Source organism: Trichomycterus rosablanca, chromosome 8 (genome assembly GCF_030014385.1).
Source record: "Trichomycterus rosablanca isolate fTriRos1 chromosome 8, fTriRos1.hap1, whole genome shotgun sequence".
NCBI lineage: Eukaryota > Metazoa > Chordata > Actinopteri > Siluriformes > Trichomycteridae > Trichomycterus > Trichomycterus rosablanca.
Window position 1 is genome coordinate 23,317,903 of NC_085995.1, and position 132,425 is coordinate 23,450,327.

The following is a 132,425-nucleotide window of genomic DNA, read 5'->3' on the forward strand; positions in this document are numbered from 1 at the left end:
GTTCAAGATACTGTTCACATGCCTCCACATTCAACAAGATAGATTATTTAACCCTAACGTCTTGTTCAAATAAAACACAGTGTGAGTTTACTATTTTTAGGGCTAATCAAAGCTAGTCAGCCAATGATTAACCACTGACTAATGACAGTATTTTGTATTCTGAATGCTTTTTCGTATTCCATATTTGCCCAACCCTATGCATAGACACCCTATTTCCACTTTTACACAGGAAACAGTGTGTCCACCATGTACATATGAGTATGAACCCCTGCATGTAAACAAATACGTACATAAATAAAAGTGATTTCCATATTGCATGATGTCATAATTAGCTCACAGTTCAAATGGGGAGATCCTGAACCAACCGAAAGAAAACCAGACAAAAAAAACATGTCTATATAAAACCCAGGAGTCCATTTAAGAAAAGCTACAAAAACTCAACGGAACCTCCCTCGTCGGCATACAGCAAAAGGCACCACAATATTATTCTATTTCTAAGTTGTGAAAAAATTGGCACGTGATTTTTCTTCTTAATGCTGTAAACCAAAGAACGAAAATTACATATAAATAGTTTTCCCACTATAAAAAAGTCTTTGCTGCTAGCTAGTAGACAATTTTTGCTGAAATGAAAATAAATATTTCCTTTGTTTAGAATATCTGTCTGTTATATAAAATAAAAAATATTTCTTATAGGTGCAGGTCTATAGCATATCACTGTTTTTCTCTCTCTCTCCTAGATATGTTAACTGTCCTTGTCACTGTTTTTAAAGGGGTGCATTGTCTGGTTTGGACCGCGAGTGCGACAGTTTGTTTGCATGTGTGTTTGAACGTGACGCGCCGCGCGCCGTGCTGCTGTACGTCCGCGTGTCGTTCGGCCGGTATATGGTGGCCGGCTCGGTGTTTATGCTCATGTTTTGCATGCTCAGGAAAGGCGTGCTTTCGCCGTGCCCCAGCTCCCCACACTCATCCTCTTCCTCCCACTCGCTGTCCGATAAGCAGCTTTGGGAGCTGTAGTCTCTAGGCTCCCCTCGGGAAAGGTGTCCGTTTACACGCGACCTCCTGTGCCAGCGCCGCCCACTTCCACCCTTTTTGGGCCGCTCCCGGGACGACATGTACTCCTGGGTGGTTTCGTAGTCCTCGTCATCCACGAGCCGGTACGGGCTGGATGGAAGCGAGCCTGTACCCTCGCCGTGGTACGGGTTTCGGGAACGCCGTGGCCGGCGCAAAAGCGGCTGCTCGTCGCCGGGTGAGTACGAGCCCACGGCCGGCGGGAGGGAGAGGGCATGACTGGTGTTGGGAGTCGTTATCTGAAAGGTAGGCACCTGTTGGGGCAGTGAGGTGGAGTGGAAGTCCACTGGAGACAGACGGGCCGGGGTGGTGAGTGCCGACACGTACCTAAGGAGAAGAAAGAAAGAATTTTATATACAAAACTAATTCGAAAAATTCTAAATTACTAATAGAAATTCAGTTTTACATTTGCAGCATTTAGCGGACGCTTTTATCCAAAGTGACTGAATCACTGAATACAGTTTGAGCAACTGAGGGTTAGGGGCCTTGCTCAGGAGCCCAACAGTGGCAATTTGGCGATGGTGAGGCTTGACCACTGAGCTACCACTATTTAGTTGCATTTTCAAAAATCATGCATATCGTATGCAATAGAACTTTTAGTATTAATCTAACATTATATAAATGTTATTATTAGTCCCACCTAATTTGATGTGGACTAAAAATGTTTGGTTTTTTTCAGATTTGTGCCACTTTTGTTTGGGTAGGCTGAATTAGAGTAATAAAACTAGAAAACGAATTATAGTCGTTTCCGAGTGATGAAAGTTTAAGCGCTGTCTATGCCACAAAACTGTCCACAGCCAGAAGCTTAAAGCGGGAAGCTGACCTTGCTTATTATGAGGTGTTTTATGAGGTGTATGTAGTGTGTGCATATGTCTAGTTTCAGCTTTTTTTAAATATTTTTTTAATGCATTTTCTCCCCTTTTTAGTTCGTCCAATTGCCCAATTACATCATGCTTCCTCTCCACTAATGCGCCCCGGCTCCGATTGAGGAGGACGAAGCTAACTCATGCCCCCTCCGACATGTAGGCAGCAGCCGTATGCATTTTGTCACCTACACCAGACGGGATCAGCTGCAGATCAGCTCTGTGTACCGAGGGACACACTCTAATCCGCATTCTCTCCCCGGCTCTGTTTCCTTATGCTTCTTAATTAGTGGACAGAACAAATAAGCAGTAATAATAAAGAGAGGTTTAGTGTTTTTATGTCATTCTTTTAATACATTAAGTAACATTATTTTTTTAATGATAAGCATTTTAGACTCTCTTGGAAAAGCTGATTCTCACAATTTCTCAGAACCCCCGAGCTGTAACACAAGTTTAAAAGTGAAACAGGAGGAAAGTCCAGCTGAACACAGATACATGTGGAGCTTTCAGAGTAAATTTGATGATTAGTCCACACAAATGCAGATTCGTCTCATGTTCGCATGACGTTTAACGCACCGGTCAAGCCGAGCGCTGAACAAAGCAGCAGTTGCACACATTGAGTTTAAGGGTACAAATTTCTCAACAAAGGGCGTTGAGATTCAAAGATTTTGAGTTTAGGGGACATTGAGGTACAAGGTAACACTGTATTTGTATTTATTATATTTTTTAATACATTAAAAAGTGGTTATTGTTGTTACGGGCAGCTGTTTCACTTGTGTACACTTTAATATGAAATCTGTCTTTTAAATAATCGGATTGTTCAAACTATGTACATTATTATAAAACGGATAGTTCCGGTCCTAAAATCTTATTGGCTGAGCCGCGTTCGAAGCCGTTGGTTGTATAATCCCTGATATACGCACACCTATGACCACCTCACATTATTCCATATTAATACGCCACTGAAAAGAATAAGTACAAACTTGGTTGAACACTATTTTAAGTCGTGTACTATACATATCCAGATTCAAAATTCTTCTATTCACTCACAAAGCTCTCCATAATCAGGCCCCATCCTACCTCACCGACCTGCTCCATCAGCACATTCCCTCCCGCAGCCTTCGCTCTTCTGAGGCTAACCTACTGTCCATACCCTCTAGGACCAAGCACCGGACCTGGGGTGACAGGGCCTTTTCCATAGCTGCTCCATCTTTATGGAATGCTCTCCCCAAACACCTACGAGATTGTCCTGACCTGTCCAAATTCAAGTCACTTCTCAAAACTCATCTATTCAAAATGGCATTTAACTTGTAACAACACGAAATAAATGCTTTTATTTTTGCTATTCTTTTTAATAGTTTTTATACTTAGATCACGACAGAAATGTGAAGTCCTAGATCCTAAAACTTGTAAAGTTTTCAGTTTCCTGATTGCATGTGAATCTGTCCTGTTTCTGTCTAATTTTAAGAAATTGTTCTATATTTGTTGTTCTCTCTCATAATTTAGCTAATTTTTAATGAACTGTCTTATGCTGCTCTCTTTGTTTTTATCTTAATTATTCTTGATGTTGATGTACTATTTTGATTTTGTACTATGATTTGTATGGTGTATGTACGTATTTGTTTTGATTATTTGTCTTATGTAAAGCGTCTTTGAGTATCTTGAAAAGCGCTATATAAATAAAATGTATTATTATTATTATTAAATAAGACATAATTATTGTAACATAGCTTTAGCTTTTTAGTGTTCTTAGACTGTTAGCTATTTCTATTAGTGGTAGTTCCTCAGACTTGTATGTTAATAAGATGAGAAAGTCACATAATTTTACATTATTTTACATTAATTGAAACTACTCAGTGTCTGTAAGAGCAGTGAGCATGAAAACTAACATTTAAAGCTTGAACAAGAGCATGAATGTGAGCATGTAGTACATATTCTCTGCTCTCTTCACCTGTCACTGTGAGGCGAGTCCCGCAGTGAGTCGTAGGAGTCTCCGTACTGCAGGGGGCGCCGTGAGGGCTCGGAATAGCCACAGTGTGCTGCATGCCGAGCCATACACGCTGGACTGCTGCATTTACTGGTACCTACTGAAGAGGAGAGCGCCCCTGAGTGGCAGTCCGAGTTCATACTGTCTGACCTCTCCATACTCCACGTCCTCTCCTCCTGCCTGCTGGATTCAAGATGTAGAAGCAACAGTTCTGTGTGTTGTTGAGTGAAGCTTTGTAAATGATAAGAATAAGGTGACAATTACACAGTATGATAATACAATAAAAGTACTGAAACAACCATTTAAAATTGTAAGGGCAGGTGATGAAATATAAGGGTATTAAAAAGAATATGTGATCCTTACAATGGAGCAGACCGTGCAGCACCTACACTTATTCATTCATTCACTGCCTGGGCAAAAAGGGGGAAACACAGTGGACAGGTCACCAGTCCATAACAGGGCAAACACACACACACACATTCACACCTAGGGCAATTTTGTAGCTTCAGGTAACCTGACTGCATGTCTTTGGACTGTGGGGAAAAAAAACGAAGAACCTGGACAGAACCCACGTGGACACAGGAAGAACATGCAAACTCCACACACAAAGGACCCGGACCGCTTCACCTGGAACCCAGGACGCTCTTGCTGTGAGGAAACAGTGCTACCCACTGAGCCATGATGTACACTTAACATCTTTATTTTTTTTTTACTGATTAGTGCTATACAAACTACTGATAGATGAAATAATAGACAGTCATAAAGTGTCAATTCTTGCTGGTTTTACTATATGTATAAATGGATAATGTCTTAAAAGTACAGATAAATGTCCTAAATATACATATAGATTACTACAGTCTAAGATTCAGTACCGGTGACTGGAAGCGTGGGTGGCGGTAGAGGAATGGTGGGACCTTGAGGACATTCGGCTTCCCGAAAAGTTTCCTGATGTCTCTGTTCCGTGTCCTATTACTCGCTCAGTGGCTGGGGCATTCTTAGCGATATACTGTAATACATGAAGATGCAACATTCAACATGTAGTTTACACAGACATAGATCGTGCTTTACATTACAAAACACAAAGTAAAACACATCATAAAAATGCATCATTTAATATATGGGTCATTAAGAAAAAAATATAAATAGATAAGCTAAAATTTTAAAACATACAAACATAATTTTCTTAGAGCAATGCACATATTGCCAAGATGTTTATCGTGACTTGCGTTTTATGTAGGAATTGTACATGTGACTGTAATTCACAGAAATGTGTCATAATTGTTGACTTAATAATTGCTCAAACTCTACTGTTGTAGACTGCATAGGGTTGGATTATGGCACTTACATCAGAATCAGAATCAGAGGCTGCGTCCGAAATCGCATACTTAAACAGTACGTACTAGACTCGAGGCTGTGTGCACTGCTCGGCCGGTAAAGCAGTAAGCTCTTTCAGTACACAAGTGTGCAGTATGCATGCAACCTCATTCGTGCTACGTCCACCAGTTACCAACGTCACTTGATGCATGACGTCTCATCGCCTCAGTTATAACAGTTTTAAAATCGGACAAAATTAATTAACAAAGCTACTGATAACGTTATTCAGGGTTGTACTAAATCATAACATGTTTAATGTTTGTCTTACTTGCTTTCCACCATCTTTCTTCTTCGCTACGAACGACTTCGCAGCTCCAGTTGCATTATGGGATAGATTATCGGACTGTAAGTGTGTATTGTTTGCATACTCAGGCAGTGGGTCATCCGGGTACTTTTCGCGTACTTTTTAATGTATACTACGTATTCGGACATACTAACCGGTCTCGCATACTGCTTTCGCATACTGTTAAGTTTGGAAGTATGCGATTTCAGACGCAGCTAGAATCTTTATTATTCGCCAAGTACCAGATGTACAAGTAATTTTCCTTTGTGCAGGTGTCAACATATTTACATCTAATTAAATAATAGAAAAAGGAAGACTATACATAAACATAGATTATACTGTACAATACAACAGTGACATAGACAATACAGCATCCGACAAAGTGTGCAATGAAGATGTACAGTACAGTAAACTGACAAACTTCAAGTAAAAAATTGTGTGATGGAGATTATTACAAGTAAATAAGGTGCATGTGTGCATTGACTGCATAAGGGAAAAATACATACATAATTATGTATATAATGCTGTAATGTTAAGTTTTTATATTTAATTTTAAATTGTTAGGGACACTGAAGTGCATGCGAACTATTATTACGGGATGAGCACCTGATGTTATTTAGTGTTACACACTTTGCAATAAATGAAACTATTTTTTATCAAATGAATATAAAAAGACTAAAACTCACGTCAACCATTGGAATTTCCTCTGAACCAGGACCAGGCCCTGGGTGGTTGGGTCCGTTGGCAAGCATACGATTGGGCTGCTCTACAAACATGTTCTGGTGAAGATGCCTTTGCATCCTCTGCCTCTGTTTCCTGCAGAGAGATTATTCCTGCTGTTTTACACGTACACCTCAGCTCCTCAGAAGCATTTTTCAAAACATATTACATGCAGGATTACAAAAAAAACCTTGTTTAGAGGTAAAGTCACATCTATAGACTTACTTGGTTTTGCAGTATGCCATAACACATACAATGCCAACCACCAGCAGAGCCACACAAATGCCTGTTATTGTCAGTACCCGCTTCTGGTACAGTTCTTCTGCCTCTGAACAAATGAAAAAAAACATAGAGACTATTTCAGTGGCATCTTAAAACAGAATTTTGTCCATTCATTTTAAACTGCTTGTGCTACGTTAATGCAATTCAGTAATAGTTTAGCTATTTCTATATGAAGAATTCTGGGCTAACAATGACAAGAAACTTCAAAACCATTGACTGGACATTGATCTATGGCCGATATCTCTTTATGAACACATTGGGACCTCAGGTCGACATCATAACAACAGCATTAGAAAATACAGCTTTAAATCTCTATAGCAGGTTCTCGAAGCCGGATTTTCAGATAATGTTGATTATGCTAAAACAGCTAAGATTTCTTGGCTTCTGGCATAATGGTACTAAATCTGCCAAACCCAGAAAACAATAACATTGCATATTTCTCTGGGAGCCTTTCATAAACTGAGGACTATGTCTTTCCTGCAGTCGCAATAATGTGTTGGCCTACAGACATCATTAGTGCAAGATAAATGGAAAATAAAGCAGTTTAAGCTTCTAAAATTTTCACAATACATGCCTGTAAAGTAGGGTAAAAACACACAAACAGCAATTCTTATGAGGCATTAGGAGAGGGTTGTTCATAAAACTAAGCAGAATTACACAAATTAGCTAGAATAATGCAGCTAAACATAAGTTGTGTTATTTTTCTATATGGCCAAAATGATGTTCTTTAAATGACCCCAAGCTGCATTTCAAAGCAACATTTCTAAGCAATATGGTGGCTTTATGAAGACCCTCCACAAAGATGCCGCAAAGACGTATTTTGGTCTGGCTTTTAACCCAATGCCCTACAGGGCACACAATGAGCACAATGACAAAAGGAGAACACACAGAACATGAAGAGGGGAACAAGAAAGAGTACGAAAGCTCTGAGAAGAAGGAAGTGACGGCCAGACAGCAGGAAAGTGAGGGGACAAGTGTGTAATAAGAAGAGTAAGACAATGTGTGGGAGAGGAACATGGTGCTCAGATCAATGCAGAGTCTTTATTTAATATTGCATTGCATGCTTGTTACAGGAAACAAGTAACACACAGAAAGAAAACTTAACTATATTCAGGAAGACTGCTAATATAATGAGTGGGTACGAATGCACTTTTGCCCACCGTCTACTCTTTCACTACAATATCCTACTATTGTGGACAGGTCAAGTCTTGTAACTGACAGTAAAGAGTGTCTAAAAGTGCTTTTACAAACATGTACCTAACAATGGATAAGCAGTAGATAACTTTTGGGAATATATAGCATTACATTTTTTATATATAACCTAAACAGCATTAGATAGCATTTACTAATATGTAAGTTACCAATAGATTAGCATTAGATAGCATTTACTTTACCAATATGCAAGTTAACAATAGATTAGCATTAGATACCATTTACTAATATTTAAGTAAACATTAGATTGGCATTAGATAACATTTAATAATATTTTAGTTAACAACAGATTAGCATAAAAAAAACATTCACTAATATTTTAGTCAACAATAAATTAGCATTAGATAACATTTAAAAAATACTTTAGTTAACAGTAGCTTAGCATTAGATAACATTTACTAATAATTTAGTTAAAATAGATTAGTATTGGATAACAATTGCTAATATGTAAGTTACCAATAGATTAGCATTAGATAACATTTACTAATATTTTAGTAAACATTAGATTAGCATTAGACAACTAATATGTAAGTTACCAACAGATTCCCGTTAAGTAACATTTACTAATATTTTAGTTAACAATAAATAAGCATTAGATAACATTTGCTAATATGTAGCATTACATTTATTAATAGGTAACATTTATTAATATGTAAATTAACAATAGATTAGCATTAGATACCATTTACTAATATTTAAGTACATTAGATTAGCATTGGTTAAAATTTATTAATATGTAAGTTAACAACAGATTAGCATTAAATACCACTTACTAATATTTTAGTCAACAATAAATTAGCATTAGATAACACATACTAATACTATAGTTAACAGTACGTTAGCATTAGATAACATTCACTAATTTAGTTAACAATAGATTTGCTAAATAACATTACCTAATATTTTGGTTAACAATAGTTTAGCATTAGATAACATTTACTAATATTTTAGTTAGCAGTAGCTTAGCATTAGATAACATTTACTAATATTTTAGTTAAAATAGATTAGTTTTAGATAACAATGACTAATATGTAAGTTACCAAAAGATTAGCATTAGATAACATTTACTAATATTTTAGTTAAAATAGATTAGTTTTAGATAACAATGACTAATATGTAAGTTACCAATAGATTAGCATTAGATACCATTAATTAATATGTAAATTAACAGTGTGTTAGCATTAAATAACATATACTATTATGTACGTTAGCAGTAGATTAGCATTAAATAACATTTATTAATATGTAGGTTAACAATAGATTAACATTAGATACCATTTACTAATATCTTAGTTAACAATACGTTAGCATTAGGTAACATTTACTTATATGTAAGTTAACAACAGATTAACATTAGATATTCCAGATCAGAGAGAAAACTAACCCTTAAGCTACATGACCAAAAGTAATGTAGACACCCATTACAACTAGTCAATTCTGCCACTGTAGCCACACTATCTTTTAAACAGGTGGTTAGAATTAAGCAAACAGCAATATGTTACCTTTCCATATATTCAGTTTCTTACATTTCTGACATAGGCAACTTTAAATGCTTGGGGTTTTTAAATATTATCTTTTGCAAAGCATAAACTATATAACTGTATATAACTACCTGTATAACTGATATTGTATCTTTGATATGCATTAATGATAAACACTAGGATTTGCTTTGGATCAATTTGTCTTAAAGTACTTCTGATTGTGAAGAATTATCTTTGAATCAGTCATTGTGATGACTTGGTTTGATAGATAAAGCTTTCTTGGTTTGTTAGATAAATCTCAAAACAATGTTTTGCTTGTTTTATTGATTAAATTCACCGTCATCTGTCCTAATGTGATCTCATTAGAGATCATGGCTGGTCCTGCAACACAACCCTGCTTATAATCTTATAATAATACCTAAAAATCAGGGCTATTAAGTCTTAATTGGTTTCAGACTTTACATATGTCATCATGCATTAATATAATACTCCAAAGTCTACTTAAATACTTTGTAATTTGTATTTTATTTACAACCCCAAATCAGATAAAGTTGGGACAGTATGGAAAATGCAAAAAAAAAAAAAATGCAGTGTTCCTTACATTTACTTTGACTTTTATTTGATTGCAGACAGTTTGAACCCAAGATATTTCATGTTTTATCTGCTCAACTTCATTTCACTTGTTAATATACCTCCATTCCTGCATTTCAGGCCTGCAACACATTCCAAAAAAGTTGGGACGGGGAAAATTTAGGGCTAGTAATGAGGTGAAAAAACTAAATAATAATGTGATTCCAAACAGGTGATGTCAACAGGTGATTGTAATCATGGTTTGGTACAAAAGCAGCATCCAGGGAAGGCTTAATGAGCAAAGATGGCCAGAGGATCTCCAGTTTGTCAACAAATGTGTGAAATGTTTACAAACATCAATTATTGAAATGTTTAAGAACATGTCACAATTACCTCAAAGAAAGATTGGAAGGGATTTGCATATTTCTCCCTCTACAGTGCATAATATCATTAAACGATTCAAAGAATCGAGAGGAATTTTAGTGCATAAAAGGCCAAGGGCGCAAACTTAAGCTGAACACCCGTGATCTTTGATCCCTTAGACGGAACTGCATCAAGAACCGCCACTCAACAATAGCTGATATAACACTAAATCACTTGGTATCCTCGGTGCCAAAACGTCTTCTAAGTGTGGTGAAAAGGAAAGTAAACATTACACAGTGGTAAATGCTTTACTGTCCCAACTTTTTTTGGAATGTGTTGCAGACCTGAAATGCAGGAATGGATGTTTATTAATAAATTAAATGAAGTTGAGCAGATAAAACATGAAATATCTCAGGTTCATTCTGTCTGCAATCAAATAAAAGTCAAAGTAAATGTAAGAAACTCTGTGTTTTTTATTATTTGCATTTTCCATGCTGTCCCAACTTTTTCTGATTTGGGGTTTTACAAAGTCGTAACATGTTTCTAATTCTAAATCCTGAAAGGTTACGGAATGTTAAAAATTGTAATGAATTTAATTTATTAAATACATATTTATTTATCAAAATATGTATTTACAAGTGTAATTTTAACCTCAAACTATATCTGTTGGAACAATTCCACCTTTTCATTTCATAAAAAATGAGATAATTCTAACAGATAAATCTAGTTATTTTCTAATGGCCCAGAGAAACGTGACTGTGATGTGTTTCTATATACCTTATAACTAAGAGTCAAACAAATAATAGTTCCATACCCATAATTTCAATTCCAAGATGCTCTGCCAATGCAGAAAGTTGACAATGTAAAGAAAGAAAAAAAGAAAAACAGGTTTTAGATAAAAAATGTCCACTTGTTTAGATTGATGGGTCAAAATGCTAGATTAGTATGTTTCTTTTTGCTTTGAGACACTGACGTGAAAGGGTGTAAGTTCCAGTAACAGACAGACAATGCAGACATACTGTGGCCAACTCCATTTTCCCCATCATTAAATAAATTAAATTATAACCATTTTAATATTATAAGCAAACATACATGCATGCAAACACATAGACAGGCATTGCTTCCAGGTATACTTACAATTTTCTTCACAATTAATGTTTAATAAATGACAAAAAAGTAAACAGATGAAATAAAAAGAAGCTCTAACAGAAAGACACACGTGAGTACAGATGAATGTAGACATGAAAATGAAGTTTGTAGGCAAACATACAGACTGATTGTGTTTAGATTAGCATTAGATAACATTTACTCGTATGTAAGTTACCAACAGATTAGCATTATATAGCATTTACTAAAATGTAAGTAACCAATAGATTAGCATTAGATAGCATATACTAATATGTAAGTAAACAATAGATCAGCGTTAGATAGCATATACTAATATGTAAGTTACCAACAGATTAACATTATATAGCATTTACTAAAATTTAAGTAACCAATAGATTAGCATTAGATAGCTTATACTAATATGTAAGTAAACAATAGATTAGCGTTAGATAGCAATTACTAAAAAGTAAGTAAACAATAGATTAGTGGTAGATAGCATATACTAATATGTAAGTTGCCACTAGATTAGAATTAGATTCATTTACTAATATTTTAGTTAACAATAGATTAGCATTAAATATTTTTTTACTAATATTTTAGTTAACAGATTAGCATTAGATACATTTACTAATATTTAAGTCAACAATACATTAGCATTAGATAATGACAGGGAAATCATGTAGCATTACTGCATGCATTATTCTTTCAGCATTTGATTAGATATAAAGGAAACTGGTCTGGTTATTGGTGAGTATTCGTAGATCAGATATGCTGTTGGTTAAAGGTTAGAGGTCATGCACCATGCCTTTGGGCTCATAATGCATACATAAGATACAAGATAACACCATTTCTTGCCACTCTTTCCAAAAGTGCAGTTCATAGGACAATATAACACATGCATATAAGCTCTTTGCTAACAAACACTTAATAGCAGATAAAAATAGCTTTTTGTCCATTTTAAATCAAACTGACAGAACACCTACAGTGTATCACAAAAGTGAGTACACCCCTCACATTTCTGCAGATATTTAAGTATATCTTTTCATGGGACAACACTGACAAAATAACACTTTGACACAATGAAAAGTAGTCTGTGTGCAGCTTATATAACAGTGTAAATTTATTCTTCCCTCAAAATAACTCAATATACAGCCATTAATGTCTAAACCACCGGCAACAAAAGTGAGTACACCCCTAAGAGACTACACCCCTAAATGTCCAAATTGAGCACTGCTTGTCATTTTCCCTCCAAAATTTCATGTGATTTGTTAGTGTTACTAGGTCTCAGGTGTTCATAGGGAGCAGGTGTGTTCAATTTAGGAGTACAGCTCTCACACTCTCTCATACTGGTCACTGAAAGTTCCAACATGGCACCTCATGGCAAAGAACTCTCTGAGGATCTTAAAAGACGAATTGTTGCGCTACATGAAGATGGCCAAGTCTACAAGAAGATTGCCAACACCCTGAAACTGAGCTGCAGCACAGTGGCCAAGATCATCCAGCGTTTTAAAAGAGCAGGGTCCACTCAGAACAGACCTCGCGTTGGTCGTCCAAAGAAGCTGAGTGCACGTGCTCAGCGTCACATCCAACTGCTGTCTTTGAAAGATAGGCGCAGGAGTGCTGTCAGCATTGCTGCAGAGATTGAAAAGGCGGGGGGTCAGCCTGTCAGTGCTCAGACCATACGCCGCACACTACATCAAATTGGTCTGCATGGCTGTCACCCCAGAAGGAAGCCTCTTCTGAAGTCTCTACACAAGAAAGCCCGCAAACAGTTTGCTGAAGACATGTCAACAAAGGACATGGATTACTGGAACCATGTCCTATGGTCTGATGAGACCAAGATTAATTTGTTTGGTTCAGATGGTCTCAAGCATGTGTGGCGGCAATCAGGTGAGGAGTACAAAGATAAGTGTGTCATGCCTACAGTCAAGCATGGTGGTGGGAATGCCATGGTCTGGGGCTGCATGAGTGCAGCAGGTGTTGGGGAGTTACATTTCATTGAGGGACACATGAACTCCAATATGTACTGTGAAATACTGAAGCAGAGCATGATCCCCTCCCTCCGGAAACTGGGTCGCAGGGCAGTGTTCCAGCATGATAATGACCCCAAACACACCTCTAAGACGACCACTGCTTTATTGAAGAGGCTGAGGGTAAAGGTGATGGACTGGCCAAGCATGTCTCCAGACCTAAACCCAATAGAACATCTTTGGGGCATCCTCAAGCGGAAGGTGGAGGAGCGCAAAGTCTCGAATATCCGCCAGCTCCGTGATGTCGTCATGGAGGAGTGGAAAAGCATTCCAGTGGCAACCTGTGAAGCTCTGGTAAACTCCATGCCCAGGAGAGTTAAGGCAGTTCTGGGAAATAATGGTGGCCACACAAAATATTGACACTTCAGGAACTTTCACTAAGGGGTGTACTCACTTTTGTTGCCGGTGGTTTAGACATTAATGGCTGTATATTGAGTTATTTTGAGGGAAGAATAAATTTACAATGTTATTTAAGCTGCACACAGACTACTTTTCATTGTGTCAAAGTGTCATTTTGTCAGTGTTGTCCCATGAAAAGATATACTTAAATATCTGCAGAAATGTGAGGGGTGTACTCACTTTTGTGATACACTGTATATAGATTAGCAAACTTTTGTTGTCCTAACGCTGCAGACCCTTAATGCTAATTTACATAAACTAGCCTGGAAGAATTACACCATAATGACATGATAATGATGTGCCAAGTTAAACAGAAACCTAAGGTGTCTCTTGAACTTGATGCTTAAAGGTAACAATGAAATGAACCTGTTCCATCATATGTTGGAAAGTTAGAATGGTTGTTTACTGATTTTACAAATCAAAACAATTATCATCATTCAACATTTTTCTAAAAGACCTTCTGAGCGTACCCCGAGTCAAATGGTTGAAGTATTTATTAGAAGAGTAAGGACAGTAGTAGTGCATCTCAAATAAGAGACTCAAGTCTGCTTTACATGATGCATTCAAAAATACATTTAAATTTTAAAGCCTACCAAACTGTGGTAAACATCGGAGGAGCTCAATGTTTATCACTACCAGCAGGACAGAGGTTCACCTAAACAACAGTTTAGAAATGATACAACCTAAAACCAAAGAGCTCCATTTCAAATACAGTTTGAGAGCCCATTAGAAACCTCATTTAGCATTCCAAAAATAGACTTTGTGACAACCAGAAATAGCAATAGCAAACAAAGAAGTTCCTTCATCCCAGACTTTACTTAACCACAAATTAAACAATTTGCTATTTCTACAGCATTACATCTAATTAATAGCTACACCAATCAGCCATAATAGAGCAGGTATTATTTAGGTGGTGGATGATTCTCAGCACTGCAGTGACAATGACATGGTGGTGGTGTGTTAGTGTGAGTTGTGCTGGTATGAGTGGATCAGATACAGCAGTGCTGATGGAGTTTTTAAATACCATGTCCACTCTCTGTCCACTCTATTAGACACTCTTACCTATTTGGTCCTCCTTGTACATATACAGTCAGAAATGATCGCTCATCTATTGCTGCTGTTTGAGTTGGTCATCTTTGAGAGCTTCATCAGTGGTCACAGGACGCTGCCCACGGGGCGCTGTTGGCTGGATATTTTTGGTTGGTGAACTATTCTCAGTCCAGCAGGGACAGTGAGGTGTTTAAAAACTCCATCAGCATTACTGTGTCTTATCCACTCATACCAGCACAACATACACTAACACACCACCACCATGTCAGTGTCACTGCAGTGCTGAGAATGATCCACCACCCAAATAATACCTACTCTGTAGTGGATAGTGGAGTGGAGAGTCCTGACCATTGAAGAACAGCATGAAAGGGGGCTTATAAAGCATGGCGAGAAACAGATGGACAACAGTCAGTAATTGTAGAACTACAAAGTGCTTCTATATGGTAAGTGGAGCTGATAAAATGGACAGTAAGTGTAGAAAAAAGGAGGTGGTTTTAATGTTATGGCTGATCAGTGTATACTCTATAAAACAGAATTTTAGTCTTGATACTGATCTGAGCTTATTTGCACAACTCAAACACTATGTTGGTTTGTATTTTGCAACTAGTGTAAGATGCAGATGAAAAGCTTTTTAAGAAAGCCATGTCACCAAAAGCTCCACCCAAAAAAACATCTGGCAACCTTGGAGGGGTCAAGTACACATAGATCATTTTTATAATCATAATTAAAATGTACTGCTCAGAAGACAGCTGCATATAAAAATTGATATAAAGCTAATTTACTGGTGTTATTGGTGTTACCTTTAAACTTATACTGAAATCTAAACCCCCAGGTTTTGATATAGTCTCATAGGTGCACTATGAAGCCAACTGTCATAGCCTGGAAATGTCATAATGTCAACATTTTTTGTTCCTTGATCCACTTTTTTGTCAGCTTGGCATAAAAAATGAGAAAACAAACCTTATAATAATTAATGATTAAACCTTATAGATCTGTTTGTATTTTTAGGAAGACCTTATGTAGGCATCATGTAGCTCAATGAACTGCACCCTTGAATAAAGTGTTACCTATTATTCTCCTTTCCAAAAATCTCAGTGAATAACTCAATTGTTAATATTTAAATGACTGATTTGAAGAAATTAATACATCAAACCAAGTTGATCATTTTAATACACTGCATATGAATCAGATGGGTCCTGTTCCGACTCTGTTGCACATTAATAATCACAATACGAGTGCATATAGAGGCTTCAGCGCTCGTCTGTGGGTTTAGTTTTAGATGTACCTGATGAGTCAAATCAACAAAACAACAGAATGAAGATACAATAAGGAGTGAAGTCACACATACAGCATGCATTGACCACATCAGCAACATGCAGACAATCAGATTAACGCACAAGCAAAAAGACAGACAGACCAACTGACAGATAGACAGACAGACCAACATACAGATAGACAGACAGACAGGAAGAAGAAATGGACATACTGTAGAAACTGGCCATAACGGAGGTTTGACAGCGATCACCAGTATAGTCATTTGTACACCTGATGGAGGGAAAACAAACCCACAAAAGGAGAAGGAGGGAACAAGAGGTGGGTGGGGAGGGGGGTAGAGAGGAAGCAGGGCAAGTGTCGGAAACATATGGGGCAGGGGTAGAGGACAGGAGAAAGGGAATAGAAAGATAGAGAGAGTAAGAAAGGGAGCAGAGAAACACCGAATTAGAACAAAAGAGCACAACCCCGCAGGCAAAGTAGTTCTGACTTATGATGTGATCACTGGGGTTTAAAACAGGACCTGTGGAGGGAGACCGGGAGCGGGAAGACTCATATTAGTACATATCTCTTAATACACTTTTAGAAGGGTTAGACATGTGTCAGAGTAGAGGCTCAAACTGGTTTCACTTGACCATCCAAAATGTAGTTTAACTTTTTCTTTAAGCAGACCATATGGGACTTTACAGAAAAAAACACTTATTCTTTATTCAAACACAGAACGATTCAAAAAGCCAAAAAACATCCAGTCAGCAGCAGTTCTGTGGGCAGTAAGAGAAGAATGGAATCTGGTTTGAGCTGACACAAAGGTCACTTATATAAGTCAAATAACCACATTTACAATGTTTCATTATTTTCTTCAGATGTTTTATTATGTATTTTCTCCCCTTTTCTTCTGACTTTTAGCATATCCAATTACCCATTTGATAAGATAAGACTTTATTGATTGTGCATTGTGCTTCATCTCTACTGATGCTGATCCCCGCCCTGATTGAGAGCGAGACTGACACATGCCTGCTCCGACACTTGTGCAGTAGCCGACTGCATCTTTTCACCCGGATGAGGCAAGTTCATATGCGGATCAGCTTTGTGTATGGAGAGCCACAATCTGATCCTTATAATCCCTCAACTCTATGCAGGTGCCATCAATCAGCCAGCAGAGGTCGTAATTGCATCAGTTATGAGGAGTCCCTATCCCGCTCCAGCCCTGTATGAACAACAGCCAATCGTTGTTCATGTAGGCGCCCAGCCCAGCCGGATGGCAAAGCTGAGTTTCGAACCGATGAGTTCGAAATGTCAGCTATGGTGTGCTAGCCTGTTTTACAGCTGCGCCACCTGAGCGCTAGACAATGTTCTAAAACACAACAAATCCAACCATGAGGCAGATAAACTACAACAGCAAAAGAACAAATCAGGTGTTATGCTGTCAAACAAATCGAATTCTGACACAACATCTACATTGTTTTACAATCTTCAACTGTCCAGTTTCAGTGAGCCTGTGCCCACTGTAGCCTCAAATTCCTTTTCTAGGCTGACAAATTTAAACTGATGTGGGTTTGATTTTTTTTGCTGTTGTAGTCCTATAGCCTTCAGGTTCAACAAGTTGTGTTGTTGTAACAAGTGGTTATTTAAGTTACTGACTTCCTGTCAGCTCAAACCAGTTTGGCTATTCTTCACATTTTATTGTCGTTCCCCAGTAAAGTCTTTACTACTTTAACTCACTATGTAGTAATCAGTTCAATCAAACACAGCCTTTAGAAATGTTAGTTAGCTACTGATATGCAACTGAAAGTCAAATGTTTTAGTAGATATCAAAACTTCGATTTTATGTAAACAGCATAGTCAAATATAAACGTAGCTATAGCAAGCCACTATCAAAATTTTAGCCCTAGCTAGAAACTGAATTTTTTTGCATCAGATATTAAAAGTACATTTGTTAGTAATTATTAACAGTACGCAAATGTTTTAAAATATAACATACATTTATTTTTTGCTAGATGCACACAGTATTATAGTGTTTTCAGTGTTACTTTGCTACTGTGCTAACAGCTTTGTCACTGTGCTAAATGATCTGACAAATATGTGTTGATTAGCCATAACATTAAAACCACTTTTTAACATTTTAAAAAAACGTTTTTTCTTATAATTTTGGGGCACTTTAAGTACTAAACTAATTTTCATGAGAGTGTGGATTATGTGTTTCTAAAAATATTTGGGTAAAAACAGACCATTATGTGTTAGCAACATTAGCCTTGTCTACAGCAACACTTAACAAAATAGAAATTTGAGCATTGAGCAAACTGAGCAAATTTGAGCATTGAGAAAATTGAGCAAATTACGTTTGTTGTTCCTTTAAATAATTATTTACACTCTGATAACTAATACATATTGTTACTTTAGACCAAGGTACAGGTTATAAAAAATGAAAAACACAGCACAATTAATTGTAAAGAATTTAGTTCAATACATTTTAGCAGTAAAGTGGTACCTTGAAACTCAATGTCAATTGGTTCTGGGAGTGGCGTTGAGTTTAAAAGGCGTTGAGTTTTAAGGTGTTTTTCCCATAAGGATGTATGAGAAGCCTGTTAATGCGTTCCATGGTCCTGTGGAACTATATATAGGCTTATGTAAAATAATGGGGTTGTTTTTGACTCGTATACACTGAAAATAACACACATTTAATATAAAAACACTGAAATACAATTGGAAAACAGTTAAATACAATAAAACCTACACTTTACTTCTTTTCTTATTCTTCTTAATCGTGGAGATGCTTGATCTTGGAACACCATATTCTGTTCAGTAAAGGCGCATTCACATGAGAAGCAGCACAATAGCTTTTGCTCTGCTTTTAACGATAAGCGCTTTAGAATCATTTGAAAAAAAGCTGATTCTTACAATTTCTCAGCACCCCGAGCTGTAACACAAGTTTAAAAGTGAAACAGGAGAAAAATCCAGACGTTTATTAGAATCTGACGTTTATTCCACACAAATGCAGATTTGTCTCATATGCGCACTTTGATGACATTTTACCGCACCGCTCAAGCCAAGCGCTGAACAAAGTGGCTGGTTATTGTTAATTTGAAATTAAATAAATAGTTTTTTTTATTTTAAAGAAACTGAACACGTTGAGTTTAAAGGAAACGTTGAGTTTAAGGGTACAAATTTCTCGACGAAGGACGTTGAGTTTCAAAGATTTTGAGTTTAGGGGACATTGAGTTACAAGGTACCACTGTACTAATATTCTGTAAACAAGTATCGACTAACATTTTTGACTAGTCAGATTAAAGGAAGCAGGTAGAGGGTCACGGTCTTTAATAAGTCCTGTTAAAACATGCTTCACTAATAAACCACACTCTTATAAACCTGCTTATAAACTGACTTATGCAGCATGCATTTCAGCCAAAATCCGATAAAATTTTAATATAATAAAGATGTCAGACTATGTTTTTAGCAGAAAATAAATTCCATAACAGCTGTACAATGGTGCCAAAAACATATTTAGATGCTTTTATAATTTATGTACCGAGAGTTCCTAAAAGCACAGAATCCCCCTCTTCTTTCATCCCTTTCGAATATACTGCAGAGGTCAGTGGGACTGCTGCATTTAATTTGGCTCACGGCTTGCTGACGCACAAACACACACAAAAGCGCGAGTGCTCTGTGTACCGGTACACAGTTTTTTACCGTAAAATCTAGGGTGACCCTTGCAGAATTACTATTGTGTTTTGCTAAATGGAGCCCATTTTTAGAATGCGTACCTGGAAGCTTTGCAAACTGTTCCTCAAGCTCATAGAGCGTATATATATCAAATCAGAATATTGCTTCTCCTAAATACATTCATTAAGCCAAAGAGCTTGGACCAGCCTAACTGCCTATTCAGTGAATAAGGAATATTGATTCTACAGTAGAGTTAATGCGGGGCTTTCCCACAGAGACCATGCACTTAATCACAAACCACAATAAGAGAGGATGCGTCGTAAATCTGAGTGGTCCGCTCCGACATGGCCACTAAAGGCAGAGCGCTGTATCACCTTCAGCCGCTTCTCGGCAGGGGTGACTGATAGGAATGGGAGGGAAGGGGGGTGTAGCAGAGAACTCTGCAGACCATTCGTCTGTTTTCTCTCTGCTTTCTCTTCTCAGATGAGTTAGCTGATTTCAACACGTCTTCTATTCTATCTCCCTCTGGAGGCCCGAAATTCAGCACCAGGCTCCATTCAAAACGCCGCTAAGTGTCTAAAGTGTCTTAAGCTTCTCTCTTAGAGCGCAGATATTGTCACTGATTCTAGCAGTAGCTGAATGCCATGAAACAAAGGCTCTTCAAAACTAAAAAGGTATCTATTTTAAGTCCCATGAAATTTAATGGTATATTTCATAAGCTCCCAGAGCATTCACAGATGAATAAGATGCTCGTAAACTAAATAAAACATCGTAAAAATAGTCACTTGATTTTCTTGAGGCAAGAAAAAGCACAGTGCAAAACACTTAGACATAAATATTTGGTTAAGTGAATGTAAAAAAAAAAATGAAAAGTATTAAAAGTGAATAAACAACAGTAAAGAAAAATGAATCAATATTTGGCATGAACAGCGTTTGCCTTTATGACTGAATCAATTCTCTTAGGTCACTGTTGTGTAGTTTTATAAGGAAATCCACTAGTAGGTTGTTCTAGTTTTTTGGGGAAAAACCTTGGCTTCAGTTCTTCTGTGTAACCTTTTTATTATGTAAGAATATTTTACTAATATTAAAAAACTAAACATTACTTGTTAGACTATAGTACGATTGAGTCATACTCAAAAAATGTATGTTATGGGATTTAAAAACACATTCACGTCCAACTTAGATTATTCATGTGGAGGTTTATAAAGCTCTTCATTGAATTTTATTACATGGTCTTCTAAATCAGCATTTATGACATTTTTTCATATACAGAGACTGTGATGTTTTTTCAATTTGACAGCATTCATTAAAAGTACATGCGACCTCCGTGTCTGGTCGAGGCTCTAGCGTGAGTGGTGGGGGATTCACAAGGAGCATGGTGTGGCTCTTCTTTCTTGATAACACTCTCTGTAATAACATGCAGCTGGCGACTGCACACTGAGCTAGCAGGGGTGGTGCAAGCAACAGAAGAATCGATTCAATAAAGGGAATTAAAAACGACTAAAGGGGAAAAAACCCAAGAAGCTGCTTGAACGTGGTCCAAAACTGGCAACTTAAAGCTTAACTAAAGTTTGTTACTATTACTATTATCGTTTTGCTCTAAGCCCATGGCTTACTTGACTGTGGACTGTGACACCTATGTTCCAACAGCTTTTTATTGGCTTTTAGATTATTATCCTTATTTTTGCTTTTGGCTGCTCCCATTTTAGGGGTCACCACAGTGGGATCATTCTGGTTTGCATACCCTTTGGTGCAGTTTTTATGCCTGATGCAACCCTTATTTTATGTGGGCTTGGGACCAGCACTGAGAGTGCACTGTCAAGTGCACCTCCCAATGGCTATGCTGTTTGGTCACACCCCCCTCAGACATAGCCAATCATGTATCGAAAGACACCCAAACAGGGTTTAAAGGTGTATTCAAATACCTGGCCAAAGAAGTCATTGAAATGCTAAAACTGTTATAACATACACCTCCCTGTTTCTACACTCACTGTCCATTTTATCAACTCCACTTACCATATAGAAGCACTTTGTAGTTCTACAATTACTGACTGTAGTCCATCTGTTTCTCTACATACATTTTAGCCTGCTTTTACCCTGTTCTTCAATGGTCAGGATCCCCACAGGAACACCACAAAGCAGGTATTATTTGGGTGGTGGATCATTCTCAGCCCTGCAGTGACAATGACATGGGGGTGGTGTGTTAGTGTGTGTTGTGCTGGTATGAGTGGATCAGACACAGCAATAAACACCTCACTATCACTGCTGGACTGCGAATAGTCCACCAACCAAAAATTTATCCAGCCAACAGCGCCCCGTGGGCAGCGTCCTATTACCACTGATGATGGTCTAGAAGATGACCAACTCAAACAGCAGCAATAGATGAGCGATCGCCTCTGACTTTACATCTACAAGGTGGACCAACTAGGTAGGAGTGTCTAATAGAGTGGATGGTGAGTGGACACGGTATTTAAAAACTCCAGCAGCGCTGCTGTGTCTGATCCACTCATACCAGCACAACACACACTAACACACCACCGTCATTGTCAGTGCAGGGCTGAGAATGATCCACCACCTAAATAATACCTGCTCTGTGGTGGTCCTGTGGGGGTCATGACCATTGAAGAACAGGGTGAAAGCAGGCTAAAAAAGTATTTTCAGTAATTGTAGAACTACAAAGTGCTTCTATATAGTAAGTGGAGCTGATAAAATGTCAGTAAGTGTAGAAACAAGGAGGTGGTCATAATGTTATGGCTGATCATAGCACATCCTTTATAAGTGTAGATCCAGGCATAGGCAACTAGTCCTAGTACTGGACCTAGACCTGTGTTAGATTTTGTCCCAACCATGTTTTGAAAGTATGGGGTGTGTTTAATACAACAGCTAATAGTAGATTTTTTAAAACCCCTGTCACTTCTATTACACCTCTATTAAGTGTTTGGCATCTGACTCTATGTGCTTCCTCTATGATGAGACCTTCGGATGACTGAATTAGTACTGGATGAGTGAGTCTTCTGATGTGTTTTGCATACTGATAATAGAGTATCATAAGTCTACGCTAAATTTTCTATACAAAATTACACTGATATTGTAACATTAAAAAAGACTATATTTAAATATTCAATTAATAACCTACATTTTTTTCACATACATTTTTGTCCTACGTGTTCTTTTAATTTTAGATAAGAGCTCTGAAATGAGAGCGTCCACTACATTGTGTTTATCTAGTCAGGTGCAGCATTAACAAAAGGAGCGACTTCTGATTCTGCATAACCAAACCCAAACCAATATAATGTTCATGCTAACCAGTATGGCAAAAAGTTTGATCACTGTTAAAAAAATAATAGCTAAAAATTTGCTTCTTTTAAGGATACACATATGCAGAAGAAAGCAACTGATGTATCAAGTTCTTTCAAATATATCAAAGATGGGAAACAGAATGAGTTATTTGCAGTATTTAACTCATAGAATGTAAATAAGTGAAACAGTTTGGTACACATCATGTGATGAAGCATAAACCTCTTGCTAAAGTACGTACACTGCCCATCATGATGCCAATGTTAGCTTGCTGCTGGTTTAAGATAGTGTCTGCTGCCAAATACTTATCTATTGCTCCTAGACAGTGCTTGTTTTTTGCTGGTTTAGGAGGTAAGTGAGCACCGGTTTATGAAGGCAATGAAGTATTCCCATTTACTGAAAACTTGACTTAAAAACAGCATCGAGGCGCCCAGCTTGCACAGCGGGATATTCCACTAGAACACCAGTGCCGAGATTCTGAACTCCTCGGTTCGAAACTCGGCATTGCCACCGGTCGGCATAATTGGCAGTGTCTGCAGGGACGGATGACCGTAATTTGTGGGTAGGGTCTTCAGACGCTGTCTAAGAACCCTGATTAGCAGATAGAGAGTGCATAGGTGAAAAAGGGTTCCGTTAAGGGCTGTGAGTGGGTTGGAGGAGGCGTGAGCAGCAATATACCCACCCAACTGCAAAAAATCGGGGACCCCCAGCAGTGGAAGTCAAATTGACTACACTAAATTGGGAGAAAATGGGAGAAAACGCATAAAATATATATTTAAAAAAGCAGACGCTTTTATCCAAAGCGACTTACAGTCTTGTGGCAGTATACTGTCTAAGCAAGGGCCCAAAACTGGCAACCTGGTGGTGGTAGGGCTTGAACCAGCAACCTGTTGATTACTAGTCCAGTACTTTAACCACTGGGATACAACCACCCAGATCTTGATCCAATATGTTTTGTGTTCTAAAGATGTTAATGATTTTTGCTAGTCACCAATCACAAAACAGCACTGGTCATCTTAAACTGCCAATAGATTAGTAACTGACAGAAGAAACCAGCTTATACCGGCAATCAGCTAATAATAATGTGCTCCTTCTCCCCTCCCCAAGCAGGGATATTACCCAAACTGACTAAAAATGATCACATAAAGTAAAAAATAGGATGCCTTCATTTGTCATTTATACATATACTGTACAACAAAATTCTTTCTTCATGTACCCCAGCTTGTTTTTGGAAGGTCGGGTCAGAGCGCAGGGTCAGCCAGTGTACTGCGCCCCTGGAGCACACAGGGTTAGTTAACTTGCTCAAGGGCCCAACAGTGGCTGCATGGCAGAGCTGTGTACATACAGTACATACATTATTTTTTATGTATTAAAAAATATAGTACCCAGGTTCTTAGTGATTCGAGCTTAAATTAAGAAGATGACATGAATTTCTTTTATGTTTGTGATTTTATGTGGGCAACTTAACATATGGAGGTGTCTCCCTTTTTGACAGGCATTGTGTGTACACACAGCTTACGTTACCATCAGACAATCAATAAAGACGTCATAGAAACATGCATAGCTAAGCTGCAGAGGCTGAGTGGGTTGGACTCTGCACTGTAGTGTGGGTGTGACTCACCTGCAGGACAGCTGGTTTATACCGTGTATGAAAAAACAGTCACCACCATTGACACAGTAGGCTTTCTCTGTCTCGTTACACTGCCTGGAAAGGCTGGAGCCTGGAGACAGTGTGGTAGTTACTGTAAAAAACACACACACACACACATAAATATAAAATTATCAACGTGTGCTCTAAGTCAGTGTTTCTTAACCTTTTTTGCTCTTTTTTCTTGAAAAAAAAATTATCAGAACCCCTTGACACAGGTTGTGATATTATTCTTACACATTCTTCAAAGATGACAAAAGATATAGTTTTAAAATATACAAGGGTTCTTCAAAAAGTTTCCGCACTTTTTAAAACTATTTATTAAGAATTTTAAAATCAAATTACATCACTTCTACATAGTCGCCTTCCGATGCATTTTTCCCAGCGTTGTACCACCTTTTTAATGCCATCAGCAAAAAATGTTTTGATTAAGCACCGCTGCTTTCAAATCGTCATCACATGAAAATCTTCTTCCCCTTAAAGCTTATTTGTACGGTGGCCCGCTGAGTCAAAACACGATAACATTTACAAAACAAACAAAAGCTGACAACACAACAACATTAGGGAAAAACGCGAATACAAAAAGAACAACACAACAACATTAAGGAAAAACACGAATACAAAAAGGACAACACAACGAAATTAAGGAAACACGAATACAAAATGACAACACAACGAAATTAAGGAAACACAAATACAAAATTACAACACAACGAAATTAAGGAAACACAAATACAAAATGACAACACAACGAAATTAAGGAAACACGAATACAAAATGACAACACAACGAAATTAAGGAAACACAAATTCAAATCCTACAACGGAAATGCTCCCGGTCACTAGAGGGCACCTCTATCATTTTTTATCTGTATGAACATTGCAGCAAAGAAAGCAAGAAGCAGAGCAGCGTAGTGCAGAGAATCTGGATTCGGTTTAACTTTAATGTTCAGTGATATAATTCTTAATAAAATTGAGCTTTTTAGTGTCGGTGGTTTGATTGTATAGCACCTTTTTGTTTTTTAAACATCAGGCAGCAATTAGCTTGCCAAATGTTTTAATATAATTGCAAAATCAACTAACTTGAGCTTTAACCAGACTGTGCCACGCTTTTACAGTTTAACATGTTTTAATGTCATAAACCTTTTAACAGTATATTTACAATGTATTAGTTAGTTATCATTAAGCATTTTAAGCGTATGTATTCATGCCCATTAGTTTAATATTCAACATTCTTTTGACATTCGGCATTCTGGTTTAAATAAGTGCTTGAAAAAACACATAAGACTTATTTTATGAATTCTTACACATGAAAATAGGTAACATACTTAAAAAGCTATTTCATTTTAATTTTAAGATTACATCTATTTACTTAAAAAAAAAACTAATGGAAAAACTGAGTCGTGTTCATAACATTTTGTGCATTTTTTTCAGGAAAAGGAATCCATTAAAGTGTCATATAATTTGATGTATTAATGTCAAACAAATTTTTATATACACATCGGTTTCTTTCACCTATTACAAACCTTGTACAAAGCATTACAAAAATTTATTTCTTTTATAAAAAAAAAAAAATAAATACATCTAAATCTTGTATTATTTAATTAGATCAATGTCAAACCATTTTTAGACACAAATGGACACACCTGTAAAATATAATTATCATACAATTATTGATCTTAACTAGAAATTAAAATAAATGATTTAATAATGTAAAGAAGTTTGTAGGTGAGGGGTATGTACTGTATGTGTATATATAAAATAGTTTACATTAATAATTGTAATCATGTCAAATAATTCTATAATTTACAATTATCCTATATGAAATAAGTAAGTAAGTAAGTAAGTAAGTAAATTTTATTTATAAAGCACTCTTAAAACAACTTACGTTGACCAAAGTGCTGTACATCGAATAAGCATACATAACACAACATTATGTTAAAAAAGTAAGAACCAAATAAAAATACAGAGTAAGAGACAAAATAAAACAGATATAAATAGACTAAACAATTAAAATTAACACAGCTCCTCACTGTTCAAATGCCAGCTTATAAAGGTATGTTTTTAGGAGTGATTTAAAAACAGCGGCCGAAGGTGCTTGTGGAATAGTAGGAGGTAGAGTGTTCCATAGCCTTGGAGCATAAACTGCAAATGCACGATCACCTTTTAGCTTCAAACGAGCCCTAGGAACAGTCAACAAATTCTGAGTGGCTGATCATACCACTGAGATAAGCCGGGGCTTGACCATTAAGCGCTTTAAAAACAAATAAAAGCACTTTAAACTGAATCCTGTGCTGAACAGGCACTTCTCTAGGTAATAAGGTAATATATCCGTTATTTGTCATGTATACATATACAGATGTACAGTACAATGAGCATACATTTTTTTTATCTTAACTATAAATTTAAAAGAAAATATAACTAAAAATGTAACTAAAAAAAGTTTGTAGTAAATGGGAAACATTGAGGTTTATACTAATAAATGAAATTACGAGACCTGCATAGATTAATTCATCTCCAAAATAAAATGATCAGATTTATTGATCTTTATTTAAAATTAATATAAAATAGTTTGTAGTAGGTGAGAAACATTAATGTGTTTGTATGAAAATGGTTTGAAATAAATTTATCAAAAGCTCATTTTTATTAAGAATTATATCACTGAACATTAAAGTTAAACCGAATCCAGATTCTCTGCACTACGCTGCTCTGCTTCTTGCTTTCTTTGCTGCAATGTTCATACAGATAAAAATGATAGAGGTGCCCTCTAGTGACCGGGAGCATTTCCGTTGTAGGATTTGAATTTGTGTTTCCTTAATTTCGTTGTGTTGTCATTTTGTATTCGTTTCCTTAATTTCGTTGTGTTGTCCTTTTGTATTCGTGTTTCCTTAATTTCGTTGTGTTGTCCTTTTGTATTTGTGTTTCCTTAATTTCGTTGTGTTGTCCTTTTGTATTCGTGTTTCCTTAATTTTGTTGTGTTGTCCTTTTTGTATTCGTGTTTCCTTAATTTCGTTGTGTTGTCCTTTTGTATTCGTGTTTCCTTAATTTCGTTGTGTTGTCCTTTTTGTATTCGTGTTTCCTTAATTTCGTTGTGTTGTCCTTTTGTATTCGTGTTTCCTTAATTTCGTTGTGTTGTCCTTTTTGTATTCGTGTTTCCTTAATTTCGTTGTGTTGTCCTTTTGTATTTGTGTTTCCTTAATTTCGTTGTGTTGTCCTTTTTGTATTCGTGTTTCCTTAATTTTGTTGTGTTGTCCTTTTTGTATTCGTGTTTCCTTAATTTCGTTGTGTTGTCCTTTTGTATTCGTGTTTCCTTAATTTTGTTGTGTTGTCCTTTTTGTATTCGTGTTTTTCCTTAATGTTGTTGTGTTTTGCTTTTTGTATTTGCGTTTTTCCTTAATGTTGTCGTGTTTTGACTCAGCGGGCCACCGTATATTTGAGTGTCCAAAAAGGTGGAAATCAGATGACGCTAAATCCAGACTATAAGCACCTCTCAGACATGACAAATTACTACTCCTCCCGCCCTCACTGTTTCCAACCAAAATATAAAATGCCATGCCCGAAGCCTATTGATTTTCCTTCCCCTTAATAAAATGCAACGGGACCCCCTTCTGGGCTCAGTGAGTCCCCCTAGTGAACCACATCCACCTGATTGAGAACCACTGCTCCAAGTTGCCGAAATTAAGAGTTGGTCTACCATAAACTTAAAAGCAACAAAGGAAAAAAGATATCAATGCCTGATGCACATTAGCCAACTCATACCTCTGTTACATTCTGTATGACATACGGCACCATATTCCATAACAGAATTAGATGCATAATGCTATCATACCTTTTTCTCAGGACAGAAAGTCGTACCACACACCCAGCATGCTACAATATCTCATGTCCATGCCACAGGGTGAGCGCTACACACTGCCAAGCAACTATGGCAGACCGGAGAATCTTATTCCAGACCCGTCTGGCCTCAAGCCACAGGTCAGAAATGCCACTGCATATTAGCACACTGTACAGTACAGACTCAAGCTGAGCTGATCTGATATGAGGAGATCAGTTATAGTGTGGGTGTCCCCAGTGCAGAAAAATCCAACATGACCATATGACAGTACAGACATCTCAGAAATATTCTGTAGTTTTAGAGATTTCCCCACTAATTACTGATACAATGAAATAATTTATGCATGTTTATGTAAGACTACTGAACATAGATAAATAGTTACATGAATTAATACAACAGAGCAGGGGCATTATAACCCTTCCACAAAAACATTCCTCCATCACTGTTATTACACCATGTACGCCATGAACTATTGAACTCTTGAAACTAAATGTAAAATTGAAAGTGCACCCACTTTATGATCTTGTTCTCTCCTGGTTTACCCTGGGTAAAGCATAATTTAATAACAAAAAAGATAAAGGTTTTTGAATCTTAATTCAATTTAATTCAACATTGGTCATTATACCAACACAGAAATGTAAAGTATAATGAAACAGTGTCAAGCTATTCCTCTGGTGCCAGACAAAGATGCAGAGACAGTAATTACAGAATATTTGCAGGTTCTCATGTAGTATTAAAGTGTACACTATATTGGAAAAAAATATATTAATAAATTAATTAATGCCATCAGTTATATTTGTATAGATGTGTAAGAATGTATATCTGTCAATCTATTATTACGAGGGATCTTCAAAAAGCTTCTGCACTTTTATATTTAGGTTGGAAACGGTGAGGGTAGGAGGAGTAGTAGTTATTCGTGTCTGAGAGACAGAGAGCTTATACTCCGGATTTAGCACCTTTTTGGACGCTTAAAGAAGCTTTAAGGGGAAGAAGATTTTCATGTAATAATGATGTGTTTAAATAACTTAGGTATAAATAACTTAAAGCCCACCTAAGCATCCACATCTGGGGCACAAGGACAGTGGCAGACACACTCACAGAGACATTCTGGACATGTTTATTTACAAATTACCAGGACAAAACATACAAACACATGAACTATGCTAAATGCTAATTACTAAATGCTAATTGCTAAATGCTAATCTACACAAATAAAAAAACATAATCCTAAACTATACTCAACCCCAAGCTAAGCTTTACCCTGAAAGCTAACAGAATGGTAATGCTAAACATGAACTAGTCTATATTCTAAAACAAGACATGATGATCTAAGCAGGATTCCTTAAGCAAGCTACATGAAGTAGCATACAATACATGATTCTCTGAGCAAGATTCCAAATAATCCATTTAACATGAAAACCCAAAAGCACCTAACCAAAAAGGAACAACCAAACTAACCTACAACTAACCTACAAAATATCCTCCCCTTAATGATCCACACCACAATCCTTATATACATTAAGCATTCATCCTGCCATGAAGTTCAGCTGTAGATCATTAGCTCAATTATTTGATCATCATGAAGAGGTGTCAACTTGAAACCATAAACAGCAGGATTACAGAAATCTGGGCGTGACAGTTTGTGCTGAGAAGGAAGATGATGTGATGTATCTACTAAAACAATATTGTATTAAATAGTATAAATATGTGCTCTACCAATTGTATACTTAAGAACTTACACATTGTGTGACTAACCAACATTATCTTGATCAATACAAATACCAAAAAATGTCATTATTCTTGGTAATTCATATATTGTATGTTTTACAACCTCTTTAACCTATTCAGGGTCACAGTGGGTCCAATTCAATGGGTGCCAATCCATCACAGGACCTGCATGTCTTTGAACTGTGGAAACCGGGGCACCCGGAGGAAACCCACACAGACACAAGTAGAACAAACTCCACACAGAAATGACCCGGATAACTCTACATGGAAATCGAATCCAAGACCTCCCTGCTGTGAGGCAACAGTGCTACCCACTGAGCCACCATGCTGCCCACCCCTGGTAATTCATTAGCATGGCAAAACAGAACAACTATTAAGCATAATATAAAAAAAACTGCTGTGTTAATATTATGAAATAAAATGAACACTGGCTTAAAGACTTTAATCACATTGAGTAAATAGTGCTTTAATAGTTAGCAGATGTGTTCAAAATATCAAAGTATTTCCAAATGTGGTGAGTATCCATTTATCTTTTGGGATTTATAGGCAACTGAGTGGAGTGAAGTAAGAAAAAGAACAACAACGTTCACAATGTTTGAACTTTAAATATTTTTTATACACTTGTAAGGAATGTGTATGTCATGACAAGACTGTTGATGTGCTAGAAGCAGGAAAAATGGGCAAGCCTAAGGATCTGAGCGAGTTTAAAAAGGGCCAAACTGTGATGGCTAGACATCTCCAAAACTGCAGCTCTTATGGGGTGTTCCCGGTCTGCAGTGGTCAGTATCTATCAAAAGTGGTCCAAGGAAGGAACAGTGGTAACTGGCGACAGGGTCATGGGCAGCCAAGGCTCATTGATGCGTGTGGCCTGATCCAACAGATTAGCTACTGTAGCACAAATTACTGAAAAGGTTAATGCTGGTTCTGAAAGAAAGGTGTCAGACTCCATGCCTTGATGGATCAGGGCTGTTTTGGCAGCAAAAGGAGGACCAACACAATATAAGGAAGGTGGTCATAATGTTATGCCTCATTGGTGTATATATTTTATATGCATAAATCTTTTTAGAGGCTCTTCTATACAAACCTCTACAGTGTAGACATTCAGAAAGAAATCCTGAGATAAACTAATAACCAACTTAACAACAGAACAAACGTTCTCAGACCCTAATAGCCTGCTTTTGCTCATGTCCTAATTATCTAGTAGCAACCAGAAACAACCAAGTGTTCTAGAATGCAACAATCATTCTCCTGAAGCAGAATGTAATTTACCATTCTATCTGCTGTAATAAATCTGCTTCTAAGTTGAGCTTATTAGCTCAGATAGCTGTGCAGATAATGGCCGTCTCAACCAGGCTTCTAGGAGGTGGAATTAGGCTTTAAATAATGAACAAAACCAAGCCTGTTCAAAAACCACATAAGAGAAATTTGATGGTGCACTACCAAGTTTCCACACACAAATGCCAGAGGTTATTAAATTAAAAACGACCCCTGCCACACTCACTCCTGTAATTTTCTATCCACTACCTGCCTGCTTATAATACTGGAATGGTGTACGTTGTCCAGCTCACACCTATACAAGCCGTGATTAGTGCAATCCACCTGAGTAAAACGTCTTAGCGGTCATTAGCAATAGCGCTAACAAGTTTCATATAGTCATTAAAACCGAAACCCCGAGGAGGAAGCATGTCGTATGCATGGTGAGTTTGTAATAACTCTACATTAAATAAACCAATCAATTTAATATAATTGTACATAATAGGTTCACCTTGCAACTCAGGTTATTTAGTAATTCAGGTTGTAATTATTTAATTATTGTCTGGGCAGAGATAGCTTAGTGCTTAAGGTACTGGTCTGGTGCTCTGAAGGTTGCTGGTTCCAGCCACACCATTGCCAGATTGCCAGTGTTCTGACCTTGAGCACAGCTATCAGCTACTGGTATTGTGTTCAGTTTGAGATTTTTTAGTCTTCTTTACCATCAGAAAATATGTCTTGATGTTATTTTGGCCAACTCGATGGCTTAAAAATTATATGAATAATTAATATCCCTAAGGAAGATTTACCACTTCAAAACAGAACTGTTTTTTACCACTACTTTATACCTTTATATTTTATAGGGGTATATACAGGGGCGAAACCATGATCAAGAAGGTGGTTCACCCAGGGCGAGGCTCAGGCATTGCACTCCGAATGTGTTGACCCCTGCGAAATCCCCAAATGTGGGAATCTTGACAGCATAATTTCTAATAGTGGGGGACTCTCCCCTGATTTCTGGACAGAGATAGCCTAGTGGGTAGAGCTTTGGGCTATTAATGAAAAGGTTGGGAGTTCCCAGCTCTGCCATGTAGCCACTGTTAGGCCCTTAAACAAGGCCCTTAACCCTCTCGGCTCCAGGGGCGCCGTACAGTGAACTCTGTGCTCTGACTCCAGCTTCCAAACAAGCTAGGATGTGTGGGAAAAAAATTCTTGTACTGTACTCATGTATATGTATATATGACAAAAAAAAGGCATTCTATTCTTGGCATTCTATTTATTCACTTTATACCCTAGGGTAAGAGTGCCAAACAGGTCGCCAGTCCATCACAAGGCAAACACACATACCCACATTCACACACACTCATACCCAGAGGGACTTTTAGTAAGAGGAAACTCCACATAAGGAAACTTGGAGGAAACCCATGCAGAAACAGGGAGAACATGCAAACTCTGCACAGAAAGGACCATATATACACTGATCAGCCATAACATTAAAACCACCTCCTTGTTTCTACACTCACTGTCCATTTTATCAGCTCCACTTACCATATAGAAGCACTTAGTTCTACAATTACTGACTGTAGTCCATCTATTTCTCTTTAGCCTGCTTTCACCCTGTTCTTCAATCGTCAAGACCCCCACAGGACCACCACAGAGCAGGTATTATTTAGGTGGTGGATGATTCTCAGCACTGCACCTACACTGACATGGTGGTTGTGTATTAGTGTGTGTTGTGCTTGTATGAGTAGATAAGACACAGCAGCGCTGCTGGAGTTTTTAAATACCATGTACACTCATTGTCCACTCTATTAGACACTCCTACCTAGATGGTTCACTTTGTAGATGTAAAGTCAGAGACGATCACTCATCTATTGCTGCTGTTTGAGTTGGTCATCTTCGAGACCTTCATCAGTGGTCACAGGACGCTGCCCACGGGGCACTGTTGGCTAAATATTTTTGGTTGGTGGACTATTCTCAGTCCAGCAGTGACAGTGAGGTGTTTAAAAACTCCATCAGCGCTGCTGTGTCTTATTCTCTCATACCAGCACAACACACACTAACACACCATCACCATGTCAGTGTCACTGCAGTGCTGAGAATGATCCACCACCCAAATAATACCTGCTCTGTAGTGGTCCTGTAGGGGTCCTGACCATTGAAGAACAGCATGAAAGGGGGTTAACAAAGCATGCAGAGAAACAGGTGGACAACAGTCAGTAATTGTAGTACTACAAAGTGCTTCTCTATGGTAAGTGGAGCTGATAACAGGACAGTGAGTGTAAAGGAGGTGGTTTTAATGTTATGGCTGATCTGTATATATTTATCTTAAACTATAGCTAGCTCTGCTTTATCTGTCTTTTGCTGCAACCCTCCAAATTAGTCCTGTGCTGCAACACATTGTACTGGGATTTATGGGTCCCACAGGAGCCCTTTTGTAATGCAGACCTTTGCTCCTGGGGCACATTTAAAGATTCTATAGTTAGCTTCAGAGTTATAGCCACGCTTGGTAAAATAAAAAAAAAAAGATATGCAAAAAAAGTCTTTGTTGGGTAATTAGCTTAACCTCACTTTGCCAACATAACAGCATTTATTTCTCTGTTATAATGTTAGATGAGATTAGAGAAACTAGAGCAAGGAATAGGATAGCACTCCTCAATAGAGAATTATTCCACATTCTTCAGATTCTTATTTCTTTACTTGTGGACTTTTAGGTGTATATGAACAAGTTTTGGATCATTGTCCTGTTGGAAAATTCAACCCAGTTTTAGCTTTTTGGGAAAGGCAGTCAGTTTTTTCATCTTCTGAAACTTCGTGAAATCCAACTTGCCATGCATTTTGACACAGTTCACAAGGCCTCCAGAAGTAAAACAGCCCCTAAACATCAAAGATTATTTATAATACGTATAACTAGGTTGTGACTGAGTACTATTCTGTATGACCATAGTTCAATTTATACCAAACATACGTACGTACATTAAATGTTTGTTGCTGAAAAGCTCTTGCAAAGTTTTTATTCTGAACAAAAAAATTTCTTCATTTAATACAGTTTAGGTAATAAATGTTGAATTTATAATACAGTGGTCCCCTAAACTCAAAATCTTTTAAAGTCAATGCCCTTTGATGAGGAATTTGTTCCCTTAAACTTAATGTTTCCTTAAACTCAACATGTTCAGTTTGTTTGTTTTTTTAATTCATTTATTTAATTTTAAATTGATAATAAACAGTCGCTTTGTTCAGCGTTTGGCTTGAGCAGTGCAGTAAAACGTCATCAAAGTGTGCATATGAGATGAATCTGCATTTGTGTGAAATAACCATCAAATTCACTCTGAAAGCGTCCACATGTATCTGTGTTTAGCTGGATTATTTTCCTGTTTCACTTTTAAACTTGTGTTATAGCTCAGGGTTCTGAGAAATTGTAAGAATCATCTTTTTTTTGAGAGTCTAAAATGCTTATCGTTAATAAAAGCTTAACATGACTTATCTCTTAATTATTACTGCTCATAAGTTCTCTCCACTAATGAAATTCCTTGCTTGTTGTTTTAGTACAACAGGTCACGTTAGGTTTTGTGCACCACCACACTCCATAGGAAATAATGACACAGCCAGCACAAAAGCTATTTTGTCACTTCTCATTTGAATCCGCCTTAACTGAACGGAATACGGTATTCCAAGATCAAGCATCTCTTAACTGTTTTTCAATTGTATTTCAGTGTTATATTATATTTGTGTTATTTTCAGTGTATAAGTGTCAAAAACAACCACATTATTTTACATAAGCCTAAAATATATGCAGTTTCAAAGAACCATGGAATGCATTAACAGGTTTCCCATACATCCTTATATAAAAAAATACCTTGAAACTCAACTCCTTTTAAACCCAGAACAAATTGACGTTGAGTTTCAAGGTACCACTGTACTTTAATTTGGGACATTTTATTTATGTATTTATTTTTCTAAGTTGTCTATCATTTCTGTTCTTTACCATTTTAAATAAAATGATTAGATGACAAAAATACGTCCAACAATGTTATGTCCAATTTGCTTTGGATTTAATCTGGCAACCCTGCTCATAAAGCTAAGCAACTAATAGTATACTTAAGGTCAGGATGTACAACCGGTTTCCTAATATCAGTTCTGGAAGCGCTTTTCCTGTTCCCTAACACACCTGACCCAGTCTTGATTATTACTCAGGCCTTAATTATTGATTATGAACTAAATAAGGTATGATAGGAGCGAGGACTTTTTGAAACTCAGCAGAACAGAACGTCTTTTAAGAACAATGTTAAAAATCTCTGCACTAAAGACCAGCACACTGGGTGATGTTATGTAAACAAATCACTGCTATTTGAAAAAAAGAGTAAGTAAGAGTGTATGCTAGCACTAAAACAGTTTCTGTCACAAGTTATCTACTTCAAATGTGATGATGAAATATTTATGTGTATCTGTGAGTGAAAGAAAAATGTAGAAAATCTTGCAGACTAAAAGTACAAACCCCATTATTGTAAAATGCAATAAATAAAAGAAAAAGTAGAAAGAAAAGATTTCCAACATATTCACTGATCTGCTTCATTGTAGCTTGTAAATATGAACACATTGAGACACTTCAAAAAGTTGGGACAGAGGCGTGTTTAGTGCTGTGTTCCATCACCTTTCCAATCATGATTTTCTTAACTGTTACCAGTTTCCCTGCTTATTGAGGAACACTGTAACTTGAATATTCTATTTTTTTTTTTACTTTCATTTTGTCTCCATCCCAAAATTTTTTAAATGTGTTGCAGGCATCAAATTATAAATGTCTTTCTGTTTAAAAAACACAATGAAGTTGATCAGGTTGCATGGCTGCTTGGTGACTAGCACTGTCGCCTCACAGCAGGAAGGTACTGGGTTAGATTCCCAGGTGGAGAGGTTCAAATATTTTTTGTGTGAAGTTTGCACGTTCTCCCCGTGTCTGTGTTGGTTTCCTCCCACAGTCCAAAGACATGTAGTCAGGGTTACTGGAATTACTGAAGTCCCTCTAAGTATGTGTTTGCCCTGTGATGGACTCGTGACATGTCCAGGGTGTTTCCTGCCTTTTGCCCAGTGAATTGTACCCACCACGACCTTTAATAGGAAAAAGTGGTTGTAAAATAAACAATTAATGAAGATGATCGGTGAAAACAATGTAAATTGTTTCTTTCTACTTTTATCAATTAAATAAAAAACACAGATTTGTCTTTTTTTTTCCCAGAAATTGGGCTTGTACAGTATATTAATACAACCCAAAGACTTTAATATTACAGCTTCTAAAATTGTAAGCAAGTATTTTTTTTAAGTCTTTCTAAATATTAGCACCTAGCTCAGTATTTAAATCTAAAAACTAACCTTTTATTTTTTAAATCATGTTTCTGAATTATTTATTTATTTAGGATTTTAACATCATGTTTTACACACGTTAGTTATGACATGACAGGACAGGTAATTACTTGTTACACAAGATTCATCAGTTTAAGTTTAATGTTATCTCCATTAACCTGACTGCATGTCTTTGGACTGTGGGAGGGAACCAGAGCTCCCAGAAAAAACCCACACAGGCAGGGGAGCACATGCAGACTTCACACAGAAAGGACCCAGACCACTCCATCTGGAAATTGAATCCAGGACCTACTTGCTGTGAGACAACAGTGGTACCCACTGAGCCAGTAGTTAACCTAATTTTAATGTTTGTGAATCATTTTATTTTATTTCATAATTGTCATACACTGCTGTAATTTTGCATGGTTAATTAGGTGAAATAAAAAGAAACTGCTGGAATTATGAAAACACATTATTTGTCCCTTACCTGATTTTTTCCTTTTGTGCTAATTTGGCACATTTAACATTGTTTCAGATCTTCCAACTAACTTTTGTATAAGATATAAATAACAAGAGTAAGAATAAAACACAGCTTTTAAATGTTCATTCCATTTACTGAAGATTTATTTAAAACCTACTGTATATCACCCATGTATAAAAGTAATTGCCCCTAAACCTAATAACTGGTTGTGCCACCATTGTCAGTAACAACTGAAATCAACCATTTGTGATAACTTGTGGTGAGTCTTTTAAATCATTGTGGAGGAATTTCGGCCCACCTTTTTATGGGTGAGTTATTTAAAGTCGGCTACATTGAAGGATTTTTGAGCATCACCTGCCAATGTAAGGGGTTTGCCACAGCATCTCAATCTCATTGGAGTCTCAGCACCTTAGCAATGGCTTTGTAACCCTTTCCATTAGATTTCCACGACTTTGTTTTGCATCTGTATTTAGAATGTGGCATTATCTGCTGCTATTTGAGGCCTACTAGCCTGTTTCAGATAGCCAGACATTATATTTAAGTGATTTAACAGGTTTAGATTTAACAGGTCTGGTAGTAATCATGCCTGGGTGTGACTAGTGAAACTAAACCCTGTCATTTGAATTTGGGTAACTGGTTGATTTAGCAGCTTAGAAGGCAATTGTTTCATAGTGCCAGGTAGTGCTGAACAGCATTTATTCTTCAATACATGAAATCATAATTTAAAAAAGTATTTTGTGATTACTTGGGTTATTTTTGTCTAATATTAAAAGTAGATTGATGATCTGAAACATATAAGTGTGACAAATACTTTTTCACAGCACGGTAGAACAATTACAAGTAATTGTTATCTCAGTCAGACTTCTACCTATTGAAAGATTTTCAATTTCATATCCATCTATAGCTGCTCTTTGGAATGATTCTTTTCAGGATCGAGCGGCCACAATTACAGTTCAGAGTGAAAGAAGTTGACAAATGGCCGGCTGATGAAGAGGGAGAGAAGTATGAATGCATGGCGGCATTCAACACAGAGGAAGAGTCCGAGCTATTGGCTCAGATCAGATAAGAACAGCTATAAAAGACCATGCCATAAATCAAGGTCGACCCGAGAGAGAGAGTTCAGCCAAATCTCAGCTGAGTAAGTGTAGCATCTATAAGAATTTGCCATCAAAGCAACAGCTATGCTTCATTTTGGCTTTTGTTGGATCAGTTCTATAATGACAGTCATATATTTTCCTTCTGTATAGCTAGATTAACATGTGGTGTGAAAGTGTGATGTTAGGGGGAACATGCTGCCATAGGATGCAGCATAGGAGAGCTTAACATTATCATTATAATTACTTTTTATTTATGATTGGTTGTACATACACTGGGATTCAAAAGTTTTAAATCACCATCCCACTTTTCAACATTTTCCCTGAATATTGTCTCAATGCAATGTGAAATTAAAGCATAAAACATATAAGAAATTGGAGATATGAAGAAATTACAGAATCATTGAGAAGATGGAGAGAAAATGAAATTATTTTGTAGATCTAACAGCTGAACACATTTAACATACATGCTTAAATCAACCAGTGCCTAAAGTTGTTGTCTTGTAAGCTTTATATCATGCAAGCTGTTGCGTCTACAAGACCACTTCCTGTCAGAGTTTCTCTGAGTTTTTAAGTGCCTTTTGTAAAGGCTGGTTTATGCCTTGTGAGTAAAGTGCAAGGTAAAGCCGTTCACCTACAATAAAATAGTAAAAAAGTGCAGGATGTTTAATCAGGTTAGAACAATACTGTAGCTAATAAGCCCCTAACACAAAGAGGCTATCGCAAATATATAAGGTGACCAAAATAACCACCTTACAAAGCATTCTCATTGAAGCACAAACATGATGATTACATGCTAAAACTATTTTGGTTGAACCCTTTGGCTAGACAATGACCAAAAACTTACACAAAAAATTATCCTAGGAGCCTGGAGGGCTAAATACATGTGCAGTCTGAATTTATAAAGAGTTTTGTAATATTTAAGCATGGTATTGAGGAATGCTTGTTAGCACCAGTAAAATGTATAATAGAGTGCAGCTGCTCACAATGAACCACCTCCTCCCACACACAGGTGCTGAAGGCCACTGTATTTCGGAATGATAGTAACTGTGTGTGCATATTTCACTGTTTCTGTATGTGTGTGTGTGTGTGTGTGTGAGAATGAACCTGGGTGTGGAAATAGCTTATGAATAAATAAAGCAGGCACATCAGCAGGTGTGATTGGCAGGTGTGTCTCAGTAGGGCCAAACCGTGAGCAGCTCTCATTGCTGGACTAGTGTTATGGGAGAGATAGAACAACCTCATCCTAATTAGCTAACGAATACATCAACACACACCGCTACACACGGCGCCGAGAGAGAGAGAGAGAGAGAGAGAGAGAGAGAGGGAGACCATCTCCTCACAGTAACATCTATCTGCTAAAGGTCAGACCCTGTACATGAAGAGAATGGAGAGGAATTAAGAATGCCTACATTGTGCTTAACATCTGTATTTAAACAGTGGGGCCGGTAACAACAGACAGTGTCTCTGTTTTAAAGGAGATTAATCACATGGGCCTTTTTTATAAGGCAGAAACATGTGTCCCTGGTGGGTGAAAAGAAAGTATTGGCAGCTACACACGTCGAAGAGGGCGTGTGACATCCACGGGCCTTCTTGATTGTGGTAGAAACAGTGGCAGTAAAACTACAGACTAGAGAAAAATTTGAAAAATTGGCTTAAACTAGGCAGAAAATAAATATTATTATTATTAGTTGTAGTAGTAGCAGTAGTATTAAGAGTATTAAGGATTAATGACATAATTGCAGGGCGGCATGGGTAGCACTGTCACCTTACAGCAAGAAGGGCCTGGGTTAGATTCCCAAGTGGAGCGGTCTGTGTCCTTTCTATGTGGAGTCTTCATGTTTCCGCTGTGTCTGTGTGGGTTTCCTCTGGGGGCTTTGGTTTCCTCCCACAGTCCAAAGACATACAGTCAGGGTAACTGAAGATGCTAAAAATTGCCTAAGGTGTAAATGTGTGTGTGTGTGTGTTTTCCCTGTGATGGACTGGTGACCTGTTCGGGTGAATTGTACCCACCACAACCCTGAACAGGATAAAGCAGAGGTGAAACTGACAGTGAATGAATAAATAAATGAATGACATGCATGGTTTTAAAAAGAATATGTCAATATTCTACCCCCACCTACATACAAACACATAGCCAAGGTAAAAATACCTACTTAAACCCCCTCAGCCACAACCTCTCAACTGCTAGCTTCTTTTTTTAAAAGAACAAAATTAGTTATTGGCCCTAATACAAACTGAGATGTGAGATGTGTACTACACAATGTAGTATTTAATAAAGGGAAAATATTCAAATTTTACTGTATTATGCCTAGTTCACACTACATGATTTTTGCTCACTGACAGGTCACTGCTAGATGTGGCAGCTCGGAGGGAAATCAGCATTTGCTCAGGGCTCGGAAATAGGATCGCTATGTGTGAACTGTTCAACGACTTGCAGACTCTAGAAAATATCTAGCATGTTAAATATCTGGACTTGTCGGCGACTCAAAATCCTGTAGTGTGAAAGGTGTTGTGATCAGGTTGTAATAGTTATGAACGCAAGATACAGAAGGGAAACCAGGGGGAGGAGTTGTAAATGTGTGGGGCAGGGGCATAATATACAGTAGTTTCTAACAGAATATATCGGCACACATAAGCTTTACAGTATTTGTGACTTATTGTCCACGCCAAACAATAATACCTACTACCTACTAATGTTTATTTCACTTCAAACTCTCTCTGCAGAACAGACAATCCCTGATGGCCACGTAGCCCAATCCAGTCCTTCAGCCAGATTCATTGATTTTTCCTACTTGCTTTTACGGTGCATATCAGCGCTTTAATCTGACGTGCATTTTTGGACATGGTATCATTAAACCCCTCGTCACTTCTCGCATGTGTTTTCGTGACAAAACATAGTTTGGGAGAGGAGACCAGATAGACTCATCTGAGATTCCTCTTGGTGAAAAATCGTGTAGTGTGTGACCCCCTATCACCGATCAGTTGTGCAATGTGAAAACCACAACAACCTAAAAGACTCACGTTTATAAGAGATCAAGCAGTGTAGTGTGAACTGTACAGTGATCTAAACACCTTAAACGTTGTGCAGTGTGAATTTGGTATAAGTCAACAAAAATGCTTTCAAAAACATTACTTTCCCCTAAAACTAAGGGGTAAAAGAAAGAGAAAGCAGAACCAACAAATTTATGTGTAATTGTATAAAAAAGAGAGAGAACTCAATTGCCAAAAACCAGTACTGTAGCATCAACTGGAGGGTGAATGGTTTAGCATCAGCCATAACACTTTCTGGTTTCTTTAAATAATATTAGACCAAAATGTACAGTTGTAAGGTTGAAAAGTGATCACAAGATTAATTGTATATAGGTCCTCTGACATCCTACACAAGCAAACAAAAAGCTAATACCCACACACTAAGCCTAATTGGCTTTATATCTCCACTGCTTTGATTCTCTGGGCCATCACAGCCGGTCTCTGCATATGCTCTCGGCTTGGACAGCCCACTCTCTCTTCACTGTATATTGGCTCCATTAGCCATGTCTTCCTGCCGAAGGATGGATGAGGACTGGCAGGACAGATGTAATTCACTGCCAGAGACGGCGAGTGAGCACGGAACAGGAGCAGGAATCATGTTAAGGGTTCATGCCTGTGTTCCACTGAATTCAATGGACGTTCAGCAGCCTTTCAGAGTCATGTCCACTCTGTGAGGAGGACACAAAGGCACAGAGAGCAGAGGACATGTCGGGTGGAAGGGCTGAAAACCAAGTAAACAAAGGAGATAAAGGCTGGGTACAAAGAATAAGAGAAGAAACGGGAGTGGAGAGATGAACAGATAAAGAGGAAGAGAATGAGAGAATCACATTCATTAACAAAACGTTATTTAAAATAAAAGAATTTTAGGTGCATCATGGTGGCACCGATGGTAGAGTGCTGTGCTGCCACTTTGTTTCTGAAGATCTGGGTTTAATCCTTGCTTTAGTTTACTCACCGTGATAGATGTTGCTTTTTCTCCATTGGTCTGTCTGAAAACCTAGTGAGCTCTCTACATAGACAGCATTCAGAGAAAAAGCCTGTCTAAATTCTAGATGCCTTAAAATGCTGCCTACCAAGATGCCTTATTCTGAGCTATATTTTGACTGAATAACAATGGAGCTTAGTGTGCTTCTGCCTGTGAAAGCAATATTATAGTGTACAGAGAGCAGAGTGGAATCAGCGTATCCTAATCAGGGTTAGGGGGGGGGGGGGGCGCATCAGTCCATCACATGAGTAATCACTCATTCATTTTTCATTTGTATAAAGGTGTACGAGTGTACTTTATTTGCAATTTTGGGTTTGTAAGTGATTATGGGTCTAAAAACCTAGTGAGTTGCCTTGCTGCCTACTGCCTACCTAGAGGATTCTAATAAGACATCGAACTCATAAGGCAGGTTATTTAGACAGTGATTATGTCACCACAGTTTTTGCTTACTAAGCTAACACAGTTAGCCTCAGGCCATTCAAACCTGCTAGCATGCCAGCTAACATTTCCCTCCGTGTACTGAAAATAGTTAAAATTGTCACTGACAAGCCTGAATTTGCAAATAAATTACACTCGTACACATTTATACAAATGTAAAATCAATGAAAATGTATTACATTTGAAAAGAATGCGTTCTTTCACATTCGTCCAGCATATTGGTAAATTTTTGTTAAAAAAAAAGTTGTGCCGCATTGAATGCTGGGATTGCCTTCATCGCTAAGAAAGCATTGGTTTTACTCATTGCCCCCAGCAGCCACCTAAGTAGAGAAGATTCTGATAATCTTATCACAGTTTTCGCTTACTAAGCTAACACAGTTAGCCTCAGTTCATTCAAAACAATGAGCTGATGCAACACAACTCGCTAGCATGCCAGCTAACATCTGAAAGTGATTAAGTTGTCACGAATTTGCAGATAAATGACACTGGTACACCTTTATACAAATTAAAAATCAATAAGAATGTATTTACATTCGAAAATAACTTGTTTGTTGCTCCGTATTCATCCACTTCACCATATTTGTAATGTTTTGTGAGAAAAGTTGTGCCATACTGAATACCTTCAGCGGTAAGGAAGCATCAGATGCCCTCTCTTCATTCAGTCAGATTATCGCTTTTGATTAAGGCACATCAGTAGGCAGCATTTTAGGGTATCTAAGAATTTAGACTGCCTTCTTCTCGAGTGCGCGTCAGATGACATAAAATGCTGTCCATAAAATGATGTACAGAGCTCACTAGGATGGCCTGAATGGTAAGCTAACACTGCGGCAGAAGACGGGGCAGTTGATGATGTAATCGATGTCTCAGTAGTGCATCTAAATAATTTGCCTTTTAAAGTTCTATATAAGCTGTAGCCTAGTTGTTAAGGTACTGGACTAGTAATCAGAGCATTGCTGGTTCAAGCCCCACCACTACCAGTTTGCTGCTGTTGGGCCCTTGAGCAAGGCCCTTAACCCTCAATTGCTCAGACTGTATACTGTAACTGTAATGTAAGTCGCTATAAATATAATAAACGATAAAGTTGTCTGCAAAATGCTGAAAATGTAAATGTATATCGGTTAAAATCCTCTATACTTAGAAAGCTAGCTAGATATGCAGTAGGCAGCAAACAGCTCACTAGGTTTTCAGACAGTCCATGTGGGTTTCCTCTGGGTACTCATGTTTCCTTTCGCCTCCCAAATCACGCACAAGGTGGACTGGCTATTGTACATTAATTTAATTATTTCTATTTTAAGTGTTTCTCAAATACATATATTTATACAAAATGTGCTGTATTGACTTAAATTCCAACTGTGTAATATCATGTTTTGCTCATTGCCCCCAGCAGCTGCCCCATGCCTTGGCCCCCCACATTTTGAATACCAGCTTTTCATTAAAGAAGTCTCTTTCTCTCTCTCTCTGTGTGTGTGTGTGTGTGTTAGCCTGGAGGTGAGAGCAGCAGCTGGTTGTACTGTAGGTTGTATGCAGATTTGAGCTGACAGATTTGAAATGCTGAGACTCTGCAAAAATATGCCCTGCCAGATATTTTGTGTGTGTGTGTGTGTGTGTGTGTGTGTGTGTGTGTGTGGAGTATTTTCACTCATATGAATATTCGGAAGACCCTTGGCATTCATATAACACAAGAGTATTTAGCATAAGAGCCCATCTGTGTCTCACCTCACACCTCTTTCTCTGTATCTTTGTAAGTCACTCACTCACTGATGTACACACACACACACACACACACACACACACACACGCACACACACATGTATGCAAACAGTTAGCTTAATAGCCCAGTTAGCAGCTCCTAGAAGTTCTGTTATCACCTATATCCTTTGGTGTGTCCAAGATGTTTTTTGTTTCTTTTTTCTCTCTTCGGAGGTTCTTGACTTTTTCTTCTTGTTGTTCTTACCTCCCTGAAATGAGTTTTTGCAACTTGGGATGTCTGCTTTGTAGTGTTAAACTTTATATTCGTTGTGGAACTACTTTTTGGCGGAAGGTATTGTCAATATTAAAGCATATTTATTATGAAATTCAGGGCTTCTTTGATTTATTTTCTTTCTTTATTTTGTAAAAACTGTTGTATAAAAGCAATAGAACACTTGAGGTCGTGTGTTATCGCGAATAACATCACAGCCATGATGTTATTCGCGATAACACACTCCCTCTCGTGTTCTATTGCTTAAGAATACACACAGTGACCCCCTACCTTAATATGAGGGCTCTTCAAAATGTTTCCGCTCTTTTTTAAACTCTATTTATTAAGAATTTTTTTTTTTAAATACATCAATATTTTACATAGAGTCCCCTTCTGAGGCATTTTTTCCAGCATCGTACCAACTTTTTAATGCCATTAGCAAAAAATGTTTTAGGTTGAGCGCGCAGCCGCTGATGCACCACTCATCAAAATCACATGAAAATTTTCCTCCCCATAAAGCTTCTTCAAGCGGTCCAAAAAAGTAAAAATCAGATGGAGCTAAATCCAGATTATAAGCTCTCTTTTAGTCTCTCAGACTCGACCAATTACTACTACTCCCGCCCTCACCATTTCAAACCAAAATTTAAAAATTGCAGAAACTTTTTGAAGATCCCTCGAATAACATTGTCTATCTAAGATGAGCTTGAGCCCAGAGAACGCGTACAGGTTGCATTTCTTGATGCAGTGGTTGACTGTGTTATGTCACTTCGGTTTTCCAAAGTACTCCCAAGTCCATGTGGCTATATTTAAAATAGCAGCATGACAGTTTTTCATACAATGCCATCTAAGGGCTCAAAAGTCATGCACAATGAACAGTAATTAATGACTGAAAATTCCCTAACAAAGTTTGGCACAAAGTGGTGAACCATGGCTCATCTTTGCATCATGAAGGCATCAAGTGTAGAATTTGTTTACATTTACAAACCAAATCAGCCAAAATGTAAATGTTATTTTATTGTACTTAGTTAAAGGTTAAAGATAATAAACAAATCAGTTCCATTCTTGTTTTTTAACAAATGGTTCCAATCTTTCCAAAAGAGGTATCGCTAAACATCAAACACATCAACACAATGAAGTGTACAAAAATGCCAAGGGGTCTGAATACTTTCTGAATTTCTAGTAAATATCTATACAAGCATTAGAATGGGGGGAAGCCCAGGATCACAGTGACTTAGACTGTGGTATGCATGTTGGTGCCAGACGTGCTGGTTTAAATATGTCAGTAACTACTGATCATCTTGGATTTCCAATCATATGGAGTTTCTGCAGAATTAGAGGACAACATAGAACAGCCAGATTGTTTAAAGCTGACAGCAAGGGTACAATAAATGAAATGAAACACTTTTTACAATCACAGTGAGCAGAAGAGCTGCTCAAAATGCACATCTCAGCAAACCTTAAGGTGGATGGTCTACAACAACAGAGTGCCACATCAGGTTCCACTCATCAGCCAAGAACAGAAGATAGCACAGGGTACAGGCTACAACTGGACAGTTAAAGATTGGAAAAACGTTGCCTGATCTGATAAATATTGATTTCTGCTGTGACATGCAGATGCTAGAGGTCAGAATCTGGTGTAAACCGCATTCTCTTGTCTGTCAGACGTGAAACCCGACATGGTTCTCTGCTGTTGTAGCTTTTCTGCAACAGGATTGGACATGCTTTTCATGATGCTTTCTTACTTAGCACAGTTACAAAGAGTGGTTGAGTTAGCATATTCTTTCCATAAGCTCAAACCAGTCTGACTATTCTTGCATCAACTCTATTATCAATAAGGCATTTCTGTGATTGAATAGACACTCAGTGGATGTTTTTTTGTTTTTCTTACTATTGGAGACAGGTTTAAGCACCAATTGTAAAAGATCATCAGTTTATAACAAACTTATGCTAGCCTTTCTGCTACCACGTATAAAGTCACTGAGTAAGTATGTTTCATTTCCGGTGTTTGATCTGAAAATCAGCAAAAACTTTTGACCTGTGTCTTTTTTTTAATGCATTTTCACCCGATTTTTAGCACGTCTAATTTTTACCCAATTGCATTATGCTTCCTCTCCACTGGAGCTGACCCACGTCCCGATTGAGGAGAGCAAGACTGACACACGCCCCCTCTGACACGTGTACAGTAGCCGACTGCATCTTTTTACCTGCACGAGGAGAGTTCATATGTGGATCAGCTTTGTGTACGCAGCGCCACACCCTGATCAACACATTATTCCTTGACTTATCCTACCTTACGAACAACAAGTCAATCGTTGTTCATGTAGCCGCCCAGCCCAGCTGGATGGCAAAGCTGAGTTTTGAACCGACAAGTTCCGGGGGTGTTATATATGTATATTCATGCCTGGAAGAATACAATTTCAGACACCCCTAAAGTGAACCATACCATTTCTTGTCCCGTCTGCCTGGCTTCACTCCCAATATTTGTCACCTCTTCATTAAGGTTGCAATAACGCAGGTCAGTAAAGGCACTATATGCTATTGTAAATAGCTGTCTAGTTTTTTATGGCTTATTAATCAATACTAACATCAGCTTGTTTATAAGTTTTGCTTGCGGAACGACCCCCCCAACCATTGCTTTTACTTTTTTTTTTTTTTGGGTCCAAGTATTAGTTGGGTGGTTCAGATCCCCCACCCCATATTCCCACATAATTTGAACCATGGTTACTGCACTGGTTGATACACTGAGCACACTGCATCATAACCACCAAATCACGTACTACTGTATTACATTTTAGGTATTTGGAGGACACTTTTTAATCAAAGCAGCTTACAACTGTGATTGATTACATTCCAAGCAATTGAGGGTTACAGGTCTTGCTCAAAAGCCCAACAGTGGCAACCTTTAGATATCTAGTCCAGTACTTTCATGGCTGAGTTACCAGTATCCATTAAAAACTATGCCCAAGGTCACTTTCAAACCTGGTCTCTATAGGCTTGTTTCGGGGAGGGTGTAGTCATAACAAAACACACACACACACACACACACACACAGAGACCTTTCAAACCCTGGCTTTGATCAAGGCTGTAACCACAATTTATATTCAGATATGCTTAAAATGTCCTGCCTATTATACTGATGTAAAAATGATGAATATTACACTTACTAGCATAGTGTAAGGTTAGGATCTGCCAGTGTTTCCATCGATTGCTGATATGGCAAGAATGTTTAAGAATGGCAAGGAAACACCCACCTTCCCAAATCTGGTAAACCCCCCTCCATGATCAATTCCAGAATTTTCCACAACTCTGTGAATGTCACTGTTCAGAGTCTGTATACAAGTTCCTATCCAGTTTTATGCTGCATTAATCAAGGTGAGCAACCTTTTGATATTAAATGATGAGGCGCTACTATCCGTGCATGCAACTCATCTTCTGTCCTGGGAGCTTATAGCTGTATATCCACGCAGTTATGGACCAAAATGCCGTCTACTCCTAGAGTGCAAAATGTGCCAAAATGACACTGTTTATCTTCATTAGTACTGAGAGCCATTTCTGGCCATCTCTCTCTCTCTCTCTCTCTCTCTCTCTCTCTCTCTCTCTCTCTCACACACACACACACACACACACAGTTTTAACCTTTAGCAGAGACTAAACTGCAGAACAGAGCTCACATTATTAATGACCCCTATTACCCCTTAGAGTGGAGGAGGCCACAGAAGCCGTCCTGGTCTGTGCATCACTCGTCTTCCCTTCCCTTAACTCTCTTATGCACTTTCTCATTATATGTAATGAAGTCACAACTACGTCATCCTTAAATTTAATTCAGAATGATTTTTCACAGATCTTTTGAAGAAATGCAGTTTTTATAATCAAAACCATTTCTAATGAAGAAAACTGGATCACTGATGTTGCTGTCTGAACTAAATCCTGCAGTGAAGGAACTCAATTTCAAGGATTCACTTGGGCATACACTAAAACGTGCATGATTCATCAGTAAGAATGCACTCTGGGGGATATACACTGTATAGCCAAAAGTATGCTGACACCTAAAAATGACCATTCACTCATTCATTTACTGTCTGTTTTATCACTGCTTCATCCTTTTCAGGGTCGTGGTGGATCCGATTCACCGGGTAAAAGACAAAAAACACCCCAGACAGGTTAGCAGTCCATCACAGGAAAAACACGCACACATTCACACTCACTCACACACAGGGAGACTTTTTAGCATCTCCAAATAACTTGAATGCATGTCTATGGGAGGAAACCCACTCAGACACAGTGAGAACATGCAAACCCCACACAGAAAGGACCCAGACCGCTCCACCTGGGAATCAAACCCAGGATCTTCTTGCTGTAAGGTGACAGTGCTACCCCCCGAGCCACTGTGCCACTCTTTGTCCAAAATCATAGGTATTAATATGGAGCCCTGACCCCCAAATTCAACAAGGCTTTACACATGACTTTTCATTGTGTCTAAAAATTCAAACACATTTATTGAAAAGAACATTTTTGAGGTCGGGAAAGGTCATTAAAAAGGCCTAGATTACAATCTATGTTGTAATTCATCCCAAAGGTGTTAAGTTTACTAAGCTACTGAAGCTCCTTTCAAGCCACTGAAGATCCTTAACACCAAACTCATCAAAGCATGACTGGGTTTTCTCCAGGAGCTCCGGTTTCCTCCCACAGTCCAAAGACATGCAGTCAGGTTAACTGGAGATACTGAAATTGCCCTAGGTGTGTGTGTGTGTTTGCCCTGTGATGGACTGACGAAAGGTCCAGGGTGTTTCCTACCTTTCGCCCAGTGAATGGTACCCACCACAACCCTAAATTTAAAGAATTAATTTAGCAAATTAATTGGCATGCCCTCCCTGCCACTGGAATTGAGGAGCTGGATGAAAAGATATAAAAAATACTGAGACAAGAGTAGATCTGTTAAACACTGAACCACATAAAACCACAGCAAACACACACACAGACACAAACACAAGCATGCACACACACAGGCACTAAGACAAGCACACACACACACACACACACACACACACACACACACACACACACAGTCTATGGCGCATCCTGAAATCAGGCAGGCTCTGGAGACTGCAACACAGAGATGTATGACTACAGTAGTGCGGCTGTAGCAGAGAGAGCAATGCTTTATGCATTAACTAAATTAAAGCATGTGTAGCACAAGAGGGAAAAAAACGCAGCCAACAGCAATAATGAAACATTAGAGGTGCAACATCGAAAGGAACAACAAAAATAGATAAAAGAAATGACTGTACAGACCACCCCACAATCTAATTATAGAAAAACACAGCACCATTAAAGAGAGGGGAACGTATATTAGAGCACTGCTGATAAAGAAATGGGTAGCAGTACAAGAAGAAAAATTAATCAGGGACATGAGAATTGGGAGAATCCAGGCTAGGGTTTGCAAGCAAAGAGACAGAGAGTGTGAATGCTTAGGTTTGAATATTGAAGGTAAAGATACAAAACCAGTGTCATATACACTGGATTCAGAAAGTATTCAGACCCCTTGACATTTTTGTGCATTTTATGTTGTAGATTTGAATTTTTCATGGATGTAAATGCCATTTTTAACCATCACTCACTTAATCACATTAAACACTTAATCAGCCATAATGATGTCGTGAAAATATATTTCTTATTGAAAACACGTATTCACAAAAGTATTCATTTTGCTCTGGTCCTTCAAATTGTGCCCAGGTACATCCCGTTTGTTTTAATGATCCTTGAGATGTGTCTCGAACTTAACTGATTGAATGTAGTTTGGAAAGGCACAAAATTGGGTCTATAAGCTCCCAAAACTTACAAGGCATCAAGAGGACAAACAGTCCAGGAAGGTGAGAAAGAACCAAGTGGTCACTCTAAACTAGCTCCAAAGTCCTGTGGAGAGCTTTTTGGATGGACATCCATCTCTATAAATTAGGCATTAGTTGAAAGGTTGGATGAATAGATGACTGTTGAGTAAAAGACACATGACAGCCTGCTTGAAGTTGCTAAACAGCATGTAAGACGACATGGCAACATTCTTTTACTTGGGCAGAACAAGTACTATGCCTGGTGAAAAACTGGCAATGCACATAGCCTGGCTACAGTGAAACATGGTGGTGGCAGCATCATGCTACGGGGTGATTCTTAGCAAAGACAGGTAAAGAGGTAATAATTAAGAAACAGATGAAAGCAGCTAAATACAGAAACATCCTTGATTCCATCTCATTCAGAGCACATACAAAGTCAGACTGCAGTAACAGTTCAGCTTTTAACATTACAATAACTCAAAGCATACAGCCAAGACCACACTGGAACGACTTCGGGGCAAGTCTCATGTTGTTTAGTGACTCACATAAAACCCAGACATAAACCCTTATTGAACAATGTCTTACTCGTAAGAGTAAGAGGGCAGGGAAGATTTTGGCCGGCCATTTACACGCTATTTAAACCCTGGTCATTGCCTTTTCCAGCGGCTTCCATCTCAGCGGAGGCCAAGAGTGAGAGCTTTAAAGACTCAGACCAAACGGCACCTTAACAGCTTTTTAACCCAGGCTATCACCCTTCTCAACAAGGACCATTCCCACATCCCTCTGCTTTTAACATGCACTTTATCACACACACAGGCTGCACAGTGGCTAATTGGGTAGCACTGTCACCTCGCAGCAAGATGGTCCTTGGTTCGATCCCCAGGTGGGGCGGTCGGGTCCATTCTGTGTGGAGTTCTGCGTGGGTTTCCTCCGGGTGCTCCGGTTTCCTCCCACAGCCCAAAGACATGCAAGTGAGGTGAATTGGAGATACAAAATTGTCCATGACTGTGTTCAATATAAACTTGTGAACTGAAGAATCTTGTGTTATGAGTAACTACCGTTTCTGTCAGGAATGTAACCAAAGAGTGTAAAACATGACGTTAAAATCCTAATAAACAAACAAACAAATATCACACACACTGTAGATATGTATCCACTTATGACACTTTCCCTTTTGTAGTCAGCGCACCTATGCACCTTAACTACCTAAAATATATATTTAATAGTCACTTCAATGCCCATTTTTTCTACTAAAAGTTTGATAGTGTACTGTCTATTTATGTCAATATTCTATGTTTATATATGGCATACTATTTTCTATATGACTTTATTAGATCTAAATATGTTGACACCTTCACCAAGAGAAATTCCATATACAGCTGGTACTTGGCAAATAAATAGATTTTGATTCTGATTAATTGTAAATATTGATGAGCAGGTTTTTCATTAGTAAAACATAATAGAAAATGTAGTAATTAAGTAACACTAAAGCAAAGTGAGAATAGAGAGCAGGTATTTAATGGAATAAACAGATTGAGAGAGGCAGTATGACAGTAGATCGAGATGCATGTTGAAAGCATGAAGAATAGCGGAAGCGTGAAGCATGGTGATGATATAGTGTCGAGCAAAAAGAAAAAGAAAAAAATGAAGTGGGCAGATAAGAGGGTTTGAACAGACCTATAAAACAAAGGGGGAATGACAGCTGACAGAAGATGACAGATGTGGGAAGAGATAAACAGAAATGAGGAGCAGTACAATAGAAAGCGAAGTACATGGACAAATTCATGTAGCGTGATGAGGGAAGAACAGAACAAAGAAGAAGAAAAAAATAATGTTTATAGAGGAGTAATCAGTATTTAAAAAATATTGTAACTCTAAGTAGCAGAAAATACCACTCCTTAATGAAAATGAATTATTTAAGGGTGAAAAAATTCCCAGCAAAAGCTATAAGGTACAAAACAAGTTCCAAAAAAAGTGCTTACTACATGATTCACTACCAAGTCCAAATAGACAAATTCTAAACTTTTGGGCATGTTTAAAAATGTTTTTGAGTCTGGATGCACTAATGGTTCTCTTAGGTACAGATCTGTAATATCATCAATATCAATATTGTGGTTTGCTCCAACTAAGCTTGGGTGTTGAACCTGCTGTGTTTGAACATGATTTGCTTTCAAGTGAAGTAATGTGATTGGCTGAATGTGTAAGTTGCTTTCTGGTTCAAGTTTACTCTGCTGTGGAACAAAACAGTGTGATCAGAGAATAAAACACAAAGAACATATACAGTATATTGTATATATATTCTCTGATAAAACAGGATGGCTAATTGATACATATTAAGTGCAGCTTTATCTAAATGACTTTACCAGAACGACTGACAAGCAGATTGAAGAAACACTAATCTGATTATGTGAACACTATAAGAAATACAGTGGTTCTGGGTATGGCTTTGAGTTTAAAAGGCGTTGAGTTTCAAGGTATCCATAAGGATGTATGGGAAACCTGTTAATGTGTTCTATGGTCCAGTGGAACTGCACACATTTTAGGCTTATGTAAAATAATGGGGTTGTTTTTGACAAAAAACACTCAAATACAATTGAAAAACAGTTCAAACTTAACAAAAAAAATACAATAAACCTGCACTTCTTTATTGTTTTCTTATGCTTCTTTATCGTGGAGATGCTGACCTTGGAATACCGTATTCCATAGGAAGCTCTTTATGTAATTCACATGAGAAATGGCAAAATCGCTTTTGAGCTGGCTGTGCCATTATTTTCTATGAAGTGTGGCAGTGCACAAAACTTAACATGACTTATTGTACTAAAACTGTACTAAGAGAACTCATGAGCAGTAATAATTAAGGGAGGTTTAGTGTTCCTGTGTCATTCTTTTAATACATTAAATCACTTTTTTTACGATAAGCATTTTACACTCTCGGAAAAGCTGATTCTCACAATTTCTTAGCACCCTGAGCTGTAGCACAAGTTTAATAGTGAAACAGGAGAAAAATCCAGCTAAACACAGATACATGTGGATGCTTTCAGAGTGAATTTGACATTTATTCCTCACAAATGCAGCTTCGTCTCATATTCGCACTTTGATGGTTTTACTGCACCGCTCAAGCCGAGCGCTGAACAAAGCGGCATTCGCACACGTCAAGTTTAAGGGAAACGTTGAGTTTAAGGCTACAAAATTCTCAACAAAGGGCGCCCAGTTTTAGATATTTCGAGTTGAGCGGACGTTGAGTTACAAGGTACCACTGTAATAGTTTTTGCACAATTAAGTTAGGGTTTGTGTGGATCGTGTGATGGACCTTCCCATTTGAGTTCAGAATCAATCATGGGTACAGGACCAAGTGTTAAAACTAATTTAGTCAGTAGTAAACAAATCACAATTATCTCAAGCTTTTTAGTTTACAACTAGACCAGGGTTTTTCAAACCAAAAAAATTCTAACATTCAAAATTATAATTAAATAAACAATTTTTGATAGGCACATAAAGTACTTAAAAAAACAGTGCAACATTTGTTAAACTTTGTGTAATACCTTTAGTGCAATATATTTAACATCCTTTTATATACAGTATATTTACATTTAAATTCTTTCATATATGTACAAACACTTATCTCTATATTCTAGAAAGTTGCTATAATGTTGCAAATTCCTCCTTGTGGGATAATAAAAGGCTATCTTATCTTGTCTTATCTTATCTTATCTTGTCTTGTCTTATCTTGTCTTATCTTATCTTGTCTTATCTTATCTAACTAGACCACTCTTAAATGTCTCAGGTGTTTAAATGTTTAATTTATAATCTTTATGGTTAAAGTTGCACAATTTATTTTCCTGCTATAATCTAAGTAGTGCACTATGTAGTATATATCAGTACAGTAAACACACCAATACCTTTTTATGAAGTTGTTAGTGTAATACTAATGGCTTTGTTGGAAAGCAGCCTGGCGAGAACCTGTGGTCTTTCCTCACACCTGCCGCTGCAAGAAATGACTGGGCAGTAATGCAGAAATCTTATTCAGATTAATTATAATGTGAATCAAATTCTTAAGTGGATCAAAGAATCAAACAAAGCTGCCTACATGAACATATGATTAATCAGATTACTCTCCGGACCTGAGCTTTTTAATAATATTACAAAATCTGAACTACTTTGTTCTCCTTTATATGCTTTCCCATAAAAATAAAAAAGTATTACTGTAATAACAAAACCACACAAACCAGTGTTGATTCTGGATGTAAGACTGTGGGGAATCATGCTAGATTTTACAGTTCTGCCTTTAAGCTTGCAAGCTCCCTGACTTACTGAAACCTGCGCCCCTGACTTGTAGTTAAAAAGTATGTTTCCTAAAATAATAAATGATAAAACATGATAAAACTACAGTATTTGAAAAGCAAGTATCACACATTCATGCGCAAATGCACACACATTGCCCTCATTCCCAAAATTAACGCTTGGGCTCGTCTGAACTGACTAGATAGCTGGCATTAACATTTATGCCGATTTTATGATGCTTTGACACTACTGGCTACAAGTTCCACTATGCTGCATCAATATTACACAGAGAGACAGTTAGGGGTGTGGGATCAGAACGTCTCTGGCAAAGCACACCAGTTTAACATCAAAATTAACTTAAAAAATAGAATGAGAACGCTGTGTGACATGATTCTGGCAGACACCTTCTTTCCTCCTTTATTCCTTCATTCATCTCCAGTGTCTACCTGAGCACTGACATCACTGACCAGCACTGACCAGGCTTCTATTTGTGTCTTTTGCCTACATATTTGTGCCTGAGCTGCCATCATACTTCTTAGAGGCCATCCAAAAGGTCTGATGCTGTAACATTCAAGGTGCATTGATGGTATCCAGTAAGGACAATACTCCAATTACTGTTTTATTAGTACAACACTAATTCTTCATCCATCTGTCCAACAGAAGCAATCCTGAGTATCAATAGCAGTCAAATCATTTTGAAGTGTGAGAGAAAACGTGTTCTTACTGCTTTTACTGCTTTGAACGCTGATGTAGCTGGTGGCGTTCTCCCTGCCCAGCGAGTTCTCTGCCATGCATGTGTAGTTCCCAGAATCCTCTAGTCTTACTCGGCTAATCTGGACCTTGGAGGTTTTCCTGTTTCAAAGAAAGAGAGTTGAGTTAAAAAAGGAATCATCTTGGCCAAACAGCCAATTTACTGGGTATAAAAAGTCTACACACCCCTGTTCAAATGATTTATAAAAATCAGGCCAGGATGAGAAAAATTCACATTAGTTTCCAGCTTGAATGTGACCTATAATCTGTGCAAATTAATTAAAAAACACACTGAAATAGTTTAGTACAGACAATTACCCAGTAAAAATGTGGTTGCTTTAGTGTGCACACCCTCTTAAATTAACCAAATTAACGGAATTAACCAATCACATTCAAACCCATATGAAGTTCAGTTCTTCTAGTGGGATTTCCCTGACATGTACTTGGGTGGAAAAACCCTTAATGAAATCGCTCAGAGACTGGATGATGAATGAAAAAGACTGGATGATGAATGGTTTTATAGGTCATACAATGTAACTGAGGCACTTCTTGTCATGTACACTACTTTTCAGTAACATTGCATTGTAGCAGTATTCTTGGAATATTGGAATATAACTACCAGTAATCATGCCCTAAGCATATTTACATGTCCTAAGTAGTAACTGATTATGTGCAGTGTAAATTATACATTTTCTTCCATAGTACTTAGTGGCATCTTTCATCAAAAGCCCTGGTCTGCAAAAAGCTTAAAAACCATCAACAGGATCTCATTGTTGAAAGGCATAAGTCAGACGTACATAAAATATTCCAAGGCATTATGCACAAAAAATGGAACACAGTGAAGACAGTCATCAACAAGTGGATAAACTATGGCACCACAGTAACAACAACTGGTCGCTTTCCCAAAATGGATGAAAAGACAAAAAGAAAGCTGGTCTGTCAAAAATCTCCTGTATATGTCTAAACTCATACTTGTACGTGTCTAGCTAGGCTTCAATTACGAGGGTGAGTAGCTTAAAAGGTTTCCTAGATTCACCAACATTGTTTCATTAACTACTACTAGCACATTATTTTTTGACACTGACAGGACAAAAAAAACACACTTATGATAATAAACAGTGTTTGCCATGTAGTAAATTAAAATCCTCATAACTTTCACTGTGCCTTTTTGATTTTTCCTATAGCCAACTTGCCTAGCTAGATAGAATGACTAGCTAACGCCGCTAAGTGAATAAAAACAACAACTGAACAATCGACCAATTAAAACACTATCTACAACAATGAATGCTATAAAATACACTCAAATAAAACTGAATATAAAGCACATTACATACAAAACTAATAGAAATTACTGAAACAAGGAGGAGATCAGTAGCAAGTTATATCAGTAGCTAGTTGGAAGTAAACCGGACAAGGAAAGTGGACACATGTCTCTCTAAATTGTGCATGAGGTTCATAGTATGTTCTGAGATATTTGTAGGCCAGAGTTTGAAGACTTTGCCGAAAAATAATAGGTATATCCTTCTAGACTGAATACAGCTGATTAGCATGGCCCATCCATTCCTAACAATCATGCTTAATTTTGTTTGGGTGTAGATAAATACAATATCAATACAACATTAAAAAAGTATTATTAAATGCTTTTAATGCCTTGTGCAGCTATAATAAAAATGTGGAGATCTTAAACTGTGAGGCCGATGTTCAAAAGGAAAAAACTGTCCGTTCCTTGGTGGCTTTATGTGCACGAAGCCTCAATGAATGATGGGAGCTGGAGAATTGCCGTGCAGAGTTTACAACATTCCTAACTGCAGTAAATCTCCTGCTATACAGAAGACCTCAATTTACTCTCACTTCATCATGCTGTGTGTGCACATGATGTGTGTACGTCAGCACTGTAGGTTCATGTGTAACACACACACACACCCTAACATATTATACACAGGAGAGTGAACCAGCGATCCTGTCAAGAGTGAGCTGGTTCCAGTGTATTCCTGCACATCAGCATTTTCTTCAGCTGAGGAAGTGAAGAAACGGCTCGTGAGGTTTAGCAGGTATTTCACCTCACATTTCCAGCAGTGGAAACACCTTTTAAATCTGACTCAAAGGAATAAATATGGAACCAACCTTTCAATTCAAAACATTTTGTTGCTCCAAAGCACAGACAAAATAATTTATAAATGTTCAATCAATCACACTGTATTCTTAACTCCGTTATAATCCTATAGGGCAGTGATAGCTCAGTGGTTAGAGTGCTGGACTTTGAATCAGAAGGTTGCTGATTCAAGCCCACCACTAGGTTGGCACTGAGCACCTGAGCAAAGTCCTAAGTCACAGATTTTTCAATCTTACTCATTGTTATCCCATGTATAAAATAAAATGTGTGAGGATGCAAAAATAGAGAAAATACTTTTTCATGAGCCTGTAATAAGCCAAGAAGTAAATCAATGAGCATGCAAACAAGCTGTGAGTGTATTTACTTTTAGTGTATACGATGGATCTTAAAAAGGTTTCTGCAATTTATATTATAAGATAAGATATCCTTTATTTGTCATATATACATATACAGATGTACAGTACAATGAAACTCTTTCTTCGCATATCCCAGCTTGTTTGGAAGCTGGGGTCAGAGCGCAGGGTCTGCCATCGTACGGCGCCCCTGGAGCAGACAGGGTTAAGGGCCTTGCTCAAGGACCCAACAGTGGCTGCATAGCAGAGCCTGGATGTGAACCGCCAATCTTCCGGTTGATAGCCCAAAGCTCTACCCACTAGGCTACCACTGTCCCTATTTTGGTTGGAAATGGTGAGGGCGGGAGGAGTAGTAATTGGTCGTGTTTGAGAGACTGAGAGAGAGCTTATAGTCCAGATTTGGACCTTTTTGGACCACTCAAAGAAGATTTAAGGAGGAGAAGATTTTCATGTGATGATAATGTGAAAGCAGTGGTGCATCAGTGGCTACACGCTCAACCAAAATATTTTTTGCTGATGGCATTAAAAAGTTGGTACGATGCTGGGAAAAATGCATCGAAAGGTGAATATGTAGAAAAGTGATGTAATTTGTTTTTCAAAATTTTTGATAGAGTGTGTAATCCTTCGTATTACAGTGGTAGCCTAGTGGGTGGAGCTTTGAACTATCAATCGGAAAATTGTTGGTTCAAATCCAGGCTCTGCTATGCAGCCGCTATTGGGTACTTTGAGCAAGGCCCTTAACCCTGTCTGCCCCAGAGGCGCTGTACAATGGCTGAATGTACTCTGACCCCAGCTCGAAAACAAGCTGGGATATGCGCAAAAGAATTTAATTGTACTGTACATTTGTATATGTATATTTACTAATAGAGGCATTTTTCTTCTTCTCTTTATTATTACATATATTATGTTAAGGTGGTTTTATAGATGTGATAAAAGGTTAACTTGGCAGCTTTTACATTCATTACATGGTTATTATGATAAAATTCACAGCTGTGTACACCTGCCATAAGGACGGTCTCTAAGTAAAGGACTGGTCTTTGTGTACATGTTACCATATATGGATGAACACTGAGCAATAAGGTAGGCACCAGACAGCCGTAGCAACGTTTAACTTTTGTTTGCAACTTTCGGGTGCATACCCCATACCCCTTCACTCAGTCACTCAACTTATCATCAGGACGGTGGTGTACAATATTAAGCATGGCATCTTCATGGTGTGAACCTATTGGGTCACCCAATTCGTTTAAGCCTCAAACTGTGGAAGATTTGAAGGAAAACATTCAACGTAAAATTTCTGCTATTCCCCCCGATATGCTTGCCGGAACATGAAGCAATGCGTCAAAATGTGTCTGGCAGAAAATGGATATCAATTCCAACACTGCATGTAATGCAATCGATTACACATACGTCAAGGTGTGTAGTGTATTTTTTTGGTTCAGATTGCTTCATCCAAACGGGAGTTACATTGGAAAATACAGGGCCTCTTTCGAGTGAATCTCCCTGTACAAGGTGAAAAACAACCAATCAGAGTTGGGGGCTCACAAACGCACCCGTGATAAAAACCTGATCTTTTGATCTTATGCTAATGACTTATCGGTTTGGTACACATTTAGTGTAGGACACTAATATCTACACTCATTTCTCATGAAGCCCACTAATTTGATTTAAAGTATATCTCACCTGAGTAAAAGTAAAAACTAACTCTAAACATTTTTAATAGTGGCTATATATAAAAAAACACACTTAATTGCTAGTTTTTTGTGTCCGCATTGATTTTCTCTGGGCACTCCACCTCTCAAAAAATGCATGAATTGCCCCTAGGTATGTGGATTAGTGTTTGTGTAAAGACCTGCAATTCATGTAATTCCAGTGTATTTCAGTAATAATAATTGTTTAGTGTTTATGTTGATCAATCACTAGTAGTTACTAATTGCTTCATCATATTCAGGTTTGTAGTAAGTCTGGTGTCACCCAGAAAAAAAAAAAACCATGAACCCAGGGGCTGTGCACCACCCACACTCTTTGCTGTGCCACCATGCTTTTACAAAATATAACCATATTATACAATTCAGGATCATGACAGGTCAGGTGCCAACTAGGAACACTGGGCATCACAGAGCATCAAAAACACATTTATTTACTCACTCCCAGGCAGACCCAGGGAACATGCAAAACTTCTCACATAAACCATGTTGCTGTGGCACTATCACACTCATAGAAAATAACATATTTAATATAGGAGACGGCTCGGTGGGTAGCACCTGGGTTCAATTCCGAGTCTTTTCTGTGTAGAGTTTGCATGTTCTCCCCGTGTCTGTGTGGGTTTCCCCGGGAGCTCCGGTTTCCTCCCACAGTCCAAAGACAAGTAAGTTAGGTAAATTGGAGATACAAAATTGCCTATGATGGTGTCTGACACTGAACTTTAACTGATGAATTATGTGCAACCTGTAACTACCTGTCCTATAATGAATGTAACCAAAGTGTAAAACATGATGCTAAAATCCTAAACAACTTCTTGTATGCCTACATTTCTCACATACACACAATGTTTGTACATACAGTCACTTTTCATGCACAGCAGCAACTGTCCCATAAAAGCAAACCTGTTCTGCATTTCCTTGATAGTCTATATTTAAAAACTGGGCCAGTCCTGTGGTGGAGTTGATAGGGAATGTTTTTTTAATAGTTTTGATACCAAGAATAGCTCAATTTCTTTATGTGTGTGCACTTTATGTTACTGTTTTTTCATCAGTGTACAGATGTGCAGGCGATAAGGTGGCGCAGAGGTAAAACACGCCAGCCCACCAATGCTAAGATCAACAATTTTGAGTTCAAATCTTAGCTCCAACAGGCTGGGTGCCTATACAGATACACAATACTGCCCTCTGTAAGACCCTACGCGATCGGCAGGTGCGGGAGTGTTGTAGGGTGTGTGTGACAGCCACAGTCCTCCTTGATTAAAGGTGGAGGTTGTGGCAGCGACAAGACAAGAGATAAGCTCCAATTCACTACAACTGGATTTAATGAAATAGTGGGAAAAAATAATATAGAACTGATAAAAATGTACAAATGTGTGTGAATGTGTGTGAGTGATTTATGTGCATGTCTCTTACTTGTTGGTTTTGACTTTAACGTCTTTGCTTTTGCGAAGTTCGCTGCCATCTTTGAACCAGCGAAAGGACGGGCTCGGGTTGCCCTGTGCCTCACACTTCAGGGTCACCCGCTCCCCCTCCCAGACCCACTGAGGATGCATGACCTTCACTTTTGGAGCTGAAGCTGCACAGAAACAGAGAAAGAAATTTTGAATATGTAAAAAAAATATACACAATAAATAAAAACAGTATGGACAACGATCGATGGCACAGATGGAGGTTTAGGAGGAGATAAACAGAAACAGGAACATAGATGGCTGTATGGAGGACAGGCAGGAGGGCAGAGGGACAGTATTACAGTAGAAAGAGATGCATGACTGTAACATTTGGAGGAGCCGAAGCATGATTATGTAGTACATAGTGAAAGTAAATCAATCGCACAGGTGCGAGAGTCTCAACGGACACAATAGAGCAAAAAAAGGAGAGAATGATAGATGACAGATTTAAAAGAAATTAACATAGAAATAGAAAAAAGAGGCAGTATGACAGATAAAATACACTGAACGTATTTGGAAGGACAGAGTCATGTAGCGTGCTGGGGAAAGGACATACATAAAAGACAGAGACAAGGACAAGGTAAGAGAAAATGCCATACAGTAGAAAAATGTATATTGTATTTCCAGTTACAGCTATCATCAAGCAAAAAAGAGCTTATGACATTATTCAGAAAACGTCAGTTGCAATCAGAATGATTCAAATTCGGTTTATCAGCAAAATGTACAAACTTTTATCAGTTTGAAATAAACCAGCCAAACAAAAACAATTTAAATAGCTCATTGATGTATATATTTATTAGGATTTTAATGTCATGCTTTACACACTCTGGTTTACTCACTCATGACAGGAAAGGAAATTACTCGTTATACAAGATTCATCAGTTCACAAGTTTAATGTCAAACACAGTCATGGATAATTTTGTATCTCCAATTCACCTCACTTGCATGTCTTTGGATTGTGGGAGGAAACCGGAGCTCTCGGAGGAAACCCACACAGACACTGGAAGAACATGCAAACTCCACAAGGACCTGAACCGCCCCACCTGGGGATCAAACCCAGGACCTTCTTGCTGTGAGGCGACAGTGCTACCCTCTGAGCCTCCATACCGCCCTTAAATAGTTCAACACATCTAATATAGCAAGTGTTTTAATTCAAATGTAACACAAAATGCAACTTTTAATGCCTAATGTAGTCTCAGGATTATTCAACCCCTTCATGACAAGTGTCTTTAGTACTTTGTACACCCCACTTTTACTGTCATGACCTGCTTCAAATATGATGATAGACACCAGCTTTTGGCAGCGTTCCTGAAGAATCATATTCCAATCCTCATGGGTAATGGCCTACAGTTCACTAATATTTTTGGGTTTGCGTGCTGCAACTGCCTTCTTTAAATCCCGCCAAATCTTTTCAATGGTTAAAGTGATACGACTGTAACAGCCTCTCCAGAATTTTCTTTTAAAACCATGCCTTGGTGAACTTTGAGGTATGCTTGGGACCACTGTCCTGCTGAAAGGTCCAATGACACACAAGCTTCAACTTTCCCAAAGTAGGCATGACAGTGGACGTAGGATTTCCTGAATGAATCCAGTTTGCTCTACACACGATGCATGGTCCCAGTGCCAGAAATAAAGCATCTCCATAGCATCAGTGATCCATGCTCGACTGTAAGCTGGAAGGTTTTTTTAGCTTACTTATATGCTTCATTCTTTCTTCTCCAGGCATACTACTAATCCATAGGCTCAAAAAAGCTCCAGTTTTGTTTCATTGCTCAACAGAACAGAATCCCCAAACTTCTGTGGCTTATTATATAGTTTGGAACATATTATAGCCGATTTTTTGTGCTTTAGGGTCAGTAGAGGTGTATGTCTTGGAATTCAGGCACAAAGACCTTTAGTCTTTAGTATGTAGCCTTACTGTGCAGACTGAAACCTCACTACCAGCTGCTACCAAATCTTGCTGCTGGTCTTTTGCAGTCACTGGAGGGTTTATGACCACTAAGCCACCGTGTCGCCCAGGTATTTAATGTGTTTTATCTCAAGTACACCTGATGCAACTAATGAAGCCTCTGACTAGTTGCATTAGATGTGCTTGAGATAACACCTGATTTGGGATTCTATTCAGGTGTTTGAACCATTCTGAGACAGTAGTAGTCATTGAAATGGGATTTTGTGTTGAATTTGTTTTTATACAGTGTTTTTGCTGTACAATGTGCTGGTACAGTTTGGAGAAATGAAACATTTGTGCAGGGTGAAAATAAAACAGCAGTTTTTGAAACACTGCTGTATCAACAAATGTGTGGATATGAAGATATTATGTAATACAGTATTCAAACTGTATCCAACCAGTAACCTCAAGATGCACAACAAACCAGCATCAATGATACTGGAACTGGATTATATGCTCCTGAACTACAACATACAAACAGCACAGCTTCAGTTTTCTGGAAATAAAACTACTATTAAAACTACTATTACTTTACCAAGTTAGACCCTCAATGACTACCAAGTGCCCTTTTTCCTCCTCACTTCTGTCTTTCTCTGACTTTCTGTACCATTCACAATAGCTTTTGAGTCTCATCATGCTGCAAGGTCAGGCATGCATCTGCAGTAATCACACTCATGCGCACACACACACAGCCTAAAGAAAAAGATTCTTTACACTGTACAATAGACAAATCCACACAAACTTGTTGACAAATACACCTAAAAACCTCACACGTCAAACTCCTGAACATCTCCTGCTGCTCTGCTCAGTAATTGTTCCCAGCTCAGTAAGCTACACTGGCTTCTTCCATCCCCTTAATAAGCAGAACCAGATAAGTAAGATAACTAAGAGCTAAGCAAGAGCGGGAACACAACAATAATCTTTTTCATTTCTCACATTTTTAGAGATGTAAAAAAGCATTTGCGTCTGTTTTTACTTGTTTGCTTTACACAAATCTTAAACGTATTTATTAATATTTTATTAATAATGTCAATAATTATATTACTATTATTATGAAGTTTAACTATTGTATTGGGGCTGCACAATGGCTCAGAGGGTAGCACTGTGGCCTCACAGCAAGAAGGTCCTAGGTTCGATTCCCAGGTGAAGCGGTTCGAGTCCTTTCTGTGTGGAGTTTGCATGTTCTCCCCGTGTCTGTGTGGGTTTCCTCCGGGAGTTCTGGATTCCTCCCACAGTCCAAAGACATGCAAGTAAGGTGAATTGGAGATACAAAATTGTCCATGACTGTGTTTGACATTAAACTTGTGAACTGATGAATCTTGTGTAATGAGTAACTAACGTTTCTGTCATGAATGTAACCAAAGTGTAAAACATCATGTTAAAATCCTAATAAATCAATTATTGTATTAAAATAACTTTTTTTTTATCGTTTTTGTTAATTTGTTCATTTTGTTTTTGATGTTTTTTTTGGATTTGTTTGTTTACCCCTTAAAGCATTTATTTGTAGGTACTCAATTTCCCTGTGCTGGCCAAGGGGGGCCAGAGGCTAGCACATGCCCTCTCCGTGTGTGTCCTGGACTCATATTTACACCAGTCAGCACCAGATTCTTCCACAGATTCTTCCACTCAGCATGTATGGAGGACCAAACTATTCACTCCATATTATTCAACCACTTTCACTGGACTTAACTCTAGTACTAAGCTCAGTAGTAAACTAGTACTAACTCTAACTCTAGTGCCAGCCAAGAACTACGTTGTTGTTGTTCTTTATTTCTAACTATAATAGTAGTAGTAACAGTCACAACAGTATTACATATTATAGTTAGTAGCAGTATAAACCCCATTTCCAGAAAAGTTAGAAAATGCAATAAAACAAGAATCTGTGATTTCTTTCTTCCCTAGACCTTTATTTAATTGACCACAGTACAAAGAAAATATGATTTCACTGGCCAACTTAATTGTAGTTTGATATATATGAACAAATTTAGAATGTTAGGCCTGCAACACACAGAGGAGTGTTTACCACCGTGTTACATCATCTTTCCTATTAATTACACTTCTGAATAATTTGGAAGCTAAAAATAGTTTTTGCATTTTTGCAGTGGATTTTTTTTCTCTTGCTGAAATAACATGGACCCGGGAAAAGATGTGGCCTGGGTGGCAATACATTCCCCCCCCCCCAAAAAACCCACAATCTAATAAAATACAAATAAAAAGAAAGAAATATACAAAATAAAGAAAGTAAGAAAGAAAAAAGAAAAGAAATACACATCTCTGCTTCAATATTGTGTTGTGGACACTAACGCACCCCAAACCATAAAACAAAGTTTTCTGTTTTTTTCTGAAAATCACTCCGAAAACATGGACTCATGAAAATTTTAGACCATTTTCAGTTTTATTTGGTCCATCTGGGATAAGCTTGGGCCCAGAAAACTCCTGGCTTTTCTACATAGAAACTTCTGCTCTTCTTGTTTATGCAAACCAGCATATTTTTGACCAGTGTTTTTGAATGTAGATTAAAAATGTGTTTATATTTACAAAATACAATCAAGTTGGTCAGTAAAAATATTAAAAATCCTTACTCTGTACTTTTGTCAAAAAATGTTCACAGGAATGAACAAATCACAGGTTCTTTGTTTTACTGCATTTCAAAAAATGTCCCAACTTTTCCAGAACATTTTTTTTTTTATTAATGTATAATTATACAGAATATAAACATTTCATTTTACAATATTAATATCATTATCAGTTTTGCAGCAGTATTACATTTTAGTAGTCATAATAGTGATAGTAATAGTAGTATTACAGCATTATAATTTGTACCAGTAATTGTAGGAGACTAAAAGTAGTAGTGGTGGTGATGATAGTAATACAGTATTACTATTAGTATCTAGTGTTACAATAATAATATTGTTAGAACAGGTAATAGTAGAATCAGTGCTAATAGTAGTAATGCTACAATATTACTATTAGTATCTATTACTAGGGCGGCACAATGGCTTGGTGGGTAGCACTGTCACCTCACAGCAAGAAGGTCCTGAATTTGATCCCCAGGCAGGGCAGTCTGGGTCCTTTCTGTGCGGAGTTTGCATGTTCTCCCTGTGTCTGCGTGGGTTTTCTCTGGGAGCTCCGGTTTTTATGCAGTCAGGTTAATTAAAGACACTGAATTGCCCTATAGGTGAATGTGTGTGTGTATGTTTGTGTGTGTGTGTGTGTCTGCCCTGCAATGGACTGGCGCCCCGTCCAGGGTGTTACTGTGTGCCTTGCGCCCATTGAAAAGCTGGGATAGGCTCCAGCACCCCCCGTGACCCTAATTGGATAAGTCATTAAGAAAGTGAGTGAGTAAGTATCTATTACTAAAGAAGGCAGTGGTAGCTCATGCTATTAATAGAAGGTTGAGGGTTCAATTCTTGGTTCCACCAAGGTCCCTAATCCTCTCAGCACAGGGGCACCTAATAAAAGCCTGTGCTCTGACCCAAAGAAATGCAAAGAAAAGAATTTCATTTTGGTGTACACAAGGGGGCCGGCCTGTTAATGGAGTGGGTAGCGCAGTCACCTCACAGCAAGAAGGGCCTGGGTTTGATTCCCTGTGTGGAGTTTGCATGTGTCCATGTGGTGCTCCGGTTTTCCAAAGACTTGCAGCCAGGCCAACTGGAGCTACTAAAAGTGTGTGTGTGTGTGTGTGTGTCTGCCCTGTGATGAACTGGACTGTCCTGGTTGTTTCCTGCCTTTCACTCATTGAATTGGACCCACCACAATCCTGACAAGGATAAAGCAATGGTCAAACAGTCATGGATGAATGAATGAATGTACACAAGGGCAGTGGTAGCTCAGCGGTTATGGTACTTGACGAGTAATCAATAGGTTTAAGCCACATCACTGCAAGGTTGCCACTGTTGGGCCCTTGAGCAAGGTCCTTCGCCCTCAACTGCTTGGATTGTACATGGTCACAGCTGTAGGCTGCTTCAGATAAAAGTGTCTGCTAAATGTTGTAAAGGTAAATATGATAATTAGATATTTTTCTTTTTCAAAAGCAGTAGGATTACGTTTAGGTGCTTGTGTTACATTAATAGTATAACTGATATGAGCAATATTATCAAAATTATGAGAAGTAAATACTGATACAATAACAGCTCTATTGGAATACACCGATCAGCCATAACATTAAAACCACCTCCTTGTTTCTACACTCACTGTCCATTTTATCAGCTCCATTTACCATATAGAAGCACTTTGTAGTTCTACTATTACTGACTGTAATCATACAATAATCCATTCTTTAATGGTCAGGACTCTCCCAGGACCACTACAGAGCAGGTATTATTTGGGTGGTGGATTATTCTCAGCACTGCAGTGACACTAACATGGTGGTGGTGTTTTTAAACACCTCACTGTCACTGCTGGTGACACCAACCAAAAATATCCAGCCAACAGCGCCCCGTGGGCAGAGTCCTTTGACCACTGATGAAGGTTTAGAAGATGACCAACTCAAACAGCAGTAATAGATGAGCAATCGCCTCTGACTTTACGTCTACAAGGTGGTCCAACCAGGTAGGGGTGTCTAATAGAGTGAACAGTAAGTGGACACGGTATTTAAAAACTCCAGCAGCGCTACTGTGTCTGATCCACCCATACCAGCACAACACACACTAACACACCACCACCATGTCATTGTCACTGCAATGCTGAGAATGATCCACCACCTAAATAATACCTGCTCTGTGGTGGTCCTGTGGGGGTCCTGAACATTGAAGAACAGGGTGGAAGCAGGTTAAAACAGTATGTAAAGAAACAGATGGACTACAGTCAGTAATTGTAGAACTTCAAAGTGCTTCTATATGGTAAGTGGAGCTGATAAAATGGACAGTGAGTGTAGAAACAAGGAGGTGGTTTTAATGTTATGGCTGATCGGTAATGATAGTAGTAGCAGTAATGGTGGTAGTGTTACAATATTATCAGTAGAATTTTATCATTTAAAACTAAGAATAGTGCAACCTTATGATTAGTAGTAAGAGTTTAATGACATAAATATTAGTAGAACTTTCAGTAGTAGTTATAGTATTAATAAAACAGGTATACTTAATCACTGTAACTTCTCGTGTGCACATGTGTGTCCTTGAAGGAAGAGTGTACTGCAATGCATGAAAGCTTTCGCTCAAATCAGCATTTCCTGGAAGTTTTATCACTCTTATTAAAGAGGGACTGAATAGAGGAGAAGGGAAAAGAAAAGTCATTCACTATACCTTGGAAAAACACACACACATGACATTTGGAGATGAATAAACATGCAAAATAAGCAAATTCTGTCCTTGGGTTGCTGATCAGGAACTAATGCACAGCTTGGCACTTAAATCACATAGCATGTACAACTCAGGTTAGCTGAAGAACACTCACCAGTGGCTAAATCTATCAGCGTAATGCTTAATCCACTTTACTCAGAGAGGATGCAAGACTAACCACGCTCACGCATGAATACACAAATATGCACATTGCCATGCTGTAATTAGTAACATGCTACTGTAAGGACAGAAGGTCAATTTAGAAAGGATTAAATATTATTATCATAAGCATCCACTAGCCACCTTTTATGACTACCGGAGTTATTCAAGTGAGGAAGACTGACACCCTCTGAAGAGATGGACTGTTTTACCACCCTGTTATCCTATTCAGGGTCACAGTAAGACTGATTCACTAGGCAAAAGGTAGGAAACACCATACATTTACACAGGACAATTTTAGTAGCTCCAATTAACCCGACAGTTTTGTATTCTTAAATCATTGTCTATTTGAACTAGTAGACAGTTAAACTTATTCCATCATTATTACTTGTAACGTGGACGTTAAGAGTCTTGTTCATATGCGTTGCTATTTTGGCTGGCAGAGCAAACATGGAGGTGCAGATGACTGATGTGTCAGTTTCTCCTAATTTACAATCACCTCTGCCTTATGAGCATTAATTCGCTTCAGGTGGAAGTATTTTAATATATCACAGTTTTTATCTCTCAGACTTGCCAGTTGCTTTGTCTGGCAAGGCTGCTTCTAACTGAAACCATAATAGTGGGCTGCTTGCCTCAGTCTGGTTTTCATACTTATCTCTTTCTGGGACCACCCTGGTAGGGGATTGCCCCAGAGGGGACATGACTTCCCTTTTCTGGAGTGGGATTCACCCATAAATCAGTGTTTTGCATGGACTGTGTCATTGGTGTGGTTGGGGTGCTGCTTGTGCATCGCTGGTCCTGGCTGTTTCTGAGGGTTCCCTATCTTTCTTTCCTTTTTAAAAGAACTAAATTGTCACATCTGGCCGGAGCAGCCTGTCATTTCTCAGTTCTGCGCTGTCTCTGTTCTATCCACTTTCTCCATCGAGCAGTTGTTTGTGTCTTTCATTTGTTACTTTGTTTCTGTCGTTTTGGCCACCTTATTTTTTCCAGTACCCCCTTTCTTTTGGTTGATTTTTAGCCAAAGTATTGTTGTACCTTGAAGAAAAACACTGCATTTGAGTTCTTTTTATCCTTGCAGGTGTGGAGCTTGAGGTGTGACTCCCCCTTCACAATTACTCATGTTGGGTATAATGTTTATAGTGAAAAAATAGCTAACCTTGCCCCTGAGTACCACTTGGTCTTGTGGGAAATGTCTTCAGGAATGAAAATGAAATGTTTTGCTGTCTACTTGCTCCTAGTTCAATACCGAGGTTAGAAGTTTTGTGATAAAAAGTCACAAAAAGGCAACTTTGTGTAGAAAAATGCTTACTATCGATTAATAAACTAATAAATAAGTTAATAAGAACATCTCACCCACATCACGGGTGATTATCAGCACAAAGTTAACGCTGCAACTAAACTCTGATTTGAAACGCAGTAGCCAACATGGCAACCCATTTACAAGTAACACAAGATGCAATCTTCACCATCACACAAACTTTTCAGCTCAGCTGTGATGGGAAAAACCAGCATGAAAGAATTCACAGTCTGTCTGTGAGAAAGCCACCATTTATACTATAAAACACTAATATGAAGCCTGCAGTTCATGATTACCAATCTTTAAAAACAAAGCTAGGCACTCTTACAGTTTAATGCAATTACAGCTTTTCTTATCATTTTTTTCTCTTTTCTCAAACACCCCCCACAACACACACACACACACACACACACACACATGCACACACTGCTGTAACACCCCAGCAAACTGCACTCCCTGGCAGTTGACTGTAACTAAATGACGCATATTTCCACATTTCCCACATGCCGAGTGTATAAACGAGTGCACGTTCACGTCCGCTTCCCTCCCTGCCATGCACGATCTTCCTTCTTTCTTTTCTCTACTCATTTTTTCCATCTCTCCTCTCCTGCTGTCTGTGCTGCTGTGGTCTGTCACGCTGTGGTGGATCATGCAGTGTAGTGGAGAAGACAGTGTGTGTGTGTGTGTATGGTGGGGGGGTTAGAAAGATGCAGAATGCTTCAACACTATCTCTCTGCAGGAGAAACCAACCCCTCATCCAGCTCAGCAGGAAAACACCTACTCAGAGAGAGAAAGAGGGTTACAAAGGGATGATGGAGGAAAGATGGCTGGTAAGCTTGTCACAGTAGTCACAAAATGATCTAGGAGAAAGCAAATCTTGTGAACTGGTTTTACTGGTTCTTTAAAAAGCATTGATTTAAAAGCTCTGAATTAAAGTGTTTGTAAAATCTAGCAGTATTAACCTTTGTCTAGGCAAGTATTTAAGCAGTTAATCAACACGTTCTACAAGTCTACAGGTCCAAACATCAGGTTAAATAATAATACAATTTAGAAATCTATCAAATCTCTGTGCTTTTGTGTTTTAATTGTTGGCTAAAGCAATTATAATCCACTGTACTACCAAAATACTATGTGAACACATTTGCAAATTGTTGAGTTTGATGAACACCAACTGGTAACTGGTGTAGAAAGTAGTACTTTCTAGATAGATTAGTAGATATGCTTTTAAATTGGGGCGTCAGATGATGTAGTAATAATGTGCGCTACCTCACTACTGCTAAGATCTGGGGTTTAAATCTCAGCGGTGCTATATAAATGCAATATGAACACAATTATTAATTAACGGGACTTCCCTCTCTCCCCTTCTAATTTTCAAATTAATGTTATTTCAGCCACAACAACTGCTAACAGGTATAATGAATCAATTATATAAAGAAAATTATTTTGCATGACTGTACCCCTGTGCACAAAGCACAATCTATAAAGACATGAAGACATTTTTGGTTTAAAGAAAAAAGACCTGCGCAGAGCCCTGACTTACAAATTTGCTTTTGACTGAATGGGCACAAATTCCCACAGACATTCATTATAGCTAAAAAAGATCACATAGAGGTCACTCACTTTGAAAAGACAGTTGGTGCAAATGATAAGACCATATTTTAGACCATAAGACCATATTTCTGCCATACCATACCACTCTGCAGTACAAAGCTAAGAAATACGATTAGAGGCAAGGTAGTGTTTGCAAATTTGCGTATGACTTGTTGTTACTGTTAAATACAATTGTTAGTTGTTAAAATTCTTAAAATCCAACCATATTGCATTTGCTCGTCCACATACAGACACAGTAACCACACAGAAATCAATGAAAAATTATCTGATATCACATAATAAAGGTAAAGAATGGAATTGTAAAACCATCCACTGTAATTTGACATTGTTTTTATGAAGAGATGGAGACCTGCAAACTTGTTCTAATCTCTGCACCATTCATAAGGTCTATATAAGGTCTATAAACAGGCTTAGCAGCTTCAGTCTGCAGACCTGTTACAAAACAGGCCCATGATTTAATAACACACACAAATTGAATTTCCATGCTGAAAATCAAAACAGAATAGTCCAGGCTGCTGTCTCAATGTTGACTACAGCTTCCCTAGTGGTATATTGTCTTTCCTATAGCAAGTGAAAAGCTCCTGAACTTCGCAAAGATAAAACAGGACATTAGAGGCAAATATTTCTTGATACCACATTCAAAAACTCACAAAACTGCTTATGTCTAAATGCTGTGGGTTTGATGATGTCATGCCATCAAAGTTATTCCTAGTGGACTACTGAATGTCACAAGTGTCACATAATTCACCATGCTAAAAGCGCTAATTGACTAATAGCACCATGTGAAAAAATGTAATCTGCTTTTTTATGCTGTACAAGCCTCCCAAATGTAAACAAACTGAAATGCATCTATGTTTTAGCACCGGACACTCAGATCACTTTCAGTTCTGGTAGCTTTACTTAAGTAGGCTACCTTTATATTCATAAGAGGACTGACTTTGGCTGTTGGTTGGATACAGCTTGCTTTTCAACTAAATTTTAGAGAAATATCAATTACTAAAAGATTTGTCAGTCCCAATTTCTGTATCTACAAACCTCAGAGGTTATAAACAGAGCAAAGTCTTCCATTTATTTTATGTGTAAAAAATCTAGGTCACGAGTGATGCCACACAAGCATTAAAAGAGTAAAAAGTTAAGAGGTTCTTAACTTTTATGCCGATGAGATATCAGTAAGTCACTCTGCAATTAAATCATCATGTATCACAAAGCATTAGTTATTTTTTACCTGAAATCAGACCATGATCACAGCCCACTTAGAGAAGGTATGGTTTAAAAACTAAACATATTCCAGACAAAACAAGCAAGAAATAACTACAATGTTTTGAAAACGTCTCTAATGCTCAAGCACACAATAAGCAAGAAATGAACATGTAGAATTATTTAAGCAGTTTTAAGCCTGTACAAATATTCAGTAAGACATTAAGTACATTTGCAAGAAACCTGTACAAATATTCAGTATGACATGAAGTACATTGGCAAGAAATTAATCCTCAGAAGCAAAAACAGATATAACACTAGCTTATACTTACTCCATACTTACTTAACACTAGCTTATACTTACTCAATACTTACTCAATACTAGCTTATATTTGCTCTTTACTTACTCAATACTAGCTCATACTTACTCTATACTTACTCAATAATAGCTTATACTTACTCTATACTAGCTTATACTTACTCCATACTTACTTAATACTAGCTTATACTTACTCTATACTTACTCAATACTGGCTTATACTTACTCCATACTTACTTAATACTAGCTTATACTTACTCTATACTTACTCAATACTAGCTTATACTTACTCTATACTTACTCAATACTAGCTTATATTTGCTCTTTACTTACTCAATACTAGCTTAAATGTGCTCTATACTTACTCAATACTGGCTTATATTTGCTCTATATTTACTTAATACTGGCTTATATTTGCTCTATACTTACTCAATACTGGCTTATATTTGCTCTATATTTACTTAATACTGGCTTATATTTGCTCTATACTTACTCAATACTAGCTTAAATGTGCTCTATACTTACTCAATACTGGCTTATATTTGCTCTATATTTACTTAACACTAGCTTATACTTACTCTATACTTACTCAATACTAGCTTATATTTGCTCTTTACTTACTCAATACTAGCTTAAATGTGCTCTATACTTACTCAATACTGGCTTATATTTGCTCTATATTTACTTAATACTGGCTTATATTTGCTCTATACTTACTCAATACTGGCTTATACTTGCTCTATATTTACTCAATACTAGCTTATATTTGCTCTATACTTACTCAATACTGGCTTATATTTGCTTTATACTTACTCAATACTAGCTTATATTTGCTCTATACTCACTCAATACTGGCTTATATTTGCTTTATACTTACTCAATACTAGCTTATATTTGCTCTATACTTACTCAATACTAGCTTATATTTGCTCTATACTTACTCAATACTAGCTTATATTTGCTCTATACTTACTTAATACTGGCTTATATTTGCTTTATACTTACTCAATACTAGCTTATATTTGCTCCATACTTACTCAATACTAGCTTATATTTGCTCTATACTTACTCAATACTAGCTTATATTTGCTCTATACTTACTTAATACTAGCTTATATTTGCTCTATACTTACTCAATATTAGCTTATACCTATTCTATACTTACTCAATACTGGCTTATATTTGCTCTTTACTTACTTAATACTAGCTTATACTTACTCTATACTTACTCAATAATAGCTTATACTTACTCTATACTTACTTAGTACTAGCTTATACTTACTCTATACTTACTTAATACTAACTTATACTTACTCCATACATACTCAATAATAGCTTATACTTACTCTATACTTACTTAATACTAGCTTATACTTGCTCTATACTTACTCAATACCAGCTTAAACTTGCTCTATACTTACTCAATACTAGCTTATACTTGCTCTATACTTACTCAATACTAGCTCATACTAGCTTATTTTCCATGATAAGGTGGATCCATGGAACTAGTTAACCTTGCAGGACTCCTCAGAGTAAGAACATGTGCAAAGAACAGCGCAGTGCAATTACAATATAGAAAATTATAATGTGACTGTGCATCCGGTTGCCCATGCCTGCGTTTCTACGTTACAGTGGAGGTTATAAATAACAATGCTAACAGGGGCAATACACTAGCCCACAAATCTTGGGCGATACAACTGACAGTTTCCTCGACAGAATGTAAAAAAAGCTGACAGGTGTCATAAATTTGTTTGTACTGCTGAAGTAGCTATATCTCGGCAATTTTTTATATTAAACTGCTCTGCCATTATAGACTTGATATAAATGCAGGTCACTTTAGCGCCTCTTGCTGCAATGAGCAGAATGCAGCTTGTACGTTGAATCACACAGTCTGCAGACTATCCTATAACCTCCCTCATATCACATCCCTGTAACATTATGCTGAAGATTATTCAGTGCAAACTAAAGTCTTACATTAAAACAGAACTTCCAGATGTACAACCAGGATCTATAAAAGACAAAGGAGCAACATATCATCGCAGATGTACTCTGGATTATAGAAAATGCCAAGGAATTTAGGAAGGAAGTTAACATGTGCTATATTATCTTTTATAAATCTTTTAACTGTGTTGAGCACACAGAATTATAGAACATCTTCAGGAACATGGGTGTATCGGAGCATCTCATCGTTCTAATGAGGAATCTCTACACTAATCAACAATTCACAGTCATGACAGATAATGGACAAAACAGACTGGACTGATTACACTTTCAGTTATGAAGAAGATGTTGATGTGGTAGACAGTTTTAACCTACTGGGATCAATTATTAACAGCAAATTATCTAGCAATTAGAACAAAAATAAAGATCTTCAAATTATCAAGACTGGGGTCTTCTGTGTAGTTTTTACAGATGTGAGAGTTGGACAATAAAAAGTGGTATGGGAAGAATATTGATGGCCTTGAACCTTGGTGCTGGCAAAGATTTTTGAGAGATCCTTGGACAGCAAAAACACCAAACAAATAGATCCTTGACCAACTTAAGCTCTCACTCAAAGCCCAGATAACCAGTCTGAAATGCTCTTATTTTGGACACATCATGAGAAGAACCAGTTAATTGGAAAAGACAGTTGAGCTTAGAAGAGTTGAAGGTAAAAGTGGAAGTGGACAGTCAGGAACAAGATGGATGTATCCAATTTGAAGAACAATGAACGAGTGATCAAGAAGTCTGAAAAAGACTCAAATAAAATGTTCTAGATAAAGGCTACCCATATAATCGCCTGTAGTCAAAATCATATTGATGACACATAACAATAATTATTCATAATAATAATAATACAAATAATAAACCTAAAAAATAATTATGAATTAATAAGCATGAGAAATAATGAGTTTGTTGGCTTGTATTAATGATATTAGGCACACCCAAACAAATCCAACTGTGGCAATCATTTTCTATAATTTTGTCTTAATAGTAAAAACAGAAAGAATGTCAAGTGCAAAGTTTGTCATAGAGATGTGCAAAGAAGTGCTTTTCCGAGACCTACACTATATCAGATATCGTCATTCCACATCCTGCCTAAACACAAGGTCCTATTTTTCTTCAGCCTGCGTAGTGACACATCAATGCAATCCCTACAATAGAAATGCCTAATAAGCCTTTAGTTAGATATTTTTGGAAAGTGGATGTACTGGCAAAGTCATGTCAAGTATGTACAATCAAGGAACAAAGACCCACTTCAGAGCCCCAGTGTTGTTTCTTAACTAAACTAGAGGGTTTTAAATTCATGGTTACCTTTTAGTGATTTATTCTCAAACTCCACTGCCCTCCTTTACATTAATTAGCCAAGTCGACTGTAACTTTTTAACTTAAACACGCTAATCAGAATCATTTTATTTACCAGCACATATGCCCTGGCAGGCTCCACGCATACTGTAAAATGTAGAAAGACAATAAATATTTAAACGCTATACTATATAAAAATAATACTAAAATATTAAGATTATTAAGAGTATGAGAAGCTATACTTATACTGATAGAGTACTGCAAGTTGTTGAATTGAGACCAACAGTTCCAACTGTATTGCAAGGCTCTACTGTGTCAAGAAAGTGACTAAGGGCAACAAAAATGTGGAGTTGTAAAAAATACATTCATAACCAATAATCAAATTATGTTTTATTTTCCCCAATCAGAAATGCCTCAGTTTGGCCATTTAAACTTTAATTAATTTGTCACGAATGCAGCCCCTCTGTGCTCCCAGAGCATGTACAGTTTGTTTATGTGCCACACCCCTCTCTCCGGGAGCATTCTCAGTCTCAAGCAAACACCCCTCATTTTGATTGGCCTGCTGCAAATTAACCACAGCTGCACCTTGTTTGAGGTGCAATGCTTAAGGCATTAAAGCAAGTAGCTGTGGAACAGCTAGCAAAGACTATTTTGAAATTGACTCTTGGTTTGGGTTGACTCTGTCATGTCATGTTGGTTAGTTCCTTGCTCATGTTTTTTTGATTTTGTCTTTGACTTGGTATGGTTTGATTTTGGTTTGGTTTTGTTCTTGTCTTGTTCATGCTCTTTGTCTTAGTCCAGTTCATGTTTATGTTTAGTGTTAGCTTAGCTTAGGGTTAAGGTTTCATGTGTTTAGCAATTAGCATTATCTTAGCTTTAGCATTATTCATGTATGTTTAGATTAGTGGTAGCATTTAGCTTAGTTCTTGTGTTTGTGTTAGTATGTCTTGTTACCTTGTCTCGTCTTTTATTTAACACTGTCTAAAAACATCTCTGTGTATGTGTCCGCCCCTCTCTTGTCAAGTCTAGCCTATCGTTACATAATTACTCAATGGCTGTCAGCTGCAGAATAGATCATAGGCCTAAAGCAAGTGACCCAAACTGGAACAGCCTTAGTGTCTAGTTTTCAAAATGTCTGCCAGAAGTGGACCAAACTACAGAAAACTCTCCAAAACTTTAACAAAAATAGGAAAGTAGAACTTTAGATCAAGGAGCTTCATCTTTTTTCAGAAGCTAACATATCAAATGATTTTACAGTTGGAGGGCTATGTTTGGGGAAACCCAAGGAATAGTGATATCTGAACTAGTATGCAGTGGAACAAGAACATATTATATATGTTCATAAATATGGGATTTTGAAACGCCTCACTGTAAGTAAAAACTGTGCTCTAACCAAAATTATTAAACCAACTGTGTCCTGTAATCAGAAAGTGTCAACTGATAAAGACTGGAGAAATATTGTGCACTTTGAAAATAGCTCCAGTCTCTAAATATACACCTGCAATGAGTGCAACACTCTTAAAATGAGAAATCCTGCAATGTGCATTACTGAATGCGATGTGTGCTTTGAATTTTGATCAAATCTGCTCTACTGAACAAAGGTTCATTGGTTTATACATTACACCAGTCATTTAATACATGTACACTGATCAGCCATAACATTAAAACCACCTCCTTGTTTCTACACTCACTATCCATTTTATCAGCTCCACTTACCATATGGAAGCACTTACTGACTGTAGTCCATCTGTCTCTCTATGTACTTTTTTAGCCTGCTTTCACCCTGTTCTTCAATGGTCAGGACCCCCACAGGACCACCACAGAGCAGGTATTATTTAGGTGGTGGATCATTCTCAGCACTGCAGTGACAATGACATGGTGGTGGTGTGTTAGTGTGTGTTGTGCTGGTATGAGTGGATCAGACACAGCAGCGCTGATGGAGTTTTTAAATACTGTGTTTGAGTTGGTCATCTTCTAGACCTTCATCAGTGGTCACAGGATGCTGCCCATGGGGCACTGTTGGCTGGATTTATTTTTGGTTGGTGGACTATTCTCAGTCCAGCACAGTGAAGTGTTTAAAAACTCCATCAGCGCTGCTGTGTCTTATCCACTCACACCAGCACAACACACACTAACACACCACCACCATGTCAGTGTCACTGCCGTGCTGAGAATAATCCACCACCCAAATAATACCTGCTCTGTGGTGGTCCTGGGAGAGTCCTGACCATTGAAGAACAGCATGAAAGGGGGCTAACAAAGCATGCAGAGAAACAGATGGACTTCAGTCAGTTATTGTAGAACTACATAGTGCTTCTATATGGTAAGTGGAGCTGATAAAATGGACAGTGAGTGTAGAAACAAGGAGGTGGTTTTAATGTTATGGCTGATCGGTGTATATATGAAACAGTCATTAAGTCAAGTTGGTTTTGTTAATGATATGAAAATAAATTGAAAGAAAGTAGACATGAATTTCTGTTCATGCAGTGTTTCCAATATTGAAATACAGGCAATTTTCATTTTGATTACTGTTCTGCTGCTTAACCATATGATGCTTTTGCTTCGACTTACAGACAGATGACCTTACATTTTTCTGAAACATTGTCCAGGTACTAATGCAGCAAAGCAGTCCACAACAACTCTCTACCAATGCTTTTTTTTTGACTGCTTGTATATTATTCTTATTTTTAAATGCTGAATGTGCTTGTTGACAGACTTAATGAGACTGCTGATGTCCATATTTTCTTTACTGCTTGGTAACTGATTTATGTAAAAGCATTTTAGCTTACTAAGGAAAATCTATTATTTGTTGCCAAAAATAAAAGAGCGGGAGTATTCGAGGGAAGTCATAGTTTATTGTCAAACCCACCACAGCAGAGGATAAGTTTGAATGTAAGTGATGCCAAGATGATATTTGGGTTGAGGACCATTCTCACCACTGCATTGACACTAACATGGTTATGACACTGAAGTAGTGGAATTGGAAATTACTAAATTGTGAAAACAAGGGAAATATGTAGTAAAAACTTATTTTGATACGATGTTATAAGCTTGACGGGTATCGGTTTATAGTCGACTAATGACAGATACACACTTTATACGTCACTGTGGAAGAACTTCAATTAACAGAAAACAACAAACGTGTTTATCCACAGAGGTGCTATAACATCAGCATTACATGTGTTTGTGTGTGCACGTGTTTGTGAGTTTTCCAATGCTAAAAGCAAACAGTGCACCAAAACTGAATGTAGTGTGTTAGCTCGCAAGATAAAAGCTTATAGGTACATGTGTCTAAATAATACATGACTTTAGTGCTGCTTTTGGTAAAAGCAAAGCTCTGGTATTTTAAACCCCAAACTGCAATACTTCTACATGCAAGTTTACAAAATATTTTTAAACAAGTATGAGAGTACATGGTGCTTTATCCTTGTTAGATAAGAGATCCATCATTTAGGCTGCATTGCAAGAAAAAGTGGTTTAAATCTTATCTGCACCGGTGGGAAGAAATCCAGTGTGTGTGTGTTTAGTCTGATTACATTTAGGTATAGGCTAGGTCTGTTTTGTACATTTGGCTCTGTTCAGGAGCACAAACTGCTTAGACACATGTTACCTGTAGATATAAAGCACAATGAAATTAAATGTAATTGTTGGAGGCAAAGAACTGGAATTAAGCACATACGGTTGCACCTTTTTTTTACCTTAAACAAGACGTTTTAGTAAACAAAGTACAAAAAAACTGTATTGATACATACTAGCAATTTTATTAACATAAGTTGGGCTGCTCAGGTGGCATAGCGGTAAAAACACGCTGGAACCAGAGCTGGGATCTCGAATACATCATATCGAGTCTCAGCTCTGCCTGCCGGCTGGGCTGAGCAGCCACATGAACAACGATTGGCCTGTTGTTCAGTTGGGGTGAGATTAAGCCGAATAGGGTCATTCTCATAACTAATGCAAATATGACCTCTGCTGGCTGATTGATGGCGCCTGCACAGAGATGAGAAAAGAGTGCTGTCAGGGTGTGTCTCTCCGTACACAGTGCTGAGCTGCACTGCACTTGTCAAAATGTAGGTGATAAGATGCATACGGCATGCTGCCCGCGTGTCAGAGGGGACGTGGATTAGCTTCGTTCTCCTCAATCAAAGCGGGGATCGCCATTGGTGGAGAGGAAGCATGACGCAGTGGGGCAATTGGAGCCGCTAAAAAGGGAAAAAAAGGGGAGAAAATATATAAAAAAACATAAGTTGACCTTTTTTAGTTTAAATGTAAAACATCTAGTTCTCTTGACTAATGTCTGTGTGCTATTATTCAACCTTTAGCTTCAGTACTTTTACCCTGATAACCTCTAATAAGCCATTACGCTTCTTGTGGAATCTTCATCCATTCTTCTTGTGCTAAGGCTCCAACTAATTGAGGTTGCTTTTTTAAAAACTGAAATTTAAATCTGAAGACTCCAGGATCTTTCAGGACTGATTCCTTAACCAAGCTTTGGTTGACTTTAAATTATGCTTGTGATCATTGTCTTGCTCTAAAATTAACTTATCAGCAAGGTGCAATTTGACCACATAAAGCATAACATTCTTTCTCCAAACTACTTTGGTATTTCTAAGACTCCATAATGCCAGTCACATGCTCAAGATTACAAGTTCTTGCAGCAGAAAAACAACCTCACATCATCACTGACCCACATCAATGCTTGACTGTAGTGATAGAATTCTTCTGGTCACATTCCTCTGGTGTTTGGAAACCACTGATCCATACGGACAAACAGTTTCAGTTTGATTTCATCACTCAGTAGGACTGTGTTCCAGAACTTTGCAGAAATTTCCTTTTGGCATATTCAATTCAACTGTTCCTTCATTTCTTGATCAAGAGTGGTGTTGCAGTGGGGAATCCAACCATGAAGTCCTTGGTTGTTGTGACCTTCCTTATGGTTGCAAGTGACACATTTGTCCCAGCCTTTATCCTGTAAATCTTTTGCAGTAACACATGGGTTTTTCTTCAATGTCCTGATTAGGGATGCAAATATTGCAAATTCCCTTTAACTTATGCTACTTTATTATAAACCTTATATCTAATAACCTTGTATTGTTTTTTGTTGTTGTTGTTGGGATTTGTAGTGTTCTTAACCCAGAAACAGTTGCTAATTAGACCCATTTATGTGTACAAAGTAGGCTTATTGGGTTTCACATTGTTGCTAAGTACAAGGTTGCTAATTTTGCTTACAATTAAGACAAGCCCGTAGCAAGCAGTGTATCTACGTATATCTATACAGGCTGTCCAGTAAAAGTCATTCTGGTATAGTAATACCATTTAAACAATAACATTTTCAGAAAATAAGAGTAGAAGTTAGCAGTATGTAAAAAACTCATTTAAATTGTGTTTATAATAATTACTTAAACATTATAATCTTGTAATAATGTGATTTCAAACTACAGGACCAACATGACTGAGTTGGTACAGCCTTAAGCATGGATGATATACATTGGTACATACTGCATACTATTTTTAGAAGAGGCAGAACAGAGCCTTAATCTGTGATGACTGAATATTGCATGTCAGATAAAAAATTTAGTTGGCAGTACACTGATTGTGATGCACATACACGCCACACCACATACACAACTGTTATGACTGCTATGCCACACACGACCATACCAGCCCTCCAACCCTATACATAAATTGGCTGTGACATCTAAGACAGCTTAAAATAATACACAGACAGCATTAAAAAACTGTACTTCAATATGGAAGACACACAAAGAGATTTTGTATATTACTACTACTGCAGTCAGTTATACACCCTATACTATTTATCCTGCTAAAAATTATTTAGCTGCTAAAAGGAGCCTACCAGCACAGTACAACCTGTGATTTTTATATTACTGTTACGTGAAACTCTTTCTTTTTGCATTTAATAAGATCTAAAGCCTTGTTCACAAAAGACTCTCAATATTGGTCTCAGTATGCTTGTCAGTTAAAAGTAACTTGTTGATGGTTATTTACTGGTTTAACGAGTTTAACAAAATAAAAAAAAACATGGACTGAAGACACATAAAGGGGTGGTACTCATTAATGCTATATAAACTGCTGAGAATAAAGACAGAAAAAGTAGTTAAGAGTTTAAGGAGAATGCTAGAAGACCTACAGATAGTGGACAGAATACTGGAAAAAAATGTGACTAAATCACAATTCCAAACACAGTTACTAGGGATGCCGGCACGGTGGTTAGTGGGTAGCACTGTCGCCTCAGAGCAAGGAGGTCCTGGGTTTGATCCCCAGGTGGGGCGGTCCGGGCCCTTTCTGTGCGGAGTTTGCATGTTCTCCCCATGTCTGTGTTTGTTTCCTCCGGGAGCTCTGGTTTCTTCCCACAGTCCAAAGACGTGCAAATGAGGTGAATTGGAGATACGAAGTTGTCCATGACTGTGTTTGATATAAAACTTATGAACTGATTAATCTTGTATAACAAGTAACTATCATTTCTGTCATGAATGTAACCAAATTGTGTAAAACGTGATGTTAAAATCCTAATAAATAAATAAATACTGGGGATGCAAATTTTTGCCTGTTTCTTTTAACCAATAACTGACTGTCATTAGTCGACAGATAACCTCTAGCATCCCGTCAAAATACAAAACATATCACTAATCTTCATATCAACAAGTCACACTTGCTTTATTAATTCAAAACTTAAGCAAACTTGCATCACCAAATGATTTTATGTATAACAGTTCCACTGTTCATTGTAGTTTTAAAATACATAAATACATAATAATAAAAATACAAATAGTTTTTCTGGTTGGATTGAAAACTCAGCTATATGCAGAGCTGGCACATGTGCAAAGAGAGAGAGGGTTGGGGTGCATTTTAAATCTATCCATCTTTCTCTCTGTACAGACTGTAGCTCCGCTCTCAGTTGGAATCAAGTGTCAGCTGTTGGAAATTAATTTAAGAAACGTTTTTAACCAACAACATTAATCAAACTATCACTTCTTTGACGGTTATTGGCTAACTGTTTATTCACTGATGTCCCTAACAGCTACACTGGTCAGTTCTGTTAGGTTGATTGTTAAATAGCAGTTTGTATTAGCTAACATAAAGAACTTGGAATTGTAAGATTTCAAAGCAACAAGAACCAAAAAGAGTGATAAGGCCAAAAAGGTGGTGTCCGTATCACATGTATAAGTTCTAGGAACGTTAATGTTTCAATAGTAGGTTACAAACAAATGTCATACATACATACAGTACAATAAAATCCTTTTTTTTCACATCTCCCAGCTTGAAGCCATTATATGGTGCCCCTGAGAGCTGAAGGGCCCAAAAGTGGCTGCTTGGCAGGACTACAATTCAAACCCACAATCTTGGAATTGAGAGTACAAAGCCCAAACCACAGAGCTACTAGTCATTACAGTGCACAGACAAACACCATCAGCAAAAAAATCTTAGTTCACTAAAAGGGATAAACAAACTCCTACTATGATAGCTGTTTAATCCTCCTGAGCAGTGTTACTGACCTGGCCAGACATCCTTTACAGACACAAATGGTTGTGTCTGAAAATGAAAATATGGAGTTTGTCCCTACTGCCACTGTGCTTTGTGTTTACCGTACTGGTTGGAGCACCGACATGGGGGAGTTGGGTTCACATGCAGCGTAGCATTACTCTCCATACGCAATATGGCTGTGAGGGTACCTACCCCTGGATGGGAGAAAGAAGCAACCAGCAACTGTACACAGGTCAAGGGGGTGAGTGCAAGCCTGCTGCTTTTTCCAAACAGAATGGAGTTAGTGCAAATGGCAGGAGTAATTAAAACTGGGAATTGGAATGGGCTAAATAAAAAAATTATGTAGAACAAAACCATACAACGCTGGTACTAAACCAAGACAACAAGTTAACAAAACCAGGCCTATTAGCAATTTAAAAAGTAATACAGTCTAATCAGTCCACTTTAGTTCCAGTTATAACATTAAATGGTCATATATTAGTCAACAAGGCAAATTTAGAGAACCAAGCACACCCTCTCTTGCCTGATGATGTTCTCATGCTCCAGAATGCTAATGCCGCATACACACTGCTACAATTATTTAGGAAATGTTTTGTTGAACACCAGAACATGTTTCCAAAATCTCCAGATATAAACATATTGAACCTTTATGGAAAGTTCTTGAAACTACAAAGCACTGTAATGCTTTCATCCTTTAAATAACCTGAAGATTTTCTTTTTGAATGCACCAAATCCCACCACAACCCATTCAGGACTTAGATGACAGAACTTAAAAGTGGATTAAATCTGTTCTGAAGGTAAAGTGTGGTCCTACTACTTATTAGCTCCTTAAAATAAATACAATGTTAACGGTTTCCAATTTTTTGTCCATCCCCTAAATATGTGTCCCTTAAATATGTGTTGAATATTCAACAAGCTACTCCACTGTTTTGCCAATTCGTTTTTTTCAGTAAGCCCAAGTAATTTCTGACCAACTCAAGAAGTAAAACACAAAATGCAGAAGCTGTCCAACAATTATTATGGTTCACAGAAAATGTGCCGTTTTAGCCTGATGCCTAAGATAATTACTGACCATGAGTAGCACCATAATTGGTGCCACCTGGATGAGGAAGACTTACTAAAACTGGGCATTCTTGTGAGTCAGTCTGAACTGTTTCTAATTACAACCCAGAATCAGAAAAAGTTAGGACAGTATGGTAAATGTGAATAAAACAACACACAATATTTCTAATTTGCATATTCCATACTTGATTTGTTGCCCATAAATCCACAACGTTGTGTTGTATAAGAGTGAATCATTCGTTTATCTTTACTGACTGATTTATTGTACTCAGGGTCACAATGGTTTCAGAGCCCATGTTGAAGAACACTGACTGGACAGGATGCATGAGACACATTTAAACTCACAACGAGAAGCAATTTAGTTAATCCACCTACTGACAAGTATTTATGATGTAGGAGTATCCTCAAGTATCCACTGTAGTAAACCAACGAGAAAACCAAAAGAAATGTTAATTATATGACAAATCTATAAATCAGTGTTACTAAGGTAATCAAATAAATGCAGAATTTTACTTGTAATTTCTTGTTAATGTGCCTGTGCCTTGGTTTTGTTGGTTTTGGGGTATGGAGCCCCATTCAGTAAACAGGGTTCCTGAACAGGGTTTCTTTCTGTTATCCTGTATGTCCATTAACCCAACAGAGATGCTGTGACATGACCTGAGAAGGGGTGTGTAAGAAATCCTAAAATATTCTAATAAAATTGTTTTATTGCTTTGTCAATCTGCATAAAGTGTTACTGCTGGTAAAATTCCCTATAAGTTATAAAATACCTATTGTATTTACATATTTCCTAGTTTGGACTGTGATTAATCACATCATCAGTAAACATACAGTGTATATACAGGGGTTGGACAAAATAACTGAAACACCTGTCATTTTAGTGTGGGAGGTTTCATGGCTAAATTGGACCAGTCTGGTGGCCAATCTTCATTAATTGCACATTGCACCAGTAAGAGCAGAGTGTGAAGGTTCAATTAGCAGGGTAAGAGCACAGTTTTGCTCAAAATATTGCAATGCACACAACATTATGGGTGACATACCAGAGTTCAAAAGAGGACAAATTGTTGGTGCACGTCTTGCTGGCGCATCTGTGACCAAGACAGCAAGTCTTTGTGATGTATCAAGAGCCACGGTATCCAGGGTAATGTCAGCATACCACCAAGAAGGACAAACCACATCCAACAGGATTAACTGTGGACGCAAGAGGAAGCTGTCTGAAAGGGATGTTCGGGTGCTAACCCGGATTGTATCCAAAAAACATAAAACCACGGCTGCCCAAATCACGGCAGAATTAAATGTGCACCTCAACTCTCCTGTTTCCACCAGAACTGTCCGTCGGGAGCTTCACAGGGTCAATATACACGGCCGGGCTGCTATAGCCAAACCTTTGGTCACTCGTGCCAATGCCAAACGTCGGTTTCAATGGTGCAAGGAGCGCAAATCTTGGGCTGTGGACAATGTGAAACATGTATTGTTCTCTGATGAGTCCACCTTTACTGTTTTCCCCACATCCGGGAGAGTTACGGTGTGGAGAAGCCCCAAAGAAGCGTACCACCCAGACTGTTGCATGCCCAGAGTGAAGCATGGGGGTGGATCAGTGATGGTTTGGGCTGCCATATCATGGCATTCCCTTGGCCCAATACTTGTGCTAGATGGGCGCGTCACTGCCAAGGACTACCGAACCATTCTGGAGGACCATGTGCATCCAATGGCGGTGCCGTGTATCAGGATGACAATGCACCAATACACACAGCAAGACTGGTGAAAGATTGGTTTGATGAACATGAAAGTGAAGTTGAACATCTCCCATGGCCTGCACAGTCACCAGATCTAAATATTATTGAGCCACTTTGGGGTGTTTTGGAGAAGCGAGTCAGGAAACGTTTTCCTCCACCAGCATCATGTAGTGACCTGGCCACTATCCTGCAAGAAGAATGGCTTAAAATCCCTCTGACCACTGTGCAGGACTTGTATATGTCATTTCCAAGACGAATTGATGCTGTATTGGCCGCAAAAGGAGGCCCTACACCATACTAATAAATTATTGTGTTTCAGTTATTTTGTCCAACCCCTGTATATATATATATATATATATATATATATATATATAAACAATAGTTTCTTTGTTCTTGGTTCAGGAACAACTTCATTCATTGTCTGTTTTACCACCACTTTATCCTATTTAGGTCGGGATGGGTACAATTCACCAGGGAAAGGTAGGAAACACCCTGGGCACTTTGCCAGTCCATCACAGGGCAAACACATTCACACCTAGGGCAGTTTTGTAACTCCAATAAACCCAACTGAAAATCTTTGGACTGTGGGAGGAAACAGGAACACCCAGAGGAAACACACTCAGACAGAGGGAGAACATGCTCCACACAGAAATGACCCGGACCACTTAATCTGGGAATCGAACCCAGGGTCTTCTTGTTGTGAGGCAATAATAACAATTATGCTAAGTATAAGAAAACATACAGTACTTGATAGTAACTGCCTCTGACTGATCATGGTTATGGTGGGTCCAAAGTCTCAATACACTCAAATACACTGGCTGCATGGCAGAAACACAACCTGTAAAGAATTTAAGTCCTTATACTATTTATGCAAACCCTTTCTTTTCTGACTAAATCACAGAAACACACTCCAGCCTCTGCATTACTGTTCACATGGACTGTTTTCTTTCACCATGTGCATTCTGCTTTATAAAGACTGACATTAGGAATCAGCTCTGAAAAGCTTTCAGGCGCTGGCGTGTATATCTCCGTAACACTGTGATTCCTAAAGAACAAACTATATGACATATGAAAGTGAATCATTCATTTAAAACGGTGGTTGTGCATTTATATTCATTACACTGGCATAATATTAACTGTGAATGGTTACAGCCACAACACTGGATGTATTTCTGTTAGTGTAAGGTATAAAAGAGAGAGTGTGTTAGAGAGCACCAGAAACACCTCTTTCACTCTGAATATCTGCAGCGCACAGCTGTCACCATGGAAACCACTACTGAGAGAGAGAGGGAGGGTGAGAGGGAGAGAGAGAGACTGAGAAAAAGAAAGAAGCACGGAAAGAGAGAAACAGAACAAGAGTAAGAAAGACAAAAATCGAGAGGGGGTGCAGAGAGAAAAAGAGAGAAACGAGAGAGAGGGAGAGGGAGAGAGAGTAAAAAGAAAGGGCTGTGAAGCCTTTGAGTAATGCAGTGTAACAACCATAGATAGTGAATCCACCACCCAGGTTTCAATATTGAACACACACACACACTTGCTGATTTAAAGCTGTGATGCTGTGTAGTGTTATAAGTGTAATGGTGTGGAATCTATAGTGCAGTGTATAAAAATAAAATACCATATACATTCTACATGGTAGAAGCTGGTACATTTGGTGCCTCCATTACCTTCTAAAACATGCAGAAGGTGGATTGACTACTTGAGAGGGAGAGAGAGAGAGGGAGAGAGAAAGAGAAAGAGAGAGGGAAAGTAAAAGAAAGGGTTGTGAAGCCTTTGAGTAATGCAGTGTAACAACCATAGATAGTGAATCCACCACCCAGGTTTCAATATTGAACACACGCACACACGCGCGCGCACACACACACACACACACACACACACACACACACACACACACACACACACACACACACACACACACTTGCTGATTTAAAGCTGTGATGCTGTGTGGTGTTATAGGTGTAATAATGTGGAATATACAGTGCAGTGTTAAAGAAATCATTATAGAAGCTGGTACAGTTGGTGCCTCTATTACCCCCAAATAACATGCAGTAGGTGGATTGGCTACTTGAGAGAGAAAAAAAAAAGGCTTGTAAAGCCTTTGAGTACATTTACATTTTCAGCATTTAGCAGACGCTTTTATCCAAAGCGACTTACACAATGAGCAATTGAGGGTTAAGGGCCTTGCTCAGGGACCCAACAGTGGCAACTTGGTGGTGGCGAGGCTTGAACCGGCAACCTTCTGTTTACTAGTCCAGTACCTTAACCACTGAGTTACCACTGAGTAATGCAGTGTAACAACTATGCATAACAAAACCACCACCCAAGTTTTAATATTAAGCACACACACACACACACACACACACAGTGATTTAAAGCTATGATGCTGTATCATTTATATATAGGTTTTAATGTTGCACACACACTGAGTTAAAGCTGTACTTAAGTCTTTGGTGTGGAATGTACACCATAAGCCCTGCAATAGATTGGTGTCCTGTCCAGGGTATTCCTGCCTTGCGACCAGTGGTTCCCAGTGAAACCAGACCCACCAGGACCTTGGCTTTTTGTTTTTGCATCTTTCCCAATTTTTCTCCCAATCTTGTCCAATTACCCAATTGGCATTTCGCTTCCTCTTTACTGCTGCTTACCTCCACTCCTGAACAAGAAGAGCCATGACTAACACACGCCTCCGACAGTAGCCGACTGGCTTGGTCTTACACATGGAGAGTCACACACTGATCCCATTGTCCCTCGTCTCTGATGCAGGCGCCATCAACCAGCCAGCAGAGGTCGTAATTACAGCAGTTATGAGGAATCATAACTGCGACATCCAACCCTGATGGATGAGCCAATCATTGTAAGTTATGGCGCACAACTCACAAGTTCGAGCTCTAGTGTGTTTTACCGCTGCGCCAGATGAGCCCAGGGATCAATAGTTTTGCATCACAACATTTGCTATGGATAAACTTTGTAAAAGGTCAACTGCACACTTTATTTCCAATGTGGAATAGTTTGAGAGTCCATATGGATTAATTTACTACATTCAAATTATTCACTTACAAGTTGCTTATCCTAATCAGGGTAGTGGAGGGTGGTGGAGCCTATCCCAGTTCTCAGTGGGTGCAAGGCAGGGAAACACCCTGGACAGGGCACCAGTACATCGCAGGGCAGACATACACACAAACACATTCACACATACGGCCCATTTTGTATCTTCAATTGATTGACTCATTTGACTGACTGACTGTGGGAGGAAACCAGAGCTCCTGGAGGAAGCGCTCTACCTGGGATTTGAACCCAATACCTCAATTCAGCAAAACAATTTGTCATGCATAAACTGCTAATCTCCCAGATTGACAAGTTTTTTCTGCAAAAGTAGTTTTAGGAACAAAGGAGGATGTCACCCAACTTTCAAACACTAAAACAGTAAACACAAGCAGAGCAGTTTAAGTACAGCGCCAACAGCTTTTACTTGTGAAAAACTTTGTATCTACAGACTATTCCTTGCTTTGACACCTGATTTAACTACTATAGTTACGTACAAAAGCTCTGAAGAAAAAAAACGAAAAAACAAGTTGGCTTTAACCCTTTGATGCACAAGCTAAGCAAACCCCTTCTAATGCACAACATGGGTCAAAAATGACCCATATTCATCCATTCAAGAACATTTTCATATGCACATTTGTCAGTTATTTATGTATTTGCTGACTTAGCTAATAAAAGCTATCTATACTAGAATATGTAAACAGCTAGCATATTCAAGATTCAAGAGCCTAATCTTTGGTTGTCTTTCAAAAGATCAGTATATATGTTTTTGACCACAAACACTTACAAATGTCAGTAGTTTCTGTCAAATTCCATAGTAAATACATAAGGGTCATTTTTGACCCATGTTGTGCATTAGAAGGGTAGTGATACAAAAATGATTTTTATTAAAAAAGCAAAAAATATAAAACTGAAATAAGGATTTGTGATGATCAAAAACAAGTTAATTGAAAAATTCATGGAAGCTTGAATGACGAAATTAATTTATTGCAAAGATATAGAAAATAAAAACTCAGTTGGGTCACTTTTGACCCAGGTTGTGCATCAAAGGGCATGGAAAAAGCACCAAGCTTGCCAGTCTATGGTACACAGTTTTGAAACTGCAACCCACTGCAGTTCCTCTTTCCTAATTCCATTCTCAGTGATGGTGGGATGGCTGACAGAAGCTGATTGGAATAGCTCATTAAGCTGATAGCATGTCAGGCGTGGTTTACACATGCACTCACATGGGAGCTTTGGCAGGCACAAGTGAATGAAATCCCCAGAGAAACAAGCTGCTGGCTAATTGGAAAGCAAAAGGTGCTGACATGGCAAGTTGCTTTGATTCAGAGTTTTTCAGCAACCATACAACCTCAGCCTCTTTGCTCTATAGATCGAGTCAATCAAGGTATATGGACCAAGACTGATCCTTTGAAAGCCCCTTCTACAATCCACCCAGTGTAAACCGATAAAATATTACATGCTGAATTGCAACACTTTGAACCTCATATAAATAGCAGAATGTTTAAACCTGAATGATTTACAAACTGAAAATCCTGCTATCAATACCCTAATTAAGCTAATAGAAAATCCAAGGGCTACCCCGAAGAAATTCTGCACAACTAAGTGTAAAATAATTAATGATGTGGAGATGTAATGCAGCGCTGATGCAAAATGGAGGGGCAGTTCCCACCCCAAGGTCATTATTTTTCTGGAAACGGACACAAAGTCATGCTTTGTTATGCTTTGTCAATGCTATAAAGTAACTCATCAAGATTATACATTAATAATTTAAATATACATTAATTTACTTAATTACACAATGGCAAAAATGTGTTGACCTCATAGTCAGGCAGCCATCATCACCTTTTAAAACAAGAATTCCACATAACTGCTTATGCTCTAAAAGACAGGTAATAAAGAGTAGGATTTCAGTATCAGTCTCTTGATTTGGATTGTCATATTCTATCTAAAATAGTAGCTACAATTCTGTTAATTTACATAAGCAAACAAACAGTTGTGAAGTCCTGTTCCAGCTAGCATCATAATCTAGTTACTTGCATATAAGGTCAGTGGCCCAAATGTCTTAATCTGCATTTTTGGCATAATCTTGGTCAAAAATTTAGCTCATACACAAAGCTATGTGTATAATAATTAAAAATCATGCAGTTCAGGTGGCACAGCGGTAAAGTACGCAAACACAAGAGCTGGGATTTCGGATACATCATATCGAATCTCAGCTCTGCCATCTGGCTGGGCGGCCACATGACAACAATTGGCTCTTGTTCAGGGTGGGATGAACCGGACTAGGGTTCCTCATAACTGGTGCAATTATGACCTTGGAAAATAATGCTGATCAGGGTGTGGCTCTCCGTGCACAAGGCTGATCCACATAAAAACTCGCCTTGTGCAGGTGAAAAGAGGCCGTCGGTACTGCACACGTGTCGGAGGTGACGAGTGTTAGTTGCGAAGCTCCTGAGTCAGTTGTATTGGTAGAAGTGAAGCGTAACGCAACAAGGGTAATTGGATACGACTAGATTAGGGGAGAAAATTGGGGGTCCTTAAAAATTAATATCCAAAATTATTATATAACAATTTAGCCATTTAATTGTCATGATGAGATTTGAAAGAATTTAAATACAGTTTGTCACACAGCATGGAGCTAACTGTCAGGCATGAAAAACTCACCTCATATTAAATCACTAGCACCCAGAAAGAGGGTATAGTACACAAATAGAAGAGATCTATCAACTAAGATTGTCATGATCTTTTGTTTTCTGACTCTGATAACACATTTAAGTACTACAGTAATGAGAATCCACCAATACCAAACCAATCTTTACAAGCACATGAAAATAAAATAGGTAGGATATGACAAAGGAAAAATAGGTTGTTTTAGCTACTGTGCTGTACACAGTGTCATTGTCTTGTAAGTCAAAGCAATCTGTATTAGTAAATTTTTTATTAAATTCCTCAAGAACAAAATAATCAAAATGCTTAAAAGTTGTGACTCTTGGAGAGTTTGGGTGGCACAGCAGTAAAACACTAGCACACCAGAGCTGACATCTTGGCCGGGTGCCTATACAATGACTGGCTCGTCAGAAGGTTGGAATGTCGGAGGGAAATCCTCATACCAGCTGCATTTACAACCTGTTCAATGCACATGTACAGAGACAAAGTATAATGAAGATCAATGCATGACTCTCCGTGCGCGATACAGAACTCCATATGAACCTGCCTTGTGTACCTAAAAAGGTAAAACAATGTTTTAAACATACTTCCACTCATTTAAAAATGGTTAAGAGATGTATCAAATAGCTCAACCTTTGTTTTTCATGAGCTTGCCTAAAGACACATTTAGACACCTATGTAAACTCTACAGACTCTAGAATGTGCAAGAAAATCTCAGGTGATCTTACATCCCAGTTGTCTTACATATTTACATCCAAATGGAGAGGAATCCACAATCTTGCAAGTCTCTCCTAGCCTGTTTCGATTAAAAAGAACTCTGGTTCTTGAACTGGTTCCGTTTAAGAACTGGCCCATGTTTCTATCAGTTTTTAAGAGCTAAGGATGCATTATCAACGGTGGTCATAGCACAATGGAAGTGAATAGTACTGACATGATAGCAGAGAATGTGCTGTTGTTACAGATGTATGTTTAGTATTGACAAACTAGCAGCCATATCATTGTTGTATAGTTTGTCAGTATTTGTATATGCAACTTTATTTCTATATTATTCATACATTTTACAGCCATAGTTGCTTTTTCTATTCTCTACAACTTGACACGCCCACAGATGACACCACGGTTCACACTGAAAATCCTAGTATTCTTTGGTTCCATCTGTAAACAAACATTTACAGGTCAAAAGCTTTTTGGTGGAAAAAAAATCAAGTTCAAAATCAAGTTCGCAAATCGAAATAAAGCCCTTTCCAGGTCCATCTAAAAGGGCTATCTGATCACATTTCCCCCATTCTAACATAATTATTATCTAAACACATGTATGTGTAATTTTAGGCTTTGCTCAGCTGGCTGATGATTAAGTACTATATGAGCAGAAGCTCTGGTGTTTTCCTAATAAAGGTGCTAGTAAGTGTATTTTTGATGTATTTATTTGTGACTGTGACTTATTAATTAGATTTCTTTATTTTATATAACATACCTAAAACAATCTGGAAGGATTCTTAATTTAGTACATGTGATTTTAAACAATTATACTGTGTATGTTGTCAACATTCTTAATTAGAGTATCCTGATGTACTGGATACAAACATTGCAACAACCAACCCATGTGACTACTGAAAACAAGGGCTCAACTAAATTTGAAAATGGGAACAATATACTCCTTCCAAGGACCTACTTAAGACGAGGGTGTTCATCTCCCATACAGATTAATGTGTGGAATCTTTTATGAATGGTTTGTAGTGGGCTTTAGAGCATTATTTAGGAAGAAAATGTTCCTCTTCTTAGTGATTTGATGATGCTTGCTTCTAATATTTGAAGAGACCATGAAAGGCACTTGACTTCATCCTGGGGTTCATCACACCACTCAAACCTTTAAGCAGTTTGGATGAGGGCATTATCATGCTGGACTACCATAAAGACAGTATCTCGATTTCTTGCTCAATATGGTGCCTCTGTTCCTGTGAAATTGTACCTAAATATTTTTACCATATACTTAATCCTGTTCTGGTGGAATTTTTTATTAACCCTTTAATGGTCTCACCAAGAAAGTAATGTTTTAAAAGTATTTGCATTTCTTTCCCCTAGTTTCTTGGGACTATACCAACAACAGCACACAGTATTTTTAATGAGCTTCTACCAAACAGCTGAGATGATCACAAAAACTATGCAACTTTTCATGGATGATTTTTCAGCTCCTAGCTTCAAGTTAACATATAAATTAGAGAGGCTGTTTTCTTAAAACCATCTACCAATATTTTTGAGTTTAACACATGTCAACCAAGAAGTAAATACAGCCCCATACACAGTAGGGTTCGATGCATTGTGTTCTGAGACATTCACCTCATTACGTGTTTAAAAATGATTTAAATCATTCTGTCGGTCGAAACCAAACACTAAGGCTAAGGCCCTACCTAATTCACGGTCGTGAAAATTACATCATGAACAGTGAAATAAGCCTTTGCACATTCAATTTGCACTATGAGGCGGTCCTAGCAATCCTACGGAAATTCAGTTAGCAATTGGTTGGTCAAAATGTCCAAGATGTCGAAGTCTAAAGCAGCTAAAAACACGACTCAGGTTCACAGCTGAGTTTGGAAAACTTCCAACCAATTCTATGGACGCAGAGAGGGGCACGCCAAAACACTGACTACAATTTTCGTCTTTCAGCATGAAGCCTTGGACCATTGCTGGACGTTCTAGGTTTACATTCAACCATTAAAGCCAAGTTCACACTATACGACTTTCCAAGTCATCAGGTTGATGTACAGTTCTCACTACACAACTGGATCTCTTGTAATTGGGAGTCTTTCAAGTTGGTGTGTATTTCACACTACACGACTGATCGCCGATAGGGGGTTTCACACTACACCATCTATCACCAACTGGAATCACAGGCGAGCTTCTTTGGTCTCCCAAACTATGTTTTGTCACGAAAACAATCGCCAGAAGTGACGAAAAGTTTAATGATACCATGTCCAAAAATGCACATCAACAATTAGCGAGCGATCAAAGTTTGTGTGCTGATGTGCAGCGTAAAATCAAGGACAAAAAATAAATAAATGAGTGGATTGGGCTACGCAAACAGCATGGATTGTTCTATAGTGAGTTTGAGGTTAATAAATATTTTTTATGTTTTGTAGAAAATGATAAGGTCAGAAATACTGTAAAACTTGTGTGTGTGCCATTGTATTCTGATTTAAACTATATTATGCCCCTGTCCCACCTTTTTATAACTGCTCCCCTGCGTTTGGCCTCACACCGTATCTTGCGCTCTCATTGGCTGTTTGACATAGCACTCATTGCCAGTTGGGCGACTCAGATCCAGATATTTGACATGCCAGATATCGCTCTTCAGTATCTAACTATAGCCTTTATGTTTTTTGGCATCAATGAGTCTTGGTTGCCCATCAACTTGTCTGCGAATTGTGACTTCAAGTGGATAATCAACACAGCAGCCAGTCAGTACCCCTTGCTATTTCTAACATTCTTCAACCCAGTCATCTGGCCATAACAATTTGTCCATTATCAAAGTCACTCAGTACTCAACACCTTTAGTACTCAATACAAGTAACTACAATCAGCCCAAACTTTAAAACATCCCTGACCATGACAAGAACAACTGCCACGCACAGGGGGATCGTCCTAATTTTGGCTCATGAGTGTACATGTATTATGTTGGTGCATCTGTACACTAATTATGATTTAATATTATGGCCTATTTATCACTGCTAATAGCCACTACCCAACTATTCTATTATGTCAGTCAAGTGTGCCAAGCAATAATGTGTTGACCTGAAACTTCAGGCACTGTACTGTTATCAATTTATTTCTGAATTAAAAGTTCTTGACACCTCAGCGGGGAGAGAGCAGAGAGTGAGTGAGTAAGTGAGTGAGCAGATAGAACGAGTGAGAGAGAGAAGGATATGCAAAAACTAAGTGATGAATACTTGATGACGTGCTTGCAGGCAAAAAAGAAGAAGAGAAGAGTTATTCTCTCCATCTCTCTTCATTTCTACTTTCTTCTCTCGGGTTGTGAGAAAGCTGAGCACCGCCCCTCCTCTTCTTCTCCTGTCTTCTTACATATCCCTTCCCCCACTCTCACTCCCTCTCACGTCGAGTTTTCTCAATAGCACTTCACACTTTTTCTGCCTCTTTCACACTCCTTTCACAAGGCTCTGCACGGGCTAATTCACAAAAATGTAGCAACAAAATGCAAACAGACCAGCTTGTGTTTTTACCACCATTCTTACTACCATATGACGCGCTACAGTTTGTTATAAATGCATATGCATCACTATAGTATTTGAGAATCGTAGCACAGTTATGAAAAGTAACACACACACAGAGCTAGAAATCGATAACTTATTTTAACATTAAAGCCGCTTCCATATGTACATCAAGAGTACATTTTATGCAAAGCGGAAAAGGCTAATGTCAAAAGTCAAAGCAGCAGTGTTATTTTCCTTAACTCAGAAGTGTAAAAAAATCAATTAAACTTACCATTAAAGAATTTAACATATACACCAATCAGCCCTAACATTAAAACCACCTCCTTGTTTCTACACTCACTGTCCATTTTATCAGCTCCACTTACCATATAGAAGTACTTTGTAGTTCTACAATTACTGACTGTAGTCCATCTGTTTCTCTGCATGCTTTGTTAGCCCCCTTTCATGCTGTTCTTCAATGGTCAGAACTCTCCAAGGACCACTAGAAAGTAGGTATTATTTGGCTGGTGGGTCATTTTCAGCACTGCAGTGACACTGACATGGTGGTTGTGTTTTATGCTGGTATAAGTGAATAAGACAGCAATGCTGATGAAGTTTTTAAACACATCACTGTCACTTATATCCAGCCAACAGCGCCCCGTGGGCAGCGTCCTGTGACCACTGATGAAGGTCTAGAAGATGACCAACTCAAACAGCAGCAACAGATGAGTGCTCGTCTCTGACTTTGAATCTACATGGTGGACCAACTAGGTAGGAGTGTCTAATAGAGTGGACAGTGAGTGGACACGGTATTTAAAAACTATAGCAGTGCTGCTGTGTCTGATCCACTCATACCAGCACAACACACACTAACACACCACCACCATGCCAATGTCACTGCAGTGCTGAAAATGATCCACCACCTAAATAATACCTGCTCTGTGGTGGCCATGTGGGAGTCCTGACTATTGAAGAACAGGGTGAAATCGGACTAAAACAGTATGTAGTGAAACAGATGGACTACAGTCAGTAATTGTAGAACTACAAAGTGCTTCTATATGGTAAGTGGAGCTGATAAAATGGACAGTGAGTGTAGAAACAAGGAGGTGGTTTTAATGTTATGGCTGATCAGTGTATATATGTTAACTAACTGCTTCATCTTCGCCTTGTTCGTGGTGGTCCTGGCGCCACCCATAATTGTAGACCATAGCACAACAAACACACCTATTTACCCACCAACCCACACTTATGGCCAACTGAAAGTAGCCAAACCACCTTTTGCATGTCTTAGGAAGTGGGAGAAAACCAAATTACCTGAAGAAAACCAATACAGACACAAGGGGCATATACAAACCCTGTACAGACAGGTCCCAGAAGTAAGAATCAATCCAAGTCAGCAGGACCTCTTCTACCAGCTGCCCCACCGTGACATTCTAGTCCACTGGTTTCACATTTGTATTACTGATTTAATCTACCACATTCATATCAGCAATTACCACAAACAACAGTTGACAAGTTTTTCTTTTCTAACAAAACAAATGATGCTCACTGTTAGGTGAAATAACAAGGTGTCCATAAACTTTTGGTTAGTTGTCTTTCTCCTCAGGCCTCTGTGTTGCAACAGAGGTACTCCATTTGGCAATATCTAACCACAGTACCTGTTTAAACAGGTTTTATTCCCCTCCCCGAATGTTATCAACCCCAACAACCATCAACTTGGTTCTGGGCTATGCTCGTAAATAATTCTCTTTGTGCTCTACCATTAAAATTCAACTAAGCTTAGATATAGGCTCACATTCTCACGTACACATCAGCTATATAAAATCGCTTCTTCATATAATAAACTGGAAGTTTACTCTGACTGTCTATGTGTGATGAGTTTCTTCCAGTGCACATGGTTTTGCAAGACTTCTCCTGTCATGCTCAGCAAATGACGTACTCAGTAGAAGATCTGAGCAGCAAGATTTCTTTAAGATCTCTTCTAACCCCCCACCACCACCCCCCACCACCCCGACACAGCCAATAATGTCTGACTATATGTTTATTGTGGAGTTTCTGGAAGTATGCTGGTTCAAATGTATACACAGTGTTTCGATTTTTTTATAATGTCATTTAAATAGACATGCTCATGCATTAAACTACCGCAAACTACCAAAACTCATTTTAGAGTAGCAGGATACTTTGTTAATACTGCCATGTCACAATTATTCAACCCCCTTACAGAATATTGATGGTCTTAAAATCTGCTAGTCTATATGACCTAAAGTTGGGTTACAACACGATTAACCATTGAGAACCATTGAGAGAAAGGCCAAAATTTTATCCAGAGGTCTTAGCAATCTCATCAGGACAACAAAGAAACATTGTGTTACTGCATATGACTTACAAGATGATTTGATAAAGACTGGGGCGAATATGCCAGTGGCAACTTTAAGAAGATCAGTGAATAACCAAGGACTTCATAGCCAGACAACATGATGCACACAACTTTTGGCCAAGTAGCACTAGAAAAGTCAAGTGAAATATGCCAAAAGGAATGCTATGCCTTCAGGGTGAAATTAAACCTTGGTGATAATTGGAATTTCCAGCAAGACAATGACGCCAAGCACAGATCCAAGTCAACCAACTGGAATATACTGGAGTGGCCTTCTCAGTCTCCAGATTTCAATTCTACAGAAAATCTCTGGTGAGATTTAAATATAGCATTTAATAAAGCATGAAAGCCATCAAATCTCAATGAGCTGGAATTTTGGCATTAGAAGAATGGGTGAACATTTAATAAGAGAGGTGTCAGAGGCTTAATAGCATTTACCAAAATTGCTTATTAGAGGTTATCAAGGCAAAATGTTCCACCAAGTACTGACAGTGGAGGTTGAATAATAGTACATTTTCTTTGTGTTGAATCAACATGGAATAGATTAAAGAATATACACATATAAATGAGATGGAAGTGCTATACCCTTCATAAACCAGGTGATGGATATTGCCTGGTTTGACATGCCAGATTTGCAGGAGATGGTAGCAATTTTTGGCTCACCATGCCAACAAACTACTAGAAGAAGTCCCAAAGTAAAACATTTTCTTTCCTAACCACACTAGGCATGGTTAGAGTTGATTTGGTGCTGCAGAGACTTGGACTAGAACCAGGTTCTATGGTTAGATAGGAATAAAAATACCAAATATAATACATAACTAACCTTTTTCCAAATGCCTTGGAAACATTAAGATATATGATATAACAGGCTACAAGAAGTACCAAAAGATTAAAAAATAAAATTTTACTGTTGCTACCAATAACCTAAAACTGGGCCAGAGTTGGAGCTTCCAGCAGGATAATAAAAACCACACAAAAAATGATTTGGTGCCCCCAAAATAAATTTGGAGTCCTCTGACTAAACCCCATTGTGGCATGGGCTTAAGAGGAACCCACAAGAGATGACCTAGGAGCCTGGAGGATCTACAGAGTTTATGTAATGAGGAGTTTAGAGGCATTACAACAACCACCCTAAAGATTTAGTTTTTGAGTTTTGAGTAATCAGCCACATGTTACAGATACAAGTTAAAAAGCATTTACAAGCTAATCTCTAGCATATGAGTGTCAACATATAACTTGACTATCTGTGAACATTGCTTTGAAGTGATAGCTGTCAGCTATCGAGTGTTAGAACAAAGACCTGTTCAATAATTTAGTTTAATAGACATTTGCAAGTCTCCCTCTGTTAAAAGGACACAACAAACATAATCTTCAAATTATATATTACTAATACAACTAAAGCTTTGGTTCATGTACAAACCCCATTTCCAGGAGAGTTGGGACATTTAGTAAAATGCAATGAAATCTAATCTGTGATTAGTTAATTCTCTTGAACCATTATTTAACTGACAAAAGAACAAAGAAATGATTTTCAGTGTTTTTGCTGAACATTCTGATTTTATTTATTTTGTAAATATAAACAAACGGATGGAAACCACTGCTGAATTTGCATGACCTTTGAGCACTCAGATGGCACTGCATGAGAAACAGTTGTACTTATGTGACAAGTATGGCCACATGGACTCATGGGTAATTTGAAAAACTGTTGTCACTTAACACAGTCCACCTCTGCATCAAGAAACATATCCTGAAATGTTATTACACAAAGAGAAAGCCAAACGTCAATTCTATGCAGGAATGCCGGTCTATTGGAACAGACAGTGGAAACATGATGTGGTCAGTGTCCACATTTAAGCTTGTTTTCAGAAAAAAACGAACTCTCTTTCTGCTTTCTATAAAAATGTATGGCACATCACAAAAAAGAGACTCAGACAACAACAACAACAGACTGGTTAACTTCCAAAAGCGCAACCATTAGAACTTATATAACAGTGTAAACTTATTCTTCCTTCAAAATAACTCAATATACAGCCATTAATGTCTAAACCACCGGCAACAAAAGTGAGTACACCCCTTAGTGAAAGTTCCTGAAGTGTCAATATTTTGTGTGGCCACCATTATTTCCCAAAACTGCCTTAACTCTCCTGGGCATGGAGTTTACCAGAGCTTCACAGGTTGCCACTGGAATGCTTTTCCACTCCTCCATGACGACATCACGGAGCTGGCGGATATTCGAGACTTTGCGCTCCTCCACCTTCCGCTTGAGGATGCCTCAAAGATGTTCTATTGGGTTTAGGTCTGGAGACATGCTTGGCCAGTCCATCACCTTTACCCTCAGCCTCTTTAATAAAGCAGTGGTCGTCTTAGAGGTGTGTTTGGGGTCATTATCATGCTGGAACACTGCCCTGCGACCCAGTTTCCGGAGGGAGGGGATCATGCTCTGCTTCAGTATTTCACAGTACATATTGGAGTTCATGTGTCCCTCAATGAAATGTAACTCCCCAACACCTGCTGCACTCATGCAGCCCCAGACCATGGCATTCCCACCACCATGCTTGACTGTAGGCATGACACACTTATCTTTGTACTCCTCACCTGATTGCCGCCACACATGCTTGAGACCATCTGAACCAAACAAATTAATCTTGGTCTCATCAGACCATAGGACATGGTTCCAGGAATCCATGTCCTTTGTTGACATGTCTTCAGCAAACTGTTTGCGGGCTTTCTTGTGTAGAGACTTCAGAAGAGGCTTCCTTCTGGGGTGACAGCCATGCAGACCAATTTGATGTAGTGTGCGGCGTATGGTCTGAGCACTGACAGGCTGACCCCCCACCTTTTCAATCTCTGCAGCAATGCTGACAGCACTCCTGCGCCTATCTTTCAAAGACAGCAGTTGGATGTGACGCTGAGCACGTGCACTCAGCTTCTTTGGACGACCAACGCGAGGTCTGTTCTGAGTGGACCCTGCTCTTTTAAAACGCTGGATGATCTTGGCCACTGTGCTGCAGCTCAGTTTCAGGGTGTTGGCAATCTTCTTGTAGCCTTGGCCATCTTCATGTAGCGCAACAATTCGTCTTTTAAGATCCTCAGGGAGTTCTTTGCCATGAGGTGCCATGTTGGAACTTTCAGTGACCAGTATGAGAGAGTGTGAGAGCTGTACTACTAAATTGAACACACCTGCTCCCTATGCACACCTGAGACCTAGTAACACTAACGAGTCACATGACATTTTGGAGGGAAAATGACAAGCAGTGCTCAATTTGGACATTTAGGGGTGTAGTCTCTTAGGGGTGTACTCACTTTTGTTGCCGGTGGTTTAGACATTAATGGCTGTATATTGAGTTATTTTGAGGGAAGAATAAATTTACACTGTTATATAAGCTGCACACAGACTACTTTTCATTGTGTCAAAGTGTAATTTTGTCAGTGTTGTCCCATGAAAAGATATACTTAAATATCTGCAGAAATGTGAGGGGTGTACTCACTTTTGTGATACACTGTACATGTGTACCCCCATTTTTTTTTTGGAAGCTGGGGTCAGAGCACAGGGTTAGCCATTGTACGGCACCCCTGGAGCTGAGAGGGTTAAGAGCCTTGCTCAAGGGCCCAACAGTGGCTGCATTGCAGAGTTGGACCTTTCGATTGATAGCCCAAAGCTCCACCCACTGTCCAGTAACGTAACAAAGTAAACTAAAGATGGTGCCCAGGTGACGCAGTGGGATATTCTGCTAGCACACCAGCGCTGAGATTCTGAACTCCTCGGTTCGAAACTTGGCATTGCCACCAGTCAACTGGGCGCCATCTAGCGGGCATAATTGGCAGTGCCTTATAAGCATCAATAAACATCATGGAGGATGTATGATAATGTTAGTTAAACGTATCAGTCTTGATAACCAGACAGAAAGAACATTTTACCCGTTGTTATTGTGAGGGCAAAACGTCCAACAACATCAAACAACATTTACAAAATTGCCAACATGACATGGTCATCATGGCACCTAAATCCCCCAGTTATCACCCATCAAGACAACTTAAAATGGCTTAAAGTTCCAATTATGTGATCATTCCTGCTGGCAATGCCTCTACCTAGCTACAAAAGCAAGGTGTGTGTAAAAAGTAAGCTGAAATACAAAATACCATATAGACCTATCTGCAATTCCCTATTTTCGAACACGTGACCTTGTGTACCAAGCCCAACAAACGTCAAGTGACACTTTGCCTTCTGCAACATATTACATATAGGCTGCACAGAAGCAAAGGTCCATGGTAGATGCATGTCAAACCATTTACTGCACACAGTGGTTTGTAGTGCTTGTAAAATTATTAAAGGCAGAAGAATCAAATGCACCAAATATTTTATAGTTTACAATGACCGCATCATTCGGGATTCCTAGTTAGATCTGTGTGTGCTGCAATCTAGCCAAGCCAACTTAGCTGGTGGTCTGTGAGATCACGTCACGATAGTTGGTGGTACATTGAAGGATAAAGTTGTGGTGGATGTGTGTGTATTTATGTATTTCTACAAAGATTTATAATGTTAAGAACCCAGTTATGGACTGTTGTGGCCTAGCGGTTTAGGTACTGGACTAGTTATCCAAAGGTCGCTGGTTCAAACCCCACTACTGCCAGGTTGGGCCCTTGAGCAAGGCCCTTAACCCTCAATTGCTTAGACTGTATACTGTCACAGTACTGTAATTCGCTTTGGATCAAAGATCAATGTAAGAACCCCAAGCATTAATACTGTAAGTATAGTCATTGTTAGGATGTGGTAAATGTGATTAATTGTACAAGTCTTAACTTACCGCAGTTCTTGCATAGCACACTCTGCACATCATTTTTCAGATTCTTCTCAACAGTTTCCAGAGGAGCAAACGAGGCTCTGAAAACTAGTGGTTCCTCTGTGGGGTCCATGAAAAATATATATCTGTGGTCCTTCTCCACTGCGACGCAGGGAGCTTCAGAGCCGAAGTCGCCCACGGTGACAAGCTGCTCTCGCTCCAGCCCGCCGCTGTTGCTCGGCCACACGTCCAGGACGCGGACGTTCACGCTATAGAGATCAGCGGAGGCGTTGGCGGGCAGTTCGCGGACCTCGCCCTCGATCACCACGGCCGATTGGTACGCCTGCTCCTGCAGGGAATCCAAGCTCGGGGCGTAGCACGCGAAGGAGACCCCGACGAGCAGCATGGAGAAGTGCACCGCATCAAGCCTCCTCATGCCGTCGGCTGTGGCTCAGGGGCGGCCGACCGCGGTGGTGCAGGTGCGGGTGCGGGTACAGGTGCAGTGGTCTTGGGGTGGACGTGGACGCGGGATGGATAGAAGTTACGGCGGCAGGGTATGGCGGGCGGGCTCCGGTGGCGGGGCAGAGCGGCAGACCTTGCGCAGGCTGTGCCCATGCCATCTGTGGGCGCCGCTTTTTTTCCCCGCGCGGTTTCGTGACAAGGGACCGCGGTACGCTCAGGAACCTGAAACGGCCCCGGGCAGCGGCGCGGGGCGGGAAAAGCCTTGTTGCTGCTGCATTCTCCTTCAGCGCAGTCCCCCAACGCCGGTGCGCGTTCATAAATTACGCTCCTCGCCAGAGCGCAGAATCCGCAAGGCGCCGCTTGCTAGTCCTGCTGCGACCAGCTTAATGCCATCACCCGCCCGGGCATACTGTGATTTAAGAATGATTCGAGTTCACTGCACCAAAAAAAAAGCACCCTTGCGATCCTAACTTTCGTGTCAAAATCCTAAATTGGTCTCCAAAGCGCGACGACACGCGCACACGCAAGACGCGAAAATGTGCAGCTGGGCGATGCAACAAGCGCGTCCCCTCTGCTGCTCGCTGCACACACACACACACTCGCGCGCGCGCGCGCGCGCGCACACACACACACACACACGAACCGCGACCAAAGAATCGTTGCCTCCTGCTCAGGCTCGAGCCTCTACAACAGATCCTTGGCGCAAATCAAGCGCCAGTCAGAGGTCAGCAAGAAATCCCTCCGAATTCCGCTCAGAGCCAGATGATCTATGTTGTTGCTTAAAATATAAATATATTCCAGCTGTTATAGCACAGCAGCATCGCGCACAGAGCAAAGTGAAAGCGCGTCCATGCACGTCAGCAGACTGCAGCCTCCAAGGCGATGACTAACGCTGCTCTAAATGGCACCGATGCTCAGACGATTAAAAAAAAAGGAGTTTAATGTTGCTACCACTTCTTCATGAAATCGACTGCTGCATTTAGGTCACGTTTACCATTTTGCCCCAAAAATCAAGCAAGCAGTGGTCAGAGTGACAGAAGAGCAACCCACCGACCATCATCTCAGCCATATTTACCACCGCAACAGGTCCTGCGGGTATTTGGCCGAAAGAGAGCACTGTCTATTAATAAAAGAAAGAGAACACGCATTTCGGCGTCATGACAAAACAAGACATAGAGCATTCAATCAGCTTTACAGTAATAGATCTACTGATGGAATGGAATCAGTATGATTGAGTAGTAAAGGGCGGATTTATGAATAAAACTGGAATTTAAAGTGACAGACATGGTTGCATCATTTTGGCTCATTAATTAATGCGTCGTGAGACAGAGGCTGGCCCTGCTGAGCGACTGGCATACACTGCTGTAGGGCGACATCTGCAGGCCTAAAGACGTTGGCATGGCATATATCAGCCCTAATCAAACCTAAAACTTCGAGTACCACCTACAAAAATGCCAAATTTATGTAAAAACCTCTCCTAATTATTGCCCACTGCTAAGAGGTTCATATATTTATTTATTTATTTATTTATTTATTAGGATTTTAACGTCATGTTTCACACACTTTGGCTACATTAATGACAGAAACGGTAGTTATTCATTACTCAAGATTCATCAGTTCACTAGTTTAATGTCAAACACAGTCATGGACAATTTAGTATTTTCAATGCACCTTACTTGCATGTCTTTGGACTGTGGGAGGAAACCGGAGCACCCGGAGGAAACCCACACAGACATGGGGCGAACATTCAAACTCCACACAGAAAGGACCCGGGCCGCCCCACTTGGGGATCGAACCCAGGACATTCTTGCTGTGAGGCGACAGTGCTACCCACTGAGTCACATATAATTAACATTAGAAAATTAATTTCACCGTGTCGTGTCCCATTCACCTCCTCACCAGTTTTAAATTACCTGCAATTTGAGCCACAGTAGCCCTTTTAGTTGGTTTGTAGCCACACCCGTTCACTGGCATCAATGATTCTTTGCTCCAGAAACATACATAGGCATTCATGTAAACAGACCAGGAATGACCACTAGGAATGTTTGTATTTGTCATATATGCCTATACACATGTAAAGTGCATTGATTGATTGAATGTTTTACCACCATTATCACATTATGCTGATCAGGGTCTGATTCATTGGGCAACATGCAGGAAACACCCCAGACAGGTCACCATTCCATCACAGAGCGAGCGCACACACACACACACACACACACACACAAGTTTTAATTTAGTTTCAGTTGGCCTGACTGCATGTCTTGTGGGAAGAAACTGGAGCACCTAGAGGAAACCCACACGAACATGCAAACCCCACATAGATAGGACCCTTGCTGCCAGTGCTACCCACTCTGCCACTGTACTGTCCATGTACTGTCTAATGAAATCCTTTTTCTACATATCCCCACTTGTTTGTAAGCTGGGGTGAGCAACTTCTGGAGCCAAAAGGCTTAAGGGCTGCATGGCAGAGCCGGAGTTCAAATCCACACCCTTTCAACTGATGGCCTAAAGCTCCACTGATAGGCTATTTACAGCCGCCTATCTTACATGTGTATTTAACCCTCCACACGTCTAGTTTCTTTAACTGAATGTGACTTGCTTTTACATTAGCAATGTATATTTTAATTTACAATTAATCTAAAATTTCAATACAAGATGGGTTGAATACAATATTAAATACAAAATAACATTTGTTGTATAATATTCCCTTAAGGGGTTAACAATGATCTGGGGGTTTATTTATGGGTTCCTTGGTCTATGTTATTAACCTGTTTTGGTGGTACAAGTTTAAATATTACCTTTTAAAAGTCAATAGAATAGACCTGTCCATCTTTAATAGTTGCAGTAAAATACAATCAATGCAAGAACCTCACGTGTACCCCCACCACCACCACCGCCACCACGCTTGTGCACACACCACATACACAGTAGGAACATACATATATTTAATTGAATTTCTTGAGTTTTGATTGTCACACGTGCATGCAAGCTCATCCTAAATGTTTTAATATGACTATTTAAAACATATATTAATGGGTAGATAATAATGAGATAATTAATGGCCAGTGATAGCTCAGTGGTTAAGGTACTGGGCTAGTAAACAGAAGGTTGCCGGTTCAAGCCCCGCCACCACCAAGTTGCCACTGTTGGGTCCCTGAGCAAGGCCATTAACCCTCAATTGCTCATCGTGTTCTGCTCATTGTGTAAGTCGCTTTGGATAAAAGTGTCTGCTAAATGCTGAAAATGTAAATGTAATGGGTAGCCATATCAGAAACCTGCATTATGGTACGTCACATTAAGGTCATCATCTATCTCTGACACCTATTTTTTGGAGATTCCTGAATGTAGGTTTTCAAGCAGCCTTTAAATAAAGATCCATGAGCAGTGGACAGCAAGCATGACTGTGTTAAACTCATTTATTTCAAATAACAGGTTAGTTGGGTTAATAATAATAATAATAATGATAATAATATACAACAACAGTTGACCATGATCTCCACCACTGTCACATTATCAAAAAGTACAATTCCTGGAGCCCACATTATTGGATTGACTATCAGTGGCTATCTTAACCAGGTGGCAGAGGCTCCCTATGGGGCCTTAGTAAACCTAGAGGGAGGTCCTGTTGCATTTATTTGAGAAAAGTAAAAAAAAAAAAAAAAAGAATCACATATGATAGGAAAATAAATAGGCTATTGGCATATGGGAGATTTCTTGTGATATCCTATCGATCGGTTTTGAACTACCTGTTGCCTATGTTTGGGTTTGGAGAATGGACACACATTTGATTTGCCCACCACAAAAGTGCAAACATCATGGGACAGCAACTACGAAAGATTCAGATTCAGTTGTTAATGCAGATGTGACTGAAGCAGACCAAGGTGATGAAGCTTTCACCCACCACCAGTTTACCAGAAAATAATACCAAGATAATATATATTCATTGTAGATTCATCACATTTCCTATAAACAGGAACACACTATTCTTTGTCATCCTTGCTGAGTAATGAAAAGAATAATATTATAACCCATGTTGAGGGATTCCCAGATTTTTTTTTACAAGAAAAAAGGTTAAGAACCACAGAACTAGATTGTTTTTTCTCGTAAAAAAGGTAGATAATAATTAGTATTTGTGTGCATGATGTATGATGTGTGTACTTGATTACAACTAAAATAAGAAAACATTTTATGCATTATAAAAAAAATTGTCAATGACTGTACATATTTTACAGATTCAAATTTATTCCTAGGTCAGTACAAGCAGCAGATGCTCCAATCTGGTGTAGCACATCTGGTAACCTGTGGACTATTTATTCTTTAATTGATATTCTTGAGCTTGTTATTAATAATAAAGTGTCCAAAGACAGTCTAAAGGATATGTAGAATATCCTGATCCTGAAGAATCGCATATGATAGGATGGGAAAATCAAAAGGCTTTTGGCATATGCAATGGCGTAACTAGGAGATCATGATGATCAAAAAATGTTGGGGTTAGTTGTGTGTGTGTGTGTGTGTGTGTGTGTGTGTGTGTGTGTGTGTGTGTGTGTGTGTGTGTGTGTGTGTGTGTGTGTGTGTGCTGCATGCTGATAGCTGTTCAGAATGAATTAAAGGTAGGTGAAATTAAATTAAAGTGATCCCTGCCATGGGCCCCAGTGCACTTGCCTCCCCTGTAGTTACGCCCCTGGGCATATGGTAGATGTCCTATGATGTCGTATAGATCAAAGAAAAAGGTTGAGAACCACTGAACTAGATTACTGCGTTCTGCGCAGGTCTGCGCACTTTTTGCGCAGCACAGACGTTCAGCAACACACCTCTGCATTGACTACAGTAGGCCTGTACAGCGCTGTGTTTTCCTGTATGAACAGATATCGCGAGAGGATCGGAAGGGGTGAGCAGTAAGCTGAGGGAGGGAGAGACGGGAGAGAAGGTAAGCGGAGGAGGCTGCATCATGGCGGACAGAGACAGCGGTAGCGAGCACGGTGGATTCGCGACGGGCCCCGGCGGCAGTAGTGGTGGTCCGATGCACCCAGGTCCGATGGGGGCCGCGTCGCGGCTGCAGCACGATACCGAGGAGCTGGCGTCTAAACGCGTGGACATCCAAAACAAGCGCTTCTACCTGGACGTTAAGCAAAACGCTAAAGGCCGCTTTCTGAAGATCGCCGAGGTCGGGGCCGCGGGAAACAAGAGCCGCCTGACTCTGTCTATGTCGGTAGCTGTGGAGTTCCGAGACTACCTGGGCGACTTCATTGAGCACTACGCGCAGCTGGGACCGAGCCACCCGGAGACGGTGCAGGACGAGCCGCGACGTGCGCTCAAGAGCGAGTTCCTGGTGCGCGAAAATCGCAAGTACTACATGGACCTGAAGGAGAACCAAAGGGGCCGGTTCCTAAGGATCAGGCAGACCGTAAATCGGGGCCCCGGCTTGGGGACAGCGCAAGGCCAGACCATCGCGCTACCTGCGCAGGGGCTGATCGAGTTCCGTGACGCTCTGGCCAAGCTGATCGACGACTACGGGGTGGACGAGGAGCCGGCCGAGCTTCCCGAAGGCACGTCGCTCAGCGTCGACAACAAGCGCTTCTTTTTCGACGTGGGTTCCAACAAGTACGGCGTGTTTATGCGCGTCAGCGAGGTGAAGCCCACCTACCGCAACTCGATCACGGTGCCGTGCAAAGTCTGGTCCAAGTTCGGCGCCACCTTCTGCAAATACGCAGACGAGATGAAGAAGATCCAGGAGCGGAGCAGGGAAAGGAGGGCACGGGAGCTCTTACCGGAGGGCCTGCAAGGAGACGACGGTGACGAGGATTAACCGACCCCGACTGTTGACTTTGGTTAATGAGGAAGGACCACGTTATATCAAAAGTTACTGTAAAACGAAGGCGCAAGAGAGGATTCAAAAGGATCGCCATACACTCAACCCGCACAGATTTGCAGTTGCATCGATGTCTTCGTCCATCGGCCGGTTCTTCTCCACTTTACTCAACCACCTAACAGTAAGCCGCTGCTATTGATAACCCGATCCACTGAACTGAACTGTTTCCGAGACGGTCAAATGTCCTAAATCGGAGTATGTCTATCTATTCGCCCATGCGTTTTTGTACACGTCTAAGCTATTATGATACTGCTCCAAAGTGCAAATTGAAAAGGAAAAAAAGCTAAACCTGAGATGATCTCTCAGACATTTCCAGCACAAAGCTACTGTATTTGGGAATATGTGAACCAAAATGTTAATTCTATGTTTAAAGGTACGTTTAAGATAAAGTGCTGTTTATATTGACATGCACTGCGCACAGTCCCATCTGCTGAACTGAAGCCAATCCTTCTAACCCGACCGACCTGAGGCATTCAAACCAATTCTACTCACTGCCTTTGAGATGCATTAGGAACAGAGGTAGTTTGTGTAGCTCATCATGCAACATTTGCTTCTTATATCAGATTTACTGAGGACAGGTAGAGCGCAGTGATGTCAGGGGTCGGAGACAGAGGCATTACTATAAAGACTGGGAAACCTTTAACCTAAGGTCACGGTATTCCAAACGTTTATATCTATTCGCATTTCACACTCCTCAGTGTGATGTAGCAGCTGGATTAACGGTCTGAATCGCCGGGTTAGGGTCTTACCTGAGTTTGTTCGACTTGTCAAGTTAGAAATACAGTCCATCACTAACAGGCTGTATCAAATCATCATTTAATTTTAAAATCCTTTGATTTTTTTTGGCTTCTAAACCAATTTCTGTGCACAGATTTTGAGATACAATGTGGAGAATAAATAAAAACACATACAGCTGTAGTACTGCTAGACTAAATTTTTTTCCAAAAAACAACAACAACATGCTAATACTAATTTAAAGAGAAAGATGCCCTGCAATTCATTGGCGTCTTGTCCAGGGTGTATTCCTGCCTTGCTCCATAGTTTCCAGGTAAGCTCTGGACACACTGTGACCCTAAGCAGGATAAAGAAGTTACCGAAGATAAATAATAGAATAAAAAGGAATGGAATATCGTGACCTTAACGTTATTTCTATTAAATATATCAAACCTATTGCACCATGCACAGCAAAATCCCCTGTGTTTAACCCACAGCCCGTCCGAAGCTCATCACAAATGGGTAGGGTGATAATCCTGGCTGATTTTGCTGTGTGCCCACTGCCATATGGGCACGTTTTATTCAAGTGCTAACTTAGAGATAGAAATTTATGATTTTGTGAATCAGATGTATTTAGATTCTTATTGAAAAACACCCACGTTTTCTGTGGGAATTTGTTCTTTTTTTCTTTTTTGGGGGGAGGTAGGGGTACATGAAAAAGGAGCTGTTCCACTAGTGTGAGCATGCGCAGAGGCATGGGCTGCTGCGCCGAGCGTCCTCTTCAACGTCCAAAACCAACCTGGTGCCTTAATGCTCTCCACACGTTTACATGCTTTCGGTGTAACACACACTTTCAGTCGCTGTTTGTCTTGCTTTGTGTTGGGGTCATAAGATCATTACGTGTCGCTGTGCCACGTGTGGTGCTTCTACAGGACTTTTTATTAAGCCAAATTTTAAAGAGGCTCACGGGTTTCTCTCCACTCTGTGCCGATCTGGAAACAAAGATAAAGATCAAACAGCGTAGATGTAAACATGGATGTAGTCACACAAAGGCTGTGGAGGTTTGCCCCTCGGGCTCCTTTTCAAAAGGGTAAGGCTGTGTTCACAGAGATACTTTGGCAACTGTCAAAAAAGCACTGAAGCTATTCTTTTCAATAAGACATGAGCTCAGCTATCTATTAAAATGTTCACTGTGTTGACCTTTTTAGGAAACGTACCACAATAAACATGCGTCAGCCAATCAAGATGAAGCTTCAGCCGTTCACATCGGTAAAGGAATAAAATAGAAAATCACAGTGATCAGATTTCATCTAAAATTGCCCATATTAGCACTTAAAAATCTATTTTCTTCTACATCATCAGTCTGCAACTAAGAGCATGTAAGTGATAAGAGAGTATACCAGCATTTCTATTTTACTGGTATTTGTATACAACAGCATTCTCAATTGTCAGTTCTTATATTTAGTCATAAAGGTAATTTAATAATAATTTATTTTTAATTTTTAATTTATTAAATAATTAAGTTTTGAGAATCAGAAACATTGATTAACTAATGCGAATTAAACATTAATAAATAAAACATTAATAAAACAAAAAATTAATAAAACATATGGAAAAAAATTATAAAAATATATTGAATATAAACACTGACCCACTCTATTAAATATTGAGGAATAAGCATCCTCATAGATTAAAACATAGATTAAAGAACATAGATTAAAACAAAGCATAATCATAGATTAAAACATAAATCTTGTTATTATTGCTGTTTAAATACTACTACAAATGTTGAAATACCACATGATTTAAGATGCCACTTTTAATGTGGAAAATAATCTCCGCCCAAAGACTCACTTACAACAAAAGATCATTGCAGATAAATATTTTCTGACAGACACCAATAATTCCTTGTGAATGCAGCCTTACATATAAAACATGGAAAGTTGGGGAAGGGATTGCTGTCCACGGCTCCAGCCCTGCGTTTTGCGCTCCAGGCCTGCGTTCGAAGGGCCAAGGCGAAAGCCTGTATGTTTTTGTATGGTGCTAACTACCCACACTCGTCGTTTTGTCTCGATTGTCCATTGTCAGTTTCCTCAACCCCTGTCAAGCCACCTCACCATTTCGTTGACGATTTTGCTAGAAAAAATCGCAGCATTGATTTTCAGCATCATGTGCAATATTGTTGGCTATGTGCCAAGGCTGGCATTATGTCTCTGTGTATATCTCGTATCCTCTTTGCTCTAAATAGGTGTCAACGCATGAGGCTGATTTACCTGTTATTGGCCAAGTTGAAGACTATGTCTAACTGTTCAGGCCTTTAGGGGCTGCCTGGGTAAAAGTGGAGCTCCGTTTTCCATATGTAAGAATAAGACAGGTGGAGAAGAACGTGAGTTTGGCTGATTGCTTAGCAGCCGTGTCCCCTGTGTCATTCATGACAGTAATCAAACGGCTCAGTATGGAGCTTCTCAAGTAGGCTTGCAGTACAGTTGCTAAGGTTTTTCACTTTTTAGATGGGTAAAGGCACAATGTCTCTGTATGTTGTCTTAAATATTTATTTTAGAAGAATTCTATATGATTAATGTTATTAAAGATATTTTAAAGATAGTCTATTATCTTGAATAGGACAGCCACTGTTGCACAGGCATGATAAATATATATCCAAAATATAGCTAATAATTAATAGCTTGTAGTTGTATGACTGTTGCAGGCTAGTCTTTCTTATGGTACAGTCACACTGTGGCAAAGCTTTGTTTTATCCCACGTCTAATTAATGTAATACTTAGACAGCTCTCTTAATGTGATGATAGGTCACCAGCAGGGTTGAGTTGCATGCCAATCTGTATAAAAGTACATTCAGACTGGCAGCGTCAAAGCAACTGTCTGTCACTCATTTTCAATTAGAGCTGGCAATTTTCAGCATCAGGAATTTGAGTCAATGTTAGCGATGCATAGTGGGTAGAGTCAGCGACACTAAAAGGTATGCAAATTAGAAGCAAAGCCATGTGTCAATTACCAATAGGAATTGAGCAAAGAGGTATGTAAATTACCTCTGCCACTATGTATCTGTATGCTATGTTTTTGGTTCCTACTAGAGATGGAAGAAAAACGTCTGCAAATAGACATAGGAGTGAATGCAAAGAGCAAATGCAGTATTCTTGCCATAGTGACTGCATAAATGGGGGGATGAAATTTATAGACAAGCGATTTCCCTCCAAATTGTGATCAGATTTTTCTATATGCTCTGTAGATACTATTCAGTAAAGTACCCTGTTTTTTTTTGCTTGGTGTCAGTTAAGCATGGCAACCAAAATCCCACAGGAGATGATGACACTTCCGGTGTGCACACAGGGCGATGAGCGATTAGCGATTCATGCGACGAGGCGAAAAATCGCTGCCAGTCGGGTAATAATTTGTATCTCTGCAGACATCAGCTGTCTAGCAAAACTGTTCCAGCACTGCTTCAAACCATACAGGTGTATTGGCTGCCTTTAATTCACCCAAATTGAGTGTGTGATGCCCTGCAATGTATTGGCACACTGTCCAGGGTGTTTTAAGGTCATAAAGAAACCTGTGTGAATCTGATCTGGATAAAGCTATTACAAAATATAAAAATGATTGGATATATTCATGCTGTATTAAAATGCACTTATTTTTACATGAATAATAGCTGTTCAAAGTGATGATGTTTTATAAAAATTTGACAAAGTATATTTACTAAGAGGCCATACATTTCCAGTTTCTAAAACATTTACAGACACAGTTGTTTAATTATATTAATAATTAAATAATAGCTCATTGGCTTATGGCTATAATATTAAATAGTCAAAAACAGCTTAAATAATTGAGATAAGACCATCATCCACTAATTGTGATGATTAATGATTATTTGCCGTTTACTTTATTGCAGTGTGTATGTACCATAAGCATGACTAGTTTTCCTGGCTGGGGCTTGTATTGGAAGAATTCCTATGGTAGGCTTAGCTTATTTCCCTAGCATACTAAGGATATGAGCCTGTCAGAAGTAAAAGAATGCAAATATGCTTGTTGCCGATTTCTTCAAGGTTTGATGTCTGTATGGAAAGCCATTCTAAGCACTTTTTCTCTTTGCCCTACCTTCCAACATAACCTCGGTTATAGTTGCCGTAGACTTTACCTCCTCGAAACGTGAGCTTTGCTTCCTGGTGCTCATTTTTCACACATGCTCTATTTTAAGCTCTGTTTTTAAACAAAACTATTTCCATAAGGTTGAAAGGCTAATCTTTTTTTTTTCTGAAACTGCCCCAATTACAAAACAATTCAACCGTGCCACAGATGCAACGACTTCAGTAGTTTAATTAAGCTTCTTGTTTAAATTTAAGCCAATATTACATGTAAAATATAAAAAGGAAACAAGCCATTGATCTTAAAAGGCTTTTTCTAGAAATGGAAAATTCTCAATAATTTAATTAAAATTGAATGTGCTTAATTTAGTTGGGCTGCATTCACGAGGGTATTTTCTGCATCTGTTGATAACACATTGTAACTGATGTCGATAAAAGCAATGCCACATGGACTCGTATCCTAAACAGCATAAGCTAGCAATCTAGTTCCACGTCACTGTAAACGCCAACAGTTACAGTCTGAAAGAATTCATTCATAAACCAGCGTTTTTATCAAATTTGTTTGGTCTTTTTTCCAGACAACTCAATTCTAGTCTATCCTGCTACACAACAGTCACCAGTTCAAGAGGCTAAGCTATCTCATTCTTTCTCCAAAGCATCTGTAGCCAACCTTCATATGATCTGAAGTTCGAACGATATCTATGGGCAAATCAGTGCTTTTAAGAAAGGTTAAAATCTTCCTATTTTTAATTGAACAAGCTTACTGATTGTGGAAGTGGCTAATGCGACATAATGAATAAAACAAATACTCTTCCTCCCATTCAGAAAGTATGTCACAAACATATTGGGTCTGTTTAAAAACCTAGTGAGCTACCTTGCTGTCTACTCTCTACATAGGCAGCTGCCTAAGTAGAGAGGGTTCTAATAAGTCATCGACTTATAGGTCAGGTTATTCGGACACGCTGCTTAGACAGCTATTACATCAGTTTTTGCTTACTAAGCTAACACAGTTAGCCTCATGCCATTCGAACCAATTTATTGTGCCGTACTGAATGCTGGGATTGCCTTCAGCTTCAGTGCTAAGAAAGCATTGGACGCTCCCTCGTTATTTAGTCAAAATACTGTTCAAATTTAAGGTACCTTACTAGGCAGCATTTTAAGGCATCTAAGAATTCGAACAGCCTTCTTCTCAGGAGCGTGCACAGGTTGACGTAAAATTCATTCATGTAGAGAGTTCACTTGGTTTTCAAACACACCCATTATGTAACTTATGGTATGAACTATAGTGTGAGTGGTGATTCCACTATGCCGGTTAGGATGATGAGCCAGACATGTTTGTTGTTGTGTATTCTCATTCATGTTTTACATTTCATTTAGCATGTTTTGCTATCGTATCTGTTTTAATATCGTGTATAAAGGAAAGCCAGTTGCTTACAAACTAGTACTACTGAATTAAGTATGTCAAATATTAATGCAGCAAACACGTCCACAGCAAATTTTTAATTTTAATAAGGTTTTCAATGCTAACAGTTCCTTGTGAATGCATAATTTGTTAAATAAAACAGTCACACAATCAAATATTTTATATTTCATACTGAACCATTTAACAACAGAATTTACATAATATTATTTTCTAATATAATTAAGCGTATTTTCTTTATTCTTGGGATTTCAGTTCCCCCGGCTTAATACATACACAACGACTGCTTTTTATTCTTTTTAGGAATAGTTTTATTAGTCAGATATATGCCTTTTTATAGCTAAGGCATCGTACAGCATTCAGCTCTATTAAAATAGCCAGACAAGACTGTTTTCCTTTACGGTTAGTATTGGGTGCAGGGTTTGCAATCTTGCATGTTCCTCCACCTTTCCTCAAATTTGGAGCAGAATCACGTTGTTCTGAACAAGACCTACAGAATCAACCAATTCCAGATCATTTTGCACTTCTAAGTCTTTCTTAATCAAAGGCACACTTGTGTAAGAGACATATTAGAATTTTTTAAAGGTGCTATTAAGTACTAAATAGCTCTGCGATCTAGCTGACTGCCTGTAGAGCTGGCAGTTTTCCACCAACAGTGTCTGTTGCAAAGTTTTAGAGCTTACGTTCTTCACACCAGCAAAGTTCTGGCTTTGCTTCCAATCCACAGAGCAGTATTTGCTACGATGTACAAGCACTGTGGCAACTATTAAAACAAGCTCAACACTCTCAAGACACTTGTTTTAATACACAGTTATGAATCATGAATGGTGCTCCACCTGCACTATATGGACAAAAGTATTGGGACACCCCTTCTACTGATTGAATTCATGTGTTTTAGTTCAACCAATTGCTAACAAGTGTAATAAATCAATTATACAAAGGAAATTAAATGCTTCTAACTTATATGCATGACTGCCCCCTTGTGCACAAAGCATGGTTGATTTAAAGAAACTCCTGATCTCAGCCCCACCGAACAGCTTTGGAATAAAATGGAACATCAATTAAGGCTTTTTGACCAACATCAGCACCCAGGCATACAAAAAGGCATCTATAAGAGTGGCTGCTGTTATAACTGAAAATATCACAGACGTCACTCTTGAAATGGCTCTTGGTGCCCGAATACTTTTGACCATACAGTGTATACGATGGGGAATCTGAACTAGTTTTATGTAGTCCTCTGTTAGTGGTGCTTTTATTGTCGTCTGTTCTTAACTGTGTGAGTGTGTGTGTGTTTTCAACGTTAATGCTCGATAGCTGTGTATCCGTCGAGCTTCATGTATCAGCAGTTGGTTAGAAAACAGAACCAATCTAGGCTGAACATCACAGAACCAGTAAAACATATGAGTCAGCAAAACATTATTATTGTGTGTGTGTGTGTGTGTGTGTGTGTGTGTGTGTGTGTGTGTGTGTGTGTGTGTGTGTGTGTGTGTGTGTGTGTGTGTGTGTGTAGCTACAAATTTACCAATGTACCCTTCTTGAAATAACAGCCAGTTACAGTCATATGCTGGTTTTCACCCTCCAGGCCTGATAAGCTTAAGGCCTTGACCAGACCAGCTTAGTTTGTTCATGTTTGCATATGTCTGTGTTTTCTCATTCAATATTTGATAGTATTAGGTTATAGGTTTAAAGCATAGAGAGAATGTTTATGGGTTTGAAGCGCAAAGAGAACATGTAGACTATTGGTTCAAAAATACTTGGACAGTAGGGATGAGTTTGGTATGATACACGTATATAATTGCGTAAGGAGGACACTGGCATACCCTCATGTTCCATCCCTGTTTTATACCCTACGAAATGTGTTGTACTTAAACGAAAATTAAATATATGACCTGTGATGTGAGTGTATATATGGTTTGTTATATATGATGCTCTTCTTTATATATATATATATATAAATATATATATATATATATATATATGTATATATATATATATATATATAATGAGCATATTGCTGTTTTTCTTTGTATTTTATAATTACAGAAAGCATTGAATCAAATGATGGATAAATACTTGCACTTTAAATATATTAAGGAAAATAAAAAGTCTGCATATTATTTTTGATAGGAGATCTCACATTCAGAAACAGTATAAAATATCTTTCCAGGCTTTGTGACTATCGCTGTTGGACAGAGATGTATCATGTCCTTCTGCTTATTGAAGTCTATTTTGTCTGTGTAACAGAAGGTTTACTCGAGTCAATTGCATGATGAAATAGTAGTGCACCAACTGTTCTTTTATTTGGTTGGTTTAAAATGTCTGATGAAAAAAAAAACTGTGATGATTGCTCATGTATGTACTCCAGTCAGCCATTTTAGGATATATATAAATATTTTTTTGCGTTCCTTCAAACACAAATATGGTGCTTACATTGGCATTAAAAAAAGTACCTGTCATATTACTCTTTATTATTGCCACACCATCATCCTCTGTATCCTGCACTCATTTCCTTGCTGTTTGTGTATTCTTACATGCTTTGTTTACCAAAAGTTCTGTTTCTGGTAACCAGTGCGTTTTTGTACAGGTATGTACTTTGTTTCTGAGTTGAAATCCTGTTTTCTTTCTTTTTCTGTCATTTTTTTTGTCTGAAAATGACTAATTGCAATAAAAGCTCCATTCCCCCTGGTATTCACTTGTTGTCTGACTGGTTGAACTAACTCTTAATTAAGTTGATTAAAGGATTAAAAGATATTTGGTGTGTAAGATTATTGTATTGTTTGGGGGGTTGCTAATTTTTATACATATTTAGCCAAAAGTATTGGCACAGCCCTCTTAATCATTGAGTTTAGGTGTTTCAGCCAAACCTTTTTATAATAGGTGCATTAATAATCTATATAAACTAAATTAAATGATTAGCATGTTCATGCCACTGTGCAAAAAATAAAATCAATAAAAATATAACTTAATGTGATCTGTCCAATGGCCTGCACAGATTTCTGACCTCAATCCCACTAAAGACAGACCTTCTTGAGATTAGTGCCTGACCTCACACATGCTTTTGTAACTGAATGAGCATAAATTTCCACAGACACTTCAAAATCTTGTAAAAAGCATTTCCAAAAGGAAAAATGGGGCATCTCATTAATGGCCAGAGTTTTACAATGGAATGGTCCAGTTCATGTTCAGGTTTTAAGGGTTAGGGTGGGCATCTGAGATGTCTAAATTGGAAAGAACAAAAATTTAATTTAATTTCAAATATGATAAATTTGAATTTAGTGTCCTATAGTTGGAAATGCTTGTTTACTGGAAGAAGGTGGCTAGAACAAAAAATCTACTTTATTCATCACATTGTTGGTTGGTTAACTGTTATACACATTTAACTAAAACGTAACTACCATTTGCATTACATCAAATGTGCATCCAGATTTTTGTTTGCAATGTAATAACTTATATATCAAAAAGTTATCCAATAAGGACAAGGTAAGTGAAAGTGGATATTTTCTACAAGGTAACAAAGCAAAACAGAACCACAATAACAAAGTTTAACCATGACACTTTTGATGTCCTGATTTGAAAATGGCCGTGGATGTTACCTAGTGCAATTAATACATTTATCACAAAGAATGAGCAAATATTGGCAAATAAGTCAGCTTACAACAAATATTTGAGGTGCTCAGATAATTAGATAAAGAGCTGGTGAAGAAATACACAACAAACGGAATGATTTATGAAGGCAAATGGTGGCTACATGATCACCTAATTGCATTGTTTAAGCTAATCTTTGTTATTTCAGATGTCCACATTTTGATGTCAGGTTTAACCACCCTTTTTACGCATCAACAGACAAGGTTCATTATTAATTACATAAATATTATGCCATTTAAAAAACATTTTCAGAAAAGAGGTTTTATAAAATGCAATAAAAATGCTGTGGGATCTGTTTATTCTCCTGAACTCTAATTTTGCCTCTGTTTCAAATTCCAAATGTGTTTAGATTTACAAAATATAATGGTGATCAGTAAAAACATAAATTTTACATTTATCAGTTAATTAATCACTCTCTCTCACTCACTTTCTTAACCACTTATCCAATCAGGGTCGCGGGGTGGGGGTGAGGGGGGTCTAGAGCCTATCCCAGCTTTTCAATGGTTGCAAGGCACTCAGTAACACCCTGGATGGGGTGCCAGTCCATCGCAGGGCAGACACCCACACATGCACACCCATTCACCTATAGGGCAATTCAGTGTCTCCAATTAACTTGGCTGCATGTTTTTGGACTGTGGGAGGAAACCGGAGCTCCCGGGGGAAACCCATGCAGACACAGGGAGAACATGCAAACTCTGCACAGAGAGGACCCGGCCCGCCCCGCCTGGAGATCGAACCCAGGACCTTCTTGCTGTAAGGTGACAGTGCTACCCAACGAGCCACCGTTTTTTTTACCATCCTCCCAACTTTTCTGAAAAAGGGGTTTGTATTTCATTGATTACTTTTGGCCTTTTTACTGTTTGTAAGTTTTGTTAACACAGTTGTATTTGATGTCCTTTAGAACCGATTTAATGTGTGACCTTTGTGTATTTCATACACACATTGTTAGCGACATGATCCCCATTATCCGGTTACAATAAAAAGGAGCACACTTAAGAATACAACGATGTCTTAGACTTAAGACTTAGTTCTAAGGTAAGGTCTGTTTTACTAGTAAAAGTGTTTATATTAATTTGCCAAATGAATAAATGTTACTTACATTATTGTAAAGAATGAAGATGTTTTATGCAGAATGGCATGACGCCCTCTATTGAGGAAAACAAAGAGCTGTCCACGGTACTGAAAAATAACCACCACCCACCCACACGCAACAAGTGCAATGGTATTTCAACTGCGACCAGCTGCTGTGGGTAAGATGCGGAGTTCCATTTCCTGGCTTCAAGCTCCAGTTACTTTGATTGATGGAGAATTCGGGTGTGTTCTCTTAATATTATTGTGAGTTTACTTCTATATCCCAAAACATACAGGTAGGTGGACGGACTAATTCATGCTGCCCAGTGTTCCTGTGATAGGCTTCAGACCCACTGCAAGCCTGACCAGGATGAAGCATCCTTACAGAATTTTTAGTAATAATGGTTTAAAACATACACACTTTGTTACACACACACCCACACATATATTAATAAATAATACATAAATAATGTATTTTAGCATAGTACAACATTCTGTTAATACTGCCCTAAATACTGATATTAACTCTACTGCCAGTCTGTATGAACTAAAGTTGGGTTACAACATGAATAAACCATTTTGAACTTAATAACAAGCCTTAAATAGAGTGAGCTGTGATGTGTTGTGTTAAAAAACACCACCCAGAGATTCAAGTAATCAGGGTGTTTTGCAACCATGGTGAAAACTAAGCAGCTGTCACAATACAACCAACAAGATTGAACTCTTGACCAAACGAACACAAGAAGGATCGACTGCAATATGCCAGAAGAAATTCAAATAGGTCTGCAGAATTCTACAGTTTTATAGAGTGATGAATCAAAACTGGAACTGTTTGGCCATGTGGATCATCAGTTTGTCTGGCGAAAGAAAGGGGAGACTAATGACCAGAAAAATCCCCACAGTCTAGCATGGAGGTGGTGTGTATATATATATAGTGTGTATATATATATATATATATATATATATATACAGTGTATCACAAAAGTGAGTACACCCCTCACATTTCTGCAAATATTTCATTATATCTTTTCATGGGACAACACTATAGACATGAAACTTGGATATAACTTAGAGTAGTCAGTGTACAACTTGTATAGCAGTGTAGATTTACTGTCTTCTGAAAATAACTCAACACACAGCCATTAATGTCTAAATGGCTGGCAACATAAGTGAGTACACCCCACAGTGAACATGTCCAAATTGTGCCCAAAGTGTCAATATTTTGTGTGATCACCATTATTATCCAGCACTGCCTTAACCCTCCTGGGCATGGAATTCACCAGAGCTGCACAGGTTGCTACTGGAATCCTCTTCCACTCCTCCATGATGACATCATGGAGCTGGTGGATGTTAGACACCTTGAACTCCTCCACCTTCCACTTGAGGATGCGCCACAGGTGCTCAATTGGGTTTAGTCCATCACCTTTACCTTCAGCTTCCTCAGCAAGGCAGTTGTCATCTTGGAGGTTGTGTTTGGGGTCGTTATCCTGTTGGAAAACTGCCATGAGGCCCAGTTTTCGAAGGGAGGGGATCATGCTCTGTTTCAGAATGTCACAGTACATGTTGGAATTCATGTTTCCCTCAATGAACTGCAGCTCCCCAGTGCCAGCAGCACTCATGCAGCCCAAGACCATGATGCTACCACCACCATGCTTGACTGTAGGCAAGATACAGTTGTCTTGGTACTTCTCACCAGGGTGCCGCCACACATGCTGGACACCATCTGAGCCAAACAAGTTTATCTTGGTCTCATCAGACCACAGGGCATTCCAGTAATCCATGTTCTTGGACTGCTTGTTTTCAGCAAACTGTTTGCGGGCTTTCTTGTGCGTCAGCTTCCTTCTGGGATGACGACCATGCAGACCGAGTTGATGCAGTGTGCGGCGTATGGTCTGAGCACTGACAGGCTGACCTCCCACGTCTTCAACCTCTGCAGCAATGCTGGCAGCACTCATGTGTCTATTTTTTAAAGCCAACCTCTGGATATGACGCCGAACACGTGGACTCAACTTCTTTGGTCGACCCTGGCGAAGCCTGTTCCGAGTGGAACCTGTCCTGGAAAACCGCTGTATGACCTTGGCCACCATGCTGTAGCTCAGTTTCAGGGTGTTAGCAATCTTCTTATAGCCCAGGCCATCTTTGTGGAGAGCAACAATTCTATTTCTCACATCCTCAGAGAGTTCTTTGCCATGAGGTGCCATGTTGAATATCCAGTGGCCAGTATGAGAGAATTGTACCCAAAACACCAAATTTAACAGCCCTGCTCCCCATTTACACCTGGGACCTTGACACATGACACCAGGGAGGGACAACGACACATTTGGGCACAATTTGGACACAATTTAGACATGTTCACTGTGGGGTGTACTCACTTATGTTGCCAGCTATTTAGACATTAATGGCTGTGTGTTGAGTTATTTTCAGAAGACAGTAAATCTACACTGCTATACAAGCTGTACACTGACTACTCTAAGTTATATCCAAGTTTCATGTCTATAGTGTTGTCCCATGAAAAGATATAATGAAATATTTGCAGAAATGTGAGGGGTGTACTCACTTTTGTGATACACTGTATATATATATATATATAAGTGATGATGTGGGGATGTTTTTCTGCCACAGAAACTGGCAAAGCTCGACTGAATCTCTAATGTACAGCTGTCAAGCCATTCTGAGGAGAAATGTTCTTCTGCTGTAAAATTAACCATTTGGGGCATTTCCAAGTCAACCAAAGCTTCGTTACTGAATAAGTCCTGGAATATCCTGCAGTGGCCTTTTCAGCCTCCTGATTTGAATCCTATAAAAATCTTAGTATGATTTAAAGAAAGCAGGAAAGACATTGAATTTCAATAAGCTAGAAGCAAAAGTATTTTTGATACTTCTTGTTGTATGTTTCCATTAGATTTCATCAACATCATTATAATATCTGCTAAGGTGAGCAGGTGTATATATCCAATTAATAGTATATATATACAAGGGTTCTTCAAAAAGTTTCTCTATTTATTAAGAATTTCTAAAACAAATTACACTACTTTTCTACATAGTCCCCTTCCTATGCATTTTTCCCAGCATTGTACCAACTTTTTAATGCCATCAGCAATGTAGTATGTAGCCACTGATGCACCGCTGCTTTCACATCATCATCACATGAAAATCTTCTTCCCCTTATCGTCCAGGCCACTCAAGAAGGATGGGTCCCTGCTGAGTCTGGTTCCTCTCAAGGTTTCTTCCTGTATATTGAAGCGAGTTTTTCCTTGCCAATGTCGCCCTCGGCTTGCTCAACAGGGGTTTTTGGTCTGTTGGTGCTGGATTCTGTACAGTTGCTTTGAGACAATGTTCATTGTAAAAAGCACTATACAAATAAATTTGACTTGACTTGACTTAAAGCTTCTTTGAGCATCCAAAAAAGTGGAAATCAGATGGCGCTGAATTCAGACTATAAACTCTCTCTTAGTCTCTCAGACACGACCAATTACTACCACTCCCACCCTCACCATTTCCAACCAAAATATAAAAGTGCGGAAACTTTTTGAAGGTCCCTCATATAAAACAGAATATGCAGACACAGCTGTCACTGGCCACTGTCAAGTGAGTTTTATATTCAGGAACAAACTGTCATGACTCAGTGGATTCAGAAAGTATTTAGAAATATTTTGGAGGGGATTTTCTTCCAGGATGTACCTGTATATGGCTGCATTCATCAGTTTCCCATTTCTTACCAACTGGCACTTAAAGCTTAGCTAGTCATGAATCCACAAACAACAATGTAGTAAACTGAATTAGGTGTTCTCAGTTCCAGTGCGTATGCCCACTTTAAATTTACACACATGATGTAAATATGAACAAAAAGTACAAATTCATTAGCATGAAGCACAATTACATTGATAGTGTGAAAATATTTAGTCTTTTAAAACAGCAGGAACTGAAGTAAATCTAAACTCCCCACTAACAATTTATATCTTTTTTAAATTAACAAAACATTATTATGTAGTAGGGAATGTAAATTAAAAAACAAATAAAAATGATTTGCAAATTATTTTGATCTTAGTGGTGCTATCCGATATCGACTGGCTGGACACAGACACAACTGACTATGTCTAAGGAGAGGACTGCAAAGGATTCCTGCCCTGCATCTAGCATTTCCCATTTGAACAGGACCCACCACGAGCAGGATAAAGTGGTTGATAAAAATAACATGAAAGGTAAAAAAAAAATCCAACAAAGCAGGAGAAATTATTAAACCATCATTACAATTTTTTATTACAACAGTTTTTGTAGCCTACCCTAAACATTGGGGAAAATCCTTGTTAGCACAACAGCCGAAGCAACAAGTGAAGTCAGGTTAAGAAAGCAGTTACTAATGTGTAGAAAATTGCAGCTCTTTTGATAATTTGTACATACTACAGCGGTGCGAGAGCTACAAGCTCATTCTCACGTTCACCATCATCATGCATCAAAACTGCACTAGAAAATTCTACCTGCTCTTGCTGAAACACACAAAGTCTTGATCATAACAATGGCTGTAAATACACCGGGAGCTGACTTAAAGAGCTAAGTGTAGTTATAGTGTCATAAACAGTTTATTCGCTCATACCTTGTTCAGTACAGTATAATAATTAATATACCAGTTATACCTTGTATTACTGTGTCCCTTATGCTACAGTGAGATGTAGTTATACGTATATAACTTGATATAAATTTGCAGTCCTGCTGCTTCTTGCTGTCCATATTTTCAGAAGGGGAAATTGTGGTCAACAATGGAAATATGGCAACTCCTGTCACACATAAACTTACAAGCACATACAACTGTCATACTTTAATACTGCATTAAAGAAATAATCCAGCAATGTTAACCCTAAACCCAGTGTAATATCTAAGCATATGCAATTTATAAAGTACATATGATTGTTAGGAACAAGTATGTCATGGCAGTAAGTTTTGCTACAGTTTTTTCTGGATGGCTGAAACAAATTTTGTTGTCAAGAAAGAAAAAAAGAAGGGAGGGAGGGAGTGAGGAAGGACAGGACAGGAAAGATTGAAGGAAAGGGGAAGAAATAGAAAGAAGGGCGGCAGGGAGGGAGGGAGGGAGGGAGGGAGGGAGGGAGGGAGGGAGGGAGGAAGGAAGGAAGGAAGGAAGGAAGGAAGGAAGGAAGGAAGGAAGGAAGGAAGGAAGGAAGGAAGGAAGGAAGGAAGGAAGGACAAAGGAAAGGAAATAAATGGCAAGGACAAAAGAGGAAAAGAAGGAAGGAAGAACAGCTAGCACAAAAGAAAGGAAGTGACAGAGAGGACAAAGGAAAGGAAAGGACAGGAAGGACAAATGAAAGAAAGACAGGAAGGACAAAAGAAAGAGACAGGAAGGACAAAGAAAAGTAAGGGGCAGGAAGAACAAAGGAAAGAAAAGGAAAGGACAGAAAGGACAATGGAAAGAATGAGACATGAAGAACAAAGGAAAGAAAAGGACAGGACAGGAAGGACAAATTCAAGAAAGAGGCAGAAATGTCAAAGAAAAGTAAGGGGAAGGAAGGACAGAGGAAAGAAAAGGAAAGGACACGAAAGACAAAAAAAGGAAGGGACAGAAAGGACAAAGGAAAGAAAGAGAAAGAACAGGAGGGACAAAGAAAAAGAAAGGACGGGAGGGACAAAGAAAAGAAAAAGAAAGAACAGGAGGGACAAAGAAAAAGAAAGGATGGGAGGGACAAAGAAAGGAAGAGGTAAGGAAATAAATGACAAAGGAAAGGAAAGGAAGGACACAGGAGAGGAAAGGACAGGAAAGACAAAGGAAAGAACAGGAAGAGGGAAGGAAGGACAAGAAGGGAAAGGAAAATAAATAAGGGAGGAAAGTAAGAAGGAAGGACAGGAAGGACAAAGAAAAGGAAAAAAAATGGAGGGAAGGAAAGGAAGGACAGAAAGAAGGAGAAAGAAGTTTAAGTTTTTCATGAGTCATGCCAAATTCAAAAAATATGACTAAATCTGTTGGGCCAATACAGTACAACTCATATTAGTGTTCCAACAAAATGTTCAGTTTGGTTTTGGAGGAGATAGTTCAACCCTTTATGGTGGCCTCTAAGTCAGAGCAAAAGCTCACTTGACTGTGGACAGTGACACCTTGTTTCAGCAGCTACAGCTATATAAAGAAACCACTGTTCCATGTCATTTGTACAGATGACCTCGACATAGTTTGTGCAGAAATGGCTTTAAGTAACATTACCGGCTGTATGGTCTGCTTTCTGAGGTCTGTACAGAGCTCCCTACCATTTACAACTGTAATGCTGGTGGCTCAGTCTAGTGAGTGCTACCCTTATATATATATATATATACTGTATATATATATATCACCAGCTGTAGTCAAATGATTGCTAACGAAGGAACAAAGTCAAATAATGTTAAGAATATTTTTGACCCATCAGATTTTGTCCTAAACCTGACCAAGAAGTTTTTAAGCACATCTTTTAATCACAAAAAAGGAAAGTTGCAAAAGTCACTGCAACTTCATGTAAACTTTTGACTTTAACTGGATATGATTACCACAGACTAGCAGTTAAAAAAGTTCCCAGTTCTGAAGAAAAGAAACAAATATATACACATATTATAAACATCTGAGGGCAGTTGTTGTTCTGTGGGTCTGATTACACATGGATATAACAAATCACTGTGGTATTAGTAGTGTTCTGTCTAGAATTAACACTTTACAACATTAACAGAATTTAGAAAATGGATCCATGTCAGTCAATTAGCTCTAGCATACTTTAGTCTATCACCCAGGCTCAATCAAATCATAATAATTATGCCTGCATTTTCATTGTATTTGGGAATAAATACATCTGCACTGCATGAGTTTGGCGTGTGTGAAGACCCCTAATGTTTATTAAGTTTATGTGTTTCTGTCACACCTAACACCTAACACATAACAGGTGTTTACAAGCAATTACATAAAATAAATGATATGCTTTCAACTTTGTGCCAACAGTTTGGCAAAGAACCTTTTCTGAACCAGCATGACTGCATAAATACAAAAATCCAGTGACCTGCACAGGGGCCTGACCTTGACGTAGTAACGTAGCTGCTAACCAGAAGGCCTGGTTCAAAATGAGTGCCCTTTTAGCAAATCTGTATTAATACCCATAGATTTAAATAGATTTTTTTTATCTCACTTAAATTTCTGTTAATATATTCATTAACAATTCCCACCTTCTAGCCAGGTCTACCTGACAGCGTGGCAGCTACCAACCTGAGAAGGTCATGGCAAGCATAATCTTTCCTAAGAGACATGTAATAGCCAGGCTGCACATCTTTTCCAGCTGCAGCTCATGCAACATAATTATGCAGAACAGTTTGCAGAAGGCGCTATCTGCCAGAAAAATCTATAATTATCTACCGCCACTGTAATCATTGAAAGACAAATGCCAAACCTTTCAACTAAACAGCATGGTCTGCTATACTCTCTTGGACCTCTGACCACTATGGAATAAATGACAGGGCAAATACCAGCACTAAACACCATATTCCGGACATTTACATTCATATTCCCACAGTATTTCAAGTTAGGCAATTATTTCAATCAAAGCAACTTACAATTGAAGCATGATATTTTTCAGTTTGGCTGTGCTGGGACTTAAACCATTAAACATTTGCAGCATTTATCCAGCAACTTACATTTATGACTGATACAGTTTGAGCAATTGAGGGTTAAGAGCCTTGCTCAGGGGCCCAACAGTGGCAACTTGGCGGTGGTGGGGCTTGAACCGGCAACCTTCTGATTACTAGTCCAGTACCTTAACCACTGATTTACCACTGACCTATCATCAATCTATTAGTGGCTTTTAATCTCAATCAATTGCCTCACAGCAAGAAGGTCTTGGGTTCGATCCACAGGTGGGGTGGTCCGGGTCCTTTCTGTGTGAAGTTTGCATGTTCTCCCCGTGTCTGAGTGGGTTTACTCTGGGTGCTCCGGTTTCTTCCAACAGTCCAAAGACATGCAATTGAGGTGAATTGGAGACACTAAATTGTCCATGACTGTGTTCAATATAACCTTGTGACCTGATGAATCTTGTGTAATGAGTAACTACCGTTCCTGTCATGAATGTAACTAAAGTGTAAAACATGATGTTAAAATCCTAATAAACAAACTAACTAACAATAAATTTTTCGCCTAGTACTGAAACCGCCTAATCAAAACTGCACCTATATAAAAGTGGCCCACATTTACCACCAAAACAGGCTTTTAAGCGTTCATAATTACAAGCATCTCATGTCCCTGAATGGTCAAAAAGTTGCTTTGTATGATACGGGAGAGGCGTTATAAAAAATCAACCAGAAGTGCCTGAAATCCCAAACTAGGTCTGTACAAATGTGTGTGTGGAGCCTGAACTCATTCCTATATTAATGAAATCAGTCTGTACATTCTGTAGTCCCAAACCCAGACTGGTCTAAATGATGAAGAACTCAAATTCTTTATGCTTTTTATTAGTTATTACTTTCATTAGAAATAATTTTATTTCATATGTATGTTTTTTTTTTTTTTTAAGGCATTTTCTCCCCATTTTCCTCCCAATTTAGCACACTCAATTTTGTCTTCTACTGCTGATAGATGCCAGATTGCATTTGAGGACAGGCATCTCTTCCGCCAATCAGGGTCCTTATACAGCGTATGAAGACCCACCCACCCACACACAAGCTGCGTCCGGAATCGCATACTTAGAGAGTATGTACTAGATTGGAGGAAGTATGCACTACTCTGCCGGTAAAAAAGTACATACTTCCAGTACAGAAGTATGCAGTATGCACACAACACTGCTACGCACTACATCCGCCATCTTTCCAACGTCAAGTGATGACGTGGGACGTGATGACGTAATATCACCATGGTTACAGACTCATTACAAACCCCACTCGCCAAACTTTTGGATATTTATCGTGTTTTTGTTATTAATTCGTCTTTAAAATGTTTTATTTTATTTATCTTACTTACACTTCTAAACAGAGGACCGCTATCTTTCTTGTTTCTTATTACGCTTCGAACGCCTACGCAGCTCCAGTTGCATTATGGGATACATTAACGGACCGCAAGTGTGCATCGCTTGCATACTCAAACATGGCTGCCCAATAAGTAGGTCATCCGGGTACTTCTCGCGTACCTCTTTATTTACACTATGTATTCGGACATACTAACCGCTCTCGCGTCCTCATTTCGCGTACTATTGAGTATGGAAGTATGCGATTCCGGACGCAGCCACAGTCTGGCCCCCACCCTGCAGATATGGTGGCCAATTAGTATCTGCTGCAGGCACTGCCAATTATGCCCGCTAGATGGCGCCCAGCCGACCGGTGGCAACACCGAGTTCAGAAACTCGGTGCTGGTGTGCAAGCGGAATATCCCGCTGCGCCACCTGGGCGTCTCTATGTATGGTTTGTTTAATCTAAGTGTAACTCTAGGAATGGGTCCCTGTTGAGTCTGGTTTCTCTTTTAGGCTTTCCTTGTAACTTCAAGGGACTTTTTCCCTGCCATTGTTGCTCTTGGCTAGCTCAAAGGGGGGTTTTTTTCTGGTTTTTGGTTCTGGATTGTATAAAGTTGCTATGAGACAATGTCTGTTGTAAAAAAAAATTGCTATACAAATGAACAAGACTTGACTTGTCTAAGCACGACTTACTATTATTTGGTAGTTGGTGTACATTAAATTAAAATACTAAGTACAGTAGCATGCAGTTTAGAATAAGCCTTTGGGTTAGGAATATGTTGGGGGAAGCAGTGTTGAGCATTGTAAAGATTTGGGAAGTCACGTTATCCATTTGTAAATCTAGCTGTATAGAAGCAGTGCAGATTTGATATCACTACTTTCACACACACAGGCTAAAAGAAACAGCATCATGTGACTCGATGTGGTTAAACTACAAATTAGCCTCCCATCATAAATATAACAGCTAGGCACCAAAACAATGCAGTTACACATTAGCCATATTCAAAAAAATCTTCAAGAGGCTGTTTATTGCTAGACATTTGTTAAAAAACGGCATGTTAAGGTTTTTATTTCATTAACTTTGTCACAAAGGGTGTGTTCACCTAAAACTACAGCATGTTCTAATTTGTCTATCAGCATCTAATTTGATAGACAAAACCTTCACCTGCTCCAGGCTTGCAGAGTTCACTTTGTGCTGCTTTTAAACACACTTATGCAGCTTTAAGTGATTTTAAAGTAAAATATTTTCTATTTCCTTTCTCAGGAGAGGGAACATAATCCAGATGTCCTGTGTAATCTCAGATCTGCTACAGTTGTGCTGGAGAATTTCTTTAACTTACATGTTTAATGTTTCTCTTTCTGTCAGTGTACACACACGCACACACGCACACACGCACACACGCACACACGCACACACACACACACACATTTCAATATCTCATGGTCCTGTTTTCCGTCCATACCCTGTCTTCTTTTGTTATACCTGTACATCTGAATGTGAACCTCACACTGGGTCATCCATCATCCCCTGTTAAAAGAACTGTATTTAAATATAGAATGAAATAAGATAAATTGCTTTTATCTTATTACAAGTGCCTGAGCCCAAAGTGATGGCTCAGAAAGAAACTTTACAATAAATAAATATGACACAATAAATAATAGGAACATTTGTATCATACTACAGACAGCTCTTGAGTCCATGAATCTAAACACACAGCTCGGTGTGTGCCAGAGCCCTTAAAACAGCTACCCAGGCTGACACGACGAAGGCCTAGTAAATAAGCTGAATGCTACATCTCACGCAAAAGTCAGTCAGTCAAAAAGCCTTTTCTACATACATACTATTAACATACTGTCATGGCACCATAAAAATGTTGTGGCCTCATAATGGAAATATGGCATCGCGCATTACCTTCTGCTGCCACGTTGCAAAAAAACCCAAAACAGTCCGAAACACATACTGATGTCTGTTATTTCTTACTGACATCAGGAAAGGTGCTTTGTGATGTTGCAGTGCTTCAGTCCACCTCACTCATCACAATAAATTCACCTCGTGATCATAGTGCATCTTATGTCCCTTATCAAGCAACTGCTAAACACATCCTTTAGTTCAGTCGTAGGGCGCATTTACATGAGAAGTGTTTTGCACTTTGCTCTCCGTGAGTCTTGGCGCAAACTGCTGCTTTGCTCAAAGTGCAAATATGAGACGAATCTGCATTTGTGTGGAATAACAGTCAAATCTACTCTGAAAGCGTCCATGTGTATCTGTGTTTATCTGTATTTTCCTCACTGTTTCACTTTTAAACTAGGGGTGCTGAGAAATTGTGAGAATCAGCTTTTCCGAGAGAGTCTAAAAAGCTTATTGTTAAAAAAGCTTAATGTGGTTTAATGTATTAAAAAAACGACATAGAAACACTAAACCTCTCTTAATTATTACTGCCC

At 38.7% G+C, this 132,425-nt stretch overlaps 2 protein-coding genes and 1 pseudogene across 2 annotated transcripts; 2 read left to right on the forward strand and 1 right to left on the reverse strand.

The window, feature by feature from the left end:
• Positions 1-718: 718 nt before the first annotated feature.
• Positions 719-104,181, reverse strand: nrg2b (neuregulin 2b). The gene is made up of 11 exons (XM_062999947.1): positions 103,770-104,181; positions 61,243-61,405; positions 55,647-55,765; positions 24,640-24,760; positions 16,276-16,334; positions 11,018-11,041; positions 6,521-6,623; positions 6,262-6,391; positions 4,791-4,924; positions 3,883-4,098; positions 719-1,395 (listed from the first exon to the last, which is right to left on the reverse strand). The coding sequence occupies exons 1-11, from the start codon at positions 104,179-104,181 to the stop codon at positions 765-767; spliced, it is 2,112 nt and encodes a 703-aa protein (XP_062856017.1). The 3' UTR covers positions 719-764.
• LOC134319694 (U1 spliceosomal RNA) lies at positions 32,347-32,492 on the forward strand (annotated as a pseudogene).
• A 4,914-nt stretch (positions 104,182-109,095) lies between the features above and the next one.
• Positions 109,096-110,834, forward strand: LOC134318988 (transcriptional activator protein Pur-alpha-like). The gene has a single exon (XM_062999949.1). It carries the CDS (start codon positions 109,159-109,161, stop codon positions 110,014-110,016), a length of 858 nt encoding a protein of 285 aa, XP_062856019.1. The 5' UTR covers positions 109,096-109,158; the 3' UTR covers positions 110,017-110,834.
• The last annotated feature ends 21,591 nt before the right edge of the window (positions 110,835-132,425 follow it).

Coding starts and splice junctions, on each gene's coding strand:
- nrg2b (XM_062999947.1), bottom strand. CDS start 104,181: ATGAGGAGGCTTGATGCGGTGCACTTCTCCATGCTGCTCGTCGGGGTC. Junction 6,624..11,017: donor TCTTGGAATTGAAATTATGG/GTATGGAACTAT, acceptor TCATTTGTTCAG/AGGCAGAAGAACTGTACCAG. Junction 6,392..6,520: donor ATGGCATACTGCAAAACCAA/GTAAGTCTATAG, acceptor ATCTCTCTGCAG/GAAACAGAGGCAGAGGATGC.
- LOC134318988 (XM_062999949.1), top strand. CDS start 109,159: ATGGCGGACAGAGACAGCGGTAGCGAGCACGGTGGATTCGCGACGGGC.